This window comes from Ptychodera flava, chromosome 7 (genome assembly GCF_041260155.1).
Source record: "Ptychodera flava strain L36383 chromosome 7, AS_Pfla_20210202, whole genome shotgun sequence".
In the NCBI taxonomy this organism is placed as follows: Eukaryota; Metazoa; Hemichordata; class Enteropneusta; family Ptychoderidae; genus Ptychodera; species Ptychodera flava.
In genome coordinates, this window is record NC_091934.1 from 4,007,495 (window position 1) to 4,127,891 (window position 120,397).

Sequence of the window (120,397 nt, forward strand, 5' to 3'; positions counted from 1 at the left end):
ATAGCCTTTATGAAAACTCATTTCAAAATTGAAGCTGTTATGTTTAATCGTTGTTCTACCATATTAGATTCTGCGTATGAATGGCCGTTTTATACAAACTCAATATAAACAGGAAATAAGGGACTGGTTAGTTTCTTCGGCCTGGGGGCGGTGGATTATTTGTGCCAACGTCAAAAAGTGGCTGACCCCCATTCCAAATTTCGAAAACAGGGTGACCCTCCCGCATGCGACATCTGTAAAGCAAAAGGTGGACATAAATGTTATATATATATATATATATATATATATATATATATATATATATATATATATATATATATATATATATATATATATATATATATTACATTTATACTTTAACAGTCATTCTGTGTTTTAATGAAATTGTTGACATGTCAGTTGTAAGATAGGAATTTCAAAGTGTCAATCTTAAAGTTTGAATACAGTACATTTGAATGAGCTGTGAATGTATTTCACACTTTCTATGCTTAACCAGATGTCCTGAATTGTTGTAAAGAAATGGATGTCAATCATTAATATCAAAGAGGAAAAAGCAGCAAATCAAAAACTTTGATGGGTGTTAAGACTTGCCAGCCATCCAATTAAATCTCCTGAGGAGCCATAGAGAGGCGTTTTAGCCAAATATGATGTGTGCAGTGTCTGAGATGACCTTTTCTTGTAACGTTTAAACCATAAAAGCACAGCAAATATTGACAAAAACTGCCTTTTAACTGTTATTTTGGTCATAAAAAAGCATAATTCTACAGAAAACCTGAGACACAAAGGACAACAGTTGCATCAATGACAACGAAAGATGCATTGTCATTATTCTATCTCTTAAATAAGTCACTGTATCAAATATGTGTTGTAAAATATTTGTACATGTTGCTTTATATACTGAATTCTCATTGAGAAAACAGAAAAGTGTCAGGAATTTGTCAAAATATATGAAATGCAGTTTTCATAACAGTACACTTTCACGTAGCAAACATCAATATATCTCTGGCATATATCTCTGATTTATTAAGGTATGGCGCCCGAAGGGCGCGGAAAAAATATGAAACATCCTGATATCTCTGATATATATGTCTTGTATATTAAAGTCATGCACCGGAAGAGCGTGCTGAAAAATGTCTGATATATTAAAGTTATGCGCTCGAAGAGCACGCTGAAAAATATTGAACATACAGATATCTCTGATATATGTATGTCTGATATGTTAAAGTTACGCGTGCTGAAAAGTATGTCTGATTATTAAAGTTACGCGCCCGGCGCGCCGAAAAATTCAACTGAATGATGAAATTTGTGGCTGACACGATGCATTTTAGTCAATGATGAGCCTGTGTCTAAATTCAAAAACACACTGCCCCCCTATTGGGCATTTCAAAAACATGGTGACCCCCCTATAACCAAAGTCAAAAACAGGGTGACCCCCCGCCCCATGAATCCACCGGCCCCCAGGCCGAAGAAACTGACCAGTCCCTAAATGCTGTACACTTAGTGATTACTACCTTCGACCTTAATATAAATATGTTATATTTTATGCCAATGACTGCTGACTTGTGACGACCGCGCAGTGTAAGTTTTAAGTCACCTCACGTAATGAAAACGCGAGCCCGAACAACAACAAGTCCGTACAAGCCATCATGTTTGTGGCTTGTAAGGGGTTGTTGACAGTAAATGCTGACACTTAAGAAACTTCATTCCTTAATTTGATATTAAACCCCCTCACCACCCCTTAAAATTAAACTCCTTAATGTGAAATTCAAGGAAGAAAAACAGTGTTGTACCTGTAGACAATGCCAAGCTATCAGTTACGCACATTTTGTGTAAGATCTACACATTACAATAAATAAAAAATACTTTATGTTCGCCCTCTTTCAACGTTTTCAGCAGACTTTATTCTTCCATTAAAGTCCGAGTTATATTTATTTTACATTTTCGTAATTTGTGTCCCGTACACCCTCAATGAACGAGGAGATGTTACTGCGTCGGAGCAGTATTTCAGCATTAAGTTGAGTCCACAAGTTTAAAACCGCACATAAATACATGCCCGGCGTCTGTATTATCATCCTTGCTCTTCTGCTTCGGTTTCACGATCTGATTTTTATTTTACAAAATTGTGATTCGGCGAAATCCTTGTTGCGAATTCGCAAGACTCAAAGCGAATACGGGTCTTACTCCTCCCTTAAACTAAAGACTATTATTCCAGTGTAATCGACGACCCCGAAATATAGTAGTTTACAGTCATTCGGTTATGCTGATTAAAGTGTTTAAGTTTTCGCTGTAAAACACCTTAGTCCGTGGGCTAGAAGGGGGTCTACAAGCACCCCACAGGATAACAAACCTAGAATACGAAATGGAATTTTAACAGAAAAACTATAGGAATGCAATAGCCGTTATGGTCATGTTTTGAAGGGTACCGCAAAATCACGGTTTTGCAACCCACATAAATTTTCGTTAAATCTGTCTTCTTGTAAGACATCTGCTGAGCTTATTTTTGAACATAACCTCACTTGTTTGATATCATTAGAAAGGCAATTTATTCTTATTTAAGATGACATATTGTACTATGCAGTATCTTCTACAGTATTTGTGAAATATAATCACAACTTACCCCATACCACAGGGGCAGATGAAAGTCCCCTGGGGCGGGGAGGAGGTTTTCTTTGTGCAACGGTTTACCTTTGATATTTGATTTTATTAATTTTGACTGTGATATTTCAAATAAGGCTTTCGACTCCAAACTGTCTGACTGTGTTTCCACTTCCTTATCTCCTCTTCAACCAGTGCACATACCACTCTAATTGCTGCGCAAACATTGCCAACTTGTTAATGACTGAGCGTATCAGCGGATTAGCTTATTAAGTCAACACCACAGCTGTCCCACACATAGTCCTTATTTTAATGCGTGTGGGACGGCTGTGGTGTTGACTCAAACACTTAATCCGCTGATACCGACAGCGGATTAGCAAGTTTGCAATGTTTTCGGAGCCATTACAGTGGCGTATACACAAGTTGGAGAGGAGATAAGGACTTGTCGGTAATATATAAAGCAGTCGGACGGTGTGGAGTCGAAATCTGTATTTGAAATACCACAGTCAAAATTAATAAAATTACTTGTAGTAATAAAGAAAGCAGTCAGACGGTTTGGACTTGAACCTTATTCGAAATATCACAGTCAAAATTAATAAAATAAAATAAGGTAAACCGTTGCACAAAAAAACTCCCTCCCCACCCCAGGGGACTGATTTCTTTCCCCTATGATAATACCTAACAAGTCAGGTCATATTAAATAATAAGCTCAGCAAATGACTTATAAGAAGACATATTTAACAAAGACATATGCGAGTCAGGAATACTGAGATTTTGCGGTACCCCTCAGAATACAACTGTTATAGCTATACAGTCGCAATATTTTTTTCTGTAAAAAATCCATTTCATATTTTTGATATGGCCCAGTACAAAATAAAACAGACTTAATACAAACAATTGCCTGATTTGATATGTTTACGTAAAAAAATTGCTAGAATTCGATATTAGCTATGACAGTAGTTTTCGATGTAAACTTTGGGGTATGGGGTAAGCTTTGGTCATATTTCATGAAAACTATACAGGATATTAAACGTTTCAACATGTCTTTCGAAAGACTAGTAAATTATTTTTCTAATGATACCTAACAACTTACATTATATTCAATAGGAAGCTCAGCAGATGACTTATAAGAAGACAGATTCAACAAAAATGCGTGCGAGTCAGTAATACTAAAATTTTGTCGTACACTTCAAAATCTGACTGTTTCAACTACAGAATTCCAATATTTTTTCTGTTTAAAGTCTATTTTATATTTTTGACATGACCCATTACCGAATGAAATAAATTTCATTCAAAAAATTGCCTGATTATATATGTCTAGGTAAAAGATTGGTAGAATTTGATTTTAGCTCGGACTGCAATTTCCAGTGTAAACTTTGGGGTATTGAGTAAATTTTGGTCATATTTCAGGAAAACTATTCAAGATATTCCATGTAACAATATGTCATTTTAAAGACTAGTTAATTGTTTTTTAATGATACCTAACAAATAAGGTTATATTCAAAAACAAGCTCAGCAGATGACTTATAGGAAGACAGGTTTAACAAAAATGCATGCAAGTCGGCAACACTGTGATTTTGCGGTCCCTTCAAATTATGACTGGTACAGCTGTAGAGTCCCAATATTTTTCCTGTTAAAAGTCTATTTCATACTTCATACATGTCTTTGTACCAAATAAAACAGATTTCATGCAAAGCATTGCATTTTTATTATGTCTAGCTAAAGCATTTGTAGAATTTGAGATTTACTGTAATTTGCGTTGTTAAACTTTGTTCTAATACGACAGCCAGGATAACATATTGGTCGTTGCAATGGCAATTTTGTTAATTGAGAGAAATATACAGATATCTACCTTCCAGATAATATTGTCCATGTAACTGCCCCCTATAGTAAGTGATGTTACAGATACTCTCTGTGTCAACATATTTTAAGACGAAGATTTAGATAAAATGAGCCTTTTAAACATCATCAACGATTAGCTTATCCTTTTCATAATTTTGTACACACTCATAATCATATCTTCTCACAAAATTTCGTTCAAAAAGTCATCTGCAGACTTTCCGACGGTTCAACAAAATCAACATGCCTGGAAATGCCAAGAGGGTTTGACCGGTTAACCTCGCTGTAAATTTTATGCAGGAAATTACAATTTTGATTAATAGTTCGTTTACTTTGTTTACTGTTTGTTCTGGCTTGTTGATTATAATACTGAGTGTTGCGTAATTGCCTTTCGCATTCGAGTACGTAATCGTTTGTGTTGACAATGACGAAAACCCGACCCTTGTCGAAGGGTTTTATTTCCGAAATTTCTCTATTGTTTGCAAGCTGGTTTATCTCGATTCTTTTGGCATGCGACACGTTTTGTTTCCTTGTTTGAAAGGGTATCTCTAGAAGTGCGAGTTTAGCAGCTTCAGATAGCTTTAATTTTTTTGTTTTTTTGTTGTTCATGGAGTCCAATTTGACTTTTCTTTATAATTGGTGTTGTTGCGATTGTTTGTGTCTCACGATGTAGCGTAGTCACATTTTACGACTTTATTTGTTGAAATCCTGAGGTGGTTTTATTCTGTTTGGTTTTGTTGGTGTCCAAATTAATTTTACTATTTTTCGGAGTTTCAAAGTTTGAGCGATGATAGGTTGTTGTTGAATTTCATGTTGTTGTCGGCTTTTCTTTGGAAATAGCTGATATATTTCCACGGCCATTTTTTCTGTTACGTTACGGTGATTGTTTATTTTGTATTTAATGTTGTGTTTCAGTTGTTTGTTATGTGTACGAATTTTGTTATTTCTTTTAAGTGTTTGTGTGTTATATGTCATTTTATGGTTGTTTTGGTAGTTCGCTTTTTGGAGTATTTGGTGGCCCTGAAAAGGGCCGCTTGGTATGGGTTTTTGTTAGCGCTTTGCGCGTTTGTTTTGGCGATAAGCCTAGCTTTTTTATGCTTTTCGCCAATTCGATGTGTTTGGTGAGTAGGTGTTTGCCGCCTTCTTGTCACTGTGTGTGCGTACATGGACAGTCTGCATAGCCCTTGAATGTGGTCTCGATTTTGATCTAACTTACAATTTGGGAGTATATATCAAAACTGATAAATGATTTATGTTTTCACATGGATTCACAAAAAGTTTCGCCCCGGTGTTTATATTTGGCCCAGGGATTCCATCTACCCACCCTTTGCAGAGTAGTAAGCTTATGGGGCAAGTAAACATGGATGCGCCGGTGCGGTTCAACGATCAGCCTGTATATCGGATCGAAAGTCAACAATTTGACGGCTCGGACTATGATTTTATAAGTTTATATAAAAAGTATAAGGCGCGGGGTATTATATATTGACTGATTACTGTAGCTATAGATAGGCTACATTCAGGACGGGCAGTAATTAGTAGGCAAAACAGGTGGTTTTCACCGTTGGCAGAACTCGGTGCCATGATACTGAAGTTTAATAGTAAGCCTGTCACCTTGAAGGTAATACTGTAGGTGAAACGAGGACTTCAAACGCACGATGGTTCAAACAACACCACAAGTGAAACGTACACATAGAAATACACGCGTTCCCACTAAGTGCCCACCCGGGCCATGCGATTAAAATATGACTGATACTGCTGGACAGTGTTAATTGGGTCGGTAAACAGTCAATTAATAGTTTAATTGACTACCTGGGTAATTGGCAGGTCGTGCCCAACGACGTCATATGCAAAGCAGGCCAAAAGACAAAAGCCCCAAAAATATTAACAGCTGGCCAGGGGTCACCATGAATACGTAATGAAGCTTCACTACGCAGAAATTGCGGTGTCAAGTCCTTCATAACCGGTCAAATCCTCTTGGCATTTCCTCTCATGAATGTAAGTTCTTCAATCCAAACTGCTTATAAATACGTAATGCCACCACAACTATCCACCACTGTCATGAATGATGAGGTCAATGACTATGTACATAACTACCGTTGCAGCGTTCTCCACAGCGGTCTCTTCATTGCAGATTTCATTGACGCAGTTAAAGAAGGCCAATCGCCTTCTTTGCCAATGATTGGAAGTATTTACTGCCATTTTATAGAGCATAAGTTCACCATAACTACGTCATTGAGGCGTTCAACTTGACAGCGCAACTAGGGGCTCTCCTTTCTGAGAAAATGTCTTACCTTCTGATGCACAATCGTTTCTTTAATACTAAAGGTAAATGTAATTTTTCCTCGTGCTTGTACATTGCTCCAGCGAGAAATTAAGATTTTACTTTACTTTGTAACATGGAAAACAGATGTAAAATTTAGGCCTAGTGCTGACAGCTGTAAATTGTAATGAAATGTTTACTGACGCAGTTTTTCACATCCCATGCATACAGGAGGAGATGGATACAGTATTGCCCTGGATTTGACATTGGAATATCTAAACAACAAAATCAAGATTTTGTTTTAAAGTATGGTCCCGAGCGAACGTTACATAAAGTTCTGTCGCATCCATGGCCATGCCAGCAATATCTACAATGGAACTGGAATTCGATACGACTCTTAGTGTTCGACGGCCTGGAAGCAAACATGCGAGAGAGTCTTCACATAGGGGTTAAATGATAATTGTCCAGGAGCTTTAAAAGGAAGACGTCTTCGGCATCTACACGAGAAAGGGTATCGATTCTTCCCACGTTTTGTTAGAAATACATTTCAAAATATTGAAATGCAGGCACTGTATAAGTACCCCAAATAATACCGACAGTCTGCTCTGATGTCAACATATGTCAGACAGGATCATGCATAACTGTACATCTGTTTTATCTGGTTCCACATACATGACATGTAAAGGCAATCATGGAGGAAGGTGGCATGGAACCCGAGAAGAGATCGGCGCAAGCAGTACAACAAGTACCCTCACAAACGAGCACTATCAAGCCAGCTGCTCATAGCTACGCGTGTTCCTTCTGTTCGAAGAAATATAAAAGTGTCAGTGGTTTTAGAGGTCACATGAAGAATGTGCACGAGATGCGAAACGTGAAAGGTAATTTCATATTTTATGTAATGTCTTTTTCGTTGTGGCTTCATGCGTTTTAGAGCAGTTGTACATCTGGCGCCTTGAGCAGTCCACTATGAGTGATCGTCGATTCTGTCATGTCGAGCATCGAGATTCAAGTTCAACAAAAAATAGATTCGTAACATTGAGAATTTCTTTGTACGTTTTTTAAAGCAAACTTCGGAGTATGTTTTTAATTCCATTTCAAAAGGCGATTTCAGTTAAAAAGTAGGATACAAAACGGACTGTGCTTAGGACAAGGTCACACCGGATGTGTGTCAGCTGTCGACTGTCGCCTTATCACAGTGCCATTGTCAATGAATTCTGTGAATGGCAACAACTAAAATACATGTTTTGTTTCAGTTTCTCAATACAGGCAGCCGTTGGAAGAAGACTGTTCTTCATCAGGAAGCATTTCAAAACGTGGGTATTTCCCTGTGTTGTGAACAGATTCATTTTTGCTTTTAAACTTTTAATCTTTGCATAAACGTTTAACTTTTTATGACATGAGATTTAGTACAAAACCCTTAAATTTTCGTCCTCGTGTGTGACACATGTGCTTTTACAAAACTATCAAGATGACATGTAATAATTGACAATCATTACTTTGTTCTTTGCATAAACTCTTCATGACATTTTTTAGAAACATTACAAAATCTCTCTCTTCTCGTGTGCAAATAGTGTGTGACATTCATTCTCTTTTTTCCATGTTTTGCTTTCTATTTTTGTCCGAGAAAGCTGAGCATGAAATCACGAGTGTGATTTTTGTTTTGAGGAGATTCATTCAATTTATGACAAGGTGGCCACATGTAGTTATTTACAATTCTTACTTTATTCTGTCAAACTTTTCAGACACTCCAGGGGATGGTCAAACAGTTTCCAGTGACCAGATTACTGCAGTTTCACATAAAAGAAAGCAACCAGGTGGGTTTTTAAACTTACTTCACCTCCACCGTTCATTTTTTTCTAGAACATGTAGACACAGTCACTCCACAAGACACAGTCACTCCACAAAAGTGACTGTGATGTTGATAACAATAATGCTGAACATGTGTAATGTAATCTTCAACTTGAGTAAAGTGTGGAGTTTCACCACAGTCCTTTTGTGGAGGGACTGTGGTTTCACTTTATAACTGTTGTCAAATTGATGCAACATTGAAATGAATGAAATATGATACTGATATAAAGCTCTCTCCTTTCAAAAGAGCACGTCATCAATGGACCAACAGAATCCACCACATTTTAACAGCTGATTATTTTCACAGTTGAGTAACAAACAGATGGTCCCAAACAGCCATTTTCTCAGAATTCTCACAGGTGATAATTGAACCAGTCACTTTTGCAGGACTGTGATTGAACAGATGGGCTCAGAATATTTTTTCTTTTCTTTAAAATGTTATCACAATTTAAATAGTGTAATCAGTGTATAACTAAAACCAGGGAGTTTAAAAAAAAGTAAGGCCCACACATTCTTGCAGATAATATACATATGTTGAATTTAATGTATTTTAGGTTAATTTTACCAAATCAGGCGATTTCAGACCCCAAAACAAAAATTCACTTTCGATGGTAGAAAGAAAAATTCACTTTCGATGGTAGAAAGAAATAGAACTCATAGAAAAGGCTTTCTAGTAGTATGCATGTCTTTGGTTTCAATGTACTATTTGTGAAGTTTTTGTGTAAAATTATGTTGTCACAAACCTATCATGCCACCTTGAGCAGTCACTCCATACAAGAAAACTACAGAAATAGTCACTGACAGCAAATATTTTATTCTTTATAGGCTCTTTCACCCGTCACATGAAGTACAGCAATCTAGAGGAGAAAATGCTAACGTATGTAACCAACGCATGTGAAGGGGTTGGACAAGACCCCAACCTGGCTTTTGAAGGCAGTGTCTTTGGCAATGAAATTGCAGCAATAGGGAATGTGATTGCAGCAAAATTGAAGGGTGACAAGTTCATGGACAACTGCATTATGGAACTGCTGTGTCAGCAACTATGGAAGACGGCGATTGCTGGGGAAAGCATGAAACTATTTTCCAGCCATATGGAAGAGGTGTGGCACACATTTTTCAACTTCTGGGTGGATGAAGACATCACACAGCAACTTTCAAAGTACTTCAAGACATTAATCGATGGGAAATATGATGAAAAATGCATATTTCTCTTTACCAGAATGTTTTTATTCAAACTTATGGCCATTGTTAAGACCGGACTTTGTGCATTTGACGGGTCCCAAACAACACATACAAAAGGCACGCATCTGACAGATGAAGAGAAGAAAGCACTCCGTTATTTTGCGGGTTACATCCCATACAAGTTGAAGCGTCGCTTAAAAAAGAAAACCACTGACTGTGATTACATTTCAGTACTACATGATATGCAGGAAGAAGAGTCTTGTGGCAGTAGTGAAGATATGTCAAAGTCTAAGGAATGGTTGAATAAACAGGACCGCGGTGGACTTTTCCACGTCACTGATTTGGCTTTTACTTTTTTCGTAGAAGTTGAACTAATATGCAAACACCATCTGAATACTGACAACATTAGTCGTTCATCCCAGTACAAGAATATTTGTCAACCGGTAATCGATGACGTTCTCTCAGACACAAAAGTAAATTCACTATGGTCTAGCATTGCTAGAAATGCTGAAAGTGATGATGTATCAGCTTCACTTGTCACAATGCTGGTACACCTTTATGTGCAAGTTAGGTGCTTTTCTTTTAGTAGGAACATTGTTGAGGTGTTTAAGTCAAAGAAAAAAAATGCATATCAAGGGTTCTAAAGGATTGAGACAATCTTTGAAGTAGTCTCAATGCAACCTAGTTGTGTGATTGTCTGAGATGATTAGTGTGATTCATTTCTGCCAAGCAATCTATGTACACAGTCATATTCAGATAGGAAATTTCTTCTGGAAATAACTAATTGTATGCTTAAGTGTATCTCAAATGGTTTCTCTGCTTGATGGAAAAATAAAATGCTCAGAGGGGATATTTACAACTCATTGCGACATGACATTACATTTACAAGTAATTTTCTGCAGCTCTTACAACTCATTGCAACATTACATTTACAAGTAATTTTCTGCAGTTCCTACAGCTATAGTAAAGACAGCTTTACTACCATTTTCAACAGGCATCATTTACACAACATGAATGTACATATTTGTAAGTTATTTCAGTTTGTTTGTAAGTTATTTCAATGTTTTCAATAAATTACGATGATTTGAACTGTTGAAATGAAACATTCTGTCTATTCCTTTCTTTGGATATGTGGTCTTTCATTGATTACTTGTTCTCGGTCTCTTTGGTAGTGGTGTGTTGTCCTCTCTCTGCCGCCTATAACGTCCAGTATTGCCAGTGATGCTCTGCAGATGATGTGATCGTTGTAACCGTATTCAGTGTTCTCCCCAGAGGGTTTTAGCGTATCGGGGCCGATACGCTTTAATTTTGGCCGATACGCTTTCAAACCGGCCGATACGCTATCCGATACCCTATTTGAACCAACCGCCGTGTACAAATGATCTGCTAATGGGTAGCTGATTACCGTGCACCAGCAAGTTTATTGTCATTGACGGACAAAAAGTGTACTTCACAAGTTTATTTTTAAATAATTCACAACAAAAAAAGGTGTCAAACGTGATTTGATGTTGCATATGGGACAAAGAGATGGACATTTGGTAACAGACAGACGGTCGTCCGTAACTTTATCAAGAATGTTGACAGCTGCGTCCGAGCAGCAAGGTTTAAATTACGGTAAACACAAACCATCGACCGTTGACAAGTTTGTTTCCTGTGGCAGACATGCTAAAATAAACTCTAGGGCCTACAGTCACTATTAATTTGTAACTGAAGAAGTAAATCAAGATTGTAGGGTCTCAGAAATTCAGTGGTAAAGCGTAACGACATCTCTGAAGTGTCAGTGTCTCTTGTTTGTCAATTACTATTACACGCGTACGCTGTACTCTCAATTGAGCGATACGTGCACACCGTCTTTCTGTCAATGATAATATACAAACCAGCCATTTACAAACCTTTTGTTCAAAGAATTCATCGATTTTTGGTCCAAAACAACATAAAATGGATAAATGTGGCATTTTAAGTCTCAAAGTTTGACAAGAAATATCGACGGCATCCAAACAACCACACTGCAGCCGCCATAACAACCACACTGCAGCCGCCATATTCACAGGCCATTTTGCTGTGTCACAAAGGTAGACACCCTAAGATGCCGGTTTGTGATTAGACTCCCCAAGTCCTTCGGAATACGTACAGTTCAACACGAACACAGAGGAAATGACACTATACAATATATCATCTTCAGGTTTAAAGTTTTTTCATAAATTTTAACGAAAATAATTAATTAAAATATTCACAACTTATTGTTATGTAAATTTATGCTAATTCGCCGATACTCTATGATTTTTTTCTGGGGAGAACACTGCGTATTGCATTTTCCTGGTACCCAAATGCCTGAACTGTGGGGTCATTATTGGCTCCGCCACGATGTCTGTGCTTACTGAAGTGGGCTTCCAATGGATCCTGGCAGAGTTTCTCACTCAGCACATACTCAACTCCATGCCTTAGTAGATATTTCGTTATTTCAACAAAGGAATTTACTGCAAGAGAGAGAGAGAATGTAAAAAATTCAATAATGAGCCAAGTGTCAACCACCATTTCTCTTCTGTTGTCTGCAAAATATAGTGACTCAAATTTCCTGTTGAAGGTTGCCACAGACACTGCAATTCTGTAAAAGTGTGAGAATTTATACAGGAAGACATCAATTTGTGTACTTGACTCATAGTATATTGTGTTTGTAACTGACTGGGCTATTTTATAATGAGTTTTGAAATACCAATTGATCTGCTTGTCAACACAGTCAGTGTATGTAATAATGGTCTTTTCAGTGGAGTAACAATTGCAAAGTATGGAATTGCTGTTCACAACACAAGTCTTGTAAGACATGTCAATTGTAAGAAAATTACACATGCTAAATATTGTTGGCAAGCTGAATGATTGGTATTCCAATATGATTTAAGGTGTGGAACAGCAGCCTAGTCAGTATAAATGTGCATATCAAACTAAATGTTTGAAGTTATAGAAGCTGTACATACCTGTCATCCTTAAACCTTCCAAAGTTTGCCAACTGAGCATCATTCGATCTCTCTGTGATTTGGTGTATTCTCCCGGCCTTGTCCTAACAGCTGCTTCCCAATTCGCAAAATAACCTAAAAAGTCATTTTGCAACCACTGTAATTAAAAAAGGGGGAGAGTTTGTTAGATGAAGAAACCAACAAAAAGTGATAGTTTATCACACTGTCATTTACGCTAAAAACTAAACACACTACCAGAAAAGACCACTCCAATTTTAGACAAACTGAAGACAATGACTGTTGCTGTCCAGTAACAAAATCAACTTTCTTCTTATGACTTCTGTTGTGAATTGTACATGGTACAGTCAAACTTGAGAACAGTGAACAACGGTACACTAAATTTAACCATGATACATGGAGGTGGCCTTACAATTTCTATCAGGATTGGTGTGACATTACTTACCGGAGCAGCAAAACCAGAGGGGATCAGTGCACCAATAGACATCACAATTCTTTTACATCTTTCTAATGAAAACTTATATTCATAACTCACCTCAAGTCTTGGATCATTCACATCAGTGTAGGGTGCAAGGTTTGGCTTCCGTTTCTGTACATGTTCTCCCCTGTTCCGCACATTCAAGCAATCAAAAAATTTGTCCATATACCGAACAAATTTGGCAGTTTCTGTGGCTTCAGGGGGACCAAAGGCTTCAATAGCATTTGCCACAGTTTCACTCAAAACCTGCAATTTTAATAAAAGTAGAAATGTTACCAACAGCATGATGCAGATCTGTTTTACTGCCTTCCTGTTTCCACTATTGAGTCCATTGTCCAACATTGTATTGTGAAATACAACTGAGTTCATAAGTCACTATTAATGATGTTGTACAGTCACTCCACATTTTTGTGGAGTGACTGTGTGTTGCATTACAAATATTTCACATGGTAAGTAGTAAGTTCTGTTCCTATCAATTTTCCATATGTAACAGCACATCAACATGAAACATACCTGTGCAGCTAGGTTTACTCTCATAACTGAGAATGAAGTCAGGCTGATATGTTCGTATCCACGTTTATGGAGTAAATGTATATCCCTGGCTCTGTCTTCCACCACCAGGTTAGTCAAATGTCTCCACAGGATCGGGTTACCATTCTAGTACAGAAACAAAAAAAATACATTAGTTGAAAATACAATCAGTAAACAGCGTAATGATCAATAAAAACACAAAACAATTAAAGTCATTAAATTGGTTAATACCAAGAATGTAAATGAATGTACACTAGGTACACATAAGCCAACATACACACAAAAACATTACAAGCACATATATTTTGTATGCATTGTACTGCAACCAACTGTTGGCAAAAGTATGGTTGGATTTGTATGCTCCACAGATTCTTTTCCTAACTAATATAATTGTTTTCTATTTGAATCCATTGCTGTTTTAAGAGAGTATAAGGATCCATGATTTTTTTACAATGTATCAGCAAACTGTACAACAAAGATAATAAATCTTACCCATAAACTTCTTGTTTGCCTATGTGCTTCAGAGTGTGCCCAGCAGTTTCTGGCTGTTTTAACTAGGTGGGGAACGTCAGAGATGAAATAAATAAATCTCTCGTCTGCGCTGGCTGCATTTTTGGTCTTGAACACTAGGGTGTCTCTTGGTGCTCCATATACCCTGTGCATTCTGTAGAATTTGCGATTCCATGATGCACCATCGCTAGTTGATGCTAGGACCTTCAAACCGCATGACATCTCAAGATAGGCAATTGCACTCCAAATGATGGGGAAAAGGTGGTCTGATCTGCATCCATCAGTAGGAAAGTAGCATAAACTGCTCTCCAGTTTAAAAGCTAACCCTCTCACCATAAGAACAAGTATATGACTGGCAATGTCTGACGTTGTGTCATCAGTTCCGTTGCATCGCTTTTCAAGCTGTACAAGTTCTTCATTGATATCACCCAGGTTTATAAAACCAATAAGCTGCCCTGTATACTTATCATAAACCAGATCACGTTTTATTTTTATCTCATCATGCAGGAGGACTACATATCGCCTATCATCTGGAACACCTTGAGCATTTATTTCAGCAGTAATCTCTTTCATAACTGCATGGGTTATACCTGGTTGTGGCTTGATGTAGTTGGAATAATCGCAAAGTGTTCTCAGGCTGGGAAGTTTGATGAATCCAGATTCTCTCAGGGCATCATAGCCAGCAGAGGATTTAAATTCTAGGAACAAGCACCAATGTATGATTGTGGGGTGCCAGCGCATTTGTCTTGGATTGTCAGCACATCTCGCATATTTTAGTTGTTCTTCCCAGAACAATCTCTGGAAGCTGTCCTCGCTGTATCTTTTTGTCACTTCTTCTGCATTGTCTTCCATAAGATATTGTATGTCTCGTTCCAATTCTTTGTCAACCTTAATCCCATCTTCCACAATTGCACGTCTTGCCATCCTAGAGAGTGAGAGTTTAGTGGAAACCAACTCATTGTGTAAGTTTTTGGCCCTATGTTGTAGTTGCTGGTTGGTGAGGTATCTGAGATTGGTCCTGCTGCTTGAGTGTGTTTTATTTTCATCTCCAAGATTGTCACTTTTCGTCTGGATACGAGTGATCGCAGATTGTTCCGGTACTTGCAGCATTCAGTACATCTGTTTTTGTCTGTGATCAGGGAACACTTGCTTGTCCGGACTGTGTGGTGATATGAAGTTCCGTCAAGTGATGTAGCATTGAAGTCACCCTCAAGATATGCAGAAACTTCTTTTTCACCAGTGAATGATATTGCTTTGACAATTTCTCCACCCTTGCTTTGCAGTAACTCTACAAACGTTTGTTCAGGATTTCCATAGCATATGTTGCAATCACTTATTAAAGCCAACAGTTTCTCCAGCATTTCAAAGGAATCAATCGCTGTTGAAGTATCATTAAAAGCTGGATGTGTGTTTGGAATGTCATGTCCGTGTATCTTGACCTTCCAATGCAAATCATCACTGATTGTCACAGTTCTTGATACTTTCATGTCTTCATCTGTACACTCAAGTTGGCTTATCATAAGCCTAGCTGGTGATATACGGGGAGTCCAGCCTGAAGGCAGCTTTACTTGGCTTATATTCTGTTGCAGGTGGGCAAATGTGAAGTCTCCGTCATCAGCAATAGCCACATCAGTAACCTTTTTATGCAATACACGAAAAAAAAATATTTTTCAGTACTTGATTGAAACGTATTATGATTTCAAAAAACCTGCTTGGTATTTTTTCTGAGAAATACAGTTTGCAAAAGTTCTGCACTTAGTCTTGGTTGCTGTTGGCTGACAAAATTGAAAAATAAAATGACAATTGAAAAAATTGCATATCATTCAAAATACAATGAAAGTCACTTTAGCTATAAGCTGGATACAAAGAATCAAACCACTATTAATTTATTTTAGCTGAACAGAAGAATTAAACAATTCCCTTTAATGTCAATTTTCATGAAATCAAGAAGTTCACTGGAATTTTATTACAGTGTAGAGAGGAATCAGTGAATATAGTAAAAAAATTACGAACTAAAAATATATATATTTGATGCGGGTTGTGTGAATGACATAATGACAAAAAAACAACAAGAAGGGTTCAATTATTACCAAAGAATTGTATATCTACATATATTTTTTTATGTATCTGTAATATATCTTTACAAATTTGTCCATGTATATATACTTCTGTATAACCTTACCTGATTGCTGTCACTTCTTTCACTACAGACATTTAAAGCCGTATGACCTTGACGCTTTTCTTTGGCCAAATTTTCACGATACCCCTTTGGTCGAAACCATTTATTCATGCGGTATGGCATAATGAATCAGCGTATTGTACCAACACCTGTAAGTCATTAATACATAAAAATGATCAGTAAAATGTGTGATCAAAACAAAACACACAAAAAGTATTTTTCCTATCTCGCCATGTTACAGAAATTGTCAATAAAGGGCATAATGAAATGAAATTGAACCCCTTCAAATGCCATCTACTCTCATAGACTGTCACAGAAAGTTATCAATTATTACAGACATGACGGTAACAGCTCTCTGTAATTGTTTTTTTTTCCTTTTCCACGAGGGCTGCATTCAATTAAATATCCAGAGAAATCGTTCTGTATCCGCCGTTCTCACACTTGGAAGGGTTTCCCCTGACGTGACTCTTTACCGTTTACAATCAGCTGTAGGGTGGTGAGAGCTGACATTCAAAGGTCAAAGGTCGGAGATCGTGTTGAAATCAAAACATAAAGTTTCAGCGTAAAAAATCTCAAATAAATGAGAGAATATAAGAAAACCAATGAAATTGCAAGTTTTTTACAATATCAACCTTGCAAGTGACACGAAGAAAGCAAATTAAAAGCGGCTAGAAAGATGGGAAAAAGGTTCGGTAAGATAGGTCCCAACGTAACGTCACGCCACATAAAATGCCTCTACTCGCCGTCAATCTGAATTTATTCACCGGTACGGTCATCACACAAATCCAGCGATTTTCCTGGTATACACGCGACTGGTGTCATATCTAACATTGCTTTAGATTTTTCAACACATTGCAACTATTTTACTATGATCATGTCGATGACAGAACAAAAAAACAATGCACAATTTCGATCAAATTTTCTAATACAGTGAAAGAACGCTCCACATTTACGACGCCATCTTGTTTGCGATCAAAAATTCTGACTCAGTAAAAAGAGGTCGATCTGCTGTCGATTTTGAAACCAAAACACGTAAATAAGCAAAGTCACATTTTTTTCAGCTCTCTATCTTGCAATAAATGTTATTGTCTCAGAACAGCTCAGGTAAAAATGTCTGATTTGGGGGTCGGTAAAAATCGAGACGCACCCGAAATAAAGAAAGACAACACAACGGCGAGGCATGAGATGACTCCCGTGAGAAAAAACACAGTTTTCACTAAAATGAATAAGGTAATTGATGAAAAACCGGTGTACTCACCTTCTATCGGAAACACAGAATTGTCCTAGTGTACAAAAGATTCGACAAACTTGCGGATGGGATGACGAAAATCAATAAAATTGCCAGCGTAATGGAGCGAGGGAGCTCACGAACTAGGGGGACGCTAACTGCTGTGACGTCGACTCCCAAGCGTTCCTGAAACTCGGATTATGCTAACGGAACCGGTGATTGACACCTTTTAACAACAGCGTTTCTTGACCGTTTTGTGGAGGGACTGTGGTTAATATAACACAATCAAGTTAAGTAAGTTAAAAGTAGAGAAGCACAATATGTCTCATTTTGTGCATTTTAACAAAACAACGGACATTTTAAGGCCCCTGAAATCACTGTAAACATGTTTTTGAGTAGTAAAGTAAACGTGGACAACTGGGATGAAGTAAGAATTTTTACACCCATTTTATTCATTTATCTACATGAAGCGAAGGAAAAATTAACCATCCATGTAACTAAAGTATAACCCTGACCTATATATGAACTCACGCATGCGCAGCAGGGGTTTGGCGCAGTAGTGCATTGTTCTGAACTAAGCGGGCCTGCTGAGCATGTTTATACACGTTCCGAAGGTGGGAAGGTGGGAAATTCCGTGTGAGTCATCACCATCAAACTAGCCTATATAAAGGAGCCCCGTTGTCAGTCCGGCCGGCCGGTTGCGGAGTCTAGCTGATGTTGAACACGAAGTTCCTATCGGTGCGAACTTGTTCACCTGATAGATAAAATTTTAGTAATTTCCTCTGAACTTAAAATGTGACGGAAGACCATTACTTCAAATAATATGAGACGTTTCAGATGAATGGTACTGATATCTAAAGTGTTCACTCTTTTATCTCTACGTACAAATGTAGTTCCTAAGTCGTTCTCTATTCTATTCCCACCAACAAAACATTCAATACTCATTTCCCCTCCCCGATCTTTATCAATACTTATGATAATATCACAAGTTGTTCTGTATCTGTTTTCATAGCATAATATCCAACCAATCGTCAAATTCATCTCCAGTAGCTAACTTTACACATCTAATGAGAACTGTACCATGTTGAAGTATTTTCATATTATCAGTCATCTGTTGATTTACAGTCTGTAAAGTTAATTCAGCTGCCTCATCACCGACACTTTTAAGACCCAGTTTCTTTAAAGTTGTGTCCCAAAATAATCTAACTGGAACTCCGCTAGCTGTATACGAGCAATAATTCTCCCCCTCGTTTATCCACCTTCTTAGTGTATTATCTGCCTTCATTATTGTATTAAGAGGACTAATTTTAAGATGAATTGGTATACCAAGAAGTGCAATGTATGGATTCGTAGGAGTAAGCCAACTACGAAAATCTAACAATTTATATTTGTTTACATTGCTATCAAAATAAATCACATTCGGAGTTCCTGGTGGTTCAGCAACACCTCCTGCAATTTCACTATCCAATATATCTAAGATGTTACGCGGCACATTATAAGGCATGAATTTCTGACTAGCCGAATCCCATGTCAGAGCAAAAGGAGTAGAATCATTCGAAGCCTTTGTGGCGTCAATTACAGTTTCATCAATGTCTTTAAGTTCGGAAATTCTACAGCATGTTCGTGGGGTGGCGCCGCGGCATTGGCTAAAACGAAATATTTTTCGCGGTCTTTATAACGAAGGACGTAATCCTTATTATGATTAGCAGCCATCTTAGTATTATTGTTAACTTTAACATCACTCAGATCTTCAAGCTCAAGATTTTGCATACGAATTGTACCTAGACCGAAGCCACTTGGATCAGACATACTCCGTAGGGACCTATATACAGTGAAAATTAAAATAATACCTTGTAATATACAATACACAGTCATGGCTTTCAGCTATAGGAATGACAGTTCTCGGTGCTGTATTAAATGCAACGGCATTCACAGGAGGAAATATTATCGGTCAAAAGCTTTCTGGGAATGGTGAGGCTCTTATTGAAGAGAAAGTCCGACATGATAAAGCATTAGAAAAATTTGAACATGATCGCAACGTCTGGTCAAAAAAAGATTACTACAGGCTGACTGGGAAAGAGAAAATCAGGCAAAGGACGCACATGCTGCGGCAGAATTAAGAGATACAGATGCAGAAATCCTGGAAGAAGCAGAAGCGGTGCAAAGCAACTCTACGTCAGGCCCTTTCGGAACGGTTCCGAAGGGGCAGTTCAATTCTCAGATTATTATCAACCCAGCCCTGAGCAAAAGAAATATGAGATGATCTATATTGCTGGAGGATTAGTCGTGTGGATGGTTTATCTTCCGATAGGGTTACACCGGCCCCGCTTCGGGACTACAACAAATTCAATACAAAAGTTAATTGGCCAGTTATTGAAATCGATCATGTTCCCATCCTGATCCGTTATCCAGATACGCATTGAATTCATGTAATCTCCCCCTTTTCTCAATGGCATAGAAATTGCTCCGTTTTTAAAATCGTAAGTAACCTTTTCACTTATTTCTCTCGTATCCCGGATGGGAAGTATTTGTAAACAGTTCGATACTTTCCCCCTGTATGTATCCTCCGGAGGCACCCGAACCAAATGAAACATAATTTCCCAGTAACATCGACTACATCTGAATGAACTATATATTTAGTGACTGTTAAGAAATCCACTTTCTTCGGACTCATAGTACTTTTTATAACTGGGTTGTCCTCAGGTTTATCTGAAAAACCAACTACGTTGGCAAAGCTACCTGTAGCATTGAAATAAACTTTAACATCTTTAGCCAAAGTTAGAAGAACGTGGTTTGTCGGCAGATGTTTTTCAAAATTAATTTTTTGCTTCAACCCGATTGCTTTGTTTAACGTATCGATATTGTAGTTACCTGGACGTATTGATTTAGTCTTCTTCGGTTGGTCACCTTCTTGATATTTTATTACATTATTCGTCGATGTTATGTTATGCCATGAATTATATAGTCCGCACTCTAGCAGTCTTATCTTCGTAAACTGTGTCGTGTCAATACAAGGGTAAAAATTAACAGTAACAGGTTCACCTGTTTGACTTTCAATCCAAATGATCATCGTTGTACGTTGTATGTATATATTACTAAGTATAATGTTCGATGAATATTATTATTACGAAGTATAAGGTTCAGCAGGAATAATATTTTTCTGTTCAAGAAGATCTTTGGTTGCTACCGCGGCAGCAGTCGCAACCGCCTAATTTTGCCAATCGAGTCAAATTTGGACGACTTGGATCGCCAACCTCTATTTTCAGAAATTTGCTGGAGATCATAAGATATCCCATCGCAAGTCCTGCGATTACAATACCATCGTACATTGTGTTTACAACTGTTTTAATATCCATGATTGCTGACTAGTATATAAAATAAAAAAATAAAAATAAAAAATATGGGGAGTTAATCCATCTCATACAATGTAGAGGAGCTGGGTCCTCCCTCCCCTGTCGGAACTGTTCCGGAGGGAGCCGCTACGTGCTCTGTTTTTTTCGCTTTCTGGGGAGGATCTTTCCGATCTGGACTCGATCGATTAACGGGACAGGGGGTATGCCGAGCACGCCCCCAATATAGTCCTAATGCAGTCAATGAAACTCCCACAATTCCTAAAACAAGATAACATTTATTATACCAGCGTGAATTATTATCACACTGTTCTTTCATTGTAGGCGGTAGGCTTATACAGTTTGTCGCTACCGCATCAGTCCCCCCCTCCCCTCCCTCCCCTTCATTGCTTTTAGTTTCTTCTCCTTGTTTTTCCTGTTCCATTCCGCTATTCTTGCCCGCAGCAACTCTCCCTGGATGCTTCGTCGGTAACGAAATTTTCTCTATGTTGCGCTGTGTCGGTGGTAGAGTCGTGTTTCCGTTTGCGGTGTGGGCCCCGTCGGCGGGGCTTCTGACGGAGTCCCTAGCGGAGCCGTTTGCTGAGTCGGCGAAGTTGAATCCATTTATTTCAGGTACTATATAAACCCGATTTTTTTAAAATTTAAATGTTTACCTGTAATTAAACCGGTGGAAACTATAGCAAGTATGGGCCCCCACGTGTACGCTATCCGTCCTGATAATCGTTTTATTTCACTGTTTAGAATAAAATCCTTTTTAAGATCAGTGGCATAGTTATCTCGATCATCGATTGGAACTACCTGACTTATTGCACGGGCTCCTAGATCTATGAAACTTTGAGTGATGGTATCACTTATAAGAGAACTGTATTTCGCTTCATAGACTTTAAAGGCTCGTGTTATGAATTCATCTTTCCACGTTTCCACTTCTCTAACTGTAATCTCCTTACCAAAAATAACTTGCTTTGACCACTTGCGATGACACAGAGTATTTTTTCACGTTTTGTCTCTATTATGGATTGATTATTGTCCGAAGGCACCGAAGGCGCCGAAGCCCCTTCCGTTCCGATAGGGAACCGTTCCGGTAGGGCGCTGCCATATTTGCCGCTGCCGATGACTTTATTAAATTCTCCATTGTTTGCAGTATGTTATCTATTCTTAGTAAAAAATAAAAATTCGTTTAAACCTGAATCCGAAATATAATATTAACATGGTCTGGAATGTTAGTACCCCTAACAGAACCGTACCGATAGGGATTCCGACAGGGATTCCGGGAAAATTCTCCTCCATTTAAATCTATCTGTATATAGAAACACAAATCATGAGTACAGACTTATTCCCAGTTGCTTTTCAATTGAATAAGACGACGTACCGACAGTACAGCATGCTGATACCCCCCCTTCCAAACCGAATGGGGGAATAAAACCTATTCTCATGGACTTAGAAATATATGTAACGCCGACAGATAAATTTACTTTTCATCCACGGGATATTTCAAAGATAACGTAATCACTCATCGAACAGCTAAAGAAAGTAATGTCTGGCTGGGCGGCCAAACATGAAATACTGGGACCAGCAACTGAATTTCGCCGTATGGTGCAGCACTACTGGTTGTGGTATATCATTCGCCCATCTCTTTGGTTCCGAAGGGGGATTTTCCTCCACAAATACGATCATTCTGCCGTTTCCATGTATACTTTACAATACGTAGTATCCTTCATGAAATGGGCGTTGCACTTCCAGACGATACCCCCACCTTCAAAGCGGGCGACAATCCGTACAATCTCGTCCAATATGAACTTCTATGTACAGAATTTGGAAATATAAGCCCAACGAAGTCCGACTTTCGATATCGAAAAGGTCAAAATAAAGGTCTTGGTTATGGATATGAATATTACACTAATCGTGGCCCTGTTCGACAGCCAAAAGCGATATACAACGGTCGGGACTTTTTCCTCTCCGCCGACGGAGGTGTTTTCTATACACATACAATTTTTGGAAAGAAAAAACATGTACTGTCCCGACAAAGACCGACCGCACTACTATTTCTTCCGAAATGATGGATCGGAGGGACAATACAATAGTTTCATTCCTCTGAAGGGAGACTCGGGACTAACAAAGGCCGGTCTCGCCTCGCCTCAATGAAAGCCTTGAAGCCTACGTATATTGCATACTTGGCGCACAAGCAAATATTCGTAGTACCATAGTGGGTGATACTGGCAGTGCACAGCAAGTCCGAAAAGATTCGGTGTTCTCCTCGAAGATGAAATTCGCAATACCGACAAAGTAATTAGTTATCGGCGATATCAAGACACAATAATGAATACTGGTGTCAAACTTGATATGGCAGTCTCACCAATTTACTTCTCTTACCGTCTGAGATGGTCATCCTTTCGGGCCCGGCAATCTCGGGTTATAATAATGAATTGCAATACGCAACAGAATCTATGTCCTTCGGGGTGAATGGTGATATAAACACGGAAGTTCGAGAAAGTGCTGTACACGAGATGGAGGGGGGAGATCCTGTGAAGTGGCAGGACGAGCCCGGAGGACCACCACCTCACAATGACACGACTCGGTCCCCGAAGGCCCTTCGAACGCTTCGGAACGGGCAGCAGCAGTGACCGGCGCAGACCCTATTCATGAATATGGTAAATTGGTTTGTTATCTTTAGCAATATTCATTACATTAATGTACAGTATATAGATCCGATGTATGCAACTGTACCATTCAACATGATTGTAACTGGACCGACAAATTCTGGCAAAACGAATATGTAATGGATCTCCTCACCGGTCCGTACCTAGGAAATTCGAATATATAGTTTTCATTTGTCCGACATTCATGAACAATAAACGTATAATAAAAGATTCATTTTCACCGATGACAATGTGTTTGTGTTTCCAGTCGGACTCGATGCTGTGGATGATACACTAGCCTTCGTACGGAACGAATGGGCCGGTACAAACACTTTAATAGTACTCGACGACTGCGCCGCGTCCAAAGATATGAAGAAGCGCAGTGACGTTTTAGTCCAACTTGGTTTCAGCGCAAGGCACGACGGATTATCTGTCTGGGTTCTGACTCAACAATATACTAGTATTAGTAAACCATTCAGGGAAAACATACAGATGTTAGTACTATTTTACACACCGAACAAGATAGACAACAAAACTATTATAAAGAATATGGAATGGAGGTGTCAGAACAGGAAGCCGTGGGCCTGGTCAGACAATTGAAAAGTAGGCCATTCAGTAAACTAGTATTTCATTTACGGCATCCGTACGACATAAAATTTTTCGTATAATATAGCAATTATGGAAGCTGAAGCCGAAGGTGACAACACCGAAGGTACTCTTAGAGAATTATATTACAACCCGAAAACTGGTTTTGGAGGTGTACAAAAATTGTATGACGCAGCACGCGCCAGTGGACTCCACGTTACTAAGAAAGAGGTACAGGACTGGTTAAAAACTCAGCTAACTTATAATCTTCATAAACCGGTCCCTCGTACTCGTGGCGCGTTCCGAAGGGGCCGGCGCGTTTTCGTAACATCGATAGACGCCCAGTGGGAAGCGGATCTCGTGGAATTCCCTTCATCATTCGCAAAAGAGAACCGTAACATTCGATACATGCTAACAGTAATCGATGTACTCAGTAAATACGCATGGGCCAGACCGATACAGTCAAAACGGCAGATGATACGTTGCAGGCACTACAAGACGTGATTAAGAAATCCGGGAGAAGACCCGACAAACTTCAGACAGATGAGGGACGGGAATTTACTAATCGAAAAATGCAGGGGTGGTTGGAGGAGTCAGGCATTCATTGGTTTCACACCTACAGTGACAAAAAAGCTAGCGTCGTTGAACGTTTTAATCGGACTCTTAAGACGATGATGTGGAAATACTTTACATATAAACAGACACGTTCCTGGCTCCCCATTCTACCACAACTTCTCGAGAATTACAACAACACCGTTCACGGAAGTATCAAAATGAAACCCAGGGACTAACAGAGGAGAACGATTGGCAGGCATTTTATACACTATTCGGTCCTGAGTTGGCAGCCGGGGGAGCCAACCCTGAATTCAAGCCGGGAGAACGTGTTCGAATTACAAAATACAAGACCACTTTTAAGAAAGGATATTTACCAATTGGACAGAGGAGATTTTCGTAGTTTCAAAAGTTGTGTACGCAGCTGGCTTGGGAACACCACCAGTTTACAAAATAAAAGATCTGAATGGAGAGGAAATACTCGGCACTTTCTATTCTGATGAACTTCAGAGCGCCCTTTCGGAAGGTGCCGACGAGCTGTACAGAGTAGAACGAATTTTGAAGACGAAAAAAATTAGGGGAAAGAAATATTATCTGATAAAATGGCGCGGTTATCCGGAAAGTTTCAATAGTTGGGAGCCAGAGGAAAATGTTATTAGTACTACGTAAGTACTTCGTAAGTTCCTGTGCTGGTTCTTGTCAAGTACTACGTAAGTTCCTGTGCTGGTACTTGTCAAGTACTAACGTAAGTATTTACGAAAGTTATTCAATAAGTACCATGGAAAAAGTCTTAATTTCTTGAAAGAAGAAAGTGTCAGTTTACCACCTCGCTTCCACCCACCTGGCCAAGTATTTATCATGTACTGTCGTAAGTAATGTTCACTTATTGCATCTTTTTCAGCAGTATGTGGATGAGGTGGTATCTCAGTTCCTGAACATATTAAGTTTGCAAGATCTTCAAAGCGACTTCTCATGTTGCCACGGTCCGTTCTTTCGAGCGCCCCTTTTTCAGCTTTATCAATAAGTTCTGGCTGAAGTATAATGTACACAACTGACATGAACCATAGACAAGTAACTCCAAAGTCCACCCTTTTCATCATATCAAGTGCTCGTAAGTCAAACGGAGCATTATAAGCACACACTGTTTCACAAGCATTAAGAAGTTTGTGTAGGTTCTTGAGTGAGACTCGACGTTGTTCTAGTTGTTCTTGACCAGGTGGATAATAAGCTTTTTCAAGTTCCTCCTCCTCGAAACCGTCTATTAAAAATCCCTGGCTGCCGCTATCGCGTGCCGAAGGGCTGCCCCATGCAATTCCAAAGTCAAAAGCTTGTGGAAAATCTACTGGTCCGACTGTCTCTGTATCAATCGTTGGATTAAGTATATTCTTGAGAACGAGGGGGGTAAGAGCGTTCCGAATTACCAAACATGGAAGTCTGTAGTCGTGGCAAATTTCTAAGAAAGTCTGTTTGAACTTATTGTGAATCTCTTCTAGTTCTTCTAAGGCGGTACCGGTGATTTCGTACGACCTGGCTCGAGTCAACACATTCCGCCTGCAATAATCCCAAGGCATATCTTTGAATATGATAATGAAACTATGCAAATGGTCAAATGCTCTAGAAACAATCTTTTTTTCTTCCGGCTCCGTGGAAACACCCGGATTCGAGAAAAAGTTAGATGTTGAATTATGGAAGAGTCACAAATAATGTAGCGTTCCGAAGGGAGCCGCCCTCTCCAGCCTGACATTGTAAACTAAGAGTATGTTCTATAAACTGATTCTGAAAATCAGCAATCGAAACGTGGCGCTCATTATAAAAGTCGGCAATGTTGCTAGAAAAACTAGTGTCAAATTCTGGTACGTGATACACCTCGGTCCCTCCGCCAAATTTACTGCATCGTAACTCTTACCACTTCCAGTTGGTCATTTATGAATATGTATGACATTTTGGGATACTATATCATAGAAATTTTTTTTAAAAATTTTTTTTTTATTAAGATATATACTATAAGACAATGACAATCCTTTCTATTTCAGATGCAATAAAATACTTGAAACCGGAGAAAACATCAAAATTGATGATGGAGGCAAATTAGTATTTGGTGAATATGTAGATCCTTTCATATACGTAGACAGTGAGCTAGAAGTAGTTTTCAACATCGAACCTAAGTACGGTTCGGGAGGTGATCCAGCTACATGTGATGGGGTGTGTGTCAGTTGGCAACTTAGTCTTCAAAGTTTACCGATTTAATAATATTCCGTACCCTAGGTGAAAGTTTCGATGCAAGCACTGCTAAAAGTTATGCTGCAAGCCTGGCCGCTCACTCCAAGAATACTACTGGATTTTACAATCCATCTAAAGTGTATCAGAAGCGAGGGAGCGGGGGCCTCAGCCGGGCATGAGGTATTTTAAATTTCAGTTTAAAAGAGGGAGAGGGAGAGGGAGAGGGGTTCACGATTTCGCTACATGTATTGATATGGTTCAAGAAATTGACTGCGGTTTTAAAACAGTGAGTCCGTTACTACCAGTCCGAGAAAATCCTGCTATTGTACCTCGTAATATCCGAAAGGTAGTAAGATAGAATTCTTAGCATTTAAACCGCGCTTAAGTAAGCGTGGCCTTTCTTTCACTGTTGAGAGATTAATATTTTGTGCTGCACCTAATAAACCAGAAATTCAAGATGCGGAAGAACTAGTCGACTTAGAAGATTAGGCGAGATATATAAACAAATAAATGCTGACAAAAATATTATAGTGGATTTTGATGACCTATCATAGAATAATTATTTTTTCATTTTAAAAAATTTTTAGGATAGTATATATCATAAAGATTATTATGTCCCGTCGATTACATACAGCATTCAAGGGAGCAGTTTTACGAAAAGAATTTCCTGAAGTCAAGCGAGTCAAGGATATCGGGGAGCTGGTGGATATTGAAGGTATGGTCAAAGGGGCACGAAAGATGTACTCTGTTTATACCGAAATGGAAGTCAAATTATCGGATCCGAAAACTGGTAATACACAACCGCGTTCATTGTATGTTAAATTAAATGATACATACACAAAAGATGTAAGAGGATCGGGATCGGATGTGGGGCAACATTAATAGATCGCTACGATCGTATGCTTGATACAATTGAAAATGTTGAGGGTTCTGGTCTCGTTCTCGAGGAGATACTTAATTTTGAAGTAATTCTAGTAGAAGTTTTACTCGGGGCTGGGGCTCCTACGGGAACGGAACGAGTCCAACTTCCCGGATGGTTAAAAAATAAGCATTGTGTTAGCGATCTGGTGCTACCTTCGGGCAGCGAGAACTGTTTTCAATACGCCATCGTAGCAAGTTTAAAGTTGAGCCGACCCCGAGTTTCGTGAAAAGAAATGTGGTCAGGTAAGGAGAAAATGGAATACGTACGCCCCATTTATTGCTGACTACTGTTGGGAAGGTATTCCCTTTCCTACGCCCGCCGATCTGACTATATTCAAGCGCTTCGAGCAGCAAAATCCAGGCATCAAACTTCAAGTATTTCAGATCTACGAAAATGATCCCGCTCCCCCGTCCGACATAACTGTGTTATATAGTGCCCCTGGCGGAGCCCCTGACGGAACCGTTCCGATAGGGGAAGGTGAAGCCCGTTCCGAAGGCGGAGCCCGTTCCGAAGTCGGAGCCCGTTCCGAAGGTGATAGGAATCAAATAGCAAATATCTTACTGATAGTTGGCGAAGACGGCGGCCGTTCTCACTTCGTACCAATTACTGCGGAAAATCGCCTTCGTAATTCTCGTACTAATCGAAAGAATGAGCGCAGACGGAAGTGTATTTGTATGGTTTGTAAAAGAGGTTTTAAGTCAACAGAAGAATTAGAAAAACATCAGGTATACTGTGGAACAGACACTGCCCAGCCAGATTTTCCTAAGGAAGTGTGTCAATTTGAAGGACATCGGAAGAAGGTTCCTTCTCCCTACGTCGTCTATGCAGATACTGAGGCAATTATTGAGAAGGGGACCGGCCGACACATTCCAATTTGTCTTTCGTATGTTATGGTGGAACGGGGCCCGGGCCGACCCACTGTATATGGTAAAAGAACATTCACAGGTCTCTCCTGTGTTACAGACTTTCTAAAGGATATGAAAGAACGGGCCGAGTATTATTCTAAATCGTATTATTGGAAAATAATACCGATGAGGGATCCTTCTAATTACCGGCGACGGGACGGATGTGATCCAGTCTGTATTGCATGTGGAGAGCCGGCAGGATACCGAGTAGTGAAGGAGGAGGCGACCTTCTATTGCGAAGGATGCCGGCCGTCGAGAACCATTCCTATCTACTTTCACAACCTCAAGGGATACGATGGTTCTTTTATTTTGAAAGAATTACATGAAATCGACGCCGGAGGGGGACCAGAGCCTAAAATCATAGCTAAGACGAGCAATGGAGGAATTATGGGTCTCTCGAAAACATTTATTTTTCACGCCTCAATTGTTGTTGCCGGAGGGAAGAGGGAGATAAAGAGACGTTTCTTTTCTATAAAGTTTATGGACAGTGCTCAGCTGATGATGGGGTCATTGGCGAAGTTGGCAACGACTGTGCCGGACCACGGATGGACGACAGTACCACTTACGTACCCGGACATTCAAAGGGCGAAAGGTTTCTTCCCCTACGAATATTTAGACTCGGTTGACAGACTGGGAGAGAACCAGCTCCCGGAGAGGGAGGAATTTTATAGCGAATTGACGGAAGAGGGGATTTCGGAGTCTGATTACGAACATGCATTAAGAGTATGGGACGAAGTTGGATGTAAGACGATTCGTGATTATATGGAATTCTATTGTGAGACGGATGTTCTCCTTCTTGCTAATATATTCGAAATTTTCGCGACACATGTTTAGAAGCGTACAAGTTAGATCCAGCCCACTATATGTCAGCGCCTGGCTTGACATGGGATGCTATGTTACTTTACACGGGTAATAATTTGGGCTCATTCAAGATGCTGAGCAGATGAATTCGTACAACGGGGAATTCGAGGCGGCATCAGCCAGTGTAATATTCATTACTTACAGACAAATCATCCGGCCGTCGCCGGCGGAGCTGGCGGGAATTACGATCCGGAGAAACCGGTGACCGAAATAAAATATCTCGATGCAAACAATCTCTACGGCTGGGCAATGAGTCAGGCAATGCCTACGGGCGGACTTCATTGGATGACGATGGAAGAGTGGGAGGAATGGGAAGAAGGGGCCCGAGGCGGAGCGGGGGCCCGAGCTGGCGGAGCTGGCGGAGCGTGGGGACCTGGTTCCACCTTTCCACCAAGTTTTCTAGAAGTAGACTTAGAATACCCAGCCGAATTACATGAAGAACACAGCGATTTGCCATTAGCACCGCATCACTATGAATTTCCGAGGCAGGGCGGTCGACTGATTACAAGTGTGATGGATAGAGAGTCCTATGTCTTACACTACAAGTTGCTGGAATTCTATCTTCGGATGGGAATGAGATTGAAAAAGATTTATCGGGTGCTTGCTTTCGATGAAGCTCCATGTCTCGCGAAATATATCGACTTTAACACTAAAATGAGGACAAAGGGAGGACAGATTTTGAAAAGAATTTCTATAAGCTGATGAATAATGCAATGTTCGGTAAGACAATAGAAGATGTTCGAAAGTACAGAGACTTTAAATTTGTTTCGGACTGGAACGGCACGGATAGTGGACGTAAAAAGATTCAGAAGTATAATCCAAAGATGAAACATATAACTTTCATAACTTCCGAAGAGGATGGTGATTCCTGCGACAGTGCCCTACTGGAACTGAAAACGGATGACATAGATATGTAAAACCAGTTTTCATCGGCGCCGCAGTACTGGAACTTTCTAAGCTGCTTATGTATGAGACGCATTACAATTACTTTCGGGTCAAGTTCCCTGGAATACGATTAGCCTACATGGATACTGACAGTTTTGTTTACAGTGTACCGATCCCGGACCCGGATGTAACTTTCAATGATATAGTCCGAGAAGATGTTGAAAAGAATGGTGAGAAGTCTATATATGATACTAGTGGGATGAGTGACCCATGGAGGCCCCCAACTTTCCGAAGATTAATAAAAAAGTGATAGGTAAATTTAAAGATGAGTTGAATGGTGAACCTATTCTTGATTTTGTCGGCATACGCTCGAAAGTGTATGCTTTTCGAACTCCACTTCGGAGACGAAAAAAAATAAAGGGTGAAAGATGTTTGTGTTAGAAAACATTTGAACTTTGAAGATTATAAAGATCTATTTGAAACTGGGAAGAAGCCGGAGCCGGCACAGTTTGTACAGTTTGTACGGAAAAAGGCTGGAGAAATCCGTAGTGAAAAGCGCAGTAAAATCATGATGGCGCCAAATGATATCAAACGTGTGCAGCTATATAATCCAGACACAGGCGAATGGTTGGCAGAAACATGGCCGATAGGACGGACGACGGGTCATGGTTAAAATTGTAAAGACTTTAATCTACTATTTTCAATAGAGACTAGGGCATCACTGATAACATAAATGTGGGCAAATATATTATCATTGTGAGCGTCATCGCCACCCCACGCGGTATCTTTCTTCAGGATCTCAAGTTGAATTCCGTCCTTTGTGTTCATTACTTTTAAACCATTTCCATGAAACTCAATATCTTTAAAACTACGCAGATCGATAAACAGACAGAATTTATTCTTCAATAATCGGCCTCATCTATATCAATTTCACACCAATCTTTATCTTCAGCAAAATACCGTCGCACCTCTCGCCAAAATTGTCTTGGTATCATCTTCTGAGCGTACACTTTATTTGCAATGCCTTCAATCATTACAGACACAGATTCAATGGATGGGTTAAAGAAAAGTTCACTGTTCAGTTCTGACTGATTCTGATTTTTAGTGAAGAGTATAGCGATACCTCTAATGCTACGTCGTGGTACATTTATATTTTCATTGATAACCGTGTCCGATTCTTTGAATGGGATTGTTCTAAAATAATGTATATGCTCGTAAAGGTAACTTTTTCCACCGTTGTAATAACCAGCAGTTGACCTCGCGAGATCGAGGTCAGAAATCGTCTCGTATTCCATTTGAATTTTTTTTAATTTATAATTGGTTGTAATCAGTTTATTACTAACAAGTAATTGGGGGGCGGGTGCCAACGTAATTTCCCATTCGATATGACTCCCTAACGCTGATGGATATGCAACTCCATGGCCTGTTATGAGGGGATGAGTGAGACGAATAGCATATTTTGTTTTATATGTGTCAAAAGTAAATTATCGCCCACGACGGCGGCATCTGCATCGGCCGCGCCACTTCTCAATTTTCTTAGATTTTCGTTCTGAATTCCGTACAGTGTCATGTTCGATCTCTCCTTTTTATGTTTGAAGAGATCACGATAGCGTTCAATGAGGTTATATTTACTCAAATCGGAAAGTGCCTGGCCCTCAAATGTGAGTTTTCATACTCTCCCACCAAATTTTTTGCAACATTTTGTACTACACGGGTATTCCACCTCCCATTACTTCGAGATCAAAAACCAGGTCGAAGTATCTGGAACTAAGAGTACTCCGCTTTCTAACTTCGGACATCGTATGATAAGTGTCTGGCCTGGATCTGCCTCACTTGGATTATGAGCAATCACATGATGAGTTCTTTCTGACTTCGTTCCATTCGGTATTCGGTTGGTGAAAGTCGGTGATAATGTTCTATCGTACCCCATTTTCGTGTAATGTATATAGTAGAAGAAAAAAAAGAAAATAAATCACATCTTACATTTCACTTCGTGTATATAATGACTTAGAAGAAAAAATCACATCTTTACATAAATATTTCCGTCTGCTTGAAAGATAAATCGATTACCTGTGTCGCGAATCAATCGAAGAACCCAATATTCTTGGAGATGATGAGCCTCTTGGTCATCCTCAGTATCCTGGAATACAGCTATGAATTCTAGTCGCTTAAAGAAGTTAGTCTTTTGACATTCCTTCACGAAAGCTAATATGTTATGATATAGATTATCATCTTTGAGTCGGACACCTGGATTTGCTCGAAGGATATGTCGATTTACTCGTCGGAGTTTGCACCATTCCAATTCGACGGAGAAACCAAACAGGTCTTTATTTTTAGAAAGAATTTGCAATATTCTTTTCACCAAACATGTTGATGCCTATTAATACATAATTTTATTTATAATGACTAATGTTAATCCATTAAAAATATCCATAGCTGTTCTCCAACAAATCCGACCACCGATCCTGCTGTTTTTAATAGAAAACTAACAAGGGAGCCGATTAAACCTGGTATTGCAGCAGCACTTTTTGCGCCCAATGTTTTTAACCATTCGCCAAATTGCTTTACAATTTCTTTCGCTTTGTATAGCTATCGCTTGAGCCTTTGGGTGGACCTGAACCAGACCCGCCAGTTCCTGCTCCTCCTCCCCCTGCTCCCGCTCCTCCTCCTCTAGTCACAGCCAGGGCAATTGTTGATATTGTCATTCCAAGGGCAGTCAGTATTGCAGCGATTGTTATACCATTTCGTTTAAATAATTCTGTCAGCTTCAGTCTCAGTGATAATTCTGGATCAGAAATTACATCACGAAGAGACCTAGTCGTAGCCAGTCTTTCATGTGCCCCACTGATCATATCATGTTGTACTTCAATTCGATCATTAATTTTAGCTAGTCTTGTTCTGAGTTCAGGTGTAAGTTCTGTCTGCTCTGACGTAATTTTATCTCTTTCATTGTAAAGCTCATTAGACGCATATTTGCAATCCTTAATTCATCGATAAAAACTATGTAGCCAGGGTTTAGATTATTCCATTCATCGATTTTGTTTTCAATAGCATGTATTTCATCGGCATTATCGCTAAAATGTACTCGTAAGTATGTTATTCTATCTCTGAGTCATCCAATGTCGTAGGGTTTTGGTCTATCAGCCTGCCTGTTCATTAACGTTTTCGCTTCATTATCAGTCAATTGTGTTACTAATTCTGATGGATATTCTAATATATCTCTTTTAAATTCTGCAGCTCCCTACCTTTTACTGAGGAGAACATTAAATACTTCTTGCCTTTATTATATGTCAGCCTGGCGTCTCGATAATACAGCTCTCCATCCCTAATACTAGCATTCGTACGCATTAATTCTCGTTTATGCGCATCAGTAATCCTATTACTATCTAAGTATTTGTTAGCCATTATCTCTGTAATTTGCCCTCTCTGTCCAATCAACAACTCACCTGCGGGTCTGTCGCTTAAGCTAGCCTGGAAAGTATCGTCTTCTGCAGGGGTATTATTGTCAATAAAAGATGTTTCAGCATCATCATCATCATTCAAATTTGCATCATTGAAATCCTGGAGTGGTATATCTTCTCCTCCTTCTGCCATATTGTCTTTCTATATTACTACAATTATTTTTTATCCCCCCTTACATATACAGTAAAAATGCACATCTCAGTTGTTGAAAGCGTTGAACAATTGGCTGATTACATAGAAAGAACAAGTGCTGCATATCGACGAAGTTATAAATTGATGGGTCGAATTGATATGGCTCTTAATATTACTAAAGGAATTCTTGTAAGCTCTGCTGTAATAGCGGCAATTCCGACAGTTCCAGTTCTTTTAGCTTTAACTCCTATACCAGGTGTTGTTATTGATGTGATACAAGGGAAAACTGGTGTAGCAAAGAGACGAGAGAAATATAAACATTATTATGTTCAATATAAACAGCTGCTTACACAAATACAAGAAAAAGGTGCAACCCTTCGGAACGAGGAGGCTCCGGGGTCAGAACTTATTCAGGACATATTTCATCAGGCGCTAGAAATTCAAAAACAAGAAGGATTTAGTCCACCTCTGGAAAGATACCTAAGACATTATGGATTGAATGGATATGAAATTTAGTTCGTACCGATAGGAACTTCGTGTTCAACATCAGCTAGACTCCGCGACCGGCCGGCCGGACTGACTGACAACACAGGTCCTTTATATAGGCTAGTTTGATGGTGATGACTCACACGGAATTTCCCGTACATGTATAAACATGCTCAGCAGGGAATTTCCCTGCTTAGTTCAGGACAATGCACTGCTGCGCAGCTGCTGCGCCAGCTGTTGCGCATGCGTGAGTTCGTATATAGGTCAGGGTTATACTTTAGTTACATGGATGGTTAATTTTTCCTTCGCTTCATGTAGATAAATGAATAAAATGGGGTGTAAAATTCTTACTTCATCCCAGTTGTCCACGTTTACTCTACTACTCATGTTTTTGAGGATTAAAGCTCCTGTAACATACCAAGCTAAATGGGTGGGAATACATATGGTTTTTGCACAATACAGCTATTCACCGAGCTGGCTGTCGGGGAAGTGATCTTGTCTAGCAGGAAAAGGTTTAATATGATCTTAATCTTGCATAATCTGTGAAAAAGAGCCGTTAAACTTTATTGAGCTATAAAATATATTAGGGTAGGATAAATTTGAGCAATGCATGATGGAATTTTCGGAATTAGATATCGGAAACAAGCATGTCAAGCAAGATTTAAAGGAAATAAAATGACATTTTGGAAAAACAATTGCATGGAATGTAAAAATAGGCAGAAAGTTAGGAAAACTGTACGCCTTAGAAAATGAGAATTGGATAAAATGAATTTTATTCAAATGAAAACACAAAATCGAAAACACGGGGCATGTTTTCAAAAAATTTGCATTGCCATGGTTATCATAAGTAAAGAGTGAAACCGACAAAAATAAAGCACTAGTGCAGAATAATAAACCTAATGGTCATGGTATGATTTTAAAATAAGTGAAAAAAACACTCCTCCTAAGATCCAATGATCTTGTGACATAGCATTTCGATAGTTAATATTATGTAACTTGAATTTAGTTGTATACTGACAATGACAATGACTATGACCTGTTAGTAACCCCTTCTGCACGTGGGGCATCGTGAGAATGATTCCCTTGTTTAGCTTTGACACTCTTTTATGTAACCGTTCATCCGATCTTAGCGAATGTATTGTTTTGACAACAGCTTAAGGTGGCGGTAAAGGCTAAAGCGCCAGTTATAAACTTCAATAAAACTAGTAAAATATATAAGTAGTCAACATTCTCTGGGGTCAAAGGCATTGCAGAGTTATAGCCTGTTGAAACTTCTGAAAAAAGTGACCAAATAAGAGGAAGTTGCGGAGTCCTTAATGTATTAACTATGGTAGAGGTCCCCTAGCTTTTAAAAAAATGTTTGAAAAGGGAAAGTCATTTTTTGCTGTTTTTCAGGAAAGTTGGACAAGGCAGTACTTGTATTCAGAATGCGTGACTGCTATTGTAAATGCATTTTTAGATTCTTTGAGTGTCAAAGAGGTGTCAAAAGTGAGATTAACCGAAAAGACTGCTCTGTGACTTCAAAAGAGGGATGCAAATATGGCTTGTTTTCAATAACAGTTTTCCTACATGTTTTTATGCCAATTTAATCCAACCTTTAAAATGAGATATGGACATGGAATTTTTACAGCCTATCAACAAGGTTACAGACGAGATGACTTATGGCACAATTTTTCTGTATTTGAAGTACTTTTTGAAAAATCACATTTTGAAATTTGAAAGAATTTTTTAATAATTTTTTGATATGTAAACCCATGTAAAATAAAAAAAACAAATTTTAATTACAAATCCTGCCGTACACATCTTACAATTAATAGTGTCAACATATTGATAACTAATTTGGTAGTATTAAGTACTATCCAATCATTATTAAATTCAAATATGTAAAACAATGTGAAAAATTAAATTTTAATATTTACTGGTGTCATATCTCAAAACCATGGCTGCAAATATACAATTTTATATTCTTTGGAGAAAGTATTAAGTAAGGGAGTTATCCTGAAAATTTGAACTAAATATCTTGATTCTAACACTTCAAACTTGACATTAACTCTGAGAAAAGAATTCGTGCAAAAATAGCCTTTACCGCTACCTTATGTAATTAAAACAGACCGGATACTTAAGCTGGACCTCCTGTGTTATGTTGACAGATGTACTAATCGGAGCGACCTTCCTGTCCTTTTCACTTATGCCGACTGCCGTTAGTCAATTGTTTAGTTAATTATAGACACATACCAAAGTCATGACAAAGCCAGATATTCACTCAATATAAACTCTGCATTTTAGTGTGCTAAGGTAGAACCTGTTGCAACGCCAAGACGACATTGACCGTGACACACTCCTATTATCAGACATCAGACTAGTGTGAGACATAAAGTTTTACCATGTAACTTATGTTACTCAGCTGAATAAAGTGCTACGACTTAGAGTATATTCGTGTACCTGTTGCTGTCTCTACAACTGGACATTCCTTACCAAAGAGTGTACGTATCTGACAATAGCTACCACAACCACACTACGTGACAATCTTTTCATTTAATTCAAGACACACCGATCTTTAGGTAAGCCTAGTTACCAACAATAGGTTTGTTGCAGTCCTGGTAAACTCACCACTTAATGAAAATTCGAGAGCTGTACCAGGTTTTGGCTTGGCTTCCTTATTCAAAGCATGCTTCTCTCTTCTGAAGGGCAATCTCCTAATCACTACTGAGAGTTGCTCGACTAATACTACTCTATTCATGTGAAAATTAAAAATGTTCTTCACAGCATCACAAATGTGAACTCTTAAAAAGAAGAAGTGTGCACTTTATCTGATAAAATTTGGATATCCATTTTGAAGATAATTATAATTAAATTTTCAGCATTAATTTTGAAGGGTCTTTGTCATTATTATCCATAGGAAAGACAATGGCACCACATTCAGCGAAATTTAGATAAAGACTGGTTAACCCTTTTCCTGCCGAGCGCCCTTGTCCGTTATTTTGCCAAGTCAGTAGAAAACCACCCCATAATATGTGCCTGCAAAAGATTGGCTCTCCTGCATGTTATCCTGCCAGCCATTTTGGCAGAAATCGCCCATTTTTAGGGTTGTTTTAGCCGTACTTATACGTGTTAGACTTCGATTATTTCTACATGCCCGTAGACAGGGGAAGGAGCTCAAGGGTTACTGCAGAAAAAAATTGAGGTCACCGGCTTTGTTTGCCCCTGGGAGTGCATCATTTTATTGCCGTTTCATGTTTATTTTTTCTGAAATAAACTCCTTCAGTATTGCGCACGTCCGCTAGGCAAAAACATCACCTTACTCGTCTGTTAGTCAGAGACCCTGGGGGTCGTGCTAGGGGTGCGGCAGCACCGGCAAACCTGTCCTGTTTCCCCAGGGTAGGGTCAATTGAATACGTACCTTCAACGACTTGGCAGTGTGGCACAAAAACTACGTTTTTGCCGTTGTATTAACGACATGGCTGAGCCATTGAAGCACAGCTCGACGTAGTTTAGCCAGCTCATTTGGGAGTTGGCTTACGAGTGTTACCGTTCATTACCGACTTAATCGAGTGGTCCTCAGTCAGGTACGGGTTTGTACCTACATGGATTGGGCTGCAGCTAACCAGTGATAACCAGTCACTGCACCCAAGTCGTCAGTCTCACTTTTGCGATGCATGGGTACAACGCAATATGCTTCCATTGTTCTAGCCATCGACGTGTCCACATGCCTGGCAGCCATATTGTACTGCTAGCTGGTTTGCATAACAAAAGCAGTCCCTGCTAAATGCAGGCGGTATCCCCGTACAGCATATTGACCTCATGTCATCTTTTGAATTCTCTGTACGCAAACAGCGTACGTAGTTACCAATGCGTCAGCAAGAGGATACGTTTGCCTGCAAACCAGAGCCAATACTTCGGACGATGGAATAAATAAAAAATCCAAAGCTACGTCCATTGAATGGCACGGCCAAGGCGGTGAAGGACGTTGCCTGGCTTGAACTTGCAGAGCTGAAGCCCAGCTTAGTACGTCGGACACCAGTTTGTAATGGTATTTCCGAGTCGTTCATATCCGTTCCATCGGAGGAACAAGTCGAGCCGTCCCGTCAAAAATACGTTCTCATTTTCAGTCACGCACAACTGAATAAGTGACTTTCGTCTCGCACCATCGGCATATCTGCCAAGTCGTTTGCAAGAGGTAGCCTTCTAGATTAGCATTGCCGAGTTGGTCAAGTTCGGCAGCAATCTCTATAGTGCCAGGCAGCCAAGTACGTCCAACTCCGCCAGAAAACGATACCATGCTATCCTGCCAAGTCCTCTAAAAAGCAGTAAAAAAAACCCAGCCCCCCTCGGGTGTGGGGGACTGGCGGACAGGTTTCTGCACCTTTCCTGTCTATCGACTCCCTGCGAACCCATTTCGAGGGGAAAAGGCGTTCCTTGTCAGAAAACCTCTCCTCGGATGACCCCTAAACGCACAGGGGATAGCAAAACGTAGTGCCGTCGACTTGGCAGGAAAGGGGGTACCCAAAAAGGGCCCGATTTCCACCGGGTTGGGAGAATAACGGTCACCAGTGCTTAGATTCTGGCTACACCGAATTTCAAGCGGATTTTCACCGACTTGGGAGGAAAAGGGTTAAAGCTTGTAACTTTGCTATTTCATGACCGATTTGCATAAAATCATCAGCAAATGTAGTACTAAGTGAGACCAATTGAACAAAGTTATGTATACTTTTGCAAATCCACAAACACGTTCCCATGGAACCATGATATTTTATTAAACATTATTTCAAAACAGGGCACTTTCAACTTTCGCATTTGCTCTAAACATCTAAAAATTTGTTTTAAATGAACAAATAGTTGGTAGTTGTATTAAGTCAAAAGAATAATTTTGGGATTTAATTAATTTTAATGTCAAAAGTCTTATTTTTGATGCCGTTTCCACATTTATGTGAGAATGTGGATTGTGACCCATCATTTTAAAACGTACCTACTCTCTCCTCCAACTGTGTGACTTTCATAATTGAAAATTCCACATCAACCTCTGGAGACACACTGGCAGTTTTGTGTCAATAGCAAAATAGTGGCCATGCTTATCAATGGGGCAGTGTGTGAATTTGAGATCCGTTTTCAAACTTTGTGAAGTCATTACTCAATCTTGGCATAATACAGGGTTTTCAAGGCATCGACAAGTGACCGTCCAGCACTTGCTGTTATATGCTTTGAACTGTACATGAGTGTCTATGACAACTTTTGAGGTCAAGCAGCTCATAATATTGCATGATGAATTGATGAAAACAATGGTACTATTGAATTCCTTTCAATAAAATGTTTAAACAAGACCACCAGTTCATTACCGTATGCTGATTGTGCATATGAAAAGCTATTTTGTCATGTTTAGTGTACATTCACAAAGATCATTGCTCTATGAACAAGGCAAGGTTGTCTTGTGACTGTCACACAGTATCTCTGTACGATCGAAAGAAGGAGACAAACTGAAGTATTTTGCTGTGTATTAATGTTTATAACACAATGAAAATACTGTAGTGAAAATCAGCACAAAAACAAGAACTTTTACTAAAACGTACTCTTCAATGTTCAGTTCAGATTCAGTGAGTGGGATGCAAGGAAGGTCGTGAGCAATCGACAATCTTTGGTGTCAACCAATCCAGTCTTTGAATTATCAATGAACACTCACTTATTTTTCAGGTCATTAATCCAAAAATTACTAGTCAGTGGCAACAAGCCTCTGTGTGTGTGAATTTTCCCATTTATAATGACTATCAAGAAGCAATTGAAGTGAATTAGACATCAAGATGGGGCTGCAAAACTATGGCTGATTAGACAACCCCTTAAGTTGATGGTTTAAACTCTTCTGTGTTTGCGCATGAGCATTAAGAAGACCACTAGGTCATTTAAAAAACATAGCACACTGGTGCAATGATAATCCAAACTTCATAGTGGTGAGGGATGATAAAGTACAGGAAAATGATGGCAAAGTGGTACATTATTTTTCAAAAGCTTCAAAATATTCCTTTATACATGTAACTACAAAATATTTTTTCTGTATAGTTCAGTTAAAACTGAGAAAATACCTTGAAGGTACAGTGGAAATGGCTGTAATTATTTGTACATCAAGCCCTGAGAAAGTAAACATACAAGCATATACAATGTTACAGTTTTTCATGAATATTAATGCTCATTAATATTAATGAGTCGTCAAGAACTCTTGGAACTTTGGGGAGAACCCTGCTAAATGCATTGGACTAACTTTTTATAGGTTATAGTATATTTACTATTGAAAGCCATGGGCTCTTTATTTCTTTATTATTTTATTTGATCATACTCAACAAAAAAGACAAAAAAAATGATACACTGTAATCCAGTGTGTTCCAAACACATTTGCCACATCACTGGCGTTGCTACTAATACAGTAAGTATAATAACAATTTACTAATAAAAAATGAAAATCAATAAAATTGAGGTTTAAAATTCACAAATGATAAATTACAAGGGATTCTTGCCAAAGTTTCAACAAATTAATTTTAGAATGAAAATTGTTTCAAATCAGAAGAAGCAAGCACTAAACTGTCCTTCAGATAAAACTTTAAATGCCATAACTTGTATTGGGCTTCAATTGATGATAGATCAATGTAACACCTTCTTCCTCCTGGCATAGTCTTCTCATTCAGACTGCGGAAAGCTTCTACACCAGGTGTTAACTCACTACAAATGATACAGAATAGGCAATACTTAAATTTCAAAAAAAGGCAGTCCAGAAGAGAATCACCAATATGAATTTGAGAATGAGAAATAGACAAACTTAAAAACAGCACACCTTCAATTCAAACTTCAAAAGCTGTGCAGCATCTTGAGCTTGGGTTGGTTATCCAACGAGGTAACGTCTTGAAAATATTCCTCTTCAACATATACAGGGCCCCATTAAGAACAGCTTCGTTGTTCCCATGGTTGGCTTGGTCCGAGCTGGAAAAAGAAAAGGAGAGACAAAAAGACCGTTAATCATCTTTAAAAAAAGAAAAAAAAATCAAAAGATAACTCCCCAAATACTTACAATCCCTCTTTGCCTCCACTGCATCATTTTTCCTTCCAATAATTGGCCTGGTCCGAGCTGGAAAAGAATAAGAGAGAGACACAAAACCGTTAATCATCTTTAAAATAAGAAAAGAAATCACAAAATAACTCCCCAAATACTTACAATCCCTCTTCACCTCCAATGCATCATTTCTCCTTCCAATAATTGGCCTGGTCCGAGCTGGAAAACAATAAGAGAGACATAAAAACCTTTAATCATCTTTAAAAAAAGAAAAGAAATCACAAAATAACTCCCCAAATACTTACAATCCCTCTTCACCTCCAATGCATCATTTCTCCTTCCAATTGGCCTGGTCCGAGCTGGAAAAAGAATAAGAGAGACATAAAACCGTTAATCATCTTTAAAAAAAGAAAAGAAATCACAAAATAACTCCCCAAATACTTACAATCCCTCTTCACCTCCAATGCATCATTTCTCCTTCCAATAATTGGCCTGGTCCGAGCTGGAAAACAATAAGAGAGACATAAAACCTTTAATCATCTTTAAAAAAAGAAAAGAAATCACAAAATAACTCCCCAAATACTTACAATCCCTCTTCACCTCCAATGCATCATTTCTCCTTCCAATTGGCCTGGTCCGAGCTGGAAAAAGAATAAGAGAGACATAAAACCGTTAATCATCTTTAAAAAAGAAAAGAAATCACAAAATAACTCCCCAAATACTTACAATCCCTCTTCACCTCCAATGCATCATTTCTCCTTCCAATAATTGGCCTGGTCCGAGCTGGAAAAAGAATAAGAGAGACATAAAACCGTTAATCATCTTTAAAAAAAGAAAAGAAATCACAAAATAACTCCCCAAATACTTACAATCCCTCTTCACCTCCTATGCATCATTTCTCCTTCCAATAATTGGCCTGGTCCGAGCTGGAAAAGAATAAGAGAGACATAAAACCATTAATCATCTTTAAAAAAAGAAAAGAAATCACAAAATAACTCCCCACATACTTACAATCCCTCTTCACCTCCAGTGCATCATTTCTCCTTCCAATAATTGGCCTGGTCCGAGCTGGAAAAGAATAAGAGAGACATAAAACCATTAATCATCTTTAAAAAAAGAAAGGAAATCACAAAATAACTCCCCAAATACTTACAATCCTCCCTCTTCACCCCCAGTTGCATCATTCTCTTCCGATAATTGGCCTGGTCCGAGCTGGAAATAGAATAAGAGAGACACAAAACCGTTAATCATCTTTAAAAAAAGAAAAGAAATCACAAAATAACTCCCCAAATACTTACAATCCCTCTTCACCTCCAATGCATCATTTCTCCTTCCAATAATTGGCCTGGTCCGAGCTGGAAAAGAATAAGAGAGACATAAAACCGTTAATCATCTTTAAAAAAAGAAAAATCACAAAATAACTTCCCAAATACTTACAATCCCTCTTCACCTCCAGTGCATCATTTGTCCTTCCAATAATCGGCCTGGTCCAAGCTGGAAAAGAATAAGAGAGAGTTATGGACAAATATGTATATTTTAGGTCAAAGGTCACCGAGGTCACGTGACATTTTGTCAAAAAAATTGTATTGCTAAGTTATCCCTATATACCGAAAATCAGACCTCTAGCTCTATTGGCTCGCTCAAAATTAGATATGTGTATAATTAATGAGGTACAATATGTGGCATCATAAGGTGTCCCATCATACCAAATATTAAGGGTGTAGCACTTGTGGTTACTGAGTTATGGACAAATATGTATATTTGAGGTCAAAGGTCACGGAGGTCATGTGACATTTTGTCAAAAAAATTGTATTGCTAAGTTATCCCTATGTACCAAAAATCATACCTCTAGCTCTATTGGCTCGCTCAAAATAAGATATGCGCATAATTAATGAGGTACAATATATGGTGTCATAAGGTGTCCCATCATACCATACGTAAAGGGTGTAGCACTTGTGGTTACTGAGTTATGGACAAATATGTATATTTGAGGTCATAGGTCACTGAGGTCACATGATATTTTGTAAAAAAATTGTATTGCTAAGTTATCCCTATATACCAAAAATCAGACCTCTAGCTCTATTGGCTCGCTCAAAATTAGATATGCGCATAATTAATGAGGTACAATATGTGGTGTCATCAGGTGTCCCATCATACCATACATGAAGGGTGTAGCACTTGTGGTTACTGAGTTGTGGACAAATATGTATATTTGAGGTCAAACGTCACCGAGGTCACGTGACATTTTGTCAAAAAAATTGTATTGCTAAGTTATCCCTATATACCAAAAATCAGACCTCTAGCTCTGTTGGCAAGCCCAGAATTAGATATGTGCATAATTAATGAGCTACAGGATGTGTTATAAGATCTCCAATCATACCAAACGTAGGGGGTGTAGCACTTGTGGTTACCGCATTATAGCGATTTACGTATATTTGAGGTCAAAGGTTAGCTAGGTCATGCCACATTTTGTTAAAAAAATTATCGCATATTTAGCAATAAGTACCACAAATTGGAGTTCTAACTCTATTGGCTGGTTCAAAATTAGATATGTGCATAATTACTCAGGTAGAGGAAGTGTCTGGTCCTTTGACATTTTGTCAAAAAATTGTATAGTATAGTCATCCCTATATACCAAAAATTAGACCTCTAGCTCTATTTGCCTGCTGAGAATTAGATATGCACATAATTAATGAGGTAAAGGATGTGTCATCATAAGGTCTCCCACTGTACCAAATATGAATGGTATAGCACTTGTGGTTACTGAGTTATGGACATATATGTATATTTGAGGTCAAAGGCCAGCAAGGTCACGTGACATTTTTTTGAAAAAAATTGTATATTATAGTTATCCCTACGTACCAAAATTCAGACTTCTAGTTCTATTTCCAAGTCCATAATTAGATATGTGCATAATTAATGAGGTATGGGAAGTACAAGGTCATGTGATATTTGGTCAAAATACTTCGTTCCCACAGTTATTGCTGCCTACAAAAATTCAGACCTCTAGCTCTATTTCCAAGCCAAGAAATTAGCAATAAGGTACAGTATGGTATGAGCGTCAAATGTCAAGACCAACCCCAAAATTATGGGTTAAAATTTGGTTGCATACCTGACATCGTTCAATAGACACTTGCCCTCTTTGACTTTTAAAAAGACCTAAATGAGATATGGCCATAACTTAGCTGCACAGGTATACAGAAGGTCAAAGGCCACAGAAAAATATGAAAAATAATGCTTTAAAAATATTGTTCTCAAAATCGGCAGGGCCTATGACCTTGAATTTGGGATGAAGGAGCCTGACTATATGGTCTACAAAATCACCTCACGAAATTTTGTTTCATTAAAATTTATGCAAATGAAATAGATTTCAAAGTTTAAATTGAAGATGGCTGTTGGGTCATGTGTCTAGTTGGTATGGTAATGAAATGGAAAAACATGTCCTGTTAGTTTTACCCATATGACAAATTTGAACTCATTTTTATTCAAAGGTGTTCGAATGGGAAACAAAAGCGTATGTGGAATAATAATAAACATCAGAATGATTACAATAGGGTTTTGAGACGAAAGGTCTGAAAACCCTAAAAACAGAACAATTACTAGATGGTTTGAGACCTGTGGTCTCGAAACCCAAAAAGCACTCTGGCACTGGTATACATGTAACAGTGCTTAAGAGAGAAGATGGCAAATATACATGGCCTGTACAACTCATTAAAGAGACAAAGTCAGTCTTTTTTAATGAATTTTGTCTGATATGAGACACTATTTATATTGTTTGACATGTTGAAAGATACGGAATGAATTGGTAACCATGTACATACTCATCAGGATAAATAAAACCACTGCAAGAAAGGACACATGTTTAGTTACATTAATTTAGTTGTTCGCCGCTGTGAACATCCCCTTGTGAAAAAACACATAGAATAGAATAATAGCATTATGCATAGAATTATATGCCTCTAGATCAAGAACACAATGTTGTAGTTTCAGGATTCCCTACTACTGATGCTGCTTGCCAAAGATACATTTGGCGGTCATTTTGACCCATCTTATTCTTTGATATACAATTCTTTGCTGCAAAAGAGAACATTTTTTGTAATGGAAACTGCAAGAGTCAAGTAGTTAATTGCACAAGAGAGACTGACCTTTTGCACGATGGCAAAATTGTTTTCATCTCATTTGAACCTCAATGTAGACTTGCCCATGGACATTTAGCATAGAAATACCACAACAGAGTAAATGAAAGAATAAATTTCAGCATACCCCCACAGTAGTGTTAAGGTGATTCCTAGATTAAAGTAATATACTTTGGCAACTGAGGCATACATGTACTGATGCTGTGTACATTACACCCAACAAAAGCCAAACTTTTAAGCAATGACATACACTCACTCAGTGTCACCTCCTTGGTCTGGTAAGAACAATTAAGCGCAAGTAACTACATAGATACAAAGCATGCATGGGTCCGGAAGAGTGCTGTTCCTTTTTTACTTTCAATGTTGGATTAATATGTTCGCTGACATCAACTCTTGACATGATATCAAATACGCCTGTAAGTTGCAAATGCATAGTTAGCACACAGCCCTGCCATGCAGAGACACTGATTGACTTGCCCATTCTTCTTGTCATGACAGCGTGAATACACCATGTGACACTTTTTCAATCCTGTAAGACATTACTTCTATACTAAGATTATCATATTTTGTTCTATAAAGCAATTCTAAATATTATGCAACACCAGTAAGATAAAGTACTTTGCCCAAAAGAAATTTGATTCACATCCAGGTACATTTACATGTTTTAACTTGGGCTTCCTGCATACAAAAATCTTCTGCAAACCAGGGGCAGAAGGATGTAAGTAAGGGGATGTACATGCAGTCTTATGGTTTCAGCGGTACGGACACAAACTTGTACAGATAAAGAGTGAATGATATGTTCATGTGTGTGACATTATTTTTCACAGTATTCACAGCAATTATAGAGGCCGATTTCCTGTAAACGTTATTTGTATTTGCAGAGCAGTTTTTCAATTTAACAAACAAGTCAGTCAGCAAACACTGCAAAGACTGCCATTGGAATGACGCCACAACTAATAAGACATTGCTGATGACACAGTCCCCACTTGCTAATGGGTACTTTGATTACAAGTCTTTAGAGAGGATAGATTCCTGTTCATTTATTAGGTCCGTGATAAGAGGTGAGTTCAGTCATGATGAAAACATAAAACCAATGTGGACTGCCTTTCTAATTACAAAAGGTCATTAAATAAGTCAATTAGTAATTAATCTTGACAGGATGTTGCAAAACATTTTTGCATTTTCTTATACGCTGATAGATTATCACGTGTCCCACATTTCATAAACATTACCTCCAAGTGTCGATGAATTGTACTACAACACTGTGAGATCAACATCCATACAAAGTTTCGTAAAATTTGATGAAGTGTTTTTGGACATATCATACAGATTAGGAAAGTTCATTACTTATGTAGATTAAATATTAATTAACATGACACATGACAATGTTAAAGCAATGTGAGCTCAACATCTGCTAAGTTCCATGAAATTTGATGAATAATTTCTTTACATATCAGAGTAATTACAAACATTAATAAAATATGCAAATCAGCACTTAATTGATATGATACTGCATATCTTTGCATGCCATAACACCACCAAAAGATTGATACATCTGCATGACGTTTCATGAAATTTGACACAGCATTTCCAGATATATCACACTGATTATGAAAGTTCATTTAACATGCAAATAAGCAATTAATTTGCATGAAACTGCTGAGTTTTTTCCTTAACTTATATAGGACTGTGCGCTAAAGATCTGTAGCAAGTTTTATCAAATTTGCTGCAGTATTTCTACACATATCACCCTAATTACAAAATTCACCAAATGTGCAAATTAGAAATAAATTGATGCAATACTGACATATCTCATTGTGTGCTATTAGAGCTCTGCATATATGTCTTTACAAAGTTTCATGAAATTTATTGCAGTTGCTCTAGAAACAGCTCTTTTTCAAAAAGTCATTGTCAATGACATAGTCCCCACTTTTTCAATAGAATAGCTGTCCCACGGCCATATTGGATTGAACAATCATATGTATTAAAGAAGGAGCAAGTTTAAATGAAATCGCTACAGGCATCTTTGAGATATCCTCGTGAACAGATGCACAAACTCACGGACATGACTAAACCTATAAGTCCCCCGGACAGTGTCCATGGGGATTAAAAAGCATGAACATGTGGTCAGTGTCCAGTAACAACAAATGATACATAATTGGGAAAATGAAAGTTTCAACAAACTAATTTTCAAAGGAAAATGAAAACTTTCAATTCAGGGGAAGAAAATCAAATCTCACCTTCCGACGAAACTTTAAGTGCTGTTCTAGGTCTTGAGCTTAGATTGGTTATCCAGCGATGTGGTCTTGGTTCTCCTCCTTTCCATCGTTGGCTGGGTCCGACCTGGACAACAGAATAGGAGAGGGACAAAGCTGTTAACAATTTTACCGTGGGAGGGCACATTCTTTGCCAATGGGCAGACTGTGGGAGGCGCAGAACGTATGCGTTTATATGCGTTCGATATATGTTGGCTTTGTCTGATCTACATCATGTTTGTTGCTTGTTTGTTGCTTACTAGCATAGCCTATGGGCTAGAGGTCAAATCTAGATGAGCATACATGCCAAATTTGTAAACAAATGCCGCCATACTCGGTCATTTCTCTGCTGTGATTTGTAAGGATTGTTGATCAGTTGTTGTTTTTCTGTCAGAGGGTATTTAAAAATGGTGACGTGGGCACTGTTTAACACTGACGAAGCCCTTGAGCATTTTTTTTCCAGAAAGTGATAGAGTAATTGACACTGATCACGAAACTGAACTCGACCAAGATAGCGGAAGTCAAATTTCACCTGACAACAATGCTAATACTGAACTTAAATATGTTCCCTTACCAGTCGAGCAAAGACAGATTGCAAGGAAGACAGGGAAGTAGGCCGGCTGAGCATGCTGTGAGAGGAATGTCAGTGTTCTCCCCTCGATCAAGGGCAAGCATGTCGGAAATTTGCATAAACTTTACATAATTAATTTACATACATTAACATATATTTAAATACATACACACACCATTCTCGCGAGCCAGAGCAATAATTTCCGCTCTGCTGACCTACACAAAAGTCAAGCTCTGGCAGATTACGGTAGGAAACCGCGGAAGTGTGATTAGGGTTAATTAATTATTCATGAGAATATGTCATCAGAGTTAGCCGATCAGGAATCTGCTTTACAAAGTCATGTCTGGTCGTAAACCACAGACAAGGTCCTTATTGTCTGTGTGTACATGATCGAACTTTCAGGCTCTGAGATCCTCTAGTTCCGTTGCATAAATCCGACAGCTTTCAAAATGTTGAGTTTTTCTGTCATGATCGAGAGCAGTGGCGACACCATGTGAATACTATGGCTTTGGTATGGACACAAGAGACATTGGCCTGCAGCGAACCCGGCCCGGTCCCACTTCAATGTTGTTCCCGTACGCGTATATACTATGTGCGTACCTGGCTGAACTGCAAACCCATGGAACAAACTAAACCTCTTGGTTTGATTCTGTTGTTAGCGTAACTTTTGTGATGAATTAATGAAACATAATCGGAGTTGAACAACTGTGCAATTTGCAGAGGACTGTGATTTCAGCTTTAGAGACAATCGGGAGCCCAGCGTGCATTTGTATTGCGGAGTAGATGCACTGGCTCGAATGAAAGGGCCCCGATATACCATTCATACGTTTCTAGCTCCATGTGTACCTACAACACGATAAGAAAGCTTTCAGTGTGAACCTAAATGATGTGAACCTAAATGAAGTGATAGATACATAAACGTTTATACATAACTTTAATTTATGATCAATAGTTTTGACCAACGGGTTTTACACAGCGGTGTTGGGCTTCTATGCTTGGTCGGCAACTGCACACAGCGAGGCATATTGCTAATTACAATAATTTATGCGCGTTTATGAGACCTACTTTCTGATTTGCTCCATTCAGCCAGCGCTGGAAACCAGCGATAGATCCGCGAATCTCTGCGTAATCAACCACAGTCTCTTGACGGGGGTAGTGCTGAGCTGTTGACATAAAGAGGCACGTGGTTTACGATGATGACACAGTCACTGCAAATTGCAGTCATTTAATTATTAATATGCCTTTTATTTACTTACACACTGCTGCATGAACATACATTTCAGGGGAATAAACAATTAAGTTTACAGGTGGCCTCATGAACTGCAATAAATTCATACATGAAAACTGAACGGTCACATCTTGCTTTCTTCAGTAGTCCAACTTCAGTTGTGAAAATTAAACTCATACTCTCATTGTATGGAAAAACATTTGCGATGAAACATTGCGTCACTTGTTTACGAAATTATACAGAGCAACTAAGCCACACAATCAGGGCTGTGTACCCAGCGCGTTTTTTTAGCACATAAACGCAATACGGTCACGGTCCCAATTAATAGAGGGACTGTTACGCTTTACCATAACAGAAAATTTACACGAATGATTGTCAACAAAATTTATGAAACCCCTGTCGTTTTAGTAACTTGCCTCCTTAGCGAACCTGAAATGAGACGGACCTGAACTTGAAAACAGCGCGAAATGCTCAAAGCCCACACATCGACAGCCATCTTGGAAATCGCCTGACCTGTTTACTGTAGACATCATTTTGCGACCAAAAAGTTAATCCAAACTCATATTTTTAAAAACTTTGCACAAAATAAAAAAAGAATACAAGAATGCAAAAGAACGATTGCACGATTAGCCGAAAAAACTTGTAAAATGACAGTGACCCCAACATCGAGAAACTAGGTCAAGTCAGCGAAGAGTAATATGACGCACACGTAACGTGTGCAGCCCACGAACTCTACCGTTCTCCTGCTCTGATACTTTCATCGTTTGTCTCAACAACAAGAACAGAAAAATAATTAAAATGCAAATGCACATCGTAATACTGCCATGGAGATTTCATGTAGACTAACCGTCATCAGGTATAGATGCCTTATAAACCTTTTTTGAGGGTCACAATTTTGACCAATAGCTTTGACCACCAGCACTTTCATGGCGTCGACGTCACTGTAATACCCCCACGTAACTTGTTAAACAGCCATTGACACGGCGATCAATCAACAACATGATCAAAGTTGCGGCCATACCGATGTGCCGCTGGGCCGGTGTTTTTCAACACCTATGTACGTGTCAATTGATTAATGTAAACTCGTCAATCAACACGAAAAAGTCTATTCAGGACTAAAAACGATGTTGATAAGGTTAGTTTTGGCAGATGTCCCATGCCAATGAATACATTGAGCTGTCAAGTGGGGCTGTCAATCAAGGGTGTCAGGAAAAATCTGAAGCGTCACGGCATTGTAGCAAGCGTCACGGCGATCAAGGCAAGTGTCACAGAGCCAATGATGCTTCATGGGCCTAGGGAGAACACTGAATGTGACAAAGGGCCGGTGATCAATGTCGCAACAATGATGGGGTATCCTGTTGATGTTGTATGACATCAATCTTATCAATGACAATTACACATGGCACTGGTTACCACCATAAGCTTATACATAGTTTACCTCTCTTTTAAATGTCTGATGATACTTATTATTTGAAGGTGAACTTGTACTGAATATGCATATTAACCTCATTTATATGGAAAATGTTTTAGAATATATATATATATATATATATATATATATATATATATATATATATATATATATATATATATATATATATATATATATATATTATATATATATATATATATATTATATATATATATATATATATATATATTATGGCTGCCATGATATATATATATATATATATATATATATATATATATATATATATATATATATATATATATATATATATATATATATATATATACATATATTATATATATATATATATATATATATATATATATATATATATATATATATATATATATTATGGCTGCCATGATATATATATATATATATATATATATATATATATATATATATATATATATATATATATATATATATATATATATATAATGGCTGCCATGATCACGTGACCTTCTTTGTGGGTAACATGACCTTTTGTGCATTTTTATGATGCTCTGTCATATTGAAATACTTACTCACTGAAAAAATTGTCCTGAATACTCTCATAAGAAAAAAAATACACCTCATGCATGTAAATCAGTATTTATAAGGCCATATTTCCATAGAAAACTACGCACAGGAATGCATGTTTAAAAATTAATTACCTGTGAAAGTGTTAATCAGGTGAAAACATTTGTAATATCAACAGAATCGGAAAACACTCAGTAGCCCTGACAGGTTTGCCGCAAAAAATGGAGTTGCTGGTACCAAGCGACTACACTCAGTGTGATAGTTTCGGACAGGATAGTGAATTTCGCCCAAAGCCGTTTCATAAATGACGAGCACTACATACCCTTTTGAAAGTCATTGTGTTTTTCCTCAAACTGTTAACACGACGAAAGTGGTATTAAGGGGTCAAAGTTGCCAAAGTTTGAGCCCATGTTGAGTGCATAATAATCAGACTGCTATCACAGTAATCGTATTTGGAACGTGATTAGGGGCTAAATATTGATAATTTGAAACTTTAAAACCCTGATTTTCAATTTTGATGTGGTGAAAAAACTGTGTATCGATATTTTGTGATAATTAGTAATGTTTTATCCATGGACGACTTAAGAATATTTCAACGCGTGTTGCCCTTACCTACCAGACATATGGGCTGTCTGTGTGTGTTGCTTTCGGCACCTTGTATCGTACGGTCTGGGTAAGTTCGCCAAGTTTGTAGCGCCCGAAATCTAACCTTCTACCTCAAAAACTATCTAAAACGGGACAGCAGCATCACCTGGCTTAATATGTGGTCACATGACTTGTAAAATGCTATCAATATGGAGCGAAGTGAGTACACAACAAACAGCATGTCATTAAATGTCCGAAAACTGAGGTCGTCCGAAAACTGTCACACTGAGTGTGGCGTTTGCAGAGGCCATCATCCTTTACTATATTGAAGGTGCCTTTGAAGATAGAAGAATTAAAATTGAAAACGCAGCTTATACAGCTCTGATATTACAAATACATGTACCTAAAAATAACCATGCAAAGTAAAGGCCAATGTCAGTATCAGGCATTACTTGCAGACTACACCAAACACAGCTGACCTGCCACGAGCTGCTAATGAGTTATTTGGTCAGAGCGATAAGGTAGCCATATTGTTATGTTTGACGGTTTTTTAGAGACCGAGCATTCACGGTCACTCATACGGCCCGAGTGAACCGACTCAAATGACGAATGTCATGTCAGACCTCTGAGATAAATGCATGAACTCACCAAGTGTCCACCAATACGCCGCTACTTTCTACAAAGAGTCAACACGATTTCCACAGCATTCTCCGACGACACAATTCCTGCACAGAGTGTCCGCCTGGTTTTCACTGCATTCAGAGACGCTATTGTGTTTACTGACGTAAGACGTATGATGCAAGTCTCTAACACTAGGGGGCAGCCAACAAAGCTGTTCGCAGGCGATTGTTTTGCGGACGAAAACGAAAATGGTAAATAAGGGACTGGTCAGTTTCTTCGGCCTTGGGGGAGGACGGTGGATTCATGGGGGGTTCACCCTGTATTTGACTTCGGCGATAGGGGGGGTCACCATGTTTTTGAAATGCCCAATAGGGGGGTCAGTGTGTTTTTGAATTTCGACATGGCCCATACTTGCGAAAAATAAATTGTGCCAGCCACAAATTTCATCATTAAGTTGTATTTTTCGGCGCGCCCTTCGGGCGCGTAACTTTCATAATAATATGACATATTTTTCAGAGCCCTGTCCTAGTGCAAAACTTAAATATATCTGACATACCGGTATACCCTACCGGACAGATGTAAGTTGACCACTTCACGCGGTTTTTCGACGGTATTTTATCATAATTAATTCAGGTAAACATCGTTATCGGACATTATGTATAGCGGGTGGGTTATAATCTTCACGCGAACAATGAACGTGTACTTCGAGCAAACACAACATTGCGTGTACTTCAACATATAGTGCGTTGCTTGTGAACAGTAAGTGTGAGCGCCACCTACGGTTCATCATCGTAGACAAGAATTTCTCAGAACCACCTCCCCGATCAAATGACGGACATGGCCGTGTGTTGAACAGTGCAGGTTTGAAACGCCAGTGCCTTTGTTGTATTGCAAAGTGTCTTGATTGGCCGATATAGAACTTATATTGTAAAAAATACGAACTTTTCATACGTACGTAACATAGACTAATTATTTTGTTGTGTCTATAGTGCATGTCATGCAATGTTCATTGTCATGTTTTATTGTATTTCTAACATTCTGCATTTCTTTCAGATAAATAAACTTAAGACTTTTCAAGAAAATCTACCTTGTTTAGTTCTATTAGACGGGTAACAGATTTTCGTTCCATTGGCAACTGATGACGCCGACTGTAGCATGTAGACAGTACAGGCTGTAAGGTGTGTGTATTAATGGTTATGTGTTTCTGAAACGGTATATTGCGTGATATTAATTGCCGAGAAATTCACTCTTTAGGACCCCTTTCCTTATAAAAAGCCTCTCATCGTCACGTAACGTAGATTGACAAAGGTTTCTAACCATTGTAGACAACCAACGCACGTCGGAAATATCGTCGATAAGATTGTTAACATTCCCCGTGTGCCGTCTTTGTTTGCCTGGGCTAAACTGGTGAGGCACCAAATGTGAATTCAATGTTTTGCCCATAATCCATGATAGCTGAGGGCTGAAGAATCGACGTATTACGTTTCCTCCGACGTCGGCATAGCATGACCTTTCAACTCTCTGTTGATGTACTCATTTCAGGGTCAGTCACTCCACACAGAACAGTGCCGAGATGTTTTGAAAGTAGGATTTTATCGACCTACGACGTTTATGTTTTCTGGCTGTACAAACATAGGCACTGTAAGAAATTTGAACTTCAAATTTTATCTGTATCGACAAACTGTGTAAAATAGTTTTATAAACGGATCCGATTTTAAGTTTTCTGAGATACATTTATGTTTAAAATTTTTCGGGGCGCCCTTCGGGCGCATTTCTTTAAAATGTCAAACAATATTTTTCAGCATACCCTTCAGCTGCATGACTTTCATATATCAGACATATATATCAGAGATATCTGGATGTTGAATATTTTTCCGTGTGCCCTTCGGGCGCAGTAAATTAATATTTCAGAGATATATGTCAGATATATCTTGATGTTTGTAAATTGAAAGTCTATTTTGCAAAGTGTACTAATCATTATAAAATCTGCAGTTCATATGAAAAGCATGACAGGTTCCTGATACTTTTCTGTTTCCTCTATGAGAATTCAGTATTAGAAAGCAACGTGCATTAATATTTAACAATCACATTTTCCTTACAACAGTTCTGGACATAGGGTTATGCATAAAAAGAGTGGAGTACATTCACAGCACATTCAAAATACTATATTCAAACTTTAGAATTAACACTTTTAAGTTCCTATCTTACAATTGACATGACAACAATTTCGTTAAAACACAGAATGACTGAATGTTAAATTATACCCAAAAAATTATATATATATATAAATATATATATATATATATATATATATATATATATATATATATATATATATATATATATATATATATATATACATATATATATATATATATATATATATATATATATATATATATATATATATATATATATACATATATATACACACACACACACACTGAATTATTCAATTTATATTAAACCTTTTGTTTTACCTTTGTCGCGCGCAGGGGGGTCACTCTGTTTTTGAAAGTTGGAGTAGGGGGTCACCCTGTTTTCGAAAGTTGGAATAGGGGGGTCAGCCACTTTTTGACATCCGCAAAAAATAATCCACCGCCCAAGGCCGACCCCCCTCCCCCAGGCCGAAGAAACTGACCAGTCCCTAGACGAACAGGAATCTGCCATTTTTACGCGGCAAACAAGGAACTTCGGTGGACAGAAACTAGCTTTCTTTGCCAACAAGAAAGGCAAAAGACGCTGCTCATAAGTTATTTTCTCCTGTTCCGGAAATATGAAAGCTGCCTCCGTCTCCGTGACTGTGTACTGTGCACGGTCGGATTTCCCAATATCAGGGCTTTTAGAAAATATATACTTTATTGGGGTTTTGGACTTCTATAACTGAGAAAAAAATTAAAAATCTCAAACTGTCTGTAAGGTATCTAGTTTATTCTAATGGAGACGGAGGAAGCTTTCAGATTTCCGGAACAGGAGAAAATAACTGCACCTGCATACCTTTCCTTGAATGGGGAGCTTTGGAGTTTAAGACACCATAAATGGCTTGTTTTAATCTGGCATAAACTACTCAGCGGGCGTCATTAATCAGCTTAATATCATTTTTTTTCAAGTTCTCCCGTACCTCCGGAAACCTTCTTTTGTAAAGGTTCTTGCTAGAAACTCAGGCTCAGTATTTTAGAATTCAATTGCCCTTTACATAATAGCCCTGTAGGCCTACTAGCAGACACCACATAATGCATGCTACTCTGCCACAATTATAACATTGTAAATGGACTTAAGGTCGTATGCGCCTTGAAGTGAAAGACTTAACCTATCACTCAACTTTTCTCATTGAAACTTTCAGCCACCGTCTTACAAAACTAAAAATAAATGTCACGGGTCACCGTGCATAGTTTAGTACCAGCGAAACAAATTACCGAACATATACCGATATTTGAAATCCCAAATGGCCGTCATCCCTGTGTTTTCCACTCATACCACTGCAATCTGCACAATATCTGCCTGAGAGTCTTGAAAAGAAAGTGAATAATTCATGAAATTTCAATCTATTTTTCTGATATTGCTACAATTCTTTATCACAATATTTGCTGGTAAGTTGTTTTACCATTTTAGTTCATATGTGTTCTGTAAAGCCCTGGCACCAGCTGCAAGTAACTTGAAAAAGTTTCTGAAAACTGATGAATTTACAGACCCTGTTACAGGACATGTGACCAAGTTTTGGATACATTTCTGTGTGTGCACAAGTGTTTCAATACTGTACTCACAGCACTGCAGTACAGTCACAGTACAGTCAGAAATTACGTATCAGTTTTTTACTAACAGACGTCTGTGCTGTGCCAAATTTTCATAATGGTTATGTTGACTGGCTTGATTTTAATGCATTGATTATGACAATAAATTTCTAGACAACAGAACTTCCCATAGAGACGTCATCAAATTCATTTTTTTGTTTTATTAAGGAAAAAGTGACGATTTGAGCAAAATTATGTTAGCTTTACAATAATTTTTGGAGTGTCTCAGATACGCAAAATACTGTATTTTGCTTTCCTGACAGCATTTTCTATCATAGCGCCCTCTGTCGAGCAGTAACATTGTTCGTCCGTTAATGCCAATAATCATAGACCGTAATGCAATTTTGGATGGTCAATGCAAACAGCAAGTTAAATCCGTGGCATTTTAGCCAAACCATATTAAAAGCTTGCTTCTTCCTCCCGTCGTCATACTTTCTGGTAAAACGGTAATGTCTATGCTGAGATACTGTTTACTCGGCCTGAATCTGGTCTGACAATCTGGCAAAAGGACAGCTATGGATCTTGAATAGTTGTCAGTCGATGATAGTTGCATAAAGGCACTTCCTGCCCCCGGGAAAAGTTAAAAAAAGAGAGTAAGAAATGACATCAAGCTGTAGAGAACTGCAAATCAATTACGTATTTATCAACTCCCATCTATTAATTACTTTATTCTGAATAAGGAACGCATGTGGCCGAAAAGTAGTTACCCTGAAACTTTGTCCACTCTTTCACACGTATCCCCATAACAGCTCTATTGGGAGGGGGGGCATGGTGACCATGTACCGTCAATTTTTCGGAAACAAAGCAGAGTAACTCCTTTGTAATTAAACAAAAATGCCTGAGTGAAACTTTCAATTAATGTAAAGCTTATTATGTTTGGCATAGCCGTCCGACTTATGATGCCAGGTCAAGGTTAACATAAAACGGAAAACTGACAAATGAAACTTCCTGTTCTACAACAAATTTCGACATTCTATTTATTTCAAGCATATTGTCAAGCACCTTTTCTCTGCATCTTCTCACTTATTTCATGCCAAAAATGCATATGGTACTGGATTTCGAGCCGATACGCGATTATTTCTCCCTCCAATATCATCATCAAATATAAACTGGCCGCGTAATGCACTGTGTTACATGTAAAATCCGATGTTTGATATGCACACTCTAAAACGATAATCATGGAAAGAAATATGACAGTATTTCAGAATTGCTTCTTCGATCGCGACATTAAATTTCGGTTGGCCTGAATATGCCACGGAATAAGTAACAACTCAATTTTCAGAATATTATTAACAAGTATTTCCCCAGTTCAGGAACGCTTCCACATCATTGTACTTTTGGATGAAATGGTTGACATCACTCCTCAAATGTGGATTTCCATTTGTTTTGTTTACAAAAAGTGACGATCTATAAAAAATTACGTTTGTTTTGCAATAACATCGCAGAATTGAATTGAAAACGTTGATAGAATAAAGGTAAACATCGACCGTTGCAGGTCGATGCTCTCACGGCACAGTGATTTTCTGTCAGCATTTTTATAATAGCGCCCTCTGTTGTGCAATACTATTGTGTCCCGCTCTCTATTATCAAATCAAAAGTCAAGAGACAAGTTTCAATCTTTAAAATTTAAAATGTTTCACGAACTTGAAAAAGCTTAATAATCATTGGTACATTCCTCTAATATTTAGCCTTTGAGTAATGAGCTGGCTTTTTCTACCGCGTATGTGTAGCGCCAGCCCATAGGAGGTCAAACGTTCGGAGAAGTAGCTGAAAATACATGTTTTTATGGTCGAGGTAGTATATAGCAGGAGAAGATGATGGTCAATAAAAATGGAGTTCAGGTTTAATTAATCATAGACTACTTTCTTTACTTTGAGAGCTAATTCAGTGACATCGATCGGTGTCATAATGAATTAGCGCCGAAAAACCTGCAAAATTGGGTTGCGGCGGATATGTGTAGAGGACCCCTGATCCAAGTATGATCGATACGCGAAATAGGACATTGAGTCACCGCCTGCGTATTCACAGCTACAATTATATTAGAGAGGTTTAGTTACACAAACCTGACATCCCGCAGTGACCCACAGTATCACTGTTTTAATTCCCGACTATTTCGCTGCATTTCCCCCTCAAACACGCGCGTACAGTGAGATAAAGAAAAATTAATATCTTTATGTGATAGCTATTCTTCTCCCCCGCTCTACCCTGGAATTAAATTCGCAGATATTTTTACTGTTCTTAGGCTTTAAGAGAGCTTGTCAAACGAAAAGTGGAATGAGATTTCAATAAACAGTTTATATCGCGAAATTATGGCGAGTAATTCTTGCACTTGTGCAAACTGCGAAATATTCTGATATCAAAACATGCTTGCTAATTTACGATGGCAAGCTTACTTTGCGGGGTTTTCCTGTCTAAATTCACGAAAAACACCAAAAAATGAATAAATAATTCTACACGTAATTGTGACTACTTGTAGAAGTGTCGTTTGCCGTTCAGAACGTCTGCGCTGAAAGTATGCGACGTCCGGTTATCACGTGACAAAGACACTACGCGTTATTCATATCACTAACCCCTCTATTGCAGCACCGTCACTCCAAACCAAATTGTGGAGTGGCCGTGAATGCAGCTAATTTGTACGTCGGAATTCTTGTTGGTGACTCAATTGTTCGGGATATGCATGTATCAAAGTCAAGCTCTGAAGATATTTGCTTTGAATAACTATTGAACAATTACGCATCTACTTCTATCAGCAAGTTTATTCCATTGATTTGTAGTCTTAAAAATGGTAGCAACTACTCCGAAATAGTGTTATGTTGACATTTTGTTGCCATCGTGTCATTTTTCAATGTTTTTGTCTATCAAATCACAAATTGTTACCACAGCAACCAGCCTGTCACATGAATTGAATAAAAACATAAGATGGTTTGTACTCTGTTACTTGTGCTGAATGGCTTACCACTTCGAATGAATAAAGAAAAATGGGATTATTTAAAATCGCTTTATCATGATTTTTGATTTGTGGGTTAAAACTTTGCTTTACGTGAGTTCAGGACTTCCTCGCCTGCATTTGTTCTCTTGATTGTGGATGCATCATTTAAGTATTGTACCATATGTTGTCATCATGTAGTTACTTTTGAATGTTATGTGATTTAAATCATACGTTGTTACCATAGCAACCACTCTTGAGTGAAATTTGCTGTAAAATAAAAAAAGATATAACTAAAACAAGTCTTACACTAATCGCATTTCTGACACATTAGAGTCAAGAGAAATATCTTTGGACTTCATAATATCAGTCTCTTTTTATTTTGTTTTCAAAGAGGAAGTATTAATGGTAAACCAATTGTGTATCAATAATCACGCCACGTAAAATATATGATTACTGTTCTTAAATAAATAATAAGTAAATAACAGCATATCTTTACTGGGTCATTTTTTATGTTTCCTCCATACCTTTTTCGTCTACATAAACAGAGTGCAGTTGCAGAGAAGTTCAGACAGCTTGTACTCCTACAACCTGCACGCAGACTGAGAACACCCCAGTTCATGGTATCTACACATACAGCGGGCAGTGTAACGATCAGACTACGCGTTGTGCAGTAGGTTTCCCCGTGTTCTATTTCCAACCATATTGTTCTGGTCTGATATCGTCATTACCTTTTCACAATTGAATTTGAAAGTACACTCGGATACTTTAAGGCGTCGGAAATTTCACACTTGCTGCTACATTCTGAAAGAACTTATTGACTCGAAGGGACTGGTCAGTTTCTTCGCCCCAGGGTGGTGGATATGTTTTTGGCCAACATCAAAAAGTGGCTGTCGACCCCCCCCCCATTCCAACTTTTGAAAACAGGGTCACCCCCGAGACAAAGGTGAAGCAAAAGGTGAAACATAAATGCATTTATATATATATATATATATATATATATATATATATATATATATATTGGTATATCTTGTGACCGCCATCAATAAAAAAGAAAGAAAACAGGGCAGTCATGTTGAGGGCGCTGCACAGGCAAGCACCATTTCACCTCTTTCCTTGCGGACAAAGCCGCCTCTAAGAAATTAGTTCTATTTTCTATATGGGTTTCGATGTGTCAGATTCTCATTTTTACTCAGAGATTGACGCTTGAACTTGAATAAGAATTTTTCCGAAACAGATTGTCGTACTTCGTAACTTAATCCGTGTCAAAGATGATACACGTGGTTTACTTCAGATTTGTACTGTATTGCTACGCTTTTGCCACTACGGGACAGAGAAAGCTGAAGAAACTTTGTACTTGTCAAACTTTCTCCTCGTATCAGAATTGTCCTGATTCCAAGGTCTTACAGGTCGCCAGCGAGGTAAATATACATTTCATGTGGTATTTGTCATGAATAGAATTTTACCTGCAGTGTATTTTCGCTCAGAATTTACTGATTTGAGTCTTGACTTCATCGTGAATTAGCCAGACAAGTGCAGTGTATATGATCCATGCACTTGACTGTTCGATCCTTTGTCTGATCAAATTACAAGACTTCGTTTGCAAATCAGTTTTCAACGAAATCATCTTCGCTTTCTTGTGATTGTACTTTAATTAGTATGTTTTTGACACATTGTATTTTCGCATTGTATTCCAGTTTTTACGGTCTGTTACGGTCTGAAGGCCCGATGGCCTAACGATCTATAAAGTCGAAGCATATTTCTGGTACTTCGAAACGTGTAGACATCACTTTCAACGGTACAATCGTCTATGTACAACTTAGTGTTTGTCATCGCAATAAACCAGAAGTGACATCAGATCAGTATACAAGAACTCGTCTCAGACTTGCTTTATTCGATAAGGCTTTGGCAATCACAGTAAAAACTCGGACCTAAAGAATCAACTCGAAAGCATGCAACTCGTCGTGGGATTGTGTGTAAACTTCCATCCATATGAAACCGAAGACGGCCAGTGGATTCCTTGAATTGCTGAGTGGTTTTACATCCGCTGTACCAGACGACTGTGTATTCTACGGTAGTAGCCATGGACACTTTGGCTGCACAAGTCATCCATTGTTTATAAGAAATGAACATTCAGCCGTGAAGTTGAGGACCTGCTAACAGCTGAAGCATTCCAGTGAACTGACATTTGATCACCTCGGAACTCTGACATCAAAGTAACATAGAACTCTATTGCTTTACACAGTTACAAGTGTAACTTTTCTGCACATTAAGACTGATAACATTAAGACACTGCAGACTTTAAATATTTTCTGTTGCATTCCATATGATGCCCCTTTAAGTGGATATACTAAACAGTACATAAATTTACGTTTGAGACATTAGACGAACATTCTCAGGATTTTACAATTGTATCAAATCTTTCTGTATTGCTGAGTGTCTCATTCATTGAAACCCATATTTTCTAATTTTACCCTTTCTGTAAATTGATATTTGGCCACTGTCAAAATTTATCACTGCCTGCGTGCATATACCCCTGGGATTTTGGCAACAAACGTATATCAAATTTCACTCCAGCCATTGATCTTAATCGGGCTCTTTACTCACTAACTGGATACAATCATGGCAGAGAATAATGGAACAGCGCCACCTACAGGCGATGAAGGTAAGCACACTGAAACTATTCAGACTTCTTTATTATCAGAGGTTCCAGAGATGGATTCTAAACTTGCAAAATTAGATACGGCAAGCGATCCTGGATTACGTAGATCAAAACGGGTGCCTACACTTTCAATGAAAGCAAAAGAAGGTAAGTTGCTCGTTCTCACAAGAGGTTTCTGGAAATCACATGACCAATTGTTACCACATGTCACTCATCCAGAGCTATTAAATAAGAAGTCTGTGGAATCCCTCAATGCATTTTTGAAAGAAATTAAGGCAAGTCACACTAAAATGCTGGAAAAGTACGATCAGATCCGGGCTATATCAGCAACACCAGCCGAAGATATTTTGAAAGCTGTTGACCGCATGACTTCAAGTGTTGATAAAGTCCTTGTTCATGCAAGACGTCTCCTTGAACGCACAGAAACTCAGAGTGTTCTCTCTATCGGCCAAATATTTTGTCACGATACGGAGTCAAACATGTCTTCCCACTCAAGGTCATCAAACCGATCGAGTACATCATCGATCCGAAAGGCCGCTGCCATCAGAGCAGCTGCTCTTGAAGCAGAACTGAAAGGGAGAGAAGAGGAAGCTGCCAGAGAAGAAGAGTTACAACAACTAGAGCTCAGAGAGAAGGCCCGTCAAGCTGAGATGAAACTCAGAGAGAAGACATATCAAGCCGAAGAGGAAAGACGACAGGCTGAAGCAGAAGCAGAAATAAAGTGCAAAACACGAGAATTAGAGCAACAGAAGATAGCGAGAGAACTTCGTGTCGAGCAAGCCAAAGTAGCAGCCTGTGAGAGAGAAGAATTGCTTGATATCACCCCAGTGATGGAGACAGTCCCACCAATTTCATCGGTACCACCACCACCACAGCCAGCAGCTACAATTCCAACATCCATTGTGAAAACTGAACCGGTGAGCCCACCAGCGAAAACTTACACAGCACCTCCACCAGTTATAAAGACAGAACCAGCCAAACCAGCATTTGCTGATTCAGACAAATGTAAGGACAATTTATTCCATCAAACAGGGAAACAACAACATACAACGCTAAACAAGGACAGCCTACAAGTATTGGCTGAGAATTTGGCGTCATCTGTATCATTGAGCCGACTGCCAACACCTGAACCACCAATATTCACAGGAGACCCGTTAGCCTATCCAGATTGGTTATCATCCTTTACCACCTTAGTTGAATTACGCGGCGTACCACCTCTTGAAAGAATCCACTACTTGAAAAAATATCTAGGAGGCCCAGCCAAAGTAGCCGTAGGAGGATGTTTTCTCCTAAGAAGCGAACAGGCATACGAAGAAGCCAAGGCTATTCTCAACGAAAGGTATGGAAACCCATTCATAGTAACAGAAGCTTTCAGAAACAAAATAGAAACCTGGCCAAGAATTTCAGGCAAGGACAGCATGGCATTGCGAAAATTTTCAGACTTTCTCAAGCAGTGTCAAGTAGCCATGAAAGATATACCAGACCTAGCAGTCTTGAATGATGTGAGAGAAAACAGAAAAATGCTCCAAAAGCTACCCGATTGGGTTGTTACTCGATGGAGTCGAGTGGTCGCAAGGGTAAAGAAACTTACAAATGCGTACCCGCCATTTGAGAACTTTGTTGGGTTCGTACAGGAAGAGGCAGATATTGCATGTGATCCATTAACATCACTCAGATCTCTGAGACCATCAACTGACAAGGATCAACAAGGAACTTCAAATGGCACGACCAGAAAGCGAAAACCAGGTGGACACACTTTATCCACTTCATCAAAGCCGACAATAGATACTGAATCATGTCAGTTCAGTAAGTAGGGAAGCCAACTGAAATTTTGAAATGTTCAATCTGCATTTTAATTAATGTAGTTTTTTAGATTTCAATGAGAGAAGCTAAACATTTTTTTAATTTTCGAAATTGGATGAACGGTTACAATTTTATAGCTTTTTAAAACATTCACTTTTACTCTTTCTGTAGAAAGACAATACATATAATAACAATGGGAACACTGGGACAAAAATGGAGGAGTTTTAGCTGAAATTTACAGTAAATTTGCTGTAACTTTGTTAATAAAACATCTTTTTGTACCAAATTTGGCATGGAGATAGATTTCAATGGCACACACAAATGAATCCTAAAATTACGCGATTACGATGGTGGCCATATTGGATTTATCCATGGCAACGGATGAACGACACTTAACAAGAAATGACAAAATGAAAATATTAAGCTCAAATGGCATAAGTGATATATCAAATTGAAGGTCTTTTTGAGCTGATGACACTTTTGAATAGCTCTACTGCATTAAAACTACCTACAAAAAGTATTTTATCCAAATAAAGGCTTTCAAAACATCACCACTGGGGCCATGTGGAGTTTTGACATTATTTGGTAAAGGCTTCTTCAATTTTATCAGTTTCTGAACAATTTGAAACTTAGAATTTAATTTAAGGATTATTGGTTAAAACTATATTCCAAAATTATTGATCATCTTTAAAATTCAGGAGTAAATTGAATGAGAAGTCGATGTTTTGAGATGCTAAAAATTGCATACTTGTCATGGTAAAGTTATCAGCAACTAAGATTGGATTTGATTCACACACGGTGATATCATTACCTACAACATATTCACTTGATTATATTCCCGTAGAGGAATCACACATACCCACTCCTGATATTGCCAACGAATGGCCTCATCTCAGACAAATTGCTCATCTCGTACAGCCTTTGAAGAAATGCGAAGTAGGTCTACTGATCGGTTATGATTGCCCACAGGCCCTGGCACCTCGCAGCTGCATTACCGGGGAGGGCAATCAGCCATTCGCAGTAAAAACGGACCTCGGATGGAGCATCGTTGGGCAACTAACACAGTCCGAGGACGATAGAGATGTTTTCAGTGTAACTCATCGAATACTTACGAAGACAATACCAGATAACATGCAACCCAGTGTCAACACGGACGGGCATCTTCCGCAGGACGTTTGCTATGCCTTTAAGACTTCAGCAAGGGAACAGTTCATCAAACCTTCGGACATTGTGAAAATACTCGAATCAGACTTTAACGAAACCCGAGCTGAAGATGTTACCATGTCACAGGAAGACATTCGTTTCATGAGGATCATTGAAAATAACATCTCCAAGGAGACGGATGGTTTCTACACCATGTCCCTTCCATTTAAACGAGACAAACCACCACTTCCGAACAATAAATCGATGGCAGAACAACGACTGCAGTACCTTAGACGTCGATTCAAGTCGAATCCTAAATACCAAAATGACTACATGCAATTCATGCAAGATATCATCACAGCGGGAGATGCAGAGTTAGTTAATGAACAAAAGCAGGAGGATGGATCAACATGGTATATACCCCATCACGGTGTGTACCACCCTAAAAAACCTGGCAAGATTCGTGTCGTATTTGACTGCAGTGCACGATTTAGAGGAACCAGCCTTAATGACCACTTACTGCAGGGACCAGACCAGATGAACCCCCTGATTGGTGTACTTTGCCGATTTCGAAAGGAAAATGTGGCTATTATGTGTGACATTGAACGGATGTTCCACAGATTTAGAGTAAATGAAGATGATAGAGACTATCTTCGATTCCTTTGGTGGAAAGATAGTGATTTCGACTCCAAACCAGCCACATACAGGATGAAAGTTCACCTTTTCGGCGCTGTATCCTCGCCAGGATGCGCAAACTATGGACTTAAACAAGTGGCAAAGGATAATCCTCAATACGGAGAGAAAGCAGTCAACTTTGTCTCCAGAAATTTCTATGCAGACGATGGACTCGAAAGTTTAGAGTCCTCACAAGAAGCCATTCAACTAATTAAGAATGTTCGCAACCTGTGTGCAGAAGGAAACCTTCGATTACACAAATTCATATCGAATGACAGAACCACAATGGAATCTGTACCCATATCAGAACGTGCCAAGAATGTCAAGGATCTAGACTTGTCCTTCAATGAACTTCCCATAGAGAGAGCTCTGGGAATTGAGTGGTGTGCGGAGTCAGACACATTCCACTTCTCGCCTGTTGTTAAGGAGCATACTTCTACTCGACGCGGAATATTATCTGCAGTAGCCTCAGTATTCGACCCACTCGGTTTTCTCGCCCCTTTCGTACTTCGAGGAAAACGAATCCTACAAGAAATGTGTAAGAAGGGAACAGAATGGGATGACCCCTTACCAGATGACTTACGACCGAAGTGGGAATCATGGCTTTCTGAACTTCGAGAATTAGATGAACTTCAGATAAGAAGATGTTTCAAACCAGACAGTTTTGGAACTGTTAAGAAGATTGAACTCCACCATTTTTCGGATGCAAGCCTGAAAGGCTATGGACAAAGCTCCTATTTAAGGCTTGTCGATTGTAAGGACAACATTCATTGTTCACTCGTGATGGGGAAGTCGAGAGTTGCCCCCTTGAAACCCGTAACAATTCCGAGATTAGAGCTTCAAGCAGCGCTCGTCTCAGTTCAAGTCAGTAACTTCTTGAATAAGGAATTAGATTACGAAACCATTGAGAACTTCTTCTGGACAGACTCGAAGATAGTTCTCGACTATCTGAACAATGATGCACGTCGCTTTCACATATTTGTAGCCAATCGCATACAAAGAATCAAAGAATCATCTCAGCCAGAGCAATGGCATTATATCAGCACCAAGGAAAACCCAGCAGACCATGCATCTCGAGGACTTGGTGTAAACGACATGATACATTCGAATTGGTTCCAGGGACCAACCTTTCTATGGGACAAACCCAGCCACACTAGTAGGGATATTCCTGCAGACGATCCAGAGTTAAAAGACTACGAGAACGTTAGCGACTACACAGCAAACATTTTCATCAATGTTAGAGCGTATAGAAAGATTTTCAAATTGGAATAGAGCAATAACTGCAGTTGCAGTATTGTACAGATACATCGCCAAGAAAAGAAACCAAGAAAGTGCTACGCCAGGAGAAGCTAAACAGAAAGCAACCATGGCAATAGTCAAGTGGACTCAACAAGAAGTGTTTGTTGAAGAAATACATGCTTTGAAGAAGCCTACCCTAGAAGGCAAAGAGACCAAGATAGTGAAGAGGAATAGTCATTTGCTCCCGTTGAGCCCATATTTAGACGACAAGCAGATACTCAGAGTTGGAGGGAGACTTGACAGATCTCCGATGCCTGACCACGTCAAGCATCCTGTCATCCTTCCTCGTAAGAGTCATGTTACAACACTGATCATCAAATGGTGTCATGAACAAGTAGCCCACCAGGGTCGCGGCATGACAGTAAACAAAATCAGATCAAGTGGATTCTGGATAGTAAGTTGTAGTTCTGCAGTCGAATCATTTATCTACAAATGTGTTCAATGCAGAAAGTTCAGAGGAAAGGCCAACACTCAAAGAATGGCAGATTTGCCAAAGGATCGTCTTGAACCTTCACCTCCATTCACATACTGTGGTATGGATTGCTTTGGTCCTTTCATCGTCAAGGAACGTCGTAGTGAGGTAAAACGATATGGTATCATTTTTACGTGTTTATCACTGAGAGCCATACACACCGAAATCTTGGAAGAAATGACAACAGATGCATTTCTGAATTGTCTTCGTATCTTTATCGCAATCAGAGGTCCTGTGAGACACGTACGTTGTGATCGAGGATCAAACTTTGTGGGAGCCAAAAATGAGCTTCAAGTTGGATTACAGTCCATGGATGAAGGAAAGATTAAGGATGAGTTATCCAGACGTCAGTGTGATTTCATCTTCAATTCTCCACATGCTAGCCACATGGGTGGTGTCTGGGAACGCCAGATAAAATCAGTCAGAAGCGTGTTAGCAGGAATCTTGGACCAAAATGGAACAAGACTAAACACCTCGGCTCTTCGCACATTCCTGTACGAAGCCATGGCAATTGTGAACAGTCGGCCATTGACTGTGGAGAACTTGAACGATCCTACTGGACCTACACCTCTCACCCCAAACCAACTCTTGACCATGAAATCGGATGTGATTCTACCACCTCCAGGGAATTTCGTCAAAGAAGACTTGTATGCCAAAAAGAGATGGCGCGTAGTCCAGTATCTCGCAAAGGTATTTTGGTCAAGATGGCGGAAGGAATATTTGTTGAACCTTCAAGCCAAAAAGAAGTGGCAAGACACGAAAAGAAATCTTAAGATAGGAGATGTAGTGCTCCTTAGGGAGGATGATGCTTTCAGAAATCAATGGAAGTTAGCAAGAGTGATTGAAACTCTATGTGATGATGACGGTTTGATCCGTCGCGTGAAAATTCTCATGGGTGATCGTCACCTATCGAAACAAGGTAAGAGATTGAACAAAGAGGTAATTTTAGAAAGACCCATACACAAGCTCGTTTTACTCATTGAGAACGGTGACCAGGATGAACTTTAAGGTAAGTTAACTCACAGTGAGTGGGAGCCAGACAGATCTCTGGCTGCATCAAGTTTGAAAAAATTCACTGTCATGTAGTTTGAAAATTTGTGTTGGAAAATCAAAGTGATTTTCAAGGGGGGAGTGTGACCGCCATCAATAAAAAAGAAAGAAAACAGGGCAGTCATGTTGAGGGCGCTGCACAGGCAAGCACCATTTCACCTCTTTCCTTGCAGACAAAGCCGCCTCTAAGAAATTAGTTCTATTTTCTATATGGGTTTCGATGTGTCAGATTCTCATTTTTACTCAGAGATTGACGCTTGAACTTGAATAAGAATTTTTTCCGAACAGATTGTCGTACTTCGTAACTTAATCCGTGTCAAAGATGATACACGTGGTTTACTTCAGATTTGTACTGTATTGCTACGCTTTTGCCACTACGGGACAGAGAAAGCTGAAGAAACTTTGTACTCGTCAAACTTTCTCCTCGTATCAGAATTGTCCTGATTCCAAGGCCTTACAGGTCGCCAGCGAGGTAAATATACATTTCATGTGGTATTTGTCATGAATAGAATTTTACCTGCAGTGTATTTTCGCTCAGAATTTACTGATTTGAGTCTTGACTTCATCGTGAATTAGCCAGACAAGTGCAGTGTATATGATCCATGCACTTGACTGTTCGATCCTTTGTCTGATCAAATTACAAGACTTCGTTTGCAAATCAGTTTTCAACGAAATCATCTTCGCTTTCTTGTGATTGTACTTTAATTAGTATGTTTTTGACACATTGTATTTTCGCATTGTATTCCAGTTTTTACGGTCTGTTACGGTCTGAAGGCCCGATGGCCTAACGATCTATAAAGTCGAAGCATATTTCTGGTACTTCGAAACGTGTAGACATCACTTTCAACGGTACAATCGTCTATGTACAACTTAGTGTTTGTCATCGCAATAAACCAGAAGTGACATCAGATCAGTATACAAGAACTCGTCTCAGACTTGCTTTATTCGATAAGGCTTTGGCAATCACATATCTATATTGGTATATCTATATTTTGGTATATATATATATATATATATATATATATATATATATATATATATATATATACTTACTCATAAAAACAAGGGTGTAACTTAAAAATTAAAGCAGATGAGTTTACATTTGCAGGTGCAACCGACATCACTTCACAACTCAATTGTCCCAAGATAGTTCCAATCGTGTTTGTTATTTTTCAACTTTATAAATACTTCTCATGACACAATAACATCCAGCATAGGAGTAATACGAATATCTCTCCCTTTCCTTTATATGAAACTGGAGATCGATGAAAAAAGAAAAATTCAAACGGACCTGTACAAAAAACCTACAGACACAAACCAGTGCCTTGAATTAAATTCCGCACATACTCAACACATGTAAATCAACATTCAATATGGCTCAGCCCTCAGAATCTGCAGAATAGAGAAACCAATGGCTTTCACAACTCCACACCTACTTGCTACATTGGGGCTATCCCATTACGCTAGGTTCCGATTAAGTCCATCGCGTTAAATCCATCCCCAGCACGCATACTACTCCAATATAATCAAAGAGAAAAAGAAAACAAACAACGAATTCCCCCAGTTACAACCTTCAATCTACTATAATGTATGGCACCAAAACTTTTAACAATCGTCAAATCAAACTTCGATATTCTCCACAAGTCAAAACAATGTACCAAGGTCATCCCCACCCCTACAACTATGGCATATCGTCGTAACACAAACTTGAGGGATCTGTTGATTCACAGTACACAGTTCAACGACAGAAGTTTTTTTGAAGTGTACAACGCTCAGGGGTTGCAACGTCTGCAAACATGGCGATAACCTCCCTAACTGTCACAGTACAACTGAGCACAATTTATTCCGTTAGAAACAAGATTACACGTACAAGCAACATCATACTTTATTTATTAACTTGCAACCGGTGGGGAAAAAACATAGATTGGTGAAACCAAGACTACATTTGGGCTTCACTTTAGTAACCATCTTTTCACGATACTTCATAAAAAGACACCCGTGTAGCATTACACTTTAACCAGCATGAACATGGCATTGATGATGTTTCAATCATAGGTATCATACAAGTTTATAAAATAAGACGATAAATTTCGCAAACAACGTGAAACCCTCTGTATACATAAACTTAAGACCGTCACACCACAACGTTTAAACATAAGAAAATAACGTTTTCTCACACTCCTCAGCACTGGCCTACAGAGCGCCCTCTACACACCTTACTTATCTGTATACATTCTGGTTTTCATTTGTTCTCACTCATACCTTTTTCCATCACCTGGTATCCTGGTATCACCAAGATAAAGTCCCATAGCTTATCAGGTATGTTCTTTTTTGTATGTTAGACATTTCTTTCCAATCCAGATTGCAATGTAATGCTTTTCTAGTATATGTATTTGTTAAGGTTTCAATAACATTCATTTAACTTCTGCGTACGCTCAATCGAAAAATATCACTGATATCTTGCAAGTATACTGAGACCTGAAGAAGCTCTTGCTATAGAACGCAACACCATAATCAAGAAATATATCTAAGTCGAGGGGAAACAACCAGAGTGTCAGCGTGCTTTTTTCAAGGTTTATATTTATATATATATATATATATATATATACAGTAAAACCTGCCAAAACCGGACACCAGTGGGACTGAGAAGATCGTTCGGTTTGGAGAGGTGTCCGGTTTGGAGAGGGGTGAAGGCCGATGTCTTTTTTTGTGTGTGGCCTGCCCGGGGACTTATTTACACGTACACTGCACTATTCACGCACACACAAACTTCACATGCATACTTTCTATTGCAATGTGTTACACAGTTCAGCAGGTCAAGGACATTGGGTCAATTTTGGAGGGACACACATAAAGAAGACACAATTTAATCATAAGTTATTTTAATACAGTATTTATTAAAGAAAGATGTACATGTATTTCAAAAAATTCTGTTGCGGTCTTTTAATATTGTAGAGTATCAATTTACTCCGTCAAATTATTCGTAACTACGAATGTGCATCGTGTATCGAAATGGACTTCACTTACAAGTTTGAAATGCGCTTGGTCGGGTTCTAATGCACCGTAGATTAAGAAAATGAAGAAAAAATTTGAAAAGTTTGAAATTGCACAGTTCAGTTCAGTTCAGTCCGTCTTTAATGTACATGATCACTTGAATTATCACAGTAAAGTTTGAAAGGGTACTGTTCAGTTCAGCATCTGTGAAAGAACGAATCGATGGTCGACTGCTTGCCTTTGCTGCGTTGACGGACAATTTCAGCTTCGGTCAATGACTTCATTTCCTGCACGTAGTTCAGATATCGCGAGTCCTTGTTTGTAGCGAAGTGCTGAAGTTTAGAAAGCATGTCGAGTACATCACTGTAGGAAATGCTCGGTGACTCGGATTCTGATGGACGAACTTCGTCATCGTCTTCCTCTTCAGGCTGGTCACTGGAATTACAATCGGACACGAAATTGTCAACGAGTTGCTGCTCCCAGTTTCCGCCATATGTTTCTTCTGTGGGCATATCATCATCGAAATTCACATAAAGGCTGGTTTCGATTTGATCGATACCCAAAGTCTGACTTGCCCCTGCGATAAGTTCAGAAATCTCTTCCTCGACTTCCACGGCTTCGTCATCGGCGTGGTCATCATCAGACGATGGTACGGGAAAGCCTGCGTGTGCAAAACACTTCTCGATGGTTGAAGGCTTGGTTTCGTTCCACGCACGGTTGATCATGTAGACAGCATCCAGAACATTTACAGACTTCGCGACTTCACTGGCAAAGTTACAAGTGTCCACCTTGGCAATCACAGATCGCAGTAAATGCTTCCTGTAACGTGCCTTGCAAGCGCGAATAATTCCCTGGTCGAGCGGCTGGAGTCGGGACGTTGTGTTCGGAGGGAGAAATTTCAGAGTGATGTTCGACAGGTTTTTCTTGGAGTGGGACGTCGCGTTGTCGAGAAATAGGACGATCTTTCTCTGCTTTCTTCTCATCTGCCGATTGACATCATCTACCCACTCGCTGAAAAGATCGCTGGTCATCCAAGCCTTTCTGTTTGATTTCCACGTGACAGGTAGCGTACCGATATCGATGTTGCGGAAGCATCTAGGCTTAGCAGCTTTGCCGATGATGAGTGGCTTGAGCTTTTCACCGGTCATACTGCAAGCAAGCATAACCGTGATACGCTCTTTTGACACTTTGCCACCTTTACACTCGTCGGTTTTTTCGGCCAGAGTTCGATCGGGAAGAGCGCGAAAGAAAACACCAGTCTCGTCGCAGTTGAAAATGTCTTCAGCGGTGAACCCCTCACATAGCGACGGTAGGCGTGACTTGAAATCGTTGACGTCTTCGGGAGACACCTCTGCACTTTCACCTGTGACCTTACAAGACTTCACGTTGTAGCGACCACGCCAACTTTCCAACCAACCATTCGATGCCTTGAATTCTTCGAGATTCAACGTGCTGGCAAACGACAATGCCTTTTCCTGTAACATCGGGCCAGAGATAGGGATGTTTTTTGCCCTAGCTTGCTGAAACCACTGCCATAACAGTTCGTTGAGATTTTGGAATTTCGACGTATGGTTTACGCGTCGCCTTGAGAGGTCGGCATTCGTCTCGTACTGACTGAGAAACACAGACTTCTTCCGCAAAATGTCTGATACGGTAGACTTACCGATATCGTACATCTCCCCTAATTTTTTCAATGGCAGCAACTTGGATTCGGCATCTCTGATCAACTTGATCTTGTCAGAAAGACTCAGCTCCTTTCTTCGGCGTTTAGCAGACGGGGCAGGCATCGTTACACGTTTGGATAGAGGCTAGACAGACTTCTTACTCGTAGGATGAATCGAGGAGTAATGTCCACAGCATCAAAATTTTAAGGCTTTTATATCTTTTTATCATTTGATCGTCCGGCATTTTGACACTTTCGAAAAGAAATGATCAAAAATCCGACAAAAGAAAACTTTGTTTTGTTGCGACAAAAACTTACCGCTAGGAATCGCGTCACAATTTTTTTGTTGATTGCTTTAGTGATTGACAGGCAAGCGATAATTGACAGCGCCATGGAGAGCATCCATTGGTTGTCGGTTTAAACAAAGCGGATGCTGAACGTCGTGTGTTTTCAATTAACAAAAGACTTTGATGATTGGCATGGTAATGAGACTAAACACACAATACAGGGCGGTATGCCTTTATTAACATGAAACAAACACGAAAGACAAGTTTGTTCGGTTCTGTAGGGCTCACTTGGGCCGGCCGCTAACAACTTTTCAGTTTCAAGCGATGGTGTAATGGAGTCTTTGTCCGGTTTTCTCAGTGTTTTTCATTAAAACAGCTGCTGACAGCCGTTCGGTTTCCGGAATTGACAGGGTTCGGTTTTCGGAGGGAGTTTAACATATGTTGCCTATGGCAATGGGAAGGGACTGAAAGTTTCGTCCGGTGTTGACAGTGATCCGGTTTTTTCAGGGTTCGGTTTTGGCAGGTTTTACTGTATATATGTATATATATATATATATATATATATATATATATATATATATATATATATATATATATATATATATATATATATATATATATATATATATATATATATATATATATATATATATATATATATATATATATATATATATATATATATCGATTAACGCAAAAACCTGCGTATTTCACACATGATTTTACGCATGATTTTGAAAAATTTTGTCCTACATCTTGTCAATCACGTCGCGTAAATTGTTTCCTTCAAGGCTGCATATATATATATATATATATATATATATATATATATATATATATATATATATATATATATATATATATATATATATATATATATATATATATATATATATATATATATATATCGATTAACGCAAAAACCTGCGTATTTCACGCATGATTTTACGCATGATTTTGAAAAATTTTGTCCTACATCTTGTCAATCACGTCGCGTAAATTGTTTCCTTCAAGGCTGTACCAATACCAATGTAACTCATTCAATGGATAGAGTTCACAGTTATTTCAAAAAATGTTCTTTTTTCATTGCTCCTGATTCGCACTTGTAAACCCTGAAGATCTCCGTGTCGAATATCAACAATTTAAGCTAATGTTACGCGGATTTAGAAATACTAGTTTTATGGCGGTCTGCACACTTCTCTACGAATATCGTGAACTTTTTCCGAGTATTGCAGTTGGCCATAATTGCAGTCGTGATTCCAGTCTCATCTGTCCCATGTAAAAGTAGGTTCAGTACCCAAAACAGGATCAAAACATCGAAATATAGTTATTTGAGTGAAGATGTCATAAATGATCTGATGTTGGTAAACATTAAAGGCCCAAGACTTGGCAAATTTGACTTCAGGGCAGCGATGATAGAGTTCAGGAAGCAAAGACTTCTCGCCTTCGGCTCGAAGTTGTACGGGCTCAGCGAAAAACACTCGTATACGATGACGTCAAACAAAGAAAAATACCATGGATTTTATATATATATATATATATATATATATATATATATATATATATATATATATATATATATATATATATATATATATATATATATATATATATATATATATATATATATATATATATATATATATATATATATATATATATGCAGTTCATCCGTACACAATTATGCAGGCGATAAAACACTTATTGCTAGGGGTAAGAAGTGGAATGGGATAAAGAGTACAATTAACAGCGATATTTCAACTATCACGAGTCGGTTGAGCGACTATTTAAACTATAAGTGTGTCCTGATAGCGACTCTACAAAATTGATCAGTGTTGCTATGAAATAGAAATGACGAATTATGATCGGTCCATGTTGCTGGTTCAAAACTTTCTCAAGAGGAATGCTGTACAATACTAGGAGTAATTCTTTATGAAAAAATAAGATAAAACAGTCATGTTCCTTGATTTTAAGTATTAGAGCATCGGTCTTATCCGCCGGTGCTGTCTTCGTCAGTTTAAAGCAAAGCGGAATCGTATTGTGCAATCCTAAGGCTTGATACTATGACTTGATACAGACCTCTTTAGATTATTTCATTATTGTTTGGCGCAATACAACTGAATGCAATCTCGATAAGGTTTTTGCTTTGAAAAATAATGTGCTGTACTTATACTTTTGATTTACCATGATATGACTTCGGCATATTTGAAGTTATGTCTGTTAAAACAACGTATGTTTACTCTTTAGCTATAACTGCCTTTGTTTTTTTCTCAGAATGCATTCGTTACCCCAGGGACACCAAACAAAAATAAACATCTTTAATTTTTCTGGTTTAACTTGATGATAAGTACCAAATTTTTTGATTATCATCCAGTACATCAAGTTATGAAGTTAACAATGGACGGAAAAACAAATACGTTGATCTACAGATATTTCGACCTTGTATGTATACTTAATATTGGCAAACAATATTTCATTTCAAAAATAATGAGTAAAATGTTTAACCTCACAAAGCATATCACTTTGCTATGACGTCACGAGGTGAGCTTTAGGTAAGGTCTGTTTGTAAGTGCTCTCCTGCTGGTCAGAGAAATTCTTCTTGCCGGTTCAAGTATTGTCGAGTAAGATCGGTGTTTCACGTTATTTAGGTTGAGAACTACACCTGCATTTGCATACGGGTTTCAGCTTTCATTGCAATGACTAATTTCTATGAAAATATCTGTAGGACTATTAAAGCCCATACGAACGTTGACCAAGCAGATTAGTAACTCGGTTTTTTGAAAGTTACCGTGTAAGCTTAAGAAATAAATGATGGGAGAATTGTAAAATGCCGATCGCAAGTTGAGTGATTATAAAACGAAAATTATGACACCGTAATATTGCCCAACGAGTGTTCAGTTTTTAGGTCTTTTCAATTTTGACGACCGACATTGACGGTAACCTTACACGAAGTCGCAGCGTGAGAACGACCTTACTTGTCTACTTGTATTTTTCGGACATTCTAGTGAAGTCACTGCTTAAAGGGGCGGGTATTTATCAGACTTGTCAGCATTGATGATATACAGTTTTTCTGTCAAAAGTTACATCTCTTTGTAGCATATTAATGCAGTAACATGGCACAAAAAAGACTAGCCAGTTGAGTGTTGAAGTATTCTTCTTCCTTATACTCCATAATGCAACAAAGGGATGCTGCACATTAGCCCAAGTTTTTCCAAGCTGAGGAGAACTAATTCAAAGATATGGACCTGAATCAATTTCTAATATGTAACTCTTGTTGATGATGGTGTCAATATGATATCGGCAGCTAAATGTATATGTTGTGCACATCATGTATGAGTATGTATGTGAATCACACAGGACATACATGTAAGATTGAAATTGAATAAATGAACAGTAATTACTTCTGGATACATGTAGGTGTTAACCTTTGTTAAAGCCGAACTTTTCAATCCCAGGTTCTCGCATTAGTGGAGTTCTCCTCTCAGTCAAACACATGGCCAGTACGATGTTTGTTTTCTATAACATTAATTACACAAACTGATCTCAATGTTTTGTCACCTTTTGCTAATCCTGCAAACAGAGCTTATATCACCGTTTGATTGACGTCGGTTCAAATTGCCAACGGTCATTTATTCCTCAGCACCACACTCGAATTTCCTTAAAAAACGTCGTCCAGTCAAGTTAGAATTTGAATATAACCACAGGGTTTGATCGGCAGCAGCTTCGTGCTAACCGCTTGGCCGTCTGTCAACATTTTTGCGGTCGGAAAAAACTAAAAAGTGGCATTTTCTGGAGCATGTGCCCTCATGTTACATTTTTGTGTCCACTTACACAATGATCGCCGCCATAGGTTGGCGCCCTTTTAAAGGGAGGCTCCGCCTTTAATGTCAGTGCCGTGACCATTTAGCAAAACACTATCAAGACTTCCAGAAACATGCAGCCAATAAATGTGTGCTTTGAATATAACAAAAAATATTATATCAAAATACCGGTATAAAATATTATATCAAATACCGGTGTAAATGAGGGCAAATACTGGAACGTAAATACCGGTACAGGAAAACAATCCTATAAATAGTTCAGTTAGTGTTTATTAGTCCCCACGGACACCGTGGAAAGTGTGTGCCCATGGGAATGCCTATGGTTTGCCTGAATGTCATGCCAGCAAACTTGATAAATATGTTGTCAATTAGGAAATATAGCACTTGAATCACTTCAGCATCACTGTACTTGAGTTTGGCATTGTTGTAGTTGATGAAATAGCCCAAGTTGCACTTGATGGCAATGTATTCATACCTATGACTACCATTCTTGTAAAAGAAGGCTTTCTTTACGAGAGATGATAGCCTGTCTTTAAGTTTGTTATGTTGGATGGTTGTGTACAACGTTGAAAAGCAACCATAAAGTTTTTTTGACATGCATTTACTTGTAGATATTGTACATGTATGTGCATTTACACTGTAAGATTAATACTTCATGTCACTTTATTGTTTAACCATCAAAATGCACTCACTCAGCCCTACATGTACTGGTACACTGTACATGTTGCTGTATTCACTTTAATACCATACATGTTATATTATAAGGGCAACAGTTCTTGTTTTGTTAAAGTGAATTCAAGATGCATTAGATCTCATAATGCTTTCCACTTAGTTCAGGCAGTATGTGCCTCCAAAGTGAAAGACTTCAACTTTTACTGAAACTTTCCTCAGTGAAACTTTTAATCATTCTCTCATTAAATCAGCAATCAAAATAAGGGGTTCACACTGCAAAATTTTGTACTGTAGAAACACATTACCTACCATTTAGAAGTGGTTTTCTCTGTAGATTTACCACAAAAAAGGAAAAAGCATCACTTAAAATTGAGAACCAAATTTTATAAGAAGACACTAGTGACATGCTTTACTTGGCTTTGTGACAGTGAAAGTTAGGTATACAACAAAAAAGAAACAGCTTCAGTATCATGAAGCACAAGCTTAATGTTCTAATAACTTAGACAGTTCTTAATTTTTATATAGTTACACTTCTCTTTTGAATTATCCCCATAAATTGAAACATTTTAATTAGTTCTAATGCTAATCTTTTCCCATTATCCTATGCTCTTTGTTTCAAAATTTATTTTCTAGGGGCTGGGCAGGAGTTTCTTGTTTAAGTTGCTTAACTTGTTTAAGTCTTGTCTTGTATAAGTTGTGTAATCCATATTAAAGCAACAGTCCAAACTACAATCACATGCAAAGCCGCACTTGATCTTTCCAAATTATGGCTAATTATCGTGTATGGGAGACAATGAAATAATAAATTTGTCTTGTATATGTTTAACTTACAGAATAATTAGTCATTCACTTTAGAAGTACGCGTAATGGAGAAATTTCTGTCAAGGTGAGCATCCCTCTCCAAAACAGCATTCCAAAATTTCTAGATTTTGCCAAGGGGAGACTTTACATTTCAAAGTTCAAACAAGTAATACTGTGATGTTGTTCCATGTACTGTTTGTCATGTAATCTGGAGTATACAATTTGCTTGCAGGGTAAAATTGAAAGAACAAAGTTGAACAAAATGTGAAATTTGCATGTAGTGACCACTTGTCTTTTGAAAGAAGTCATCAACAATTATGTTATGATTTAAATCTCCAGGAGATGTATCTATGGTGGTAATTATTGCTATGATACATATGAAAAGAATTGCCGCTGCGAAAAAACTAAAAGTTTTTAAATTTACATCCTGCATACAGGTAAACTTGTCGTTGTTAAATTTGATAAGCCTCAGTATTCAACAGTCAGCTTTATATTCAAAACATCACAAACAGGACTATATCACATGCCCAGAGCATGTCTTTTAACAGCGTTGGAAACTACCGCCCGTCCTCCCGTCCGAGACGAGTAACTTTTCAGTCGAACGGGAGGAAAATTGTACTTCCTCGTCCGTGTGTCGGGCTCTCGATAGTAGCCCATATGGCATACCCAGTAATCTCATCGATCAGCTGCTTCTAGATGTTGTGTAAAATAAACAAAATATAGTATACCAATACATCCGACTTCGACGCGCTTATGCATGGATCATTTCACCCATTATCTTTGTGTAAAAATTTATACATATTTTAACCATGGCTCTTACACGGAAACCATTGGGACAAAATAAACTTCATAAAAGTTTAGTGCCTGAAACCAATTAACCTATCAGATAACGGTCCACTCTGACATTGACGTAATGTAAATATACTCAGCCAAGTAATCACATCCTGCCTTGCTAGCGGTTTTAACAACGGGGAAACTGAATTTTTTTTAATTTTGTCTCCATTTTATGCCACTTTATCGGATAAAACCAAAATGCAATCTGTCATTGAATTGGTACTACAATCAACAAAACTGAAAAGATTGCTGAGCAATACAAGAAACATCATCTGGCAAAGAAAATCAAAATCTGAGAGAGCTGCCATATAAGTAATCAAAGTTGGCGGCATGAATTAAATAAACCAATACTCTCCTCAGACCAAACCGATTTCAAAGGCCGTTTACAGCAAATACAATTGAAACCTGGGAATGGCTAAACACAGAGAAAGAAGATTTATTTCTCGAAACAGCCCTTCACAATATGCTTTTCAAACACCGGAAAGCAGGCACCAATATCGACCCGAATTCTATTACAAAGTCTATGAAAAATTGACACAAAACTAAAAGTTCGGATAATCGATTTAAATGCCTAAAACAAACTAATCGTTGACATCTGAGATTAGTACAACATTTACAGTTAACATAACGAGCACTAGCAACGCTCAAATATACCCTAAAACAAAAATCCTTATAAGCGTCCAGAAACTCCGGTCGATGCTGGGTCATGTTAATTATAACATGACACCACACACCGGATCGCTTACTATAGAGTCAGTCAATAGTGGCTAACTCTCTCAATAACGAATCTGACTTCTCCTCCTCGAGGACGAAGATGACTTCATCACACAACCAAGCGAAGGGGATACAAAAGAGAGCGACTGATGAAGGAACCCCATTTTTGGTTCCGAAACACCATTAAGACGAATCACTAAATCAACAAACCGGTTTACCGGGGACCCAGATCACATGACTAGGGTCAAAGCACTATCGATTCACCTGTGTCTTGCCATGTATTCCACACAAAATAAATGCAATGATCCTTTTATTCACCATATCGTAATACTAAACAATCATGGTAGAGCCAATGTGTGAAGTTGCCCTCATTTTCCTTTATATCTTTGTAAGATCACAGTTAATACTCATGTGAAATAAAGTTGTTTACAGTTTGAAGTACATAATGGTTTTGTGTTTTGTGAATGAATGGATTTGTCAAAAATTCAGGACAGGCAACTTTCTGGCAGGACAGGCAAGTTTTGAAAGTTACCAGTCCTGATGTCTGGCAAATATTTTGGCCAGTTTCCAACACTGCTTTTAGTTTTGTTTTTTTCTGTGATATGATTAAATTATGCTGGGATGTATGCAAGCCAATTACTTGCCAGGTAGACTAGATTGTACAAATCACAATTTTTGTGATTTGCATAAGGCTGCACAAATTTGAAACTTTGTTTGACATCAGTGCATGCCTAGGTTTAGCTGGAAATCCTTGAAAACAAACAAATATGTAAATGAGGTCAAACCAGGTCATATGACATCACATGTCTGTTCCTCCTGTTGTCTGCTATGTACGATGTTCATTCAATCTTGTACATTATCAATACAGGACATGTTGTCACTAGCATCATAAATTTCAGGTGTTTAAAATTGTTTAACCCTTTCACCACGGCCATGGTTTAGCTCAAACCCATTGTTATCAATGGTAATTGTGGACCTGTTTACAGGGAATTGGGGTGAACAGGCTAAAGGATGGTAGAAGAGGTTTGCTAACAAGGATGAGACATTTTAACATGCGGAGTGATTCAAATGCCTTTGATGTTGGTCCGTGTGACAGCTTTGCTGCTCTCTGGTTCGCTTGTCAAAAAGAACATTGCCGATTCACAACAAGCATTGCAAAGGACAACAAAACGTTGTGTTACCTGCTGTAGTCTGATAAAAGTGGTGACAGCTAGAAAATAGAGGTAATTCCGGGAATGGCCATTGCAAAAACATGCTATCGATTCCAGAAATATAAACTCTTTTTGATGTGCATTTGAAACCAGACCTCAATAACAACACAAAACTGCTACCACAGGTCGCCTTCCCAGTAGTAAATATACATACACATACATGTAAATACAGCTAGTTTTCAATCAGATTTGAACTCACAATATACGGCAGCCAGACGCCTAGCGGAGAGGCAACAGACAGGACCACTCAGCCAAATTCCCACTCTCAAAAAGAGTGGTTCAATAACAGTGCTAAGTTATTACATATTCTGCCTGCGACCGCTCCACACATTTAAGAGTTTGTGAAGCACTCACGCTCGTACACTAACTATCACACATTGCACACAAACTTTATCAAAGCAATAAATACATCACTTTAAATCAAATGCAATGAAGTATCAAGATAAAATTAGCATTTGTAGTATCTCCAGAGAGGACTATTGCCTACATAACGACATCATTGGCAATGTACTTGTCAAAAATGGAATCTTTTTTGGGGTGCCAAAGACATATGCTTCAAAGCCGTTGCCTTATCTTCAACTCTGTCAAGTTGCTTGTTCTGTATTTTGTCACTTCCCAAAACCCTTTTTCTATTGTTCATTGTTGTGTAAATTGTGTATTTCAAAGTGTTTGGTGTGCTTTCTGTTGGTTTTTGATAGGTGTATTTATTCAGCAGAGGCCACTTCAAGAGCAAAAAAACAAAATTCAGTCCTTCCCACATGAGTGTCTGTATACCTGTGGTGGTGTAATGGTGCACTTTTAGGGGTTCATTTTAAAGCTCTTAGTGAAGGAAAGCTTTGCACTCTCAGTTTTTTGCAATGGAAAATTTTGTTTTTCACCATAAAGTTAACACAGTGATGGTGGCCATTTTGAATTTCAATTGTCTTCAAATCTTGGGTAACTTGTTTCCCTTGTACCAAACTTGCACGATGCAGTGACCCCAAATTTTTTATTGATTTTGAAAGAGAATAGTTGAAAGATTCATTGAGAAAAGTTTGGGCAAAGCTTAAGTCTTTCGGTGGTCTTGTTTGAGAGAGCTCCTTCCTCTATGCAACACTGTAGGGTGGTTTAGAGTTTGAAGTACTACTTGTAAAACATTGTCTGAGAACCGCTTCCTTCAGTTTGAGGTTTTTCTCATAGCTGTTTTGTTATTTACTGTTTCCCCCAACATCATTTGTCATTTGATAACTATGCAATGTGAAAAACTTAATCTCATAAGGATGGCATCAATATTATGTGTCGCTGCACTTCATTATCTGCTTCTCTTTTCCATACATGTACTGTATATATACCATTTACAAAGCATACTACTCGGGTACATTACTGTGTTAATGATAGTTTTCTTTCCTTTTGGTTAGCTGATCTTTTGCTATCACTATCTTTTCTATGCTACCATCATTCCTATGGGGAAATTTATCCTGTCTTAAAGAAGTGCTTGTCTATCCCTATTCCTTTCTCCATCCTCTGCTATTATATGTGGCTCTTTTTCAAGCAGATTTTTCTGCCTTCAACTTATTAACTACATACCGGTTTGTCTTTATTACTGACTAACCTCACCCGCAATCTTCATTAGACTCGCCTTTTTTCCACTTTCAAAATAATTAGTTGCACTAGGATGGAGGAGATGCACAATAATATGAAATACGTTGATCAGTAGCCATCAAAACCCACACAGTCAAAATGAATCCTCTCCTTTGCACTGTTATTGCATGAAGTAGCCCCCGTATATTTAGGCAATTAAGTACACCCAATGACAGTATACCACGAGTAATTGGTCAAAATCGAGTGGTATGCTGCCATTAGGTGTGATTTGTTGCTATTACATCATAACAGTATATTGAAATTCTGGTAGGAATGTCAAAAAAGGCTTTTGGTTCTTGCCAAGAGCATGCGCATGTGCCAACCATGGTATATCGTGAATATCCACCGTTCTTTTCACATCTCAACCAATCAGATTACTGTATTTGCGGTATCGGTGTACTAGTATGATATAATTAAGCAAAAGCACACTCAGTGACAGAATACAGTGAGATGTTGACCAGTTCATGACATATATGTCCGAATGATAGCGAGAGCATATATGAAGTGAACCAGTCAAAACCAAGTGGTATAATACCATTGCTGGGTGTGATTTATTGCTACTATATCCATAACAGTATATCAAAATTCTGAACTGGAATGTCAAAAAAGGATTTTGCCCTTGCCAAGAGTGTGGGCATGTGCCAACTGTGGTTTATCGCAAGTATACCAAGGTCCTTTTCATGTCTCAAGCAATCAAGTTTTGCACCATCAATATAATACTTGTTATATCATACCAGTATACTGATTCCACAAATACAATGATCTGATCAGATCAAGTCATGAAAATAACCATGCTATATTCACAATACAGCATGGTAGAGACATGCAAAGTCTCTCAGCTTGAGAACAATTCCGTTTTTTACATTTCATACTCTACTGTTGTGAAATAATCACAATAAACTACCTCAGCAATGGGTCTGCCACTGGCTTTTGACCTGTTCACTCCATGTATGCACTCCATAGATGCTTGTACAGCTGTTCAAAATCTCGTGGTATGTATACCATTGCCTTGCATGGTTTATTGTTTAATTGTCATGTCTGTGTAATTTTGTAGATGAAAATAGCCTGACGTGCTACCATCCATAGTACCCATAGACAATGAATCAAAACTTGTTTGCTATGAGTTAAAACTGATATATTTACTCATAGGAACTTATGAGCTGTAGTAGTGCATGTCCTCCATTTGTACTTTTGTAAAAACAGTTGCAGTCAATGAACATACCTTCCATGAGATAAAACAACTTGGCCTTGGAAACCATATTCTTTATTAAATTTTGGAATTTTAAATACTGACTGAATTTGCAAGTTTATACCTGTTATGCAAATGATATTGTAAAATATTACTGTAACTGTAATTCCTGGAACCATGTTATATATAGACATTTTACTCTTATAGCGCACGTCAAAATGGACCGCAGACCGACTTTGATAAGCCCCTATCAATTTCCCTCGCAATCTTTCAATATCCCTTGGAAAACACCGAGGTACTTTGGTTAGTGTTACCGATAAACAGGCCAATAAACATACAAGGCGCCTGCTGTGTTACCGCCATTCAATCTCCCATCTATTTTTGGCTCCCTTTCCGGAAGAAACCATTTTGAAGCCCAAAGTGGATGACAAGAAATGAAATAAAGCATGCTATTTTAATACCTGTAATTGTAATATTAATTTCAAACTTGATTTTACAGCACTGGTTTTATATTGTTTCATTCATCTATAGTAATTGCAAAGTATTTCCCGTGTGCAGTAATGTCACATGACCGACTTTAGGCTTACCCAAACTTGAATGGTAATTCCGTGAGCTTGCAAAGAAAACATTCAAATGTCAGTGTGAGAGCACATGGCAATGTCATGGCTTTGTTTCAAGTTCAAGTCAAGTTCCATGGCAAAATCCGAAACATTTACACGGAACGACCTAGCTACAGCCAGCTAGTCTACCTAGTTAAAGAAAATGTCGTTGTTCTACGCGACGCCGATTTTCAGATGCAGTATACAAATGAAGCTAATGAAAAAATTACTCTGGGTAACAGCGACATGGACATGCAGGATTTGTTTCGCTGTTCCGATCCTGTTCCTCACGCAGAGTATCGTCGTGTGCGATTAGAAATATTGGAAAATTCACCTGCCTGTATCAAGCAAAGAAGACCCCGTGGAAATGATACCGATAGTCCATGTTTGGTCACACCCAGAAAAAGTCATCGTTCTAGTACCGAAGGCGATCGGACATTCAACGACGATAATCAAAACTACGCGCCCTTGCCCGAATCGCGACGACAACTATCGTACGAGTCTGTGTTCGAAAGGCAGGACCGCACAGACTGGAAAACTGCGAAAGTGGGTGATCTTACCAAAGAAATAGCGTTGTTGAAAGATGAGAAAATGGCCATGCAACAACAACGCAAAGAAATGGAACGACCGGTAGCTCTCGCCTCACCAATCGGCACGAACAGGCGAAGCACTTGCGCTGTCTGCCACAGAGCTGGTCACCGTGCAACAGGTAATAAAAACAACGAAAGTTGCCTCGTCGGAACGCCATGCAAAGGCTACCTTTACTGCGGCAGGAAAGACAGACACAAACAGGACCACTTAAAATTTGCTAAAGTGGCACGATTGAAAGAAGAGGAGTCAAAGAAAACGAGAGAGATACGAGAGAAAGAGTCACAATTAAAACAACTCGAAGACTTTCAGAGTAAAACTATCTCTGCCTTCTCAATTGCTATCGGGTCTCGGTTAACCCGTGCGTTTCCGGAAGTTTACAATCCAAAGACTCAAAGTGGAAAAGTTGAATTACAACGGGACTTAACTATATTGAGAGAAGCTTACGGTAACAACGTGAACAAAATACCAGTACATGTAGATGTGGCGTCAGATCGTGCGGAATTCTCCAAAATACTAAATGAGAAGAAGAAGAAATTGTATGGTTCAGGAAACACTTCTCAACAAGATAAATGCTCAGCGGCTTCTGCAGAATATATCCGATCGCTGATGTCAGGTAAGCAGTCGCCAAATACCTAAATCAAGACCGGTATATTTTTTCAAGTGCATATTTCACGTTTCGTAGATTACAAAGCAAAGGAGCGGGGTCTTGGGTTTCACTATCATGTCTCATTCGAGTTTGTTTGGTTTCTTTTAATTTCCAGTTTCGCCAATTAAAGTTGAACGCAAGCCTAGGGTTAGGAGTGGTCGTTGGGTCCACACAGTTGACGAGACTAGTACCTCGACCGAGACTGAATCTGAGTACGAATCGCATTATAGACCGAGGAAAAAAATGAAACATAAAAAGAAGCCTCGGAAACAGCTGTATCATTCAGATGAAAATTCTAGTCCCGAGAGGAGAAAAGGCGATGCGCGAGGCCAACACCATCGACAGCACTGGGAGCTAGATGGACGCTTTAAATTGCCGATTGTGCCACAAGTTCATCAATTTTGGATACCCTTCAATCCAACGCGTGACCTTTACGGTAATTTTACATTCCCAGATCGACATGAAGTACCGTATGGACTGCCCAGATCCTTTCCTACCCCGCATTATCCTATGACACAGACGGGACCCATGCTCCAAAATGCAGCAGTCGTGGACAACTCTTTGAATTACGGTGCGTACGATGTAAACGCGGGACTTGGATATTCCCCGAACTTGACTACAATCCCGCAGGGTCGTCTGCCACCAGTAACAGTTGCGTCTGTACCCGTTCAGAACTCGGGTGAAGTGTATACCAGTAACAGTAACCCTCAAAACGTCCAAATGTCTACCAGTACAGACACAAATATAAACGTGTCTGAACTACACCAGCGTGAAAAGAATGAAGACATAGCCCGTAACAACTTAGAGAAACTTCTAGAAGCGGCTAACAAACTTGCGTCGTAATTTTTGAAATTGCCCTCTATTTGCCAAGCTGTTTTTCACGTTTGTTGTTATTTATCTCAATTATGTAATTGGCGTCAATTTTGTGCATTGGGTCGCGTAATTCATGCGGTCTGTCCATTTTTATATTCCGTTAGGTCCGTTGGTTGTTTCGCCTTTCTAGTTTTTGCACCGTCGCATTTATTTGATTATTGAATTACTCGTAGTTTGTTTGACCTTGGTCAGTAGCTCATGTTTGGATGTCTTTTTACAGATTGAGTAAGCTGTACTGGCTTTACCTCATATTTACTTGTTCGTCACACGATATCCATGCTTTGACGACAGTAACTTAATTTTCATATTGTTTATTTCAAAATATACTTTTAACGGAGTTTACTTGGCATTCTGACATCGTGTTCTGCATTACCGGTACTTCTCAAATAGTTTCAGTAGTTCACTGCCAAACTATCATAGTATCAGTGGGTTTATATTTGGAATTTGTGTTTTTTTGCGTTGTTGTTTTTCATGGTTTATCTTACTTACCATTTCACACCTGGGTCAGTTAACATCAAAATAAAACATCAGATCAAGTTTTCAACTCGCCACTCATTCTGAAGTAGATTGTGTATGCGTGTGTTGTGTGTTTTTATTTCTGTAACGGTAGTTCTCTTTCGGAAAAATTGGTGGCCCTTAAAAGGGCCGTTTGTTTTGGAGCATAAGCTCATCGTTAACATGGAAATCCACAATGCTTAAAAAATGCAAGGGACATTTCTGACGTGATGGTACTGATTGCATCAAGCAGTGCCAATTCGGTGTGATTCCAGGAAAATTCGTCGTTTTTCTGTAGGTTGAATTTGATATAACGAAAACACATTTCACAGGTATTGAATTCTGGACTGTAGGGTGGTTGAAATATGAGGCTGATGTTTCTCGCTTGCAACATGGCTCGCAGTACACCTTCAGCTAAACGTCCATGGTGAAACCCGCAATTGTCCATGACAATAACGTCACCAGGATACAGCACTGGTCGTCCATTTTCATCTTCCAAATTCAACGCGTCTTGAAAAAATTGTACCATTTCCATCCCATTTGACGGTCCTTGTATAATATTAAAATGTGACACGCCGAATACTCCGTGCAACAAATTCAGAGTCAAATTGACGTCGGATGTATAACGCTGGATTTCTATAGCTCGTTGTCCAGACGGAGCGTGTGCATAGTTTCTGTTGCCGGTGTTCCGTTTTACTCCAGCCTCATCAAAGAAATGGAATCGATTGACAGGAATTTGGGATGTTAGATCAATAAATCGAATAATTTTATCCATGTTTCGTTCTGTTAACTGTTCCTTTGGCACTTGAGTTATTTTCTTGTACGTGTATTCAAGGTCACGCTTGATGATGCACTGGATCGTTCTTGTCGACGGTAGTGAATCTTCGCCTTCGAATAAAGCGCTCTCTCGTAAATTATTTCTAATTTCGTTGGCTGTCATGGAAGGCTTGTTGGTCTTCAAATACTCAATATATTCGACGACGTGAGGCCCTGATTTGACTCTCGGACGGCCCGAGGACTTTGATGCGTGGACAAGCCCGGTTCTCCGGTATTTGATTACGACATCGTGCACAGTGCTGAGCGGGCGATGCATTTCTGTGGCGATGCTGGTTTGGGAAACACCTGATAGCCATTTTTCTATAATTCTCTTTCTCTGCTGTAGATCCATTGCAAGGCAAATCGAGGGACTTTTTCACTTTTGAAATGTCCAACGGTCTATCGCTCTCTGAACTTTCAAATGGGCCGTTTATAAGTAAATTAATACTTTGATGGGACTCTTGGAATAAACCACTTCCGAAGGGGTAGTACGAATTGCTCTACATGCAAGTACGATGCCTACCGTGCACTACATGTACCGTGATATGATGGATGTGCCGCAGAAGACGTTGCGAAATCGCTGATCAAATTTCATTAGAAGTCGTTTGTCGCAGTCTCGGTACTGAAATTCCCACAGTAAGTTGTATAGAAATACAGTAAATTGTAGCAAACTTACATGGCGAACATGTCAATCAATCTCGCTGTAAAGGTCTGTCGTATCAGATGCTGAAGTGTATCAGACCATTTTATATAGAGGTGAGGTGAGAGTATTCGCATTGAGAAATGTTTGACTACGTTGCTGTTTAGTCTGTAAATTTATATGCGATGTAGATGAACAAGTTCCGCTGAAGACCCTTTCTCTTTTAATCAGCGTGCCGTGAGCCTCGTTGAATGTACGCTGATATCAAACAGCCTTAGCTGTAAACTTGCGCGAAATGGTTTGATCCATGCAGAAGCTTGCATAGGGAGATCGAATGGCGGTAACACAGCAGGCGCCTTGTATGTTTATTGGCCTGTTTATCGGCAACACTATAAACCAAAGTACCTCGGTGTTTTCCAAGGGATATTGAAAGATTGCGAGGGAAATTGATAGGGGCTTATCAAAGTCGGTCTGCGGTCCATTTTGACGTTCGCTGTAACATCATTTCTGGCTCGGTACACATTGTTATGGTAATGCATTTATCAAGTTAATGATCACAAAGACAGTTGTATATGATTGACATCAGTATCACAAAGTATGGTACATAATAAGTCATGCATGATTGAAAGTTTGATGAGGTACATATCTGTATTAATAGCTTGCTGCCTGCGTCAGTGAAGACAAGGCAGTCACTCTGCAAATGAGAATCTACCAAAATTCTTTATCTTAGCCCTGCTGTCAAATTGGAAATGTCCATTATTATTCATCATTTTATGTAAAAATGCAGGTATAATGAGCATTTGAGGAATAATCAATATATTTTTCACTTTTGATCAAAAGTCAATTTCTTCAGAAACCTACTGAGGTTTTGAATTTTGATTGGGGTTAAATTTCAAAAATTTTGTTTTTAGGAAGTTTTTATTCATGCAGATTAGTGAACTTTGAAAAATTCTTTACAAAATGTGTTCCAAATATATTGATATTTCACTTAAGAGGAAAAAGTGATACAGTATTCCGTTTAAGTACCAGTACCGTCATTGACATCTATGCAAAGTAGTTGGTATAAAAATTTGGAAGATATGCACACCATTTTGCCTTTGAAAAGACAAGTTTGGTTTTTGATGAATTAAAAAAGAATAAATAAGAAAGAGCATTCCACAAATTTTGTTCTTTAAAGAGAATGTTAACCTAGGTGATCATTAGACTGAAAGATTCAGTCGTGTACGGGCGCTCCGGCGCACTGCGACCTACGACCCTTTACTACGACTGAAGGCACGCTGTTGAAATCCTGTCCTCCAACAAAATTTTGTTGGAACCAATCATATTACAGGAACGAGTTAATTGACAGTATGTAGGGTGACAAGACCGCCCACGTCGCTCACTCATTATGGTCAAATGTACGTATATAGCCAACGTGATGAATATTCAAATAACACTACCGTGATTTACATATTTGAGAAGTCTGTAATGTCAGTTGTGGGCGGTACTTTTTTCTTTTGAGTTTGCCACGGCCAAGTACAGTGTGCCTTCAGTCGTAGTAAAGGGTCGTAGGTCGCAGTGCGCCGGAGCGCCCGCACACGACTGAATCTTTCAGTCTAGGTGATCATTAGTTACATGCAAAAAGTGTTGATATCACCAGTGAATCATGGCAGGATGACAAATAAATTATTCTCAAACCTTCAACATCAGTATTTAGAATGCATCTCATTATATACTTTCTAGTGGTCATTTGAAGGTCATAATATGATGTCAATCAGCAAAGTAAGAAACAGCCACTTGTGTAAGGCAGTAAAAGAAAGCTAATTTATATTGTACTGAGGACAAACACACAATTTAATTTAACAATCTACATGTATGTCAATATATCCACAGTGATAAAGAACTCTTCACAACATTTGAATGCATATGAATTCATAAAACCTTAATTATTAGTGCTACAGTGTCAAGTTGGTGTACGAGGGTTGGATAAAAAGTTTTGAGCCTAACTGTGAAGGAGTGATGCCAGATCAATGAAGCTTGGTTTGCACTTATTTCAACTCTTCAGATGACTGACTGGTTTATTTTCTGTTTGCTGTGTACTTGACTGCTAATACAAAACTTATTAGGGGAGGCTATCAAAAACAAATGACAAGGAAAGTTGAGAAAAAAGGTGTCTTTTTTCCATCATGACAATGCTCCACCCCATAAGTCAGTCATTACCATGGCAACAGTGCATGACTGCGGCTTCAAACTCGTTCCACACTCACCATACTCTCCTGACCTAGCACGCTCAGACTTCAGTCTTCGGTCTTCCCGAACATGAAGAAACAGTTAGCTGGAAAGTATTTGGAAGCTAGATGATGATAACATCATTTCATTGACTAAAGTAATGAAACCTTCTACAAAGCAGGGATCCAAGCATTGCAGCACCGATGGCAGATGTGTGTGGACTGCAAGGGGGATTATGTTGGAGCATAAATAGCTAGAAACTCATTCCAAGAGGACTTTATAGTATAGGCTCAAAACCTTTCATTCAACCCTCATAAATCTGCTCCTCCCAACGAACTGAAGATCAAATTCCTTGACTATTAATTTTAAAATTTGAAATGATTAAATGCTGCAGTTGGAATTGAGTCAATTCCATTAACCCCACTACAAAAAAGTTGAATTTTTATAATCTTACCTCTTTGCTTTTTTGTGTTTCCCCATGATACAGAGTGGAGACAAACCATAAAAGTAAATCAGACAAAATGTCACCATTAAGGCTATACCCAAACTATCAATAAAAATTATCCTGTTGCTAATAGAGCTACATTTATCCTTATGGAAAAGTTAAATATTGATTTTCAGGAACAGGAGGTGCTTGCATTATGTCTTTATGGGTCAGTCATTCCAAATAATGATTCATCATATTATTATGTGTAGCTGCCTTTTCTGACAAAACCAGAACCTTTAGATTTTGAGAATTTGTGGGTGGTGAAACTGAATAATATGTCTCAATGTGGCATTGTTTACTCATGGTCAACATCAGAAACCATCAGGGCTGCTGGCTTTCTAGTCTTATGTACAAGTTTATGTAAACCCTGTCTCTGCTTACCTCACTTATTGATGTGTCCCAGGAACTAGTGCATACATATAGTTCTTTTTTAATGTCCATATTCTTTGCATTCAGCTAGTCTGTAACCTTGACCTAATGAAGAAAATAGAGTATGTAAAAGTATTGGTATTACACAGACTCATGGGCTAAGCAATTGTAGTAATTATACACAACAATATAGTGCTTTTATTTTCCAAATATGTCATGTGACAAGAAAATAGTTCACAAATATCATTTAGTCATTGGCCTGTTGCATGAATTCATACCCAGAAAAGACCACGCCCTACCAGAAATACATGTACTTCCTGAGGCAGTTGTTTAATGCAATTGCATTGCAGGATTAACATGGCCTTCATGGATAATATCAACAGTGTTCTGTTCTAGTGAAAATAAAAAATGTCTCTGAAGCACAGTTTATGGTGATTGAAGGTGCATTTATGATGTTAGACTTTAATTTGTGGGATTTCAAATGAGAAATATTTGCGTTACATTTTAAAAACCATTAGCCATTTTGGCACATTTTCACCCAAATTCAATCAGCCAACTTGAAAACTGATTAAGTATCAGTTTTACGTCTTGGTTATCAACTTGTTTCAATTGTGGTACTGAATGGAGACCTTGGCAAAGGTTTGTTGTCAGCATCCTTCAGTAACACATATATGCAGTGTTCTTTTTGAGAAAACTTCTGTAGGGAGCAGGGAGATGGGCAACCAGTGGTATTTATAACAAGTCATTGAAAATGACATTGTCCCTGCATGTAATTGGGAAATTGTCATTTGATATGACTAAATTTAACTGGATATGATGCACATGAAACAAGTCATTGTCGATGGCATAGTTCCCACTTGTTAATGGATCATTTGACTACATGTCCTTGAAGGAGAGTCCTCCCTTACCGAAAATTATTTCTACTGCAAATTTGCCGTAAGTTTGCTGCAAATATGCAGCAAGCATATAGGGTAGCTTGCAGGAAGGAGTTGCAGAAGTTTGCAGCTAGCTGTGACCCTTCCGCAAACCCGTAAATCAGTTTGCAGCAAATTTGCAGTAAACGACTAAGTTGCTGCAAATTTGCAGCAAATCAGGTTATTGCTGCAAATATGCAGCAACACATGATTGACTTATTGCCCACTATTTCATTACCAGGGAGTACACACTGTGTATCATTGCACTTCGTGACTGGTCATATATAAGCAACACAAAATTGATCTTTCATGTATATTTTATACTCATTTATTTTCATAACAGACAATCCACTTTTTAAATTATAATAACTGGTAGATAATGGACAGCTTCAGTTAAGCTGGGGAAAGTAACATAACTCCGCAGCATTGCATGGATATAACATCTATAGTAGCTATGCTGAGCCAACACTAGAGGGTGCAATTCCCTGACCTTCGGATCATAACAACAATTTGCCAGCAGTGTATTTTTGGAAAATGAGAATGTTGCATACCCTCTACAGATGTGACCCATGTATATCCATGAAGACAATTACAAAAGAAGTCTTAGTACCGGTATATCTGTCTTAGTCAGCCTACAAAATCCATATGTAATGAGCTCTCATGACCAAAACTGATTTTCATAGAAATAGCTTAGCATAGCTCTCTATAGTTTACCGTAGTGACATTATGTAATAAGAGTACCCTTTGACAATTCGGTTGGGTAAATCATGGTTGGATCAAAAACTGAATTTTTAGGAAAACAAATTTTTAAAACAGGGACTTGCAAGTTACACCCTGTATATTCTGCGAATGATACCAAAAAACTGTTTCGAACAAAATGTGCGTCTGATGATGGTCTGTAAGGACATGTCATAGACATTTGTTACTGCAAATCTGTACCTAAAAAAATATTGAATGATGAGAACTTTTCATTGTAGAAACAGACAAGTAAATGTCATAATTGCATTCAATGTTTGGTATAAGCAAGGACCCGCTACAACCTCCAAGCAGCAGAGTACACAGGACGCTATAGCTTTCCCACAATCCCATTTGATTTGTACCAATGCATACCGGTATACGGATTGGGGTCGCTAGAGGGCGCTGTGATGAATCTGGGAAATCAGACTGCCGCGCTTTGACAACATCTGTAGGGGCATGACCCAAACCATCCTCGATCAAGTAACAATTTTCATAAAGTGCAATTTCTGCCGATTTTCATGGTTTTTTTTCAGATTTCTTTTCAGTGAAGCCATTGTTTAGCAATTAATCAGAACATTTTGGACCAAAAAGCTGTAAATTTTGCTGTTTTTAGCCTACTTCTTTGACATTTTCACTCCTACCCCGTCGAAAGGAGTACAAGGCCATTTCTTGGAAGTCAACGGTAAAAGGTACGTTGAGATTATCGTGATTTTGTCCATTTTTTCTATCAAAAATATGAATTTTAGAAAAAAGCAAGGATTTCCTTAATTTTTGGCGCCTTTAATTCTTGTGAACTGGGATGGTCATGAATTTTTGAGAACGTACTTTTGTTAAGCAACTCGACAGCTTTGCAATGGTATGCCGATCGCCCATATTCACCCGATGAATGTAGGAGGAGTAGGAATTTGACTATGAGCATGTAAAAACTACTGTTATTTTCTAAGTTTTACGTCGGTAATTAGCCTGTACAAAGGCAGGCTAGGCAGGTAGGCTACTGACATAGTAGCTTTTGACAACGGAATATTCCTGGTTACGTTAGTTCATGCAGTATCTACTTCCAGCAGTGCAGTGTACTGCATCTGTGACTGACCATGGCATGGCCAATGTACTTGTCTGTGTCTGTCAGGTGTCAGCATTTTACTTTCAGATTAAAAGGTTTAGGAAAAACATAAAGACGACACATGTTTTAAAAGATGCAGTGCAGTGTATCAGAATGCAAGATGCATACTGTGTCTGGCCATCTAAATACATGCTAACATGCTTTGCAGGACAACCTTTCTGAACAAATGTAAATAAACATGTTTTTATTGTTGTTTGTTTGTTTGTTTATTATTTATCAATCTATTGTTTATTTATGACTTAACACAATGCCGTCAATAGAATATTTCACATAGTATTGTTTATTGATTTTTATTTTTATTGATTTTTTTTGTTTATTTATTTTTTTAAATGTACAAGAATGTTCATGTTCTATGCATATGCAGTCATTATAAGTTCAAAATTTCACAGGAGAAGCAGCCAAAATTTAAGGATCAGTTCTGTACAACTATCTGATTAAAATAGTCTTTGCCCAGTGCCCCCCACCCAGGTGACGCCTGATATCCATTTTCATTCGTTGATGGGACATTTCTATTCCTGAGCTGCTGTGTATATATATTCCCTTATCTCTTTTCAGGAGTTGGTGTCCATGTGCAGCTACAGTATGCATATAATAGGTGAGTGATATGTGAGGTAACTCACAAATTATCCTTTTGACCCAGTTGACAGCATTGGAATGAAATGTTGAAATTAAAGAATCAAAATCTATGATATTTGTATTGTACTGATTGTTGATTAGTTTGAAAGTGCTTGCATCAAATTGTGTAATTGCCATAATGCTATTTAAAAGTCTACATTCCCTTATCAAAGATATGATTGTGCTTGCATATTTTGAATCGGTTAGAATTTTATTGCATCCACTGAGGACATCATTGTCCATCATGCGTGTATATGCACCACCTTCGTAACCGCCCCCATATTTTTTGACAATGCCTTTTGTTCTTAAGAATGCTTTCAGTTGACAAACTCTACTGGTGGGATTTTCAGAGATATAAGCATTCTCAATGGATGAGAGGCTGTCTTGAATGGCTTTGCTTTGTTTGTTCTTTGATAGTCTGTTTTGTTCACTCTCCTTACTTCCACAGACCTTTCCTTCACTGTCTTTTTAAGGAGGGGAATATTTTAAAAGTGTATTCATGTGATTTATCAAAACTGTATATTTTTCTGTTGTATGGTTTTCAATCATTTTTGCCATTGTGTGTCTGTGATATGCAATTAAGTCACCTGCTTCACCTACTTTATTAATTTCTTCATCTATACTTTCATATTTTCTTGAAATCATCATCAGTTTGTCTCTATTTTTGACTTTGACACTCAGATTTTCTGGTTCTTTGCCATTGAGGATGCTCTCAATAGATTTTACAATACTGAGCTTTTCCTGTTCTAATTTTGCTTCACTGTCCCTCTGTTTTTGTTCCAGGTCTTTTTTATGGAGTTTCCCATGGACATTTTGCAGATGCCTGTTGATACTTGGCCTCGTCGCATATTGCACACTGCACATTGAACATTTGTGTGTTGCTTTATTATTTACAATTAAAGATTCAATATTTGACTCAATACTGTCTGAAATATTAATGTCCATGTCTGTTGTCTCATTTATTGTGAAATCAAAACCGTCAACGGCTGCTTCAAGTTTCCTGTTGACTTTTGTCATGTCGTCCATTTGTGTTGCTGTAAACAGTTTTGTTTCATGATTTACACCATGGACTTCCACCTTCAGGTCAAATTTTAAGTTTACTTTCATATTGTTTTATCTCACTCTGTGCAGATCCTGGTAGCTTGGCAAATTTTTGTACAAACTCTAGCTGCTTATCAATTTTTTCTGCCTCAACAAAGAGCTCATCTATAAGTTTTCCAATATTTCGCAATTTGGCATGAAGGTGGTCCATGGTGTAATCATTGATTGGAATCTATGCCATTAAAGGATGACTGGTCTGACCAAAGCTGTTAGTCTCTGCCCACTCAGTCATCTTTTCAAGGGTAACTGTCATTTACCATTCATGATGTGAATTATGACATTGCTCCACAGATGTCAAACACAAATTACAAAAATATTTGGTACTTTTCGTTGCAAAACAAATTCTTGTACTTTTCGTCACCCTCTAATTTTCGTCGATATACCACCCCTCTAATTGTATTTTTGGCCCAGCCCTCAGTCAGATTAAAAATAGGAAGTATGTCCTGTTGTATCAGTGTGTCGCTTTCAGGTGCGTTGATGATGGCATAGGGGATACGGCTGGCATCAGACTGGGGATTTGGGTCTCGCCACACCTCGGCACCATTAAACTTAATTACCCGAATTGCCCAACTTATTGCGAAAACTTTAAAATTTTGAGAAATCCCTTTGAAATCCTGAAAAGTATCGCCTCCCTCCCCAACAATCACTTCAAGTTTTTTACGTTCACACTCATCTTCAATGTTGGAATCTAATTTATTTACAAATTAAATGTTGCCAAATTAACCCCTCAAGATCCTTTATGTACCAACCCTTTTTATTCTTGCTCTCAGTTTCTTCTACCATCTCATGAAAACGTCTTAAATTACTCCGCAAGGCACCCAGTCTTGGAATTCTGGAGACATTATTTGGTGTCCTGATAGACTTTGTCAAGCCCATCATAGTCGGCTTCTGACAACCCCCCCATCTAAATGAATAAAGATGTGTTCAGCCTCCTTGTCATACCATAATGCTATATTGTCAATATCCTCATTACCGTGCTGCTCATCATTATCTAGTGGTAGCAGGGTATTAGTTAAAGCAGTTTGAATAGGTTGAGGGAGAATATCTAGAGAAAGGCCTTCTTTAAGAAAATCAAGTGTTAAAATAGATTTTGCAAACGTTTTGTCCCTTTTCATTCGTAATTGCCACAGGGTGGACTCGTCATTTCCTGATATTTTTCCCCAATAATCTGATGTTGCCGCAAAATTTTATTTATATAGGCCCTCCCGCCCATCAATTTTTTAGAAATGGCTGATCGATCTGAACTAAATAGAACCGAGACAGCGGCATCAACATACTCCATGTCTGCACCTGACTGACGTTTCACGTTTTCCACAAGTTTTCTTATGACCTGGCGAACCTTACCAAACCCCTTTTCAACTATAAACGCAGGACATCGATTAAGTTCGTTTGCAAGTGCGGATCGGGCTTTCATTAATTTGACCTTGTAGAACACTCGACTCTGTTGAAAATTGTCCGGCTCATTGCCGCTGCCCAAACTGTGATCTCGAACCATTCCCCTAACAAACAAGTCACTTGTCCCGATAGCGTAAAATCGGCTGCAAACTATTCGTAGGTTACAGAAGTTTTTCCCTTTTATAAACTGAACATGATCATCATCACCTTTATTAAAAAAATAACAATACTGAAAAATTTCGGTTAAAACCTCCGATGGTAAGTCAACAATTGAACAAGTTCACACAGGCTGTGCAACATCAGTGCCGATCTGCGGCGGCCGCATGCCAACATCGTGTTCGCCTGATGATTGAAATCGTCCCGGTTGCTCTTGGGCTTTTTCAACACTCGATCTCCACGCCTTTTGCGCCTGTTTCGCCCGCTTTGATGGCCTAGGCATATTTGACTTATTTATATTTAGAAAATATCACAGAATGAGCGTTAAAAAACACAACGATGTCTGAAAGTATGTTTCCAGAGAGCCGATCGGCTGAGCCACTCCGTGTACATGCAGTGTCTGAGTGTAACTGAGCGTTGGACGTCAACTTGCGCAGTTGGTGAGAAAAGAATGAGTTCTGTGCATTTCGATCTGCATTATCGCATTGAATTGTGGGAAATTTTTCGTACCGTGGAGTAGTGGCTGTGCTCCAAGCTATAAAGCTGAATATCCCATCAATAGTATACGGTACATACAATGCACTGTAAGCTTACAGTCTGTGTCCCATCGATGTTGCTAACAAAATCTCTTCTGCCTTCTGATGACATGGATTGAGGTAAAAGGCTTTTGTCCATGTTTTCAGCGTTAAAGTTATATTGCCGATCACAAATTTGAGGTTTAGGATTACTCTCCATCCCAAGTCGCTGTACGATAATTCAATGCGCTACTTCGCCAACGTCCAACATGTCTGGTGTATCCAGCTAGCTATGAGCAGCCGACATGTTTTACACTCTCAGGTCATTCTTACTCTGCTTTTAGTCTTTCTATGATAAAAATAACCATTTTCTTTAAACTAATAAATTAAATGTCATATTAAGTATGAAATATAACACATTGGTGCAGATGTAAAGTCAATTTCAGCGTTTAAAAACGGGACTACATTTATTAATCATGTAATGATTTATAGATCGCACTTCCGTTAACGTCATTCAAGGCTTGATCGGCACGAAGTTAGATTTTAGTACCATCTGCTGTAGTCTCGTGATCAGGGAGTTACAGTGGAATTCGTTCGAGTGTCCGGTTTGCCTTGCAGAGCTTGACGAGTCTACATGTTGCATATCATTAGAAAAGTAACATTTGCAACAAATTGAGTCTGTGGTGTTAGATTACAGCGCGTTTCCCATACACTGTCTAGTCTACAATCACGACAGTCGTTTCAGCATGCCAATCACAATAAGCTTTACACTGCACTACATACACATCACCGAAGTTTTCTTTTAGTTGTTTATTTTAATTTGGGAAGACACAAGTAAATTCTTTTCAAAATAAACTTTTCTCCTCTCGATGTCAGTAATCATGACAACGGTCCCTTTAGCATAGTCTGTAGCAGGTCCAGCGCAGTATACTCTATCAACAAGTATGACACAATACAATATTATCAACCAGAAAATTCTTAACACTCCTGCCTGCTTTCTCTTTTGTCTCAGTTCAACGAAACTTTCTTACTGGACACTTCTCTCAAATACATGACACAGCTACAAAATAGACTAGAAGAAAAGTGTCGATTTTACACATGCAGGAGCAATTCTCAACCAGCACAGTAAGCTTACATTTTGTGCCGTTAAATAACACATCCAGTGTTTCTAAAATAGTTCGCGGTATTCGGCACGTAATTTCCTGGACGGCATCATACACGGCAACGGGTAAGTTAGCATGGAGAAGACTGCAATATCTCTCTGCCTTCAAAATTTTCTTCACCTTGCTTAAGCAATGTTCAACTGAACGCCTCTGAGTCAGTCCGGTTGATGTTGAGGACTATCTTCGAGATATAGATCCGACACTCGAAAAATATGTCAGTGAGTTTCGTCAGAGTTGTATTTCCCGAAACAAAGTACATGTAAATACCTGAAAGAAACCTTGGTGATGAGTAGTGCAGTGTCAAGCCTGTTGTGAGTGGCATGCTGAAACGACTGTCGTGATTGTAGACTAAACGGTATATGGGAAACGCGTTGTAATCTAACACCAAAGACTCAATTTGTTGCAAATGTTTACTTTTCTAATGATTATATGCAACATGTAGACTCGTCGAGCTCTGCAAGGCAAACCGGACACTCGATCGAATTCCACTGTATCTAGTGGACAATTTTGTGATCTTACAATAGAATCGCCAGCCAAATGATATCAGTGTTGCAAAAATGTGTATACAGTACCAGGGACAGGCGGAGTTCTAAATTTGTGAAGCGAGTGGCAGTAAAGATGCCGACTATATTTTCTAAGTACGGACAGCACGGAGAGACCTGCAACCGGGAATCGTCCAGTGTCTGCGAGCCGTTCACACATGTAAGTCAATGTACCATTCGTCTGTACATCGCTAAATGCTCTGTAATTCGCTGTATTGCTATGTTTACCTACAGATAAATTTTCGTTGAGTACTGATTCATGCTGAATTCACTTTTGTTTCACAACAGTTACTTACAGTAAAATGCTGAGATTTTTGCAGATTGTAGCCGTCGTGTGGAGTTGTCCGCTGTCGGACATTTCAATCATTATTAATTTAATTTCGATCATGAATATTTAAGCTTTTTTCTGCTTCAATTTTTCAACTTGATTTTGTCTCATTTTCAAATAATTATCGATTTCTTTCATGAAATTTACAATGTTTGATCAAACAGTAAAAGACTTACACTCTTCCCTGAACGATTATATTTTTCAGAATCCATTGCTGGTACACTAAAGGGACAAGAAATTCAGAGAACAGAAAGCCAAATCGCAGCCTTTGACAGTAATGTAAATGTTACATGAAACTTCTCAAGCCATACGAAAATCTCTTGAAGACACTTATGTGGCATGAAATGAACATGGCATATAAAATAAATTGTACCACAATTGAATTTAACCTTTTTTTCTCTGTTGTATTTTTATTACTAAGGCCAGAGAAAAAAATCTTGTTCATCGGATTTTTTGGACCAAGTCCCTGGAGCGGCGAGCGAAAATTTTTTTTTTTTTTTAGGCCGAAGGTAAACGCGGTCCTCTGGCATTTTTGCACAGATGCAGACAAGGCAAGATAATTGTTTCCCTTTTTACCAGAAATATCTCAGACAAGAAACACTGATACTGGTAACTGAATTCAATAAGTACTATATTTCCCAACAATAACATAAGCCATTACATTCACAGTTAGTGTTTGCACAACATATTCTGAGTATTCTTGACCGCAGACATCCGGGAACTTGCGGTTTTTTACGTCATTTTTGCGTCACACTGCCGTGAGAACAGAATATTGAAGTGTGAATTTTTCAACCTTTACACCAGTATTCAAAGTTTCAACATTATGTCAATGATAAACACTAAGTTCTGTCCTTTGTCACATAATTTCTGCATTGTTCACTGTCCTGTATAACCAAATCCCAATTCACCTCACTCGCTAGCAATAGGTGAAAGTGACGTCACTCCGGGGTCAAGAATTTCAACATTCTCTCAGAATAAAACTGAAATGTACAGCAAATTACTGAAATCCAACAATTCAGTATTGTCCTTTAATATTGTCATGGGAGCTATGGCCAGTAGTTGGTAAAAATGCACGTTTCACATTGTTGAAGCTATCGTGCTATGGGGAGTTGTATGCCATTGTACATTATAGAACCCAAACGTGTAAGGCAAACGTGCATGACTAAACACTGTAAAAGTCTGCACGTTAGACATTTTAGACACGTTAGGTCCGTACACGTTAGGTTTGCACGATACACGATAGGTCAGCATGATTGGCATGGTAGATTTTGACCGATGTTGAAAACCTAAAATGACATACACGTTAGACATTTTAGACACGTTAGGTCCGTACACGTAAGGTCTGCACGATACACGATAGGTGTGCATGATTGGCATGATAGAAATTGGAGTCATGTGGAGAACCTAAAATGACATACACGTTAGACATTTTAGACACGTTAGGTCCGTACACGTTAGGTTTGCACGATACACGATAGGTTTGCACGATTGGCATGATAAATTTTGACTCATGTGGAGAACCTAAAATGACATGCACATTAGACATTTTAGACACGTTAGGTGTGTACACGTTAGGTTTGCACGATACACGATAGGTTTGCACGATTGGCATGATAGATTTTGACCCATGTTTAGAACCTAAAATGACATGCACGTTAGACATTTTAGACACATTAGGTCCGTACACGTAAGGTCTGCACGATACACGTAAGGTCTGCACGATTGGCATGATAGATTTTGACTAATGTGGAGAACCTAAAATGACATGCACGTTAGACATTTTAGACACGTTATGTCCGTACACATAAGGTCTGCACGATACACGATAGGATTGCATGATTGGCATGATAGAAATTGGAGTCATGTGGAGAACCTAAAATGACATACACGTTAGACATTTTAGACACGTTAGGTCCGTACACGTTAGGTTTGCAAGATACACAATAGGTTTGCATGATTGGCATGATAGATTTTGACCCATGTTTAGAACCTAAAATGACATGCACGTTAGACATTTTAGACACGTTATGTCCGTACACGTAAGGTCTGCACGATACACGATAGGATTGCATGATTGGCATGATAGAAATTGGAGTCATGTGGAGAACCTAAAATGACATGCACGTTAGACATTTTAGACACGTTAGGTGCGTACACGTTAGGTCTGCACGATACAAGATAGGTCTGCACGATTGGCATGATAGAGGTAGACCTTACCGTGTTTGTAGGCCATCACGTGAATCTTGAGAAATATCGTATAACGTGCCGACCTAAGATTCACGGAGCTAACGTGTCTAAAATGTCTAACGTGTATGTCATTTTAGGTTGTCCACGAGTCAAAATCTATCATGGCAATCATGCAAAGCTATCGTGTATCGTGCAAACCTAACGAGTACGGATCTAACGTGTCTAAAATGTCTAACAAGTATGTCATTTTAGGGTCTCCAGATAAGTTGAATGGTACAGTCATGATATACACGTTAGACATTTTAGACACGTTAGGTCCGTACACGTTAGGTTTGCAAGATACACGATAGGTTTGCACGATTGGCATGATAGATTTTGACCCATGTCGAGAACCTAAAATGACATGCACGTTAGACATTTTAGACACGTTAGGTCCGTACACGTTAGGTTTGCACGATACACGATAGGTTTGCACGATTGGCATGATAGATTTTGACCCATGTCGAGAACCTAAAATGACATACACGTTAGACATTTAGACACGTTAGGTGCGTACACGTTAGGTTTGCACGATACACGATAGGTTTGCACGATTGGCATGATAGATTTTGACCCATGTCGAGAACCTAAAATGACATGCACGTTAGACATTTTAGACACGTTAGGTGCGTACACGTTAGGTCGGCACGTTACACGATAGGTTTGCACGATTGGCATGATAGAGTTAGACCTTACCGTGTTTGTAGGCCATCACGTGAATCTTGAGACATATCGTATAACGTGCCGACCTAAGATTTACGGAGCTAACGTGTCTAAAATGTCTAACGTGTATGTCATTTTAGGTTGTCCAAGAGTCAAAATCTATCATGCCAATCGTGCAAATTTATCGTGTAACGTGCTGACCCAACGTGTACGGACCTAACGTGTCTAAAATGTCTAACGTATATGTCCAGATAAGTCGAATGGTACCATATGTCAATCGTGAAGTCATGATATACACGTTAGACACTTTAGACACGATAGGTGCATCCATGTTTGGGGTGCACGATACACGGTAGGTTTGCACGATTGGCATGATAGAATAGGACTTATTTGTACGCCCTAAAATGCAATACATGTTAGCCATAGGTTCTTTAACGTTAGGTCTGCACGAGACACGATAGGTTTGCACGTTTGGCATTTTAGGCACGTTAGTTCCAACCTGGCACACACGTTAGACATTTTAGAAACGATAGGTGCGGATATGTTGGGTCTGCACGATACACGATAGGTTTGCAAGTTTGGCTTTTTTGGTCACGTTAGTTCGGCTGTTAGTTCCGACCTAACATGTCAAACATGCACTACTAAAATGTAAAAATGTCTAAAATGAAAAAATCCCGACTTCTGGCCATGGATGTGTCATGGTGGGACCTAGCATCTGAGTTTTTTCATTTTACTTTGGCCCCATGTTTTGGCCTCTTTACCACTGTCTCTACACATTTTACACGATGGTCTAACAACACTGTACTGTGATCGGAGTGAAGTTATATAGTCATCTTTCAGATCGTACTTTAACATCGACGCAACCATGTGTTTTGTCATTGCCGTAAATTTTTATACTTTCGATGCAATTTTCATTCAATCGGACGCACCGTCCATCTGCTGTCACGATCTTGTTGAATAAATCGCCAAACGTAATATCAGGACAAACACTGAATAGCATCTTTGGAACTAACTGTTGGCCATCACGTCGAATGTTGGCGATCAAATTAATACTCACGATGTGACAATTACTAACCTTTACAAAACGAGGACATTTCTGGCCAAATCGACCCACTTTGCGTCGTGATTCGCCAAATTCAGACGTCACAACAACGTGTTGGCGGTCAACTACGTCGGAAGTCTCATTCAAAATCCCGTGCCCGCGAAAACCCGACAAAGTGTAGGGCGCCACCAGCGGCAGTACTAAAAATATTTGTAATGCGGAAGTAAGAATTTGCCGCGATCAAAAAAAAAAAATTTCCAAATACGCCAAAGTAGAAGCGGCGATTCCGATGAACAATTTATTTTTTCTTCCTGGCCTAATTACTTTATTTGTGCTGACCATTGTTTCTTGTGAAACTGGTATTTCAGAGATTAGTTGGATAAAACACATCTTGTGCTGTCAACAGTCTGCCTTAAGATTTGTAAGATTTTTATTCTCAACCATGTCACTGACATTGGCCATGTCTACACAAGTGATTCTACAACTTCTGTGTACACATCTTAACTGAACTTATATTTTTGGAGAAGATAAAAATTTTGAAACTTGTGGTACAATACAAGAAATTTTGCTGTCACTTAATTGTGTTGCTTCTTTGGTTTTCAGTATCTCTTGTCTATTATAATGTATTTAGTTTTCTTATGCAGACAGACATCGCTAAACCATATGCTCACGTGTGTGAACACGTGAGCAAAAAACGTACACACGTGTCCATAAGCTTAGACCGTACAGAAAAATCTTGCCGGGTAGACACGAAAAATAAGTTCACGTTCCATACCAAAAAATTCTCCAATAAACACAAATCCTGACATGTTAGATAAGTCAACACTTCCCCAATTGTAAGAAACAAAGATTTAATCTGTATTTTGTCTGTCACGCAAAATTTGAGACAAAATCGGAGCTCAAGCACACCAGTGCTGACTTTGTTTTGGTACTGATTTAAAACCTTAAGAAACACAGAATCTTGGAAATGTTACATGTGTATACACTCCCATAGTATAAGAAAGAACTTAACTGTTTTTTATAGTCAGGCAAAATGCTGCGAGCAACAGACAAAAAATGATAATTGGCGAGAATCTAAATTAAGATATACAAGCATTATTAGTAAACACGGTTAATTAAGTTTGTCAGCATTGATAATATACAGCTTTTCTGATATGCTACACATTATCAATGCTGACAAATCTAATGATCTGAGTTGGTCTCATAGTGTTGTCATCTGAACAAATATTATTTATCGAATTTCAACACCACCTAGAACTTACAACAATGGTTCAACCTTGTAAATGGCATATGTCCTGAGGGTAAAAGTTGTCTGATAATTGCAAGATGCATGAAACATGATGCAGATGTAATTACTTTCAGCTAAAGTCATGCATGGGGGGTTGGGGTGGTGTCATGAAAAAAAGCTGATCAAACATCCCCCCCCCCACTGTTTTCTCTTCAGACAATTGCAGGAAATAGTGGTGAACTTATCAGGTCAGATTAATGCGACAGTCAATGTCAACCCCCACCCTCCCCACCTTGGGGCATAGTGGGGGATTTGGAAATTAATCTTATGAAATTTGTCAATTGCCTCACCCCCTCAGGCTTAGTTTCATGGCAAACACAGTCTAATCCCTTCATTTGTCCCGTATCGCCCAAGGTGGGGGTCCCTCTGGGATTACATTGACTGCTGCATAAGTCAAAACAAAACCACCGATCCACAAATACCTGGAGACGGAGTTGATTAAAATGTAATCAAGAAATCTTTGACCACATCGGTTTCAGTGTGGTACCAATCGATACTGTTGTTCTTATCAGGTTTTCGATACACTAACGCATTTGGTTGTAATGGGGGAGGCTCTTTGACTTTCCTCGCGCCCTTGCCCATGTCATACACATTAATGATCTGACAACAGAGATAACAGGTAACACGAAAACGCAGACCTGAATAACACTGCACCGAACAGCTCAAGGACTGAACTGTACTCTGTCCCTCTCTGGGTCAACAATGTTCATATCGAAATCGACGAAGAGCATGGTACGCAGCACGGTGCAACACTTTTGACACCGATGATGTTGCAGGTATTTAATTTGAGGTCGTCACCTTAAACTTTACAGGGTATATACAAAAGCAGCAATGACTTTGTTATGACCTTGGCTGGACACCCGGTACAAATGAAGAATGACTATGCATCGGCGACAATGCAAATGCATTTTATGGACTTCTGATTTTACGGGCAATTGGCAGGCCTGGGCAATTGGCGTGTTGGTGTAACATGATGTCGCTACTTTCCAATGTTTGTATCGTGTCAAAATTGCTGAATACATTTACTATTTGTAGGTGCTTACCGGGAATAATCCATGAACGAACGCGTCTTGAGTACATTACAAACATAGATATTAGTAATGTGCTTAAATTCCCTGGAAGAATCGTCGGTCATCCTTTCGACTAGTGTACATGCACAGCGCCATACTTGGATCTTTTCGTACTTCGCGGGGTAGTGGTCTCATGTTAACGTCACGAAATCTGTGCGAATCTCCCGAGAAAATAACGCACAAATCACGTGTTATCCTAGCGCCCCCTCCCGGTCGTTGTCGCACAATTTACGTACTTTGCAATCGCCCTCCGAGTACATCAACATGCGCACCTATCTCCGTGTGCTGGCGTATGGTGGCCTGGAGTTGTCACTGATAAAAATACGTCTAAATTATTATTGTATTTTGTTTTTGTGTCAAATATTATTTAAAAAGCGATTTTTAACAAACGAATTCGTGCATAATAAATGATATCGAAACAAAAACGAAAAAATAAGTCAAAATAAATTTGAAAAAAATAATTTGTTGTTTCTTGAAAAGGAAAAAATCAAACATTAGACATTAAAAACAAAAATTGTTTGTTTTATGATTTTATTTTGATTAAAAAAGCAGGAACATTTCATTTGAAACATTTTTTAAGAAACAAAGAAATAAAATCGTAATTGAAATGAAAATATGATAAAGTGAAATTAAAATGAAAAACATTTCACGTGAAATAAAGAAATTAAATGTTAAATAAAAAAAATTAAAGTAAAATTGAAAATAAAAATTCAAAGTAAAATGAAAATAAAAGTAAATCAAAGTAAAAAGAAAATTAAATTCAAAGTAAAATGAAAACGAAATGAAATGTATTTCAACTATGGCCGACAGTTGTCATAGTAGACCAGCATCCTTTTCGGTTCCCATAGAGTTACATGCAGTCTAATGACAATCCTCGGCCATCGTGTCACAAGCAAAAATTTTCAAAAAGAAAAAAATCAGAATTTGGCGATGGCCGAGGATTGTCATAGTATACCAGCATACTTTTCGGGAAGGAGATCCACAATCGCGGCGAAACGAACGCTTCCCTCGCATATAGGGAGAAAAGTGGGTTTTGCGTGAGTTTACAAGAGCAGCTTAGCATATCATGTACCTAGACGAGGTCAGCGTGCTCGAAAACGCAGACCAAAGCAAGTTCTGGATTCCAAATCAACTGTTTTCGGTGAAGAAATCGCGCGCCGCAAGTCCGCGGCACTAGCTGTGGTGGGAGGCCGTTAACAGTACTATTAAACACACAGTCCTACGCTGTTATACTGACAGGCCGATATATCCACAACAAGTGGACATAAAGGTCGCTGAGGCCGAAGCTCTTGTCAGTATTTTCGCATTCTGGACCCAGTGTGACTGACAAAAGTGCTAAAAGAAAAAATGAGCAAATAAGGGACTGGTCAGTTTTTTCAGCCTGGGGGCCGGTGGATTCATGGGGGTCACCCTGTTTTTGACTTTGGTGATAGGGGGTCACCATGTTTTTGAAATGCCCAATAGGGGGTCAGTGTGTTTTTGAATTTTGAAACAGGCTCATCATTGCCTGAAATGCGGGTGTCCGCCACAAATTTCATCATTCAGTTGTATTTTTCGGCGCGCCCAACTTTAATAATCAGTCATATTTTTCAGCACGACCAACTTTAACATATCAAGCATACATACATCAGAGATATCTGTATGTTCAATATTTTTAAGCGTGCTCTTCAAGCTCATTACTTTAATATATCGGACATTTTTCAGCATGCCTTCAGGTGCATGACTTTAATATACAAGGCATATATATCAGAGATTTCAGGATGTTTCATATTTTTCGGCGCGCCCTTCGGGCGCCATACTTTAATAAATCAGAGATATCTTGATGTTTGCTATATTGCTAAGTGAAAGTGTACCATTATGAAATCTGCATTTCATATGAAAAGGATGACAAATTCCTGATACTTTTCTGTTCTCTCTATGAGAATTCAGTATGAGAAAGCAACATGCACAAATATTTCACAATATATATTTGATACAGTGACTTATTTTAAAGATAGAAAAATGACAAGATATCTTTCCTTCTCATTGATGCAGTTATTTTCCTTTGTGTCACAGGTTTTCTGTAGAAAGATGCTTTTTATGAACAAAATAACAGTTAAAAAAGGCAGTTTTGTCATATTAGCTGTGCTTTTATGGTTTCAATGTACAAGAGAATGTCCTCTCAGACACTGTACACATCAGATTTGGCTAAAAAAGCTCTCTATGGCTCCTCAGGAGATTTAATTGGATGGTTGGCAAGTCTTAACACCCATCAAAGTTTTTGATTCACTGCTTTTTCCTCTTTGATATTAATGATTGACATCCATTTCTGTAAAACAGTTCAGGACATCTGGCTAAGCATAGAAAGTGTGAAATATATTTGCCTGAGCTGATTCAAAATACAGCTCATTTAAAATGTACTGTATTCAAACTTTAAGATTGACACTTTGAAATTCCTATCTTACAACTGACATGTCAACAATTTCATTAAAATATAGAATGACTATTTAAAATATAAATATATGTAAAATGTAAAATATAATATATATACGTATGTATATATATATATATATATATATATATATATATATATATATATATATATATATATATATATATATATATATATACGTATGTATATTTATATATAATCCCATGGTATTTTTCTCTGTTTGACGTCATCGTATACGAGTGTTTTTCGCGGCGCCGTACAACTTCGAGCCGAAGGCGAGAAGTTGTGCGGCTCCGCGAAAAACACGAGTATACGATGACGTCAAACAGAGAAAAATTCCATGGGATTATATATTTATCACATGAACAGTCTTCTTATTTTTCTTTGATGTGGATGGATCAAAATTATTTTAACAAATTGCATGATTTTTATCGCGATTTTGTGTTTTATTTACGCGGATTACTTTCATTTAACGAGTAAAGCGGCCCGTCACCCAGGAGATGTGCAAATGTTTACAGGTATACTTTCATTCATAAATCCGATTAAGCTGAAATTTCGCTACAGCGAAAGTTATCTCCACCAATCAGACATCCGGATTCGGTCACGTGCGCGTGTCAATCATTGTCTCGCGCTGGAGCGATGCCAAGGCAAGTCTGCCATCATAGCTTTCACCGTACCGTGCTACCGACGGATAGCCATAGTATTTTGAGTTATTTAGAATATTTACAATTATATTTATGAAGTTAATACAGTGGCACTATCGAAACAGTATTATCATTCTTAGAGATGCTGTGGCTTTTAAAATATCATCAGTTTACGACCTTGGCGAGCCCAAAGATTCAGATCGATGACACACAGAGTGTACGCTTGTTGTTGTGGGCATTGCCGTACGTCACCGGTCTCCGCCGCGCCGCTGGTGGCCATCTCAGTCGTCAATGTTTTCGTGTTAAGGACTTTGATGTTTGCTATGACACGTATCGCCCGTAGGTACATCTCAATTTTGTTTCTTGATGGGAACTCTGTTCTGTTGTGAGTGTTGTCCGAGTCAACTTTCGAAATAAATCGGATTCTACAGCGCTGCACTGCAGAGTTAGGGCTACAGGTCGACAACTTTATATGTCTTCACTACAGCCTTCCGCTGCAGGTTTGATCTCGATCGAGAAACGACGGAATAAATTGTGTGATGAAGGAAATTTATCGTTGTTCGTCGAATGACTTTATAGTCTAGTCGGAAGGTAGGGTTCCCATGCACCCCATGGATGTATTTTTTTAACCTACATTTTTGTAATCCTTAGGGTCTATATTTAATGAATTTTGATGTTCCCAAAATCAAATAGTGTCCCATGGGGTTCATTTGGCGCCATCTTTGCCGCCATCTTGGCCGCCATCTTGGATTTCAACAATGGGGTAGGGGTCACGTATTTACCGCTCGACGGAAACAGAAACAATAAAATGCTATAAACTTTACATTTTTAGAAAGCCAAGATCATGGCCTTTTCATTGATATATAACTTAATAGGGATTAATTAATATTCGAACGTCGATTAGACTTTATATCGGCCATTGACTGTAAATCGTAAAATTTGCTAAATTTCACATCCAATAATTAAGTTCCCGTTCCTCCAAACAATTTTTCATAAGGTATTTATATATTTTTGGAAGAACTCAGTGCAATAAACAAGAAAAACAACATTAAAAGTATGTGTCTTGAGATTTAGTGGGTGCATGAGCTTGTTTTCTTATTACGTAGTATGCCATATATCCGTGTGTAACATAAGGGGTAGGGGTAATGTTTCCCTTTCTGTTTCGAATCATGACTGATGAAACCATAAAAATGTTATTTACATTTTTTAAAAGTGCCGCATCAGACCGTTCTAAAAATATATAGATTTATGGGGAAAAGTTGCATAGTTCAAAGTTACAAAGCTTAAACCTTTCGGTTTGTGTCGATTTTAAGTGATTTTTTAAGAACGAAATTACAACATATGGGGTAGGGGTAATGTTTCCCTTTCTGTCTCGAGCCATGAATTATGAAACCATATAAATGTTACACTATTTGAAAGCTCTGAAAAGGGCCTTCCCAAACATGTATAGTTTTATTGGGAAAAGTCCTATTTTAAAGTTACAAAGCTTATGCCTTTCAGTTTGTGTCAATTTTAAGTGATTTTTTAAGAACGAAATTACAACATATGGGGTAGGGGTAATGTTTCCCGTTCTGCCTCGAGCCATGAATTATGAAACCATATAAATGTTACACTATTTGAAAGCTCTGAAATAGGCCTTTCCAAACATGTATAGTTTTACTAGGAAAATTCCATATTTTGAAGTTACAAAGCTTATGCCTTTCAGTTTGTGTCGATTTTAAGTGATTTTTTATGAACGAAATTACAACATATGGGGTAGGGGTAATGTTTCCCTTTCTGCCTCGAGCCATGAACTATGAAACCATATAAATGTTTTACTGTTTGAAAGCTCTGAAATAGGCCTTTCCAATCATGTATAGTTTTATTGGGAAAAGTTGCATATTTGGAAGTTACAAAGCTTATGCCTTTCAGTTTGTGTCAATTTTAAGTGATTTTTTTAAACAAAATTATAATATAAGGGGTAGGGGTAATGTTTCCCGTTCTGCCTTGAACCATGAATTATGAAACCATATAAATGTTATACTGTTTGAAAGCTCTGAAGTAGGCCTTTCCAAACATGTATAGTTTTATTGGGAAAAGTTGCATATTTGGAAGTTACAAAGCTTATGCCTTTCAGTTTGTGTCAATTTTAAGTGATTTTTTGAATAATATGCTCAAAACAGTTAGTCCGTTGGCCAGGTATCGAAATCATCCCCTCTAAGGCATTTTACCCACTATGATTTTCTGTTAGCTAGTGTTCTCAGCTGTCATAATCTGCTTATTTTCCATTTAACTGATGGTGTGTGAGAGTGTAACGACTTGTTTGTGAAGGGCTGTCACGCCCTCAGTAGTAAAATAGGAATGGGTTAGGGGTAACATATTTACCGCTAGTCGGAAACAAAAACAAAAAGTACCATAAACCACAGTCCCTCTAGGGATGTGCATAAACAATACATTCTTAGAAAGCGCAGGTAATCCGCTTACCATTGGTATACAACTAAATGGGGATAAATCGATATTCAAACATCGATTACATTTATATCGGACATGAAAATATGTAAATTGTAAAATTTGCTTAATTTCAAACCCAATAATTAAGTTCATGTTCCTCCAAACAATTTTTACAAGGTATTTATATATCATTTGAAATAACTTAATGCAATAGAGAAGTAAAAACACATTAAAAGAGTGTATCTTCTTGAGACTTATGGGGTGCGTCAATATATATGGTATGCCGTACATCCCTCTATAATATACATTTAAGGGATAATGTTTCCTCTCCTACCAAACGCAGCGAATAAGGAAGCCACATAAATATCATATCTCTGAAACACTAACGCAGTTGTTTTTCCAACAAGATATGGCTTGATGGGGTAAACTCAAAAATTATGCAGTGACAATGCCTAAACTCAAAAGTTTGTGTCACTTTACTGTCATTTACTCGTTAAAAGGAACATAGAAAAATACTCTATAGGCATTAAATAACACTAAAAAGTTAAAATGGTGGTTAATAAAAGACGTTTTACTCATTTCAATAACTTAAATTAGGGAAAGAAATTAAAAACTATGTCGAAAATTATATATTCCAAACCCACAAACACTAAAGTGGATGTCATAGTCGTCATGCTAAGTTGATTTGACAGCAGCAACAATCAATCCCTTTTCTTTAATTGTATCGCGAGAGATATATAAGCAATAAAGTACCACTTTGAAAGGATACCACACGGTTTCGACGGGTAAACAACATATACGCACGAACTTCAGTCGTGTGTATAAGGAGTGAAATGGTCAAAACCGAGCTCGAGTGGTGTACCCAACTTATAGGGGTTGTTTATCGCTATATTATATCAGTATATTGAAACTTATGATGAAAATACAAACAATGTGAAAGAAACCCACTTTGGAGATAGGAATGGCCAACTTTACAGTATATCGTAAATATATGCACAGTCACGTGACCGTCTGGGCAAATCAGAGCTCACTATTAATAGTGTTACTTTTAATACCACACAAGAACACGAGAGAATCTTTTATCGCTCAAAACTAATCACCATTAATCCACAATATAGGTTCTCCATACTAAGATAAGATGGATCGACAACACTTTACCTTCCTTACCAGAAAACAAGAGATCATAACCAATTTTTCGAAATTATTTTACAACGCAGAACACTATATACTCCCAATGAGGATTACATTTTCGACTGGGTACTAAAATTCAATAGCAAAATAATTCTGGAACTAAAACCCGAAAAGCCAAATGTCACAGAACGCATTCAAATTACGCAACTTAATAGTAAACAGAAGGCGAACAAACACTCTCTACACCAAGCAATAAGAAGGCGAGACAAACCTCAGAAAATGACTAAAAAGGCTTATATTCCATTGACACCTCAATGTTTAAAATGCCTTGTGAGTGAATCTATCATTAGTTTCTTATCATGGATGACATTTAACCAATGTTAGACCCTGACGTCTTTGAAGCAAAGACCCTACAAACGGACGTTTTAGGGTCAATGCTTGAAGATACCGTTCCCACCAGCATGATCGAATCAGAGAGACTAGATTGATCTAACTTTCGAGCTAGATCAGCCACCAGCAGCTGAGAAAAAATAAGTCAACATAGTCATCAGAGTCAAGCGAGCTAGACAACGGCTTCACACATTATACTCCACAGAGAGGACATTCTTACACAATTCACAAAAAGCGTTCAAAAGCTTCGTTAAAGGCATTGTTCGCGATCCTAGGGACGGGCATGGATGGTTGCGTGGCAAATGCAAAATATTAGTCATGCTTAATCAAGGTGTAATCAAGTAATAGCTTATTTATAGATTGGGAAAATCCTAATCCTGATAGTAATGATGGAATATAAACTTTGTGAAAAGTTGAGAAAATTTGCCACTTCTTTGATTTGTATGTTTTACATTCCATGTTGTACAGTACTGCCTGTACTATACATGAACAGTCAATACATCCGGCAAGTATTCTGTGCTGTTCTTTTATAGTTAGGTCCCCGCAGTCTGAGATAAGTATTTCTATAGTGTCAACCATTCTCTTCGATCACTGTAATCTACTCCAATAAATTCCCATTTAACTCATTTGTATGATTACAGGGAAGCCTAAGCCTATCTCTTACAATCTAAGATTTGAGATATTTGACAACAACATGTATGCAATTTTCATATTTTTCATAGGCCTAAATAACACACAGAAGAAAGTCATACTCAATGTTTTGTCCAATTGAAAGTCAAATTTTCAACGAAACAAGTATAGGTGGCCATCTGTAAGCCAAACGAGAATTAATATTAGCAAAGATGGATATTAATTAAGCCTTTCTCATTTCCGATCCCAGTTACTCATACAACGGGGTATAAGCGAAAGCCAAGAGTATCGAATGTGTTGAAACGTAAGTGGGCCCTATTCAGTACCACGTAGCTTACAGTTACACCTTAAAGATTACTTACCAGGCCAAAATACCGAGTGTTGAATTCCTTCAAAAGTGGCAACACCTGGAACAACACTGCGGCAACCAATTTATCAACTTGATCTCTAACTATTTACCTCTACACCCAATAAAGCACCGGGGACTCAAGACAGTTGTACGGGAGCGATCGAAGACACTCGCTACACAGAACGCAGGATGGAAGGCTGCAAAGACGATTCTTCAAATAGGCAAAAAAGAGGCTAAAACAACACAAACATTCACAGCAACGACGATAGGTCGGGTTTTCTTCCTATACTACGGTACAAAACCAAACCAAAGGGTCTTTCAAAGGCCACCGCACTTCCCTTGAAGCCTGGGATCATGATTAGTGCCAAGTTTGGTTGGGCGTTTTGGGGCATGGCTCTGCATAATGAGTCTGTTGGTAACAGTTGCGATCGTTCGCATTATCTGCGGATCTGTTCGCTCTCAGATCACACTCAGGCTCGGACTAATATAGATACGTACAGCCTTCGTTTCCAGGCTCGTTTCAGTCATGCCATGGTAAAATACTCGAAATAAAAAGAAAGGAAGAGTTTGCTTGAATGAATTTACCGAAGTTTCAGGCCATATCAACGTTCATTATGTGTTTGATTCGGCTACTGACCTCCATGTACATACGGAATATTGGCGCCGTCTAAAGTCGAATAATTATCAAAAAAGTAAAAGGCTTATATCTGGCCTTTCTAAGAATGTATTGTTTATGGTACTTTTTTGTTTTTGTTTCCGACTAGCGGTAAATATGTTACCCCTAACCCATTCCTATTTTACTACTGAGGGCGTGACAGCCCTTCACAAACAAGTCGTTACACTCTCACACACCATCAGTTAAATGGAAAATAAGCAGATTATGACAGCTGAGAACACTAGCTAACAGAAAATCATAGTGGGTAAAATGCCTTAGAGGGGATGATTTCGATACCTGGCCAACTGACTAACTGTTTTGAGCATGTTATTCAAAAAATCACTTAAAATTGACACCACAAACTGAAAGGCTTAAGCTTTGTAACTTCCAAATATGCAACTTTTCCCAATAAAACTATACATGTTTGAAAAACCCTTTTCAGAGCTTTCAAACAGTAAAACATTTATATGGTTTCATAATTCATGGTTCAAGGCAGAACGGGAAACATTACCCCTACCCCTTATATTATAATTTTGTTTAAAAAAATCACTTAAAATTGACACAAACTGAAAGGCATAAGCTTTGTAACTGTAAAATGGGGACTTTTCCCAATAAAACTATACATGATTGGAAAGGCCTATTTCAGAGCTTTCAAACAGTAAAACATTTATATGGTTTCATAATTCATGGCTCGAGGCAGAAAGGGAAACATTACCCCTACCCCATATGTTGTAATTTCGTTCTTAAAAAATCACTTAAAATTGACACAAACTGAAAGGTTTAAGCTTTGTAACTTTAAAATAGGACTTTTCCCAATAAAAATATACATGTTTGGAAAGGCCTATTTCAGAGCTTTCAAACAGTATAACATTTATATGGTTTCATAATTCATGGCTCGAGGCAGAAAGGGAAACATTACCCCTACCCAATATGTTGTAATTTCGTTCTTAAAAAATCACTTAAAATCGACACAAACCGAAAGGTTTAAGCTTTGTAACTTTTAACTATGCAACTTTTCCCCATAAATCTATATATTTTTAGAACGGTCTGATGCGGCACTTTTAAAAAATGTAACATTCTTATGGTTTCATCATTCATGATTCGAAACAGAAAGGGAAACATTACCCCTACCCTTTATGTTACACACGGATATATGGCATACCACGTAATAAGAAAACAAGCTCATGCACCCACTAAATCTCAAGACACATACTTTTAATGTTGTTTTTCTTGTTTATTGCACTGAGTTCTTCCAAAAAATATATAAATACCTTATGAAAAATTGTTTGGAGGAACGGGAACTTAATTATTGGGTGTGAAATTTAGCAAATTTTACGATTTACAGTCAATGGCCGATATAAAGTCTAATCGACGTTCGAATATTAATTAATCCCTATTAAGTTATATATCAATGAAAAGGCCATGATCTTGGCTTTCTAAAAATGTAAAGTTTATGGTATTTTATTGTTTCCGTTTCCGTCGAGCGGTAAATACGTGACCCCTACCCCATTGTTGAAATCCAAGATGGCGGCCAAGATGGCGGCAAAGATGGCGCCAAATGAACCCCATGGGACACTATTTGATTTTGGGAACATCAAAATTCATTAAATATAGACCCTAAGGATTACAAAAATGTAGGTTAAAAAAATACATCCATGGGGTGCATGGGAACCCTACCTTCCGACCCGACTATTATGCTTGTGCCTTCTATGTCGCTTTCCCGAAGATTATACTGTACTCATTTAGTAAGTTGAACTTTCGTTGAGGTGTATCTTTAGGGTTTATCGCCAACCGGGATCGCCAGGTACGACGTCGCTTGGCGATCGCCAGGTACGGCGACGCGACGTCCACATTGAGCCTTACGACTGGAGCAGTGACGTTACTGAACCAAATGATCGATAGTATCCTCATTCGATTCTTGGGAATAGCTAAAGCTTTAGCGACTTGGAATTTCGTTGGACATGCCTTCTATGTTTCCATATCTGGATTTATCGGGTCACCTTTTTGTCAAAATTCCATGAGCACGGGCGGGAGCACGGCATCGATCACGACAAATCGGTCTGTGTTGCGACGTGCATGTACGAACGGTACCATTGCAGGAAAAAAGTTCCGGTTGATGACGTACAACAGGGGGAATATGGATTTCTTATCTGTGCTGGTGTACGTCACACAGGAGGAGATACGGGCCAGTTCATCTGATAAATATATATATATATATATATATATATATAATATATATATATATATATATATATATATATATATATATATATTATATTTATATTTTATGTCCACCTTTTGTTTTACCTATGTCGTGCGCCTGGGGGGTCACCCTGTTTTTGAAATTTGGAATAGGGGGGTCACCCTGTTTTCAAAATTTGGAATAGGGGGTCATCCACTTTTTGACGTCGGCAAAAAATAATCCACCCCCCAGGCCGAAGAAACTGACCAGTCCTTTACTAATGTTTCGACATGGTCTATGCACGAAAAACCCTTATGTTACTACCCCCAGTTTACGTGAAGAAGCCTACCAAGGCAATATAAAGTCTTATCATATACCTAGATTCACGTACCCTTGTAAACCTATGGGAAAAGGCGCTCTTACAGGTGTGTAATAAGTTGCCGTATCACGGACCGGCACACTTTGCCCAAATAAGGTAGTGTGCGCGCTTTTTCGAACTTTTTCGTTGTCGTTGCTACGCGCGTTGCTATCCACGTACATTCCATTCGAAAGCACGTCAGCGCGAGATTCGAACCCGTTTCTATGCGCTTCGCTCGTAGTTTTGAAACAAACTGTAGACAGTTCGAATCTTATTCCGATCAAAATTGGTTTAAAACAAGTGCTTGATAGCCTCCTCTCAATCTTTTGCTGAGAAAGTGTATTTTAACGAGCAGGATCAACTACTCATCTGCGCTCATTCTGAAGTGACATTGGCGTTCGCATAGAACAAGCTCGTGACGCGTTCCACAACAGAACAAATGACAACATCGTACATATTAATCCGCAAAGTTGCGTGGCTCATGTTTTTTTTTTAATTTACGCCCATAACTTTACCAAAATTTTATTGATAAATACTGAAACATATCACAAACGTTCAATAAGGTATATGATAAAATCTTTACGGCCCAGATACGGGTTTTGCGGACCTCGGTCGTACGGCGTACTGGCCCTCGCACGCTCGGGCCCTTCCGCCGTACAACCTCGGTCCGCAAAACCCGTATCAGGGCCGTAAAGATTAAAAGTAAGGTTTGCAGACTTGGCTGAGAGTTTAACAAGAGACAGAGTAACAATTTTGACATTGTAAAGAATCGTCATTTCCTTCCGTGTATATTCCTCTAAATCGCTCTTCCAGGCTTGATTTCAAGACATACCAAGACAGTACAAATGCTGGTTATTTGCCGACGAATAATAAAGTACAAAATTATGCCTTTATTAAAATGAAGATTCCCAGCCTATTTTGAGTTAGTTTAGAAATAACTGTGCCATTTTACGTTGAAATATGTCACTGTGAAACCATTTGTAAACTCAGTTTCACTCAAAAGTCTGTGACACAGTGTCATTTCTTCGACTACTTCATGCATTCAATTGATTTGGCTGACATGCACCACACATCTAAACGCATGTCTCGAGGACACAGCCGGGACGGTGTTGACAGCTAACTGCTGTGTTTACCAACATGCCTTTCTAGAGCTTGAAGTCTGTGAATCGTTTCTGCAGTACTATTTTCGAGAACTTTCAGCTGTTACTAGAGGGTCGGCCCGGGTGGGAGGCAATCGGTGTTTATCAAGTAAAATGCGAGCCTCTCCATTCCCTTTTCAGAAGTGTTACCCTCCCTTTTTTTTGCAGAATTCTGAGAATTGTAAATATGACACTCCCCTTCTCTAATTTTGAAAGTCTGAAGTTGAAGGCAGTGAAGCTTTACAGTACTGCACAAAATTTGGCTTCACTCATCGTTCGCATATTGCATGCAAAGTTTACACTACGTTTCCTCTTAGAGCTATACTTAACTCCGAAAGTTTAAACCTCATTCATTTTTTTATGATCTGATTGATAAGGTTTGCGATGTCAATGCTTTTGAAGAATCTCATTCAACTTTTAAAAGACATGTTAATTTGTTTTTGTCATTGTTTGATTTTTAGAGTACTTTTTGTTGTTTAAAGTTGAGTGTATTTTATCCTTTTTTTATTTTCTTGTCTGTAAGTGGCTGCCTGATGTCGCTGTCGATGAGCAAATAAAATAAAAAAAATATCTTATACGGGGTAAGGGTGCAGATATTGTATGGATATTTTCACGATATTTGTTGTTTGTGTATTAAAGTTCCATTAGCTGTATCTTCTGGCGATTTTTCCGTTAGTTTTGATTGAAATGATCACTGGCTCATGTTGAATAGCCTGTCAAATAACAGAGAATCGCATATTATTCGGAAACATAACGTGCCCTACAACTAAATAACATGTGATTTTACAACGAAAATT

At 38.5% G+C, this 120,397-nt stretch overlaps 3 protein-coding genes and 1 long non-coding RNA gene across 6 annotated transcripts; 2 read left to right on the forward strand and 2 right to left on the reverse strand.

The window, feature by feature from the left end:
* Positions 1-7,111: 7,111 nt before the first annotated feature.
* Positions 7,112-10,412, forward strand: LOC139136597 (uncharacterized). The gene is made up of 4 exons (XM_070704356.1): positions 7,112-7,572; positions 7,948-8,007; positions 8,437-8,508; positions 9,368-10,412. The coding sequence occupies exons 1-4, from the start codon at positions 7,386-7,388 to the stop codon at positions 10,366-10,368; spliced, it is 1,320 nt and encodes a 439-aa protein (XP_070560457.1). The 5' UTR covers positions 7,112-7,385; the 3' UTR covers positions 10,369-10,412.
* A 29,682-nt stretch (positions 10,413-40,094) lies between these two features.
* On the reverse strand, positions 40,095-42,797 carry LOC139136599 (uncharacterized). Of its 3 annotated transcripts, none has more exons than XR_011553201.1 (3): positions 42,233-42,797; positions 41,430-42,147; positions 40,095-41,317 (listed from the first exon to the last, which is right to left on the reverse strand). It is a non-coding gene; the product is annotated as an uncharacterized lncRNA (long non-coding RNA). The 3 variants fall into 3 exon arrangements; XR_011553202.1 differs by having other exon boundaries at positions 41,430-41,864; positions 41,951-42,797; XR_011553200.1 differs by having other exon boundaries at positions 41,430-41,575; positions 41,664-42,797.
* Positions 42,795-107,475, reverse strand: LOC139137760 (uncharacterized). Its single transcript, XM_070706025.1, has 5 exons — positions 107,235-107,475; positions 92,398-92,490; positions 48,022-48,124; positions 43,083-43,139; positions 42,795-43,000 (listed from the first exon to the last, which is right to left on the reverse strand). Exons 2-5 carry the CDS (start codon positions 92,455-92,457, stop codon positions 42,795-42,797), a joined length of 426 nt encoding a protein of 141 aa, XP_070562126.1. The 5' UTR covers positions 92,458-92,490; positions 107,235-107,475.
* Positions 85,266-88,075, forward strand: LOC139136598 (uncharacterized). The gene is made up of 2 exons (XM_070704357.1): positions 85,266-86,464; positions 86,613-88,075. The coding sequence occupies exons 1-2, from the start codon at positions 85,324-85,326 to the stop codon at positions 87,338-87,340; spliced, it is 1,869 nt and encodes a 622-aa protein (XP_070560458.1). The 5' UTR covers positions 85,266-85,323; the 3' UTR covers positions 87,341-88,075.
* Positions 107,476-120,397: the final 12,922 nt, after the last annotated feature.

What these genes read in the sequence shown, in the direction of transcription:
- LOC139136597 (XM_070704356.1), top strand. Translation starts at nt 7,386, where the DNA reads ATGGAGGAAGGTGGCATGGAACCCGAGAAGAGATCGGCGCAAGCAGTA. An exon ending in CGAGATGCGAAACGTGAAAG is followed by an intron (nt 7,573 to 7,947) that starts GTAATTTCATAT and finishes GTTTTGTTTCAG; the next exon opens with TTTCTCAATACAGGCAGCCG. An exon ending in ACATAAAAGAAAGCAACCAG is followed by an intron (nt 8,509 to 9,367) that starts GTGGGTTTTTAA and finishes TATTCTTTATAG; the next exon opens with GCTCTTTCACCCGTCACATG.
- LOC139136598 (XM_070704357.1), top strand. Translation starts at nt 85,324, where the DNA reads ATGGCTTTGTTTCAAGTTCAAGTCAAGTTCCATGGCAAAATCCGAAAC. An exon ending in TATCCGATCGCTGATGTCAG is followed by an intron (nt 86,465 to 86,612) that starts GTAAGCAGTCGC and finishes TTTAATTTCCAG; the next exon opens with TTTCGCCAATTAAAGTTGAA.
- LOC139137760 (XM_070706025.1), bottom strand. Translation starts at nt 92,457, where the DNA reads ATGGACATTAAAAAAGAACTATATGTATGCACTAGTTCCTGGGACACA. An exon ending in ACTTAAAGTTTCGTCGGAAG is followed by an intron (nt 43,140 to 48,021) that starts GTGAGATTTGAT and finishes ATTCTTTTCCAG; the next exon opens with CTTGGACCAGGCCGATTATT. An exon ending in ACTGGAGGTGAAGAGGGATT is followed by an intron (nt 43,001 to 43,082) that starts GTAAGTATTTGG and finishes ATTCTTTTCCAG; the next exon opens with CTCGGACCAGGCCAATTATT.